General features: G+C 39.6%; 2 protein-coding genes across 2 annotated transcripts; one reads left to right on the plus strand and one right to left on the minus strand.

The window, feature by feature from the left end:
- The first annotated feature begins 30,680 nt into the window (after window positions 1-30,680).
- On the plus strand, window positions 30,681-40,779 carry cdh19 (cadherin 19, type 2). Its single transcript, XM_076291280.1, has 11 exons — window positions 30,681-31,045; window positions 31,155-31,449; window positions 32,254-32,373; window positions 32,744-32,911; window positions 34,115-34,302; window positions 35,187-35,440; window positions 37,272-37,408; window positions 37,740-37,861; window positions 38,195-38,312; window positions 38,433-38,684; window positions 39,908-40,779. Exons 1-11 carry the CDS (start codon window positions 30,842-30,844, stop codon window positions 40,408-40,410), a joined length of 2,361 nt encoding a protein of 786 aa, XP_076147395.1. The 5' UTR covers window positions 30,681-30,841; the 3' UTR covers window positions 40,411-40,779.
- A 21,612-nt stretch (window positions 40,780-62,391) lies between these two features.
- LOC143131659 (cadherin-7-like) lies at window positions 62,392-120,721 on the minus strand. The gene is made up of 10 exons (XM_076291281.1): window positions 120,653-120,721; window positions 102,616-102,910; window positions 88,860-89,027; window positions 87,147-87,334; window positions 84,968-85,221; window positions 83,172-83,308; window positions 80,405-80,526; window positions 71,610-71,727; window positions 70,579-70,830; window positions 62,392-62,915 (listed from the first exon to the last, which is right to left on the minus strand). The coding sequence occupies exons 2-10, from the start codon at window positions 102,626-102,628 to the stop codon at window positions 62,392-62,394; spliced, it is 1,776 nt and encodes a 591-aa protein (XP_076147396.1). The 5' UTR covers window positions 102,629-102,910; window positions 120,653-120,721.
- Window positions 120,722-144,179: the final 23,458 nt, after the last annotated feature.

Here is a 144,179-nt window from a genome sequence, read left to right on the forward strand (position 1 = left end):
TTTAATAATGTGAGATCAGACTTTAAAGTCCAATCATCACATCGAAACAACAACTGATGCTCTACAAATGTCAGCCTAATGATGTCACAGCTGGTGGAAATGGCAGATTTAAGGAGTATGATTTTCTCCAAGGCAACTGGATGGATAATCAACTTTGGAGGTCAGAAGTCAGAGTGAAAGAGATTGGTTCTGCCAGTAAACTAACTAATAAAAACATATTTGCCCTGGACAATTATTTACAATGATAGCTTTCCCAATTACAAATTACAATTGACTCAATTATGTGGAAAATATATTCATGTTCTTCAGTTGTAGATGGTTCTTCTAAAATTGCTAAAATGCTGATAATGCTTAAATACTAATTAATCCTGTCATTCAACCACAGTAGTCTATCTACTGTATGCTAACACCAGTCACCTCTCACAACAAGCTCAGCCAGCTGGCATAATGGCAGAGTTGTCTACCATTCTGTAGGCCTATATGAAAGAGGGTTGGTGGAGAGGGCTCCAACATAATGGGTGTTCAACAGCAGGACAAAAGATGATCACACTTAAACCCCCAAGCTTCATGAAGCAATAACAATTCATACTTAGCAGCTGCAATATTTGCTTTAGTGAGAGTATCTTCATCAACATATTGAATAACAGGTGTTGTTTGTAATGGATTAATGATTGCTCACCATGGGGAAAAAGAACCCACCAGGCAACTAGACAGAATTATCATAATTAAACCATCACTTGCCTATTTTGCTATGTAGGAATAAATGCTGGTTCAACTGTTGCCTTGACAAAAAACTATGAAAAGCATGCCATAAACAAGAACAACAGGGTCATAAACTGACAGTGTACATGGTTTTCACATAGGCTTTTAATAATATACTATCACAGTAGCCTACCAGTTGTATATAGTTTTAAAACAGACAGGAAACAGAGGTTTTTACTCATTTACAGTGTTTAAATACTTTCTCACTCCCCTTCATACTTGCATTGCACAAAATGACAAGAGTTTGTTCTAGAAACCCAAGGTGGTAACAGTGACCTTGTCCTGTCACAGGTTGTTGTCATGGCAACAGTGTGACTCAACATAGGCACAAATTCAGGATGCACTAGCTGGGGATATTCTCTTGAGTGGATGCAAGTGTGCAGAGCAGAGCACAGCAACACAAAACAGCCTTTCTCTCAACCCATACTGTCACTCACCCCTATCTTCCTTACAATGCATAGGTCAGCTCCTCTCAATCTCCCCATATCCCTGTCCTTGTTTTTCTTTCTCCATTCCCGCGTGTCTCTTTTCATCTACCTCATTCTCTTTCACTCAGCACCTCCAGTCTGTCTCCTCTCCCCCTCTCTCATCCTAAACAGACAAACACAGCAATGTTATTAGTGTCCCGTCGCGAGGCACAGTGCTGCTGGTTTCAGCAGACACTGGGGGTAGAAATCCGATACTTAATCTATAGCCGCTCCCACGACAGGCAATCAGCAGGAGTCAAGCTGCATATGGGGTTGTTGACTGCGGCCAACAAAATGAATATATGGCCAAAGTAGTGACATACAAGCAGACAACAGAGAGTTACAAATCAGCACAAACAAAACAACAGGCTTAGTCTAACAGAGAGAGAAGCCGTGTGCCGTGACAGGAGGAAAAACCTCTCTGCTCTTTCCAGTTGTCACTTCATTTTAGGCTGGTCTTTACTAGATAATTATATCTCAGCAGCACTTGGCCTTATATCAATGGAGGAAAGCATTTAGAGACATCACAGTGATAAATTTGATCTGTATATGTGTGATTGATGTTTTGGGAGTCGTGAGACCCATGTCTGAAGCTGTTGATGTTTTCTAATTCCATGTGTCTCTTTTGTTCAGTTTCCTGTCAGTTTCTGGAGGTATTCCAAGTATGTGGTTTACTGTAATTTCCAGATTATAAATCTCAGTTTGTACATACATTTAGCAACATTTTTACTTGGGGGATAAAAAAAATGAACAAAATCCTAAGATCATGCTCGAATCCAATATTTTCTGGCCATTCTCACTTCTCACAGCCATTGAAGAATTAATGGAAGTCATTGAAGTCATTGAAGAATTAATTAATGGCTTGGAGTGACCCCTACAGTTAAGGAGAAACAACCCCAGAAAAACCTTGTGATAGTTTGAAACATGCTTTATTGCAATTTCGATATTGGTGTCTAACATATTTGTAAAGATAAAAATGTCTAAAAATGTTTTGACTGTCAGTATGGGTTATTTGTAGCCCGACGAGCCAGACCCACATTAAAATGTAGGGTCTGGGCACTCACCGTTGGCAGTGCTCAGTCCGAGGGGCGGGATAATCGTTTGTCTTTCAAATTCCATTTGCATGCAATAGGACAGCGCTGAGTCCCATGCGTTTTCCCACCAGCGGAGCTAGTTGGTTAGTTCAAACTTTTGCCAACTTAAAAAAAAGCTTAACTCGTGTCACGCTGTTCGCCAACAGCATGTCCACCTTCTTTGTTTTCAAGTAGCAGGGAATTCAAGCCAAACCGTTGCAACTCTGCCATCAATCATTATGTTAAGCCCGCCTAACGTCTCTATACACAATTTGATTGGCCTGTTAGAAGTTACATTTTTCCAGCTCACAAGCCAACGGAGAGTTGCTAGACTAGCCCTGGCAGCAAATGTAATTTGATGTGCGTCTAGATTTCTAGGCTAGGTTATTTGAACATTGTCTGGAAAAGTAAAAATACAAAATAATCAAAATCATCTGAACACACACACACACACACACACACACACACACACACACACACACACACACACACACACACACTGTGTATCAAAAATAACTACTGTTTGAAATGCAAATCAGAATATGCAGTCCCAGAAAAGGTCAGCACTGCCATCGTATCTCTCTGCAATTCATGGATAACATGCAAACATGGAGCCTCATGCATTTTCACTGTTCTACATTTTGTCTTTAACTCAATGACCCTTTCTGTATGTCCATAGTAGATGGGAAACATCTAGCTTAAATGGTTTAAAACCCTTTAGAAGAGGCAGAGCCCATAATGCTTTGTGGGGTGGACTCTTTGCCTCTGCCTTGTCCATTGTTTTTGTATACGGCGACATCTTGCCAGCCATTTTGCCTGACTTATTCGTTGTTGTGTTCCAATACTTTCATTGGAAACTCATTATCTGGATAATTAAGAAATGGGGGCAGTGTTAGGCCTATATGAAAATTATTTTAACCTAGTTAAAGATGTAACGCTTTATTGGGTATATTGCCTATAATGCAAGATTTGCAGTATGAGGGAGATCTTTCCATCTTGTGATGAGTCAAATGTATGAAATAGGGTCTATTGTTAGTGGAGTAAATGAAGGCACTTACTTAACTGGCTCCAGTAAGTGAACATTGTTGTGATCCTTTCCTTCACTGGGTGATGGGGAAACTATATAGCTCTTGAGCGCTGCTCATATATGCAGGAGAAGGTGAAGCAAAGGGTGGACTGAATGTGAAAATATATTTCTTACTTACTTACATTATTACTCTAAATAAGTTGTATTTGCTGTGGATGAAGGCATTATAAAACAAAAACAAAAAAAACTAAAAAATGAAAATCAGAGAAATCTGCTTTTTAAATCATACATAAAGTTTGGAAAACATTTTGGGCAGTGATTGTGTCATTTTCAAGATTTCATCAACCATATTACATGGTCTATTTAACCTAATGCAGATCAATCCCAACAGTTAATAATTTCCCATGCAATGTGTACTGCACAGGTCCGATTATAGAGGAGGTAATGTCTGTATTCAATAATACAATGTGTGTATATTATAGGTATTGCCATTATTTGTGGATCTAATTGTCTGTTTGAATCACATCATGAAATTGTGGAGTGGAGTGGAGACTGGAGAAAAAATAAATGTCTGTGGAAGAGGGGAAAAAATCTTGCAAACCTGTGATTTGTCTGATATAATGTATCTAGAGACATATCACCTCGAGGGATTGTCGCCTTAGTGCGACCGAACCCAGTAAATAATGCAGCAAAAATATATCATCATGATGTTTCTCTTTACCCAACATGTGTAGCTGTCAACTTTGATCAATGAGGAGGTACTGAAGGCGTTAGCAGGCAAACACAGCCCCCGTCATGTTTATGCATGGCGCTCTAACCCAACACCACTGTAAACACTGCATTTAGATGCCATTTTACAGGCCCTTGGGTCAAGAACCTCAATAGAGTTGACCAGGGCTTTTATAACTGACATATGTTATCTGAACGCTGTGAGAATAAAGACATATTTTGTTCATGTCTAAAGTTAAACAGCAATTTTTTGTTTTGTAGAATTTTGTAGAATCAAAATCATATTGAATGTGGAATGAAAAGTCAGCATGTTGGTTGGAGCCTTAATTTGTGACCGTACCTTCAATCATTTCTTTCTTTTGCACTTCAACATTATTCCAACTATGAAAACTTTTGATATTTTTAAATCCTTTGGCAAAACATCTTGTCTTGTCTAAAAAGATTTAAAAACATCTCAGAGACTCTCGACTCAGAGACTTCTAGCTATAGCCTACTGTGGGGGACACAGTTAGAAGCATTTGGTGTGAAGTATCACTTCACTCTGTGTGCAGAATACTAAATTAGTGAGGTATTAAGCAGGGCAAATAACAGTGTTGTCTCCATAAATAGAAACATTTTCTGGCAGGGCGAGCTGTATTTCTGAGTGGAAAATTGAGGAACTGAACTCATAGACATTTGTTTATCTTAGACAGGGTTGTGTGAGGGATCATGAGGTGTCTGAAGGGGGCGGGGGGACTGTGTCAACTCTGATCAAAGACTTTCTCTAGCCCTCTCTCGGAGAATCTATATATTTAAAAATGCCCCATGAAGCTTCAAGCTCTTCTACGCTTTCTTGCACAGTGTGCATATTTCTCCCTGCATCAAATATTCTCTCTGTTAAAGGTTGTGATGTTCCTTTTCTCTCCTCTCTGCTTCTATCTCTCTTTCCCTCTATGTGTGAGTGTGTGTGTGTGTGTGTGTATGTGGCGTGGGCCTTTTTTTCTTCTCATCATGTAATTTTTCACCAATTTGCGTACAACCTAATCTCTCTCTGAGTTGATCAGCTGGGGGGATTTAGCCAGCAGTCTGTGTTGTGTTGGTTTTCCTGAATGAAAATGCCACTGCTATTAAAATACCAAGAAGAGTTTAGACTCTGATGTTCTCTTCTTATGTGTCTAGCCCTGGGGATCACAGGGTGCTTCAGGCTCCTGCAGTGACTTGAGGATAGCGCCGTTTTGATATGAGCTGATCTGAATTCTGCACTCCACAGAGAGGACACTGGGCGAAATTTGCAAGTAGATTTTGATAATCACAGGCCCGCTACACCTACTTTCACATCAAGCAAGGGTGTTTCTTCACTTGCCACATCATTTAAATATCTCTTCAGAAAAATAGTGGATTGTTGTGATGCTGCTCACAGTCCATCTTTGATGTGTAATTAAACTGACTGTATTGATGGTCATGAAAGTGGAAGAGAAGTGTGATGAATAAACTAGTATGTAGCTTCACTGGCCATTCCGCCATTGTTGAGTTGGACTTTCAGTCTTGTTTTTCTCCTGTCGAATGAGTGCTCCATCACTGGCAAACCCAGCGGCACGTAGTTGCACTGTGTGAACATTTGTCATCTCCTCATGCCTGCTAGCAACCATTGTGCAGTAGGACTGCAAAAGAACAAAGAAACGGATAATATCTCCAAACCAAGTCACTTTTTTTTTCAAAATATTAAAAGGTCTCCCTCTTTGAAGTCCGTTAAGAATCCATCAGATTGAAGCAACACAATGTAGTTCTTTTAACCTTAAAATAACACCTTCAAACTTATTTTAATGCCATACTGACAATAAGGAGAATGGAGTCTATGACATTATTAAAGGCATGCCTGGAACGCCTGGTATTGCACTAATGTTGATGCAATGATGAGCATGACCCTTTTTGTCTGTCTTAAGCTACGTACCTAGTAGTCTAAGTAATCTTAGATTCCATACAGGGCAAGGACAATTGAGGCAGTGACACTAGGACAAGACCTGGCAGATCTAAATAATATTATGTCTCTCTGTCTCTGTCTCTGTCTCTGTCTCTCTCTCTCTCTCTCTCTCTCTCTACCCTTTCTTCACGACTCCTGCCCCAATGCCCAGTATTCTCGCCTGCCCTCCCTCTCTTATTCTAGGCTATCCCTCCCCACAGAGAGGACTGTCTTTGGAAATCACCCTCAATGCTGCTAGACACTAACCACGATAGATCGGCCAAAACAGAGGAAGGAGTTTGTATCCTGTGATGCTAGATCATGAATATATTAAACACAAGTTGGAAGAAGAGTGTGCCCCAGCTGTTATGAGAACATTTACCACTTCCATTTCCTATATGAGAGGCAATAATTGTGTGAATGAAAGCAATGCATATATTATATTTCCTCCTTTGCTCCTCTTAACACTGACAGCTGTGCATTCAAACACTCTAATTTGACTGAAGTAAGCTGGCCTTAATATCTGGGCTGTCTGAGTCTGCCTCTATGTTCATCTCTCTGTCATTGTCTCGGAAAAAGAACACAACAGATGAGATATAATTTCAGCAGCATACAAATGTTTGGGCACCCCTGGTCAAAACGTATAATATGTGTCAGGGACTGAAGTTTACCAACGTTCCACACGCACAGCTAAGCTAGCTGGTGTCCGTTACACATACATACATACATTTATACACATACATACACAGGCCAATCACACCAAGAACAATAACTATAAACAAATATCGTTCTCGGTAATATGAACGACGACTTGACATAAACTATAATGATAACGACATGAAAAACAATATCATTGGGGGTCACTTTCAGAGCGATTTTTAGAACGATAAAAAACTAACAGCCAATCAAAATCCATCAAATTTTAGCCATCACATTCATTAACACAAAGAACGACTTTGCTTATCTTTGGTCAGTCTTTTATCGTTATGAGTATAGTTATTGTTATAGTTATCGTTCTTGGTGTGAACTGCCCTTAACTATTTGGAATTAGACTAGTTAGCACCACTAGACTGCTGCCTCAGGCCCAGGTGTCAAAAACTACTCTGGGCTTGCCATGCAGCCTGCAAAGCTGGCTTAATGTGATTACAGACAACATCCTGGCTGAGAACATATTGGGCCAAGCATCAGTCTTTCAGTGGGTTTCAAAGTTGGGAACAGTTCAAAGGTGGGTAAAGTTAATTCCACCCCCCCCCCCCCCCCGCCCCCCTTAATTTATTTCAAAAACTAAATATTTAATATATTCTAAATTCATTAGATATAAAGTGAAATATTTCAAGACATTTTCTGTTTTAATCTTGATGATTACGGCTTACACCTCATGAAAAACAAAAATGAGTATCTCAAAATATTAGAATAAAGAGATTATAATGCAGAAATGTCGACCTTTTGAAACTAAATTAATTAATCTGAGTAATCTGACTAATCTGAAATAGTTAATTTATACACTCGATACCTGGTCAGGCTGCTTTTGCACAAATTATTGCATTAGACCCCGTTTACACGAAGGGAAAACGCAGATATTCCCCTGCGGTTTGGCCTCTCGTTTACACCAAAACCCTGTTTTTATCACAGAAAACGATTATTTCTAAAACCTCCGGCCAAAGTGGAGATTTCTGATAACGCCGGTTATGTGCTGCTGTGTCAACAGGGATAAACGGCGTTTTAGCTTCTTAAACGTCACATTATGCGCCAGAAAATCCTTAACGTCATGTGAGCGCCTGATGTTTACAGTTTCTTTGGCTACTGATCAGGATTATCATGGATGCTGTTAAGGTGCTACTAATTTTTACTTTTGTGCAAACGCTTCTGGCCTGTTTGCATTGCAACAACTGCTCTACATGGAGGATCAGAGGCGAAGGATCGCACGGAGGTCAGCATTTTTATTGCTCGTGTTAGTCGTTGGTGTCGATTCTGAGGATTTTGATTGGCCAGCATGGCTTTATTCCTTTCCCTACACTGCCACCCATAGGTTTGGCATAGTTATTATGGCGCTCGACAGCGTATTTATGCGGGTTGATGTAAATGACAAGTTTTTTGAAAACAATGTTGTGTGCACGATGTTATTATTGAAAACGGAGGGGGGGGGGGAATATTCGTTTTTCTAAATACCCGGCTATGTGTAAATGTGGCCTTAATGTGGTGCAGTATGTATGGAGACAATCAGCTGTGGCATTGCTGAGGTGTTATGGAAGCCCAGGTTGATAGTGGCCTCAAGGTTGTCTGTATTGTTGGGTCTGCTGTCTCTCATTTTTCTCTTGACAATACCCCATAGATTAACTATGGGGTTCAGGTCAGACAAGTTGTCTAGCCAATCAAGCACAGTAATACCATGGTAAGCAAACCAGTTACTAGCAGTTTTGCCACTTTGGGCAGGTGCTAAGTCCTGTTGGAAAAGGAAATCAGCATCACCATAAAGCTTGCCAGCCCATGGAACTATTAAGTTCTCTAAAATCTCCTAGAAGGTTGCATTGACTGTGGACTTGATAAAACACACCAGCAGATGATATGGCATAATCATCACTGACTGTGGAAACATAAAACTTTAAGCAACTTGGATTCTGTTAGCCTGGCCTTGGCCTGTCTACGTACTTCCGGTCGATTTATTTTCCCTACAGTACTCCGTCTGGAATAGGTTGATCCGCTTTCGTTTACTTCGTTTACTTCAGTTGGGCAGCCGACCAAACAGCGAACAGTGGGCGTCCCTGAGAGCGATTACGTACCCAGGCATGGTGTGTCAATTACTACGTCCCCGCCCCTGAAGCAGATGCTTGGAATACATCAACGTAGGGAGCGAAAATGACTTATACTTATGAAATCTTTGAGCAAATGTAAGTAATACTTTAGCCTAACAGGAGTGTCATGAACGAAGTCACAGTGGAGTAGGATGTTATATCGTCAGCTAAACTTTGGTCATAGATTTTGTCACTTGAAATAGGCTACGAACGTACCCGAGTCAAACTGTAGTTTAGTAGGCTACATGGTCGGGTCAAAATCGCTATTTTTCAAACACTAAGAAGGCTCGACATAACTTGAAACTTTGATCGAAGCATCATCAGTGTCTCTACATATGAACTCGAGCATTAAGAACATTGTTCGTGTACACATAGTTTACTAAAAAGAAAGATTTTGGACAACTCACTCCTTGCAAGATGGCAAAATGGCAGCGAGCAGAACAAACAACTGAGTTGTTCAAAACCTCTCTTTTAGTAAACTCTGTGTACACCAACAATGTTCTCAATGCTCGAGTTCATGTAATTTCCAGGCTAGGATTCCGACTGTATAGAACACCGGTCATTATGTAAGGGATAACGGCCGCCGAGGTGTCCTGTTATACGGAATTAATGGACGAGGGCGAGGGGCAAAAACTCCCCGACGCGCAGCGGAGTCCATTAATTCCGTATAACTGGACACACCTCGAAGGCCGTTATCCCGCTTATCACCCGGTTGCCACTGTAAACACTGGAAACACGCGGTTCTGTTTAAAAAGAAGCTCACTAGTTCAGCTTGTTGTACAACTTTAGCATGGACAGTTAGCTTGTTTACAGTTGATTCCATTGTTGGGAAGCCTGCAACCAAAAGATTCTAGAGCGCTGCAACCGTCGTCCTACTATGGTTGTTATAGTTACCATTCATAAGCATTGATATGGAACGGTGTCCTGTTATTCAGAATTAAAGGCCACCCGCCAGCCAATCAGAAAAGAGTATTTCTTCTCTCCGGGTGATAAGGGAAAATAAGTCCCTTCAGGGCGAAACAAGACCCCTCTGCTGGCGCGTCGGGGTCCGGTTCGCCCTGTCGGGACTTATTTTCCCCATAATGACCGGCGTTCTATACATTATCCCTTACATGCTTTCATACAGCACTCATGTGAACACCCTGCCCACCTTCTGTGACTTACCCTCTTTGTGGAGGGTGTCAATGAGTGTCTTATGGACAACTATCAAGTCTGCAGTCTTTCCCATGATTGCGGATGTGTTTACTGAACCAGACTAAGAGTTGAAAGGCGCAGGAAACCAACATTTCTGTATTATAACCTCTTTATTCTAATATTTTGAGATACTCATTTATTGTTTTCATGGCCTGTAAGCTGTAATCATCGAGATTAAAACAAAAAATAGCTTGACATATTTTACTTTATATCTAATGAATCTAGAATATATGAAAGGTCCACTTTTTGAAATAAATTAGGGGGAGAAAATGAACTTTTCCACAATATTCTAACCCATCTGTAGCTCCAACTCACCAAAGGAGGAACTAGCTGTTACATCAGGGAACAACACTTTCTAGCAGTAGACGAGGTTGACTGTGACCACTGATCAGATCTATAGAGATGTGCTCAAGTGTTAGGGTCAGAGGTAGCAATAGTCCTTTATAAATACACCATCAGTGAAGTAGAGCAAGGTGACTGCTAGGCATGGCTCTGTGCACACTCTACATCCTAGTCCCAGAGACAGGCTTTGTCCCAGTATTGTATCTCAGGGGGCTAAACTGGTATCTCTGTCCCCACAGATGCAGAATTATGAATAATGCAACAGGCAAGATATTCCTTGTTTTTTTCTCCCAGGTCTGCATCAGGGGACTTTATCAGCAATGATAAAAACTAGGGGCTGTTACAATCCAATCTAGACACGAATGCCAGGTGAAACATCTACTCCTATTTGCTTTAGAAAGCTTTAACATACACAGGCACACACACACATGCACACACACACACAAAGCACATATCTTCGCTTTGGGCTGACTTCATATTAGAGTTTCAAACAAAAGTTTAGTTTGTTTTGACAAGGGTAAACTATCTTGTGAAATTTAGCTTGACAAGTGTCTCACATCAATGTCATTCCAAACAGTGTGATTTCATGACTTAAACTGTTCTGGCATATTTCTTGAGCTAAATTAAATCTCCCCACTGGGTGCCATTGATAGAGCCAGGAAAACAGTGTCCATCTGTGGTGTGAACATTGATCTTTTCCCTGACGGAAGTGGAGAGCTCCAGAATGTCCGGGGAGATTTGTGACTTAAAGAAGTCAAGGTGTGAGTACACCCTTTAATCAATGGGACTTCTCTATTGAGTGTGCTCTCATGGTGGGAATGCTCAGCATACCACACAGCAGGGGATACATGTGGGGGGGAAAACAAATTTCAGAAGGGGGATTACAGAAAAGAGAAAGTGTGTGTGTGTGTGTGTGTGTGTTGTGTTTGTGTTTAATTTGTACATAAATTAAAACGAGAGCATCATTTAGTAAAATGAGTGCACTTTTTAGTAAATTGTGCTCACAACTCACTAAATTGAGTGCACAATTTAGTAAAATGAGCACACAATTTAGTAAAAAATGCACGATTTAGTAAAATGAGCACACAATTTATTAAAATGAGTGCATGTTTTCTGGCTATACACTAAACAATATCTTGCAATGGCCCCTCCAGGGATCAATAGCCCAAGCAGTGTGAAATAATATGATAAATAATATAATAAAAAAAGTAGAATTGCATAAGTGCAAAATCTGAGATCTCCCACATAGCAAGAAGCTCTGGCATTCTGCCCATCCTCCAGTTTTGACAATTTTGATCAAAATATATTTAGAAAACTATCAATGTTAATATCTTAATATTTTGGCAAGTTTAAAATATTATGATGGTCAACAGTGGGTCAGAAGTGGTGGTCCGATATCTGGAAGCTGGATTTCACTCTGGGTTTTTGCTCACAATTTGGTCCCCCTCACTTTGAAAATATCTCCTGTTCCAATTCCAGGTTTCCACTATTGTGCCCTTGAGCAAGTTGCTCTGGGAAGAATGGTGTAATATAATTGACATATCGTCCCCTTAGAATTATAGGGTTCTATACGTTCTGAGTAGTTCTGAGATATTGAGATTCAAAGTTTTAGAATTCCAAGTGGAACAAACCTCTTCAAATATAATGTCCAAAAATGCATACAACTACAAGAAACACCTCACCTCATCTTCTTAAGGTGTCACAGAATAAGAATATGTCAATAACTCAATTTTGACAAAAATGTCAGATAGAACCTTATAATTCTAAGGGGACGATATGTACATTGCTTTGGATAAAAGCATCTGCTAAATGAATCAAAATGAAAAGATCTTCGTCACATGTTGTAGCTTAAGTCTTATCAAAACGCTCCTGAACATTTAACATTTAAAACATTTACAAGACGTTAGCAACAAAATAATGAATTTTCTTTTCTTATCTGGACTGCACATATCCACCCACCATTTTCAGGACTGGGAGACCAACTTTAAAAATGAATCTGTTCTCAGGGGAAAGAAATGGCTCCTGCAGCAATGTGATTGGGTAGGAAGTTAACACATTATAAAGATAAAGTTGACTTAGAGATTTAGCAGACACTTTTATCCAAAACAACATAGGACCACTGCTTGATGGTTTGACTTCATTGGACGACTACACATACACCCCTAAGACAAATACAAACTGACAATATTTCACGATATTTAATGCTATTAACCCTTTGCAGACTGCGTGGACCATCCATTTCTGATGCCCCTGTGGCTTATTGTGTGGTTATGCCACATGACAAATATATAGGCTAATATACCCACCATTGTAATCAGGATAAATAGGCCTTTAAAGCCTAAAATAGCCCAAAAAACATGAAAATAAACATTTGTCAAGATGAATCTAATTTCTCCCAAATTTATGTTGTAGAAAAACCCTAAAGTGTATATGAGATTAACAATTTTGTCCTCTCCTCAGTGAAAAAAACAGAATCTATGTATCACCTTTTCTTCAAAAATTATGATAAGGTAGCAAATGATCATGTGAAGGAGGGGACTAACAGTCATTTGATAGATTAAAAGTCGTATATATATACAGTGCTGTGAATTACCTCATGTGACCTCTCCTCTGCACCAGGATCACTGGCCTTCACCCTGCTTTTTTACGGTGCATTTTAGACTAACCCTACTTGCCAAAGTCTGTGAGTCGTCAGCTTTAGGTCTGAGTCTCAATGTCTGTGTGTGTGTGTTTGTGTGTGTATGTGTGTGTGTGTGTGTGTTTGTGTGTGTATGTGTGTGTGTGTGTGTGTGTGTGTGTGTGTGTGTGTAGGTTGCATACGTGTCAGTCCTGTTGGAACAGCCTGTGCTGCAGTTCCATTATATTTGTTCGCCCTGGCTGTATTGCAGGCTGACAGAGTCAAGGCTCCCATGAATATGCTGACAGATCAATTCTGCCGCTGCCTCAGAGGAACCCCTGTGTCAACTTGCTCTCTTGATAAATAAGATCATGGTCAGAAAAAGACGTGGTAATGCAGACGACATCCTCTCCCACTGCTACTGCAGCCACCCCGTCTGTCTTATTTAATATCCAATTTCTCTCCAGGAATTCCTGCTGGAGTGTATCGTATATGGTTTGTCATCCTGAGCCACCTTCTGAAAAATGGCAGTATTTGAGTTTGTGAGTGCTGTAAATCTTGAATTATCTGAGGTCAACTTATAGAGTCTCAGTTGTAATTTCTTCTTATGTTGTATCAATTATGTTGTACTGTAGTTGTGCTAAGATGGTGGGAAATTAGCATTGTACTTCCCCATGGACAGATGTATGAAGACCAAAATCTGAAAATTTAAAGCAATAAAGGAACTCTACACCTTCAGCCTCTAACAGGACTTTATACCATTTCCTCTTTCTCTCTCAGACCCTGTGTATTTGATCCTGTGACCATGGAAATTAAGAGAATTCTTCGAAGTAGGACAACCTTGATCTTTAAACTGACCTTTCAGCTAGATCAGAGTCCACAGGAGTCTAGCCATGGTCATTAGGGTCTGGCCGTCCTCACTTCATGTGTATTGGAAACCATTAAGGCAGTCATTGAAGAATTAATTTGGAGCGGTAGACTGTGTTTGGTGTGGTGTCAAATAAGTGGTAGAGAGAAGATCCACAATTAATGCCACAGAAAAAAAAGATCAATTGTAATTAGGTGTGTGTAACACACTCTTACCAAGATAAGCGTCCATGCTATTGATCATTGCAGCAGAAGGACATCCTGACTGAAGAAAATGGCTTCTCCAGACTCAAAAACAGTTGTATCCTGTTTGGTCAATGGACCAACATGCCATTATTGTTTGAGATATCGATATGAGCTGATCAAGGGGTAAGAGACAAATATCATGATATTTCCATACAGAAATGTTAATGTCAATCAAAAGACAAAATTTAACACTAAACTAAGGTGAAATACTTCTTTTTAGAAGAAGACTACTATTGAGAAGGAACCGTAATAGTACAAAACACACCTTGAGCATTAGTTTAGTAGGCTTTGTTGGTACCCATCAAGACATATTTTCATATATGGAAGCATTTCATCTGGAAAGTTACTGTATGTTAGGGGTGTAACGGTACACAGAAGTCACGGTTCGGTTCATACCTCAGTTCGGACATCACGGTTCGGTACGAGTTCGGTACAGTGGAGGGAAAAGCAAAACAAAAATGCAGAAAGCATTTTTTTTTGTACATGTCTCAGGCTGTACCACCTACTGTCATACAGTCTCTTCCCTGAGCTATCTGCAACAGCCTGAAGTGTGTAAGATGTAGGCTAAACAGTACAATAAGTACAATAAGTACCCAGACTCCATCTGTAACTTGTAAACAAAATAAGACAATCAGCTCTAAAACTGAAAATAGGCCTACAGCATCTCTTATTTCTGAAAGTGCAAATTACATAGAAAAATGATTTTTAAAAATCCACTTAAGCAAGACCTTCAACATCTGTGTTTAGTCGTATATGGAAGGGTCTACAATTTGCCTCAATATTTTTTTTATTGTGTGTAAAGTAATAATCTAGCCTACTAACTGTGAAAATATCACACTATTTTGCCTTTTTTTAAAAAAACGAAATTGCTCCTTTCATTTCATAAACAGACTACAACTAGAAGTCACGTGACTTTGCCCTTTGACGTTAACTCACCGTAGCATGGTTTGTTTATTAGCCTGGTTAGCGTTGTCACTTTATTTTACTGTCTATGCACTTAACACTACCAGAACCTCATGTGAGAAGTTACAAGTTACCCCAACATAAAGGTAATTACCACGCGATTTACATAGCTTTCTGTCATTACGAAATAATTTAATTTAAGCCATAGGTTTTGGCCCTATTTGTATGTGTATCCAAAGGCTGCTGAAGCGCAGGGGAAGTTTTTTCCCCTCGTTTCAGTGATTGGTAGCCTACATCATCTGGGTGATGGCTTCGAATATGTGTAGCATTTTTTCCACTCACATACCCAACAACTGCTGAACAACGCCGACACACAGTTTCATCTTATCCACCACTCTTTCGTCTGTACTAACGTTACTGTAACTGAAGTTCTTAAACTTGCGATCTTAAAGAGACCAGCGGATCCTCTAACTCTTGTGGGTCTAACCTTAGTGCTGCTAATGACTGACGGACTCGACCGACAACCTGACAAAAAAAACATAGGCGCCAATCAGAGCTTCAGAGCTAAGGCGAGGCTACAGATTAGCGTTAGGTGTCGCTAAAGAACTCCCGTAACTCTCGCTACTTAACAGTAATTGCGCATGACATTAATTAATCCACACACGAGTTGTATGTATTTTTATACCGTGTATTCTCCGTGTAAATTCATGCACCGAACCGTGACACCCGTACCGTTTCGGTTCAATACGAATACATGAACCGTTACACCCCTACTGTATGTTGTGCAACATTTGCTTATTTCCTTACTCCGATTGTTTAACCCAAGAAAAGTGGCTGTCAACAGAACTAAAATGAACCTGAAACACCTGAGGTAGCGCTGGGCATAGTGAGAGATAAACAAGACAGAACAAAACAACAGGGGTGAAGAGGAATCCTGAGCTCAAAGACACAGGGAGAAAGTAAAAACACAGTACATGTCACAAAATGTGTGGTGTCACACCTTCAAACCCAGAACCATGCATCTGCTACAAACCAGTACCATGAGACAGCACCCTACGCCAGCACCCACAGACAACATTTTATTCCCAAATGGTCATCTTGAGATGCCTAAAGAGGATGGAGGATGATGTATGTGGAAACCTTGTGAACACAAATTACACAATTTATAGTCTTCTATTTTAGATTGATAAGAATCCAGAGCAGGCTGCTTCCCACTTCAGAATCAAAGCATGACTATACATGCATATCTCTATGTTCTACATCTCTACTTTAACTAAACCTAAACCCTTCTCATAGCCATTGTAATCAATGGCAAGAAATATGCGGGGATTGTGGCTGATCAAAACAGTTCAGGTTGAGTGTGTCCCTGTTTGAGACTCATTGGCCCTCTGGCCAAATACAATCTCAATCTCCATTTTGTAGATTTAATCATTCTCAGAGTGCATTCTGCCCCACAATTGAGTTAAACTAGATATACCGCAGAGCGGTACAAAATATGACCGCCGCCCAGTCCAGCACATTTTTTCCACAAAAATAAATCACGCTGAAAGGCCTATATGATTCTAACTGTCTCACTAAATTGCATTATCCACACTCAATTCTCACTGGTATCTGCTAGACAACAAGTACCAAAACATGATTAGTTCATAGATTTCACATGTAAAATTCATTTTATACAACCCCACCCCCATCTTGCCTGTTCATAATTCTTGAAAAAAAGAAGAAATTCTTGAACTGTGTGCATGTGTGCGTGTACACGTTTATGTTTATGTGTGTGTGTGTGTGTGTGTGTGTGTGTGTGTGTGTGCGTGCTTGTGTGTTTGCCTGCATATGTGTTTGCCTGCATATGTGTGTTTGTGCATGTGCATGCATGCGTACATATGTCTACTGTGTGAGTATGTCATACGTATGATTACTGTGAATGTATGTGTGTGCGTGTGTATCTATGCACGTGTGTGCACATGGAATGGGTTAACATGACCCCTGGAGGCAAACATACAGAACAAATTGGTCATCCTAGGCCCGACGGTTCTCAAGATATTCACAGAAAACTGTGTCTGCCCTACCCTACTGGAGGGCGCTACAGATCAAAACGAAAAACGATGGTTCCATGTTATCCATGTGGGGTTACATGCCCACCAAGTTTCGTGTACCCCGGTCTTTCAGTGTCCCGGGAATCCTTGTTGGTGTACGGTCACTAAATGTACACATAAATTATTTTATTGTAAGGCCCCCCATGAACAAAAGTTCACTTTTTGCATGCATTTGGAGGGTGTCATAATGATCCTACACTTTCAATTTCGTGCAGGTTTGACCATGTCAGCCAGAGATATTGTGATGAAAACACCTAATTTTTTGCTTTTTAATTTTTAACTAGGTGGCGCTATACATGAAATAAGTGGTAATGGGATGGGTTGACATGCCCCCTTAAGACCAACATACAAAAAAAAGGTGGACCTCCTAGGCCCTACGGTTCTCGAGATATTCACAGAAAACTGTCTCCGGCCACCTACAGGCCAGTTGGTGTATAGTAACATAAATTAATTTATTGTGTAGCCCCCCATGAACAGAATTCCATGAAACTTGGCGTGCATTCAGAGGGTGTCATAATGATCCTACACTTTTTGTGTTTAACTAGGTGGCGCTATACATGAAATGAGTGGTTATGGAATGGGTTGACATGGCCCCTTTAGATCAACATATAAAAAAAAAAAGGTCCTCCTAAACCCTACGGTTTTCGAGATATTCACAGAAAACTGTGTCTGCCCTACCCTCCTTTCGGGGTGTCCAGTCCAGCGGGGGGGCTACATATCAAAACGGTTCCAAAAAATGGTTCCATGCTATCCATGTGGGGTTACATGCCCATCAAGTTTTGTGTACCCCGGTCTTTCAGTGTCCCGGGAATCCTTGACGGAAATTTGGACATGCGAAAAAGAAAAAAAAAAAAGAAAAAAATCTGACTAAACCTATATGACCGCCGCTTCGCTGCGCAGCGGTCATAATTATGAGCATGAGAATCCATTTAAGACCTCTTTTCTGTGTTAAGCCAAGAATGCTGTGATAGTTGTTGTATTTGTATTATTATAAACTAATGTTGAGATTAAATACAAATGGTAATATGCTCCATTCCATGTTAAAATCTTGATGTCTGCTGTGTGAGAGGTCAAGCATCAACTGTAGTACCAGATGTTATACTGTGACAAGACAACATTATCAACAAAATGTGAAAGTGACAAGAAAGTGCTCTCCATGTCCATTCAGTCTAAAGAAACGGGTCTTCTGAGACAGCGCTTTGAAAGGGCAACGTAGCTCCTGACATGACATGTTCAGAAAAGTGTGTAATTAAAGTCAACTACCAATCTCCAGAATGTAGAGGGGAAGCAGGAGAAATGCCACCCTTGACCTTTCAGTGGCTTGAACTGCCATGGACATACAGCAAAAACATCACAGTTGTGGCAACAATGGCTGTAGAGGCTGAAAAGGATTGAGTATAACTGAAGCAATATGCAATATAAGCTATGGAGCTTGGCTGCCAGTGAGGGTTTCTTGCAATATTATGTGGATCAGTTATCAAGGCAACCTTTAATTAGTTCAAACGCAGACTTATGTCTTCTCAAACTACATACTGTAAGAAAAGCCAAACATAATAGTATAGGCAATACAGCACAAGCTATGGTCCAAAATGTCAGTTAATTGTGTTATATACCACCTCATCTTAAATATACCTGTAATTCTCAAAATGTGTCAAATTAGCCAGTGAGCATCTGGCAGATTTTGGAATTATGAATGGACAAGAATGGAGAAGTTTATTTCAAAACATGTTTTGGTGCAGGGGGATGAATCAAAGCACTAATTCTGTCAGCTGTCAAAGCTTGTTTCACAACATCAGTCAACATTCTCTCACTTCTCAAACACATACTGTGCATGCTTTTGACCTTTCAAACCCATTTCTCAACAGTTTTAAATAGTCTAACATAAGTATGGATCAGAGAATGCATCTTGCGGAACAATCAATTTCATACTGTGTTACAAGAGGACTTGATCTGAGCAGTACCTCAGGTTCTAAAGTATGCCTGTGTCCTTCTTGGTGAGTTAACACCATCACTGTCAGACCTGTTGACACGCCAGCCTGCCATCACAGTAACTCTAATATACTCTGATGTGCATAAACAGATGCACATGTCTGCCAGAGCTTGAATGGTCTGCCATGACATCTTTCAGCATGATTAACTTTGATTGGTGCACTTGGCTGGTCTCTTGTGAGACTGGGAGAGTTGGGGGGGGGGGTCTCTATCTCTCACTCGCTTTTTTAATAAATCACATTCAGAGGCTCACACTCTTCTTGTACAGCCATCTGTGAAACTATATGCTGACATTAGCTCACTGCAATAGTAAACCAGCCTTTGTCATCATTAGGCTGGTTTTGCGTAACTCTAACAAGGTGTCTGTCGTGTGGTTATTTACTCAAACATACTGTAGGTATTATCCCTTAGTCTCACTGGTTGGTTGTAATCTCTCTCCTTCTGTTTTCTCTTCCACTCTGCTCTTTTTGAATGACTTCTGATGCAATTGTAACACAAGGTGTGTATGCATAATATATCGCAAGATGAGCCAAATATTTTTTAGCAGGGCTGTGCCATATGCCATGGGAAGCAAAGTAAATATGGATGAGCCATACAGTAATTATGTCGGCTCTTTATTTGATGCCGTCTACACAGTGAAAAATGGACTGTCAAGATTATTGTTGATTTATTCTCCAGCTCCAGTGTTTGAATTAAACATGGCTGTTAAAGGAGCAACTGAAGAACACTGAAGAGGGTTATTCCATCACTCTTTCTTCTTAGGACTCTATTCTGAAATTGGAACTTATACTGTAGGTGTAAGCAAACTTCTATAGGTGTAAGCAACATCTATAAGGAGATGTCAGAAAGAAAGAGTGGGAGGGAGAAGAATAGCCTTTCCCATTTACTCACTCACACGCCTATGTTTTTTTTTTTTTACAAAAAGAATATAATGACAAAACTGTTACTCTTTAGCCATACTGTGAAAGGACAAACAATAGGTTAAGTTGTCATTCTGAAGTTTAGCTGAAGGGTAGCAATAGAAGGATTTTATAACACATTCATAAGCACTAAATAACATGTTTTTCAACAAATAAAAGAACAATTTATTTGTTACAGATATACATGTATTACATAATTACATTTTTTGGCTGTTGGTAAGGTGTGGTGTAGATGGTTGTAATCAACATGTGATTCCTTCTTGGACATTAAATAGTTTACCTCATTATGTCAATTACCTCATTATGTCCTTGAATTTCCCCTGGGGATCAATAAAGTATCTATCTATCTATCTATCTATCTGTCAATGTACAACATATGCAAAAGCTTAAACTCTTGAGAGGCAGGTGGGTCACTCTTTTCCCAATTAATACCCAACTGGAAACATCCTTTGAGAGAGGAGAAGGCAAGGGAAAGATTGAAAGAACATTTGTCAAAGATTCCACATACTTTGGGAAAGTTAACATTTTGTCAACAGCAAAATTTCCTTGGCAGCTATATCTAACAGGACCCTGACACGCGTGTGAAAAAAGGTAAAGAAATTAAACGTAACATTTTACAACAGATACAATTAATTTGTTCTTTGCTTCAAGACACAACTTTATAAGACCCCATACCCCAGCCATACCCATTTCACTTCCTTATGTAGCCTACAGTGTAGATGCCTTCTAGACATTTGAATGCATTAGCTAGCATTAAATTAGCTGCACAACTAGCTTGAGTATTGTTTATAGTAGAGTAGAATAACTGCCCTTGATTATATCTTATTATCACCCGGAGAGAAGAAATACTCTTTTCTGATTGGCTGGCAGGTGGCCTTTAATTCTGAATAACAGGACACCGTTCCATATCAATGCTTATGAATGGTAACTATAACAACCATAGTAGGACGACGGTTGCAGCGCTCTAGAATCTTTGGTTGCAGGCTTCCCAACAATGGAATCAACTGTAAACAAGATAACTGTCCATGCTAAAGTTGTACAACAAGCTGAACTAGTGAGCTTCTTTTTAAACAGAACCGCGTGTTTCCAGTGTTTACAGTGGCAACCGGGTAATAAGCGGGATAACGGCCTTCGAGGTGTGTCCAGTTATACGGAATTAATGGCTGCGCGTCGGGGAGTTTTTTGCCCCTCGCCCTCGTCCATTAATTCCGTATAATAAGTCCCAATTGCAAGAAAAAAGTCGAAATTGCAAGAAAAAAACTCAAAATTGTGAGAAATAAACTCGCAATTGCAAGAAAAATGTCAGAACTGTAAGAAATAAACTCGCAATTACAAGAGAATTAGAATTGTGAGAAATAAAGTTGCAATTTAGCTATATTTTACACTTTTGAAAAAACGTTTTAAAATAGACCATGAGCAAAGTTGAAATAGGAATGTTTTTTCATTCAAATGCAACGATAAAGATAAGAAGCACATAGCACATCCAGGTACTGTAATCCAGTGCACATATGCAAGGCCATTTCACATCATATTTACAGTATGTGTATGCTATCTCTATGGGATTTTTGATTGGCTTTGTTCAACGATTTGTTAATTATTGTTGCACAGGCTAGGCACTTCAAACCCCTCTGAATGCAGATGTACAAGTTTGTCATTCCAACATTTCATCTAGATAAATGGCTAGAGAGGAGGGGAGTTTGATCTGGGCTCTCTAATGGCTGACTGCTTCCTCGGCAGGTTCTGGGTAGAGGACATTGTTGGGACAAGCTGGCTTATACATGTTAATGTACCTGCCCCTGTTTCAGAATGCTTAGATTGATGCCTCAGCAGAGATCCACATTGATCAGTCAGACACAATCTGCGTCTCAATTTAGCCCTGGCCACAGGTATTGCGCATTCTTTCAGGGGAACCACGTCCCTGAGGGGGATGACAGTGTGTTCTGCCGATCAATAATTTTCAACTTATTTGTGTAAATACTTTGTAACCTTGTCCATTAATCATTGTTGGCATTGTTGGGAAGACAGTCGCAGCCCATACAAATGGGCATTAGTCTGGCAATCAGCTAGCGTGTTTCACCTAGAGATGGCTGTGTATGCCCCATAACCTTTCTCAAGAATTAATTAATGTGTTTCATCAATATGGCAGATGTGATACACGTGTTTCTCAAATCCCTATTATGTCCTTTGGGAGCTATGTTGGATAGTTAGAGATAAGAGTTTCTCGGTTTTTGCACAGCTGATTAGGCTTTCAGCAGCTGTTGTCACAGATGTAAGACTACAAGAAGTATACACCACTGATAGATATATATGAGTTTGTGGTGATGGTTGGCACTACCATAACTTACGGTGTCTCGTGTTTGGGGTGGGCAGGGCTGTTGAGGGTTCTTATACATTGCTTGCCATTGAAAGAAAATGAAATGGCACTCAGTAGAATGCTCGCTTGATCTGCAACAGATACTTCGCCATGGAGGCTTAAGCACTATTGCGTCAAACATTTGAACATTGAACATACAAACCATTCTTATTCACTGTTCTATGTCTTGGTTAGGACAATGTGATGTTTGCTTTAGACTATTTCTTTATAGTGTTTAGTTTAAATGTAGTAGTCATTCACCTACTTATCAACAGGATATTACTATGGTTTGATTGGATGGAGAGTTGTGAAAGCACAATTGCTATCCGCAAGATAACTGGCATGTCACTTGTAGGTATTGCCCTACTAACAGACAGGATAGGCTGTCTTGCAATCATCATATAATAATCTATGCCAACCTGAGATTTTCTAACCAGTTGAAGTAATGGTTGTTGCAAAATCAAAGCAATTCTATACTTTATTATGACCGCCGCGCAGCGAAGCGGCGGTCATATAGGTTTACTCAAAATTTTTTTTTTTTCTTTTTTTTTTTTCTTTTTCGCATGCCCAAATTTCGGTCAATGAGTCCCGGGACACTGAAAGACCGGGGTACACGAAACTTGGTGGGCCTGTAACCCCACATGCATAGCATGGAACCATCGTTTTTCGTTTTGATCTGTAGCCCCCCCGCTGGTCTGGACCCCCCGAAAGGAGGGTAGGGCAGACACAGTTTTCTGTGAATATCTCGAAAACTGTAGGGTTTAGTAGGACCATTTTTTTTTTGTATGTTGATCTCAAGGGGCCATGTCAACCCATTCCATAACCACTCATTTCATGTATAGCGCCACCTAGTTAAACACAAAAAAGTAAAAATGAGGTGTTGTAATCACAGGTATCTGTGACCTAACATAGTCAAAAGTGTAGGATCATTATGACACCCTCTGTATGCATGCCAAATTTTGTGGAATTCCGTTCATGGGTGGCCACACAATAAATTAATTTATGTTACTATACAGCAACTGGCCTGTAGGTGGCCGGAGACAGTTTTCTGTGAATATCTCGAGAACCATAGGGCCTAGGACAGGGGTCGGCAATTACGTTTGGACCCGGGCCAATTTTTTTTCAGACAATGGCATCGCGGGCCATAGCTTTTGTAATGGGGGGGGGGGGGGTTATAGGCCTACTATTTAAATTATTAATTATTATATTATATTAAAATAAACATCATCTAACTTTTAAAATGCATTTAATTTAATTCCATTAAAAACGTTTATTTGCTTATGTGCGCTGTTTTTATGCCGCCTGCTGCATCTCCTGTCGTCTCTCATGAAACAGGCGACTTGCCTAGCAACTTGCCGTAACTAATGTGTAGGCTACAAATATTAATCTTTTGGATGACGTGTAAATGATTAGCTGAACATTGCTATATGCTAGTTATCGATGCAAAATGTCGTTGTCAAAAGCCTTGAAAAGAAAAATTGATTCAGAATGCAGGACCTACAAAGAAGAATGGAAGCAGAGGTATGTGTTGAGCCTGCCTGCATTTCTTAATGCCAAGCCTATTAATTTAACGAAACATAGGCTATTTTTGACCTTGCCCACTGGAAGAGGGAGACAGGACACTGTTGTTTTTTTTTTTGCACAAGATTACGCGCACTCGCGTGCCAATACCGTTCCGACCTGTGCGTCATGGATAACTGCAAGGATGTTCCACCTGTTTTGTCACTTTAGTAGGACTATCATCTATACCTCAATAAATGTTTTGAAATTGATGGGATTGCTGTAGGCCTTTTTTTCTTTTTAAAAACATGGGGTTAAAAAAAAAATTCATTCAACAGCAAATTAACGTCATCTCGCGGGCCAGATAGAATCAATGGCGGGCCAAAATTGGCCCGCGGGCCACTATTTGCCGACCCCTGGCCTAGGAGGTCCACCTTTTTTATGTATGTTGGTCTTAAGGGGGCATGTCAACCCATCCCATTACCACTTATTTCATGTATAGCGCCACCAAGTTAAAAATTAAAAAGCAGAAGATTAGGTGTTTTCATCACAATATCTCTGGCTGACAAGGTCAAAACTGCACGAAATGAAAAGTGTAGGATCATTATGACACCCTCCGAATGCATGCCAAGTTTTGTGTACTTTCGTTCATGGGGGGCCTTCGTTTTGATCTGTAGCCCCCCCACTGGACTGGACCCCCCGAAAGGAGGGTAGGGCAGACACAGTTCTCTGTGAATATCTTGAGAACTGTAGGGCCTAGGATGACCATTTTTTTCCGTATGTTTGCCTCCAGGGGTCATGTTAACCCATTTCATGTGCACACATGTGCACAAACAGATACACACACACACACACATACATTCACAGTAATCATACGTATGACACATACTCACACAGTAGACATATGTACGCTTGCATGCACAGGCACATACGCAGGCACACACACCCACACACACACACACACTCACACACACACACCCACACACATAACATAAACATAACACAAACAATCAAGAATTTCTCAGAATTATGAACAGGCAAGATGGAGGTGGGGTTGTATACAATTAATTTTACATGTGAAATCTATGAACTAATCATGTTTTGGTACTTGTTGTCTAGCAGATACCAAGAATTGAGTGTGGATAATGCAATTTAGTGAGACAGTTAGAATCATATAGGCTTTTCAGCGTGATTTCTTTTTGTGGAAAAAATGTGCTGGACTGGGCGGCGGTCATATTTTGTACCGCTTTGCGGTACATCTAGTTTACTATATATACAGTACTGTATACATATTACAGTAACACCTTGCCTGGACAGGATTTCTTTTAGTGTTTTTTCATACCGGTACTACTACACAGAAAATGCTACAAAATGACACTCAGCATTACATTTGTTTTTTGTTTTTTTCCTCAATGCTTAACATTGAGCAAAATAAAGCAATTTTAAATTTAGCCCTTGGCAGTCAGCTTTCTGTCCTTACAGTATTTGTCATAAGTGTCCCAAGTTACCAGTGGTTGAACAGACAAAGGCCAAAGAGGATATGAGGAAGCATGCATTTTTAATGGGAAATTCACTTTGCATTTAAAGCTGCGGCATGAATGGAATTCCAATGGCATTGCAACAGGCCAAATTTCCACTGTCTCACAGTGGGCCTCTTTCTGTGTGTGTGTTGCACTGATGACAGCAAAGCAAAGAGTCACTGCATATGGTTGAGCCTACAATATAAACGTCTTCAGTTGACACATGATGTGGAGGAGGTGTGGGCAGAGAGCCACGCTGTGGATCCGTTCTGTTTGCGCCTGTTATTGAGGGCGTTTATCATTGAAGCCCAAAGCTGTTGACACCCTGGAGCTCCACAGCTGTGCACTTTGTCTCATGATTTTGTCTTACAAGCCTAAAGCCTTCCTGAACATCCCTCATCACTCACCCGGGTGATGTAGACCCCCACCACCACACACTTACCTCAATTCAGACCCCTCTGTCTTCAGATTCCAACAGCAGAAGGGGCCTCATAGGATGCAAGCCCCGGCAAACAGCCCATGGTGTTGTGTCCTGTGAGGATGGTGCTACTCTGAAATGCCTTACAACCCTCCTGTAGTGTTCATTCAAGCAAAAAAACATTGTTTCATGTCTATCTCTAGTAATTTCTTCTCTCCCTTCTGTGTGTGTGTGTGTGTGTGTGTGTGTGTGTGTATGTGTGTGTGTGTGTGTGTGTGTGTGTGTGTGTTTCTGACTGAATCAGGAAAAAAACCTCACTGTAGACTGATAGTTTGACAGGGAGATAAATGAATGGATTGCTGTTTTCTTATCATACGGAGAGCAAGAAGTGTGGTAATGGAAATCTCCTGCCTGTATAATACTCTGATGTTCTTTTCACGGCTGTCGCCGTATTCTCCATCATTATAATGAGGGAAGCTCAATTAGACACAGTCTACAATGGAGGCTCTAAATGTCACAGTACAGGTCCTGACATTTCTCTGTTTGATATGGTATCAAAATGGGAGCTGTGGAGTTCACAGCGAGAACTAATCTGCAGTTACAAATGACAAATTCCTTCCTTCCTTAAGCAAAGGGCTGAACACAATACTGATACCGGGTGGAAGTTTCCTCTTCCCACACTCTCAACCTCACCAACACTTACACAAGGGTAAATATACAGCGTCTTAATGAAATGAGGATCAAGGACACCTTTAAGGAAAAAATCACATCTTTTCATCACATCTTAAGACAAAAGCATAACAGAACAGTATGCAAAGACTGCTAAACCTACTAAAACAAGACAAGACATATATAGCAGGATTATCTCAACTGTACATGCATCTGTGTATCTTAGGTTTACAGGTTAACTTGGCTTTACAGTATGTCTAGAAAAAGGTTTCCCTCAAGAAATCCCTCAACGATTTGCAAAGGAAAGACCAACGTATGTGAATATACAGACATGCTTTATTTATAATATGTGCATTTTATCTTGAATCAGTCTGTCTACGACCTGAAGGTTTTGTTGTAAGAAAAAGCAAAAGCTACTGTTGTTTTGAACTCCATTGCTGTGGGCCAGTGTTTACATATTGTTGTCTCAACTAGTGAAGTAAAAGCTGCCCGTGCTGTGTAAGCATTCCAAAAAGTCTCTGGTGTTTACACCTTGGCTCGGTGCATGGGAGCAATTTATTTAGTTTGAGAGAAATTGTATTGGACTAGAATCATAGACTCATTAGCTTACATTTCAGATTTTTTTTCTTTTTTTAAACCAACACACACATACACACACACACACACACACACACACACACACACACACACACACACACACACACACACACACACACACACACACACACACACATTAAATTTATCCTTCTCTGTCCATGCGCAGCTTTCTCCTGTCATGGAGTTGTCAATAGCTGTTGCTACAGTGTCCTCTGTTGGTATGTGCTTTCATGTACATTTCCACAGAGCACTTTCTCTCTCTCTCTCTCTCTCTCTCTCTCTCTCTCTCTCTCTGCTATTTCAGCCTGTTCACTTTGTTTGCCACGAGTTCTGTTCAACAGGGTGCAGTTGATTTGCAGAGTGCACATCCCCATTTTCAACAGGCTGACCTTATAACAAGCTTGTCCATTTTCCACCACAAGTTTCTTTCACTTTTTGGACACACCCTTACTTCAGAAATCTAAATAGGAATGTAGACACTGAAGGGCCACCACTTTTGTCAAACCAAGCCACCAGCTACGTAGAGAGTTCCTTTCTGGACTAAATGTCAGAACCAGACTGTAGCCCATTATCATTCACAGAAATGCCTGCCTTCCATGGATCGCCATCCTGCCTGACCAGCAACACTGTCATAAGTGCTCTATTGTATCCCACAGAAGAGAGAGAGAGAGGGAGAAGAGAAAACATAGAAATCCATTTGTATCTCAGGCCTGGGTCATTCGCATCAGAATGAAGGCCTTGAGTGTTTGCCGTGTGGTGGAGATAGGAGTCCAGACAATAGCACCAGTGTTTGTTCTTCCCGAGAAGTTGTAGAGAAGGAGAAAAAAGTCACTGAAAGAGAGGTCATCAGTTGGTTGGGACGGGGAGACGCATGGACATTATCCCTCTACACACATATACTCTATATTTATATGTAGGAGGTCTATAATTCACAACTTCTGGAATTACTAGAGATGGATTATTGTGTGTGATTGTAATCATACATGAACATTTCTATGGAAAAATTGGAATTCAAGAGAAAGGTATGTGTTTTTGTTTTTACACTCCAGTGATGAGGAACTACAGCAAATGTATGTGGTCCAAATCTAAACGTAATCGTTTCATTTTCTTTACTGAATCTGCCATGCTTCCTTGACGTTGATTGAGACTGATCAAAACAAATAATTAAAAAGTTTATTCAATTTCATGCTATTTAAAAAATACAAAATGTCAATATCTCTCAACTTAGTGAAACTTAACAAAGTCATATTCTAGATGTTTGTGTCTTTCATCTTTCCTATTCTCTAGTATACAAGTGATATGCCAAATAAAGTCTTAGTAGTTTCAAACAAAGGTAGATCTTCTATTTTTTAAAAAAGGTTGTTTCTTTCTTTCTTTTTTCCATCATATCAGACATGTTTGTTTGTGGGGGACATACATGGTTACACTTCAATAGAAGTTGGTGTCACCATCTTTTCAAGCATAACAGGATACATTTTACCAAACGCACAGCCCCCACATGACCAATTACAAACTGCTCAGTTGTATGATGTCATATATGTCTCCTTTGTTCAACCCTTGATAGACGAGCTAAAACCTTTTCATGAAAAAATGATTTATCCATGGCAAAGTCTTGAGACACCAGTTAGATCCTAGAAGTCCAAGACAACACAAAATTGTGCAGGTTTTATTAATATTTCAGTATTTAAAAGATATTTGTTATGGTTTATTTTAAGCCACTAATTAATGTGAACTCAAAAAGTTCCCATCTATGTTTTTTTTTTTAATTAAACAAACAAACTACATAGAAAGACAATAGGAGGTTATGGATAAAACTATGAAATACAGAAATAGAGTATTTGTTCTTGATACCTCAGAGATGCACAGAAATAAACGAAAATAGCTAAAAGTTCAACTACATGAAACAATCAGACCTGTCTGATTTTCCCCCCTTTCAATTTTGTTTTTTTCCTCCAGAGTGTCATAGATAGTGCATGAGCCATAAGCCACGTTTGGGTATTATTTACTCCTCTCCTTTTCTGATGTGCTCACAGTTGACAGCTGAGTTTCCCCCATAACGCCAGTAACTTCTAAATTTTGGTCTCATGATGTGTGCTTGGCAAGCCTATGAAAGCTCATCATTAGCTCACGATTCAGTGGTCACTAATTGGAATGTCACTCCCTAAGCTGTGAAGATATAAATATGTTAAGACACACTCACACACATAAACACATACACACCCTCACATTTTGTAACTAAATTGAATTTCAAAAGGAAATTGGCCATCAGTAATTGTTTTTTGCCACTGTGACATAATAGAATATAAGGGTAGCCAATCTGTGTTGTGAGATTAAACAATTGCAATCAGTTGGTAATAGGAGAGAGGATGATTTAAACAGCAATGGGTTAATACTGTCATATACTGTATATAACCGATGTCCAGACTTTAATGTTGATATTTCTGACCAATCATTATTAGAGGGATGCACTGACTTGAGTAGCACTTGATGGTACATTTTCATTTTGATTCAACCAAAATCAATTCACCACCACATTTACATTTTAAGGATGGCAGTTTACAGATGGACTTACCGATCATGATGAATGGCATTGGCACCCAGACTTTTGTCTGTAGTGATGTTTTGTTTACACTAAGGACGCAAATATTGACATTTTGAATGCCTTCAAGTGTCTTCAAGTGTCTTCAAGTTTCTGTCTGCTCCGTTTAATGGGATTACAAGAAAGCCTGCTTCTCAGTTATGTATCACAAAATCAAATGTGTTACAGGATTTGTTATAAATAGTATTTTTGGACCATTTAAAGTGACAGATTACGGTATATGCATAACAAAAGAGCTGAGATTAAGTTTTGGCAATAACTTTTATCCAAAGCAAAAAGTACTCTTCATGTTCTTAATTGTTTGAGGGACACATCTAGTAGCCCTGGGCAGTCATACATTTCCATTCACATTTGCAATTGGACACACACACACACACACACACACACACACACACTTTTTATTTTATTTTAATGGTTTAAGTTTACATTCTCAGCTAGAAAACTTTGTGTCCTATAATGTAGGAATGGTAAATGACAAATGTTACTCATTAATACAAATAGTTTTGTTCCTTAAGCACATCAATAAATGTCAGATTTCACAATAATTCATTGCAATCAGTATTTGCAGGAATATAGATTATGATTATGTAAATTAGTTTACAACAATATACTATAGGTCAGTGTTTCTCAAACTTTTTCAGACCAAGGACCACTTATCCAATAAAAAAACCGTCACGGACTACCTAGCTAAAAAAAGAGTAGTACCTACTTCAAAAGTATATTACACAATAGGCCTACTCACTGAACCACCTTGCTTATTGTCTTTGCACCTTGCTTATTGTGTCAGATGATTAATATGATTTAAACTGGCATAGCTTACATAGGCAATATTGCAGAACTGTTTGGATTTACATACAAGTTGGTTGAATATTGCATCTATACTATATTTTACCACGTCTCCTCGCGGACCACTTGGGATAGCTTGCGGACCACCAGTGGTCCCCGGACCACACTTTGAGAAACACTGCTATAGGTCATTCACCATACAGCTACTTCAATACATTATCTTTAATGGTTTTACTGCATGTTGTTCTCCTGTTTTGTTGATATAGAATAAAAAAAGCCACTGAAGCTGGACAGAGGTGCAGTGATACAGAAATGTAAATGCTTTGACTCCACACTGGAATGTCGTCATGAAGCTCCAAAATGACATTTCCGTTGTACGCTGGAATTAAAACCCACTGTATGAAATAACCAGTTCAAAACAAAGAGATAAATTGAAACCATGGACTGTGCTGTCCTTCCCATGGTGATCATCACCTTCATGCTGCCCGGCTATGTGCTGGCAGATAGAGGGGCTCCAAATAGTGTTTACATCTTGCAGTCGACCACAAGTCAACTAGCGCCTCACCCGCGACTCAAGCGTGGCTGGATTTGGAATGAGCTTTTTGTGGAGGAAGAAGACCCTATTCTACGAGTCATTGGCAAGGTGCTGTGCCCCCCATCAATCCCATTACTGCTTTCTCAAGCCTGAATTTATATGACATAATTATATGACACATATACTAAATTGTAGTTATTTGTCTCCCTATTCACAGCTCATAACAGATTCTGATACTGGGAACTTTGCTATCAAATATATTTTGTCTGGAGAGGGGGCTGGTGAGATCTTCGAAATCGATGAGTACACAGGTGAAATCAGCTGCCTGAAGACGCTGGACCGGGAAGAGAAGGCCTTCTACATCCTCCAGGCCCAGGCCATAGACAGGAGGACAGAGCAGCCTGTTGAGCCTGAGTCAGAGTTTATCATCAAAGTTAAAGACGTTAATGACAATGCTCCTGTTTTCCAAAATGAACCCTATGTTTCCAGCATTCCAGAGATGTGTCCAATGGGTAGGTCTGAATATTACACCATAGAATATCTATTTTCCATTTTTGCTATGTAATAATAATATAACACATGCAAACAATTACAGTAAAAACTAAACTATGAAACTAATTATTTTATTAATAACAGATTCAACAGTTTAAATGATGGCATATAACAGATATGGTTCACATAAATACAACATAACATTGCATTTTTGAAAGTAGATCCTTTTTAATATTTCTGATTGTCATCACAGCCCTAGAGTCACATTTCTTGGCATTCCCACTATATTTCAGTATTCTGGTGGCTAAATGCATTTTCTTGAGATATCATACTACCACACTACTTCCCTGGATATGATTTATTTCTACTTAAATATTGCTATCATTACCATTGGCACACACATTACCATTTCAATTTATATGTAATCTGCCTCTATGGCATAATGTCTTTATTGTAATAAATCATATTGTGCTCGCACTGGACCTGAGAGGGAGAGCAATATAACTTAGCAGAGGAAGAGCATTACAGAGAGAGAGAGGCAGGAGGAGCTAGCCCATGAGGAGTGGGACAGTAGAATGCTTGGAAAAAAGGTGCACAGAGTCTGACAGAAAGACAGCGACTTTACATCATTTGTTGGCATTCTCACAATACACACACACACACACAGAGAGAGAGAGAAAGAGAGAGATAGAGATAGAGAGACATGCACATACACATACTGTACACACACACACACACACACACACACACACACACACACACACGCACACACATACACACATGATGGATTGATTGATACTGTTCTATGTGATCATGTATGATAGGTACAACCGTTGTTCAGGTAACAGCAACAGATGCAGATGACCCACTGACGGGGAGCAATGCCAAACTCATATACTCCATCCTACAGGGGGACCCCTACTTCTCTGTGGAACCAAAGACAGGTCAGTTTGCCTTGACAAAAATGATGTTTAATTAATTTCCAAAAAAATGATTCACACTCTATAAGCTTACGTAAGTGTAAATTAGAGAAAAGTTTATCAAAGCTAATCCCAAACCTTCTTTGGAGATGAAAAAAACACACACACAACCAATGTCCATTGCTTCCCAAAAGTGAGAATTTTATGATGACCTTCAGACACTTGTAGACTGTTGAGAGACTTTGATATGTGTAATATTTGTATTGCAATATCACAAGTACATTTTCAAAGTTGGTGTATATCTTGAACTTGCTGATTGTAAAAGCCCACCTTTTGGACTTAGAAAATGCTTCTCTCTCTTTTTTTCATTATATCGCTGTCTTCACCTCCCAAGGGCTGATTGTTACCTCTTGGCCAAACATGGACCGTGAAGCCAGAGAGAGATATCTGGTAGTGGTCCAGGTCAAAGACATGATGGGTTTGAATGGTGGCTACTCAGCCACCACAACAGTGACCATCACCTTATCAGATGTCAATGACAATGGGCCCAATTTTCAACACAGTAAGTCCTCCTAAGATTTCATTGTTATTTTCCCCTTTGCATTCATTGACATTTGCGTCTTCTGACATTTTAAAAAAGACATTCAGAGTCATTCTAATCAAGTTTGGTGTGCATTTGCTGTAGGGCTGTGTAGAATCCAGATATGATACTGTAACATTTGGTTATAAGCTTTAACACGATTCAAATTCACTATTCACGACTCAAAGAGCTTCAAATGTTGATTTAAATATCATTATCACAGAATCCTAGCCGTCCCACTTTCTATCTATGCCTGATATTTATAGCAGTCATTGTTAGAATTTGGAGCTTACTGTGCTGTAAACACTATTCTATATTAATGATCATTGGATTTTGCCCATAGGCTTCAGAATGGTACAGCCAAGAGCCCTATGGAAGTCACACCCAGTTCGACAAAAAAAAAGAAAACTTTGTATGATATGTTGAAGAATTAGACTAAATTAATGCACAGTTTAAAGTGTTAAGTTTAGGAATGCTAGCTGTACAATATTAATGAGAGATTGTTGTCTATAGATTGCATTGAGCATTGTCTTCCTTGACCCAACATTACAGCAGAATACAGTAGCTGCCAACTCTCACACATTGAGAGTGAGATTCATTCATTTGATTGGCTCCACGTGCTCTCACACCAATCAAAGGTGTGAGAGTTGGCAGTTGTTACAGTGTTGCAAAAACTGCTATTGATAAAGAAAATACCAATCAGTGTGGTGTGTTAGTAAAACTGCTAAATCCATTGTCAACATTCAAGTCCATTTTAGCCTACAAGTTTTGAGTAACAGAACTGAAGATGTATGTTTGAATGTGTATTACGTTTTAGTGTGCATATGCATGATTCCACAGTTATCTTTAATCAGTCCCACATGAAAGGACATTTGTCATGACCTTTTGAAATAGATCACAGCTTTAATACAGATCCATCTTTATAAATGAATAACTCATAGTGCAATTGGTTGTAAAACAGCATGAAATAGCACCCATGTAATTTACCTACTGTTACAGTTTTTCCCCCTTTCTGCAGAAAGTATGCAATTTCTCTGTCTCTCATTTTAAGGGTAACCTCCATATATTTGATGCAGCTGTTCAAATATCAAAGAAAAATAAACTTTTCTTTGTTGACCTTGTGCATTTTCAATATAGAAAAAAAATCTATAACACTAGTGACTCACAATTCACCTATCTTCACAGACCTCTACACATTTGCAGTGCCAGAGTCAGCTGCGTTGGGCACCACAGTGGGTAGGATCATGGCAGAAGACGGAGACGTCGGTGTGAACGCCAGAATGAACTACAGCCTGGAGGACTTGGAAGAAAGCTCCACCTTTAAGATTCAAACTGACCCTGTGACTCAAGAGGGTGTGATTCTGCTGGCCAAGGTGAGATTCAGAAACCTCAGTTCTCCATTATGGATACTAAACCCTTTTTTCATTTTTAAAAAGAAAAAAGAAACTGCAGAGGCACTCTGAGGTTGAAAAAGTATTTTAAAAAGCCTTTCATTTAATATGGCAAGAATTGGTTAAAAGCACATGGGCCTACGTGTTACGGCCATATTGGCCTTCATCAGGGCCTTCATTCTATTCAAATGGATTGAACATATTTAATGTATAGCCAAGTCTAAATCAGAGGATTGGCCTAACCCTCTGATTACAAAAGTGTAGACGTGATATTGACAGTCTCTTTGCATGCCCTCTTCCTATTCCTTTGCCAATGTTGTAAAAGATGTCCCGATGGTAGTTTTCAGAAAGAAATGGCTCAGCCTATTCTTGAAGTCTTTCTCTCCTGTTGACTGCCCTTCACAGAATTGGTTTTATGAGTTCTGATATGCTGTTCACTCAAGGCATGAGGCAGAAAGAATTTAATGTTGATGGATTGGACTTGTTCGGAAATGGAAGTGATAGTCTTTTCTCAAGTCCTTTGGGGGACACGGTAACAGCTGAAAAACTGTTTTTAACAAGCATGGTGTTGTGTATTGAAATCCACACATGGTCAAGAAAAAGCCTGGATCATCGTCTATAGTATAAATGAAATGTTTCTGAAATGGCCCTGATGTCCTATGACTGTTTTATGCATAAGAACTGAATCAAATCTGACTTAACTCATTCCCAATGACATATTACAGCATTCATAATGTTCATATTACTGGTATGTAAATCAAATTAATGACAACTATTATGTAAATAACCTAAATGTGAAGTCATTTCAGAATATTTTCAGGACTGCATTAAATTATAAACCTGCTGTGAATTTTGCTTGTTTTCAGCCACTGGATTATGAGAGCAAGAGACGATTTGTTATTGCCGTGGATGCCATCAATGACCACTTAGACACACGGTTCCTCAGTGTCTATGAGTTCAGCGACAGAACTACAGTGAAAATTATGGTGGAAGATGTGGATGAGCCACCTGTATTCAGTGCGCTGATGTACGAATGGAAAGTTCCTGAAAATGCGGTTGTTGGAACACAAGTTGGAACAGTCAGTGCAAGAGACACTGATGCAGCCAATAATCCAATATTGTAAGTGAAACATTTTTTTTGTTTTCTGTGCTAAGTAATAACCAAGATTTTGTTTTTGTTTTTATCAATGTACTGTAAGTGGGTGCATTTATCCTCTGTTTTGCTGATTTATTCTGATTCATGAGTCAGAAAGGCAATTACCTTAGAGAAATTGGGGGAAGAACATTGAAAGGTCAGCAGTCAAGTTTAATCTGAAAATCTTTATAAAATCTGAACATAAGCATACATCTGTAGATTTATACCACCTGATCTGCAGGTCAGTTATCTCTCACAGACCTGGTATTAAATTATTTTAGAGAGATCTGCATTATTTTTTTTATTTATTTATTTAAAGAGGAATGCCTCTTGAGATGTGGCATCTCATTTTCGAGAGGGTCCTCGATAGGACTGGACAAAGACAAAGGGACAAGATACTACAGTACAGTACAGTACAACATACACATTCACTCACATACAGCCCCCTTCCCCCAACCCCAACCCAACAGCTCCCATTCCCTAATAATACATACATATACACATATATGCAACAAGCATACATCTACATATCCACATATATATATACAGAGACACATATATGCATGCGCACAGTACATACATACACATATACGAAAATATAGACACGTACGCTCACATATCTATAACAGGGCATATTGACAGATCAGACAGATCAAAGACACACAAAAAGCATTAATGAAAACAGTTACAACGGTTACTTGCTTTCAGATATGTGAACAAAGATGTCTTGAAGCGACTCAAAGATGTAATTGATCTTAAGGCCCCAGGCAGGCTATTCCAGTCAAAGGGAGCCTTGTATTTAAATGAACGCCTGCCGCTTTCTTTGGAGATATGTGGTACTGTAAATGATAGATATTCGGTGTGCCTCAAACTATAGTTTGTTTGGTATTGGTTAGATCTTTGGCATATATGACTGTAGATTAATATTGTGTTATTTTGAAGAAGTCAGTGCCAATACAAGAAGGAACAAAATAATTGTTCTATTTGTAGCAGATTGTGCTATGTGCTCAAATGCTGATTTCAAGTCTTTTGAACATAATGTAATTTTGCGCATATGGAAATTTGAAACAGGTGGCTTATACTGTAACGATTTGATAGCGACACACACAGTTGTCCGGTCAAGAGGATTATTGACTGAGGAAACGAGAGCAGGGACACAGACCCAGAACACATTACACACGGGGCAAGTCAAGTACACACACACGCTACACATACAGGGGTGGACGCAGCCCCCCACACAAAGAGGATAACAGACGAGGGAGAACTAAAAGGAAAACATGTTACAATAAAGACGCTAACATTACACTCAAAACTAAGGAGAAATACAGACATAAACCCCAAATGTTTGCTCCCGCATCCCAGCATGCCCTGCGTGGGAGAACGCTACGCAATGTCTTGTGCGCCGACGTTACAATACTTTATGACAAAGATGTTTCACTTGATAAGGTTTCAGAGAACTTTTTCAGATTAAGACCAACATATTCTATGCATTTAACAGTCCCTTATTAAAAGGGTTGTTTGTAGACTTTTAATTATTGTCTTGTGAATAGGACCCAACTTCAACGAATGTCTTTGAACAAAAATATGTTTTGAAACTGAAAGATTTCTTTTACATAATCAGAATTTTAAATGCAACCCTTTACTAGCACTTAGACTTCTGGTTGGCTGCATTCTCATTCATTCATTCCTTCATTCATTCCCTGGAGAAGTTAAGTGCATGTCAGTTCTTAATTTTGAGGTCCAAAAAACAGTACTATCACCCGCAAGAAACAGCTTCCTGGATATTAACTTTCCCTTTTGCTTTTTTCTCATTCAGATACTCCATGGCCAAAGGCAGTGACATGAGGAACGTTCTCGGAATAGACCCCAACAATGGAACTGTAACCGTGGCCAAACCTCTGGACCGAGAGAGAGATGACTGGCACAATCTGACAATTTCTGCCAAGGAGACAAGTGAGGCAAATCTGTCATTCTGGGAGACATGCACTGAGGTTACTTCAGCCCAGTATCAGTCGGAACTCTCTAGTAAATGATATGAGCCATATATATAAGCCAGTGACATCAAAACCCTTTTCATTGTGCAAGCTATCTAGACCGTTGTATGATCCATTTCAGACATTGTTATACAAAGTTATTTCCCACTGCTTTTAGATGGAGACTATGTTTTAGCTGTCAAAAAATAAACCTTCAGAGACAATGGGATTTTGTCTGCACTAGGAAGAACATGCCCCTGCCAGGGACTCACGGCTTGTTCAATGTGTCAATGCTTTTCCTCTCATTTCAGGGGAGGGCTATTTATCGTCATTTGTGGAGGTGTTTATCCGAGTGCTGGATATCAATGACAATGCGCCACAACTTTCCAGAGAGTACCAGCCACATATTTGTGAGGGCACACAGGCAGGAGAGGTGAAGTTACATGCTGAAGCTACACAGATATTGAGCCTAAATAAATCATGCAAATGTCCACATAGGCCTATTAGCCCTTTTTTTCCATATGAATAGCACACATTTTACATAATATTGTATGTTAAATAGATACTGTATATTGGTTATAGCCTTACCTTATATTGGTTCTTCTTTAAATGATTGATTAATGATTTGTTGATTCATGATATATTTCCACTGTTAAAAAAATAAATAAAGAAACCAAAAATATTCAGCTGAACTGTTACTATTAATGGATAAACATGATTTTTGCTTGTTTTATGGTTGCCTGAGTTTTTCTTTCATGTTCTTTAGGTCATTCAGATGATCAGTGCCACTGATCCTGATGAGCCCATGGAGGGCCACCATTTCTACTTCTCCATGGTTCCAGAGAAGAACACAAATCCAAACTTTACTATCCGAGATAACCAGGGTTTGTTATGCTGATGGCAATGGGACCAGACAGAAATATCCTGTTAACAACTTTTCCAGATAATTACAAGCTCTCTCTCTCTCTCTCTCTCTCTCTCTCTCTCTCCATGTGTGTAATCAGATAACACCGCAGGAATCTTGGCTCGCCGGAGCACTTTCTCAAGGAAAGACCGCACCCAGTATGTCTTGCCAGTAGTGGTGACAGACAGTGGGTCCCCTGCCATGTCCAGCACCAGTACTCTGACCATCAGTGTGTGCATCTGCCAGCCAGCTGGGCACTGCCCGTCGGGTGGAGTTGAGGCTTTCGCCCTTTCCATGGGTTTGAATCTACAAGGTCTCATGGGTCTTCTGGTCTGTCTGGCTACACTTGCAGGTAAGAAATGAGGGAAGGTGGGAGGATTTGTGGGTATTGTTATCTTAATAGAGTCTGATATTTTATTGAGTTGTGTTCTGTTTTCATTGTCTTTATCATAATGGTATAGTTCTAAATTTAGGGAAGTTCAGGATCAGAGCAATTTTTCATTTAGTGTCAATTAAAAAAGTGTTTTGGATGACTTGTGACATGCTGCTGATCATTTCATTAATTAATCATAGTTGATTTAGAGTAATTTTGACCATCAAGCTCACAGGTCCCACATCTGTTGCAATGAAGAAGAGAGATGATTAAGACAATTGAGATAGAGTGCTGTTGGTAATTGAGAATGTCATCCTTGATATTGCACACTCCAAAAGAGTTCTCCAAAAGACCAAGTCCTTTTTTTCAGCAGAGCCATTGTGTTAGTCAAAGTGCCTCATCACATAACCTGGCAAGTATTGTGTGTGTGTGTGTGACTGTGCTTCTGCCTTTGAGGCTGGCTTCAACGCTGTGCATTCAGAGAATTCACGTAATTATGATTATGAACTCTAGTTCAAATCCTACAGTTACTCTGGTGCAAGTAATTTTAAATGCTTTGTCAAGAATAACACTATTTCTTGATGTGGTCATGAGACTGTAATTAGGCCAGCCCTGGGGTGCTTTCATGGGTTTGCAAAAATGTGAAGCCTAATAATGCACAACTGCTTTGTGTGCGCTGTCCCAATCATATAAAATATTAATATAAATAATCTGCAAGCTAACACTCGTACACATGCACGTTGTTAAATGAAAAGACCCATTTATTTCAAACTGGAGCCTAGAGCTTCATAAGTATACAGCATGGATCATGAGCTGACTGAAAATTTGTTCATGACTCTGTGACCTAAAGCCTGAATGAATTCGCTGCTGACTGCTTTGAAGAAAATATTCAAGTCAGTGCTTTGACATGTAATTGTTCAGAATTGATGCCAGGAGGAAGCAAATTCCACAAATTACACCCAAGCCTGTTCTTTGAAAACGTTCAGTAATTCAAATCATAAAATGGTAAAAAACCTCCTTATTTTTATGTTAAAATAAATGAGTCTGAAAAAGAAGAGATTGATGACTGAGCCCATCTCATTTAGAAATTGAATTGGCTTAATAGGCTGGGGTACAGATCTAAGCACTGCCTCATTTTGCCCTTAAAACTCCATCAGCTGATTCTCTATGTGGTGTTTAAGCTTCTGTCCTGTCTCCCCCAGTTCTCTCTGCACTAATTATTGCTGTGAGGAGACATAGGAAGAGGAATCAAGAGAAGTTGTCAGTGGATGAAATGGAAACCTTGGAGTACTCGGAGAAAGTATTGCGGTATTCTGAGCCGAACAGCAACCAGAACGACTGCCTGCCAGCTCAAGTCCCCCTGAGGCCTCACCCCAGGCGCCGGGAACGCCGGTTGCGGAGGGAGGAGGTGGCGGCCAGCATCCGCATGTCCCTGCGCCACTCCCACCTCATTGGCCCCGAGGATGATGTCTTCCGCCAGTTCATTATGGATCGCCTGGCTGAGGCTGACCGGGACCCATACGCGCCGCCCTTTGACTGCCTGCGAACATATGCCTTTGAGGGCACAGGATCTGACACTGGATCCCTGAGCTCTCTGGAGTCCTGCACGGTGGAGTCTGGGGCTGAGAGAGCCCGTGAGCCCACCACACGATTCTTTAGACTCACTCCCTGGATGGGCGGGGCCGAAGAAGAGACGAGTTTCTGAATAAGAAATGAAAGGTGAAATAATGCCCAACAATGTCCGGCTAAGATGACAATATCTCCATCCAAAGTAGAGAACATATGAGTGTGACTGAACTGATGGGAGATAAAAAGACTAGTTTACAATATACTATGCCAATAGACATTTATGATTATGGTTTATATTTATAGATCTTTGCCAATAGTATTGTATTGTATACTGTTTCTAGGGAATTAATGTCCTTTTTAGACTCCATTTATTACTTTTCTGTTATTGTTATTTATCAATTTAATTTGTGTTTACATGAATTCAATTTTCTGAGGCTCCATTTGTAACATATTCCTCACAGTTGATACTTTGCAACTGTAGACTATGGAGTCGTGCTATGTTTTGTATTGATATGTAGAGCGTATGAAACTTGATACTATCTTTTGGATTTTCAAATCCACATGAACTTACCAGAAAGTAGTACCAGAAGTAGAATATAAGCCTGAAATAGTAAAATTTGCTATTAAAGGTGAGGGTCAGCGATTGTGGAGGAAATCACATTTGTTTATATTTATGTTTCTATTTAAATCTATTAGCAGACACTTTTTTCCAAAACATACATTATATTTCAACCAAGGACCAAACGAAACACACCAGAGAGGTAGGTCACCAGTATTCAGTATTCCCAGAGAAATTCCTCACAAGGTTTTGTTTTTGTTTGGTAGACATGCTGCCCCCACTTTGCTTGTTTCCAGTTTCTGGAGCCTGGGCTGCCTAAAGACACCAGGTCTTTTTTTACAGTGTACTCACAGAATGGGCTTCTAGCGAATCGTGAGGTGATGATTGCTGAATGTGACAAAACATGTTATGGGCTTGAAATTGCGTACGATCGCTGACTGTACCTTTAAGACCCAAACAAGCCGGTAAATAAACCAAGCAATGTCCTATATAACTTTTACGTAATTCACTGGTTCCAGTGCATCTGTGTTTTGCTAACAAAGGGATTGTCAAATTTTTACATGACCTGACTGATGGTACTCTGATTTATATTTCTCAATCATTAAATACCTTAAATAATTGTTCATAAATCATGAAGTTATTCAAGTAGAAAGAGCTCTCAGTAGTTTATGTTATGAAGAGAGTGGGGAGACAGCTTTTTGACAACACCAATAAATATTATGAAACGGAGGATTTCCAACCTGTGCACCAAGACAGCTCAAGCCTTCCCTTTCATAATTCAAAACATATGGGACATTTAGATGTTAGTCTTCAGTGGTACATGGCTAAGTATGTCACTGTGAGCTCTACCACATTGCATGTTTGGCAAGCCCAGAGTGTTTCGCCTACATGATGGCTTATCTCACTGTCTACAAGCCTGGCTTGGGCCATGCCAAGTACTGGTATTTACATTTTTTCTAGGTGGCAGACGGTTGGGCAGGCAGGTGGCACCAAAGTAATCCTGATACAGAACTAACGACGCCCTTGGGTTTACAGGGTGCAGAGTGGAAACATCTGCCATTAAAGACACATAGTGAGATTGCATTGGAAAAGTAAGAGTCTATGTACACAGATATTCAACAGCTACACTCCCTTGAGTAGGTGTCACAGCCAAACACTCAGATAAGTAATGGCATTTGGACATCACCTGTAAGTTAATGCTGCCATTTGGAGCCGGTGGTATATCTGAAATAATTTGCAGGAAAACACCAGTGGAGTGTGGAAATAAAACAGAACAAAAATCCAAGGCATTTACAATGGTACTGACAGAGCGTATGAACTGTGAGAGGTATGTTGCCATTGCTGTCAAAGAAAAGATAGAATAAGCAATTTCAATCGGGACTCACCCATTGTGCATGTGAAATGGTGAGAATTGGCAGTGAATACATTCCTCTAATGCCATTCCGAGGACTGGGGCATCTCAAGCTATTCAGGGAGGAAACCATTTAACCTTTTCAGTGTTATTTTTCTTTGTATGTATATCCACTATGAATACCACGGTTAATTTAACATGAGAGTTCCTTTTCCATTGCACAATTATGTCCATTACAAGTAAGTGAAGGGATTCACACCTTTGGCCAAACCGTGACTTAGGGTCATATTGTCAATTCAACTCCGGCTTTTCAAAGAGCCGTGAATCCAATCAGCATGGGCCATGACAGGCACAATACAAAATTTCATTAGGTCCTCCTCCAGTGAAAGACCTACGTGATTGAACTAAATCTGCACTTGACTGATGTTCATCTCTGTGTCCATCACAAACCCTGATTCTTTAAAAGACCATAAAAGCATGTCTGTGTGCATTTGCTCTGACATATAAAAAAATGAAATAAATAAATGACTAGACAGAGTTGATGTTCTTCACTAACCCACCATGTGTGAACTACAGGAGTGTGTACAGACAGAAACCAAATGAGGTTTGAATGCAATGCAAATAGGTTTTTGTCATCACTCAAACATGCAGAGATACAGTGCTCTGGTCTCTGAAGTGTAGCATGAAATGAGCAGTAATAAGCAGAGATGTGCTCTGCATGCATATGAGTGGAAAGCAGAAAAAAACATATTTCATGTTAAGGCTTGTTTAATGGCTAATTACAGTGTAAATGCTGCCTTTAATATTTTGGCAAATTGGAAATGCCCATCTCGGTGTGGTCACAGTTTTAAATTATTACCTGTATATGCTCCACTCTATTAGCGAAAAGACAATCTAGTGTAGGTAGCATACCGACTCTCGAAAGAAGCATATGAGTAATGATAGGATGGCACATACACAACAACTGGAATTTGGATTCTTGTTAAGAAAACCTTCTTGATAAAAAGAAGACATGGTCAAAACTTCTCTTTCAGATGCAGGATTGATGATTTTTCATTAGAGAGGCTTCTAGAGGGATCCATAGGAAACCTCTTTGTCACAACCCCCTGACCCTTCCTCCTTTTTGTTGTATGACTTTGGATATAAACTCTAACAAGGGATACTGTTCTGGGGGATGCAGCTTCTCTCCTGTCTCTGCCTTTTCGACAAGTTATGCTGCTCAGCAACACAAAAGACAGAATCTGTTTCGTTTGGGCCATTATTCAGAATGCAAGGGCTCTCACTTGACACTCAGTGGAGCAAGGAAATGAGAAATGACTCTCCCATTTTGACTCTTGATTTTTTCCTGCCTTAATACACAGACCTGCAAACCACTTCGGTTTGACACACACACACGCACACACACACACAGACACACACACACACACACACACACACACACACACACACACACACACACACACACACACACACACACACACACACACACACATACACACACACACACACACACACACAGTTTCATATTCTATATTGTCTCTGTGGTTTGGAGTCCAGATATCGTTTTAAATACAACAAAATCAAACCACGTCGGAGTCGCTATAATATTGTTCTCTCTCCCAGGATGTAGGTTTTGACATTGGGGAAAAAATGGTCCTAGCTGAGAGCTAATTAGCTGCCATTCATAATTGATTAAAGGCTAAGCCTAAATAATAAATGGAAATCTAATTTTATTTGGAATGTTTCGTCATTTACAGATACCTTAGGCGTTATACAGGCAATAGCTAGAAAACATGCCTCTGTAATTACAGCACAATTTGTCAATCACATTTAGTTCGTCTTGTTAAAGGGCAAAGATAGCCAGAATCATTTTCACCTTTTCTGGTTTGACTTTCCAGTGTTTTCTTGGCTGTATCAATCAAATCTTTAATGAATGATATAAGGTCACAGATCTTTGGCAAACAGATGAACAGATGATATTTGACTTGAGGTATTTTGTTTGTTTCTTTGAAATACAAATGATGTGTCAAATATGAGACCTCAGAAAATGTCCAATGTTTGCCCCAAAAGATGTTCAAAAATATGAAAGCAGAAAAAATATGTGCCTGAGTTGCTCCAAACTGAAAATCCATACCCATCAGGTAAGGTTTAGCAACTGCATAACTTGTTTGCTTTGGAAGAAAGTTTCTGATCTGACACTCTAGAGAACAGTATAGCCACATTTAATCTCAAGTAACGTATCCACTCTCACCAATAGAGGCATGATAAATAAAAGCTAGTCCTTAAGGTTTGACAGCAATATCAGTCTCCATTGGGTATGCACATATTGTGAGGGATGGTCTGTGGTGAGGGAAGACAAAGCGTCGATGCAGTCTGCAGCAGTAGCACATCATTAATAACAGGGGGACCTTTGAAGATCCTGCATAAATGTCTAATTAGGTTTGGTAACCTTTAGGAAACTCAAGTGGGTGAATACTAAGCAGATCCCGAGATCTTGTTTTGCATGGCAAACTAAGTGCTTGACATGTCGGGGAGGGTGCAAGTGTTGACATTGAGGAGCACTATCCCTCCCACTTACAAAGGGCACAATAAAAAACACCCTCCCTGGTTTCTAACTCCATGCTTAACACACCTCTCTTTTCCCCATAGTATGATTGTGGAAAACATTCATGGTATTCCATAGCAGCATTCCAACACAGCTGTGATATACATTGTTTAGGCATTTGATCTAACCTCTCACTCCATATCTCTCTCACACTCTCTCTCTCTCTCTTGGGTCCCTCTCTTTCTCTCACACACACACGCATACGCACACACACGCACCCTCACACACGCACGCACGAACACACACACACACACACACACACACACACACACACGCACACGCACACGCACACGCACACGCACACGCACACATCAATACTGTCAAAACATTGAGAGAAATCAGAGAGGCTCCAAATACATGTCGACAGCCTGTGAGCACTCAGAACAAGCGGGAAATGCAGATACTGTAGTACCTCCTAAAGGAGGAGAAGAAATAGATCTGCTTCCCCAAGCAGCAACTCACAGACACAGGACACAACTGAACTTTCTATAGATTTAAAATCACTCAGGGCTTTCTTTAATGTTAGTATAGTCTTTGGATAAATATGGAGAAATGCATGCTGACAGAAAAAAAAAACAAGACTTTCCTGGACTATGACTGTCCCTCTGAAATGTTTGAAAGTAATGTGAATTCCCTCCCTAGTGGCGGTGGAGAAACAGTTTATTTTGAGCTTTTTCTCTTTGAAGTGGAAATCAATGGCAGGCACAGGCTAAGGACTGAAGTGAAAAGTAGTCAAATGTTCTTGGCTTTAGACAGTTTTTCCTTAAGAAGCCCGGTGCAAATCTCAAGAGTCATCCATGTGGGACTTTGATGGGAAAAGGATATGAATGTATGAGGGCATGGAGCCACAATGTTTGTTAGTTTTGATTTCAGCCATAAAAAAGCCAATATACACAAAGGTCATTGCTACTTTAAGATTGCATCACTGCAAAATGAATTTGTCTCATTTGTTGTGATTAAGCTCTTCTTTGAAGACCTGTAATAGTGCATGAATATCCACATTGTCCTGGTTGCAGTTCTGATCTGAGGAAAAAAAGTTGGGTCATTCAATAGGATTTCCAGTGGCCCAGTTATATCCTTTGTGGGTCTACTAGTCCCAATACCTAAACAATAAAACACAAACAACTCTCTGACATTTTCCATGAGGTGGTGATTTACAGCAACAACAGACAGATGTCCATTGCATTGCCACCTAGGCAGGGCAAATTTGGGGCGAGATCTATTTTATGCAAATCCTGAGTTACGTAATAATGCAACTACAAATGGGAGTGAGGGCAGCATGACATCCTTGGGCCTCAACTCCAAAAAATAATTGAATTCCTTGTCAGTATATGCCCAAAGGAAAATGTTCTTGCCTCAAAAATGTCTTCCCTCTGTCTGATGAGAAATAAATAAGCAACATCTTTGCATTGTGCTTTCAAAATAGGTTTTTCTTGGTCACTAGCAATGTGTGATCGATTCGCCTGACCACACCTCGTTCATTTGCTATTTAGACAATGCATGTGATGTGCCTGATGGGATAATGAACTATGGTGGCCAGAACCTAGCAAAGACAGTTGCCACTGCAATGTGGCAGGCGTAAGATAGGGCCCTTTATGTTTCTTGCGTATGAAAACCTAAAGATTTGTATCGGGGTCCTGTTCACCCTGACAGGACTTGTTTTCTGATAATGTCTGGGGGACAATACATTATACCTTACTAAGTGTCATGTAAAGCTTTTGAAATTGTTTAGTTTAACTACTTTTTTTGTGAGGATGAAAATTTGATAAAACAAATGTTGAAAGTATTCATAAGAGCAAAAATGTTGGCACTAATGATGCCAAATTTTTGTTATGTTTTGAAACGGAAGCTGCTGCAATGAATTGAGAAAGGTTTAAACATATATATAGCAGAGTTTGAATCTGTTGGTCTCTCCTTTGTTGTTTGCTAGTTTTCACAGAGGATATGTTATGTGCGCATTATTCCCTTCTAGAGGAAATCAGGGTCTTTGGGGAGCCCCAATTTTCTGAATGAGCAGTTCCAGAAAGAGCTAATAATATGTTAATGCAGCTTGGAAGACATTGGGGAGGCCTGGTGACAGCAATCACGGCAGCTTAGAGCTTTGTGTCCTTAGGGTCCTCGTCACACAAATAAACCCAGTAAACATAGATCAGGTATGCAGCTTGGCATATGGGGCACTGGGACCCTCTGTCTAACTGAGGTACAAAGGAATGAGAGAAAGTGAAAACCACGGCGAGACATGCCACAGAGTGTAAGAGTATCTCCTGCCTTTTGAAGCGGACAAAAAAAATGTAAGACCCACCAAGCACTACTTCCAAGATAGCAAGAGGCTGGTGGACCAGTGTTGGCCAACTGGGGGCAGATCTAGTGTCTGTTGGCGCTTTGCCATTGTGGTCTAAACATTTTTGCCTTCCTTTTATGCAATATTCATAACAGGTTAAATTAATGGTGATGGTCCAACAGCTGACAAAAAGTGGCACGTCACTGGTGGTCCGATATCTGAAAATCTGTTTTTGCTATCTGGGTTGTATCAATAGTTCATCGTAAAATGGCATTAATTGTTAAACAAAAGCCTTAGTGTTTTGGAATTCTTAAAACTCTTTCTGATTTTCAAAGCTATCCGAGGCTTATTTGAGGTCTGAACAAGAGCAGGCTCTCTCTGTGCAGTCTTAGTAAACCTCAATTGAACATTTTTGGGCATTTTAACTTTTGAAAAAGGAAAATCTAACTACAATATACTCTGAAAAAGGATAAGTGGAGCCGGGTGCCAATGTATAATAAGTCTAGTTTTTTGGTTGAATTGTGCTTTATCTGACACACTAGTATTTTAGACATTCAATTAAGCTTTTCTCAATGACTTTCTCAAAAAAAAACCATAATAAACAAACATAATAAACTGTAATCACTTGATAGGACTGTTTTTCTTTCATCATACTATGTGGATATCCAGTGTACATATATTTTGCAGAACACAGATAGGGAAGAACTGAATTACAGTAAGTATGCAACAGAGGCTTCACAAGATCCAACACTTCACTTACACTTCAATACATCACCTGTATTGAATTCAAAGACTAGATGTATTGTTCAAGTTGTTCCACAATACACTTTCTTGTCACAATGTTTTCTGGTCATAAATATAATAAATGGAATACAATTCAAGTAGAAACAAAATTATAGAGTGTTAGTGCAATGGTTAACTCTGAGCTGACAAGAGAAACCTCACATATATTTAGAACTGATTCCAGACCAGCATAAGATGGATGACAAACCGCTTACTGGATAGCTGTGTTGGTTTATCTGGCCCCATCTATGTTGGTTTATCTAGCCCAGGGGTCCAAACTCATATTACTGTAGGTAGTGGGCTGGATTTGTTGGAATGAGACCTCGTGGACGGCCGTTATTGTCATGGTCATTATCATTTTTCTACATGGGTATCATACAGACAAGAACAAATAATGTACTGCTGTCATACATTACTGCTCTTTCTCTCTTAAAATGCCCTACTTCCATGTTAGTTTTTCCACTTCTTCCTTCCTGAGGATGGTTTGTAGTGCTAGGTTTAATCATATCATAGAGATATTGTTTACACATTGTTGAAGACAATGAAGGGAGGGGGGCATATGAAAGCTGCTGGTGGGCCTGATCTGGCCCCTGGGCCTTATGCTTGACACCCCTGATCTAACCCTAGCTATGCTGGTTTAGCCCTATCCTCCCACTCCATGCCATATCCAGGTCTAAGTGCCCACTGATCCGATCTGCGGTCATTTCCCGATCCCACCCTATCTCTCTTTCCCACTCGCTTCCTGTCAATCTTCACTGTCCCAGCTAAATAAAAAAGAAGCCTAAAATATACACTTAAAAAAGAAACACAGTACTGTATACAAATCACATATACATATAAAAAAAGCTGATCTCCCACCACTTTGACAAGCCACACGTGAGCGTAAAATACACTCACACCATTGAATTAAAACATGGTCGACTTCCATTCCAAACCATTATTGCAGGCCACTGGCAGTTAGGACAAAACCTAAGTGAGGCAGGTGGTATTAGATCATAAATGGAGAGACAAGTGCCTTACTTACCCTGACGACACGTCCCTGATTCATACATTACAGGACCTGTGTTCAAAACAGGAAAAATAATGATAATAAAATTACATTAACATAAATATTTAATGTGAAACAATTTTAAAACACAGCATTACTTCCCCATGATTGTCCTCATTACATTCATAGTGGTCTAAATTCTTTTAATTAGATTTTTGATTGAATTAGTGCACCAGAAATGGATGCAGTTAAGAATTAAATTTGAAGTGATTGGATCGGACTATCAGAAATCAGCAGTGACACCGTGGTCGTCCAGAACTGGCTAGACAATGCTTAATTTTGATGATATCAGGTTAAGCATCCCCTTGCTTTGCTGATTGGTAGAATGCAAACACTACATTACTAAATGGCTTCCACACCACAGTGAAAACTGATCTGAGAGGTAGTATAACAGGGCTAGGCAGAAAGAAGTAGTCCAAGGGGGAAACCTATGCTTCAAAGACATAATGTCCTTTATAAACAAACATCCTGATTGCAAACTCTTAACTCTGTTCAGTGTTTTGTTCTTTATTTATTGCAATGCAATTTTGCCTCTGACCAAATAACATAAATACTTCAGTGTCAGGGACATGTGAAAATGACATAAGTAAAGATCCCAGGATTGTTACATTATTAGATTAGCCTGACAGTTTTACATGAATAAATGCTTATTGAGGAAAAGTTATCTTTTTTAACTACAATAGAAATTCGGTGCCATATCTACTGTAGGCCTTGTCAGGACCAATTAGCCCCCATTTTGCTCTTCAGTGCTGTTCCAAAAAAAAGAGATCACAGAGTTTGCTCAGTGGCTCTGTGTTGCGTGTAACTGTTTTCCGTGTCAACATGATAAACAAACACGAACATGCCTCCCACACACTTCAGTCCAAGCTTGGCTGATGATGACGAACATAAGTAGAAAATGGCTGCTAATTAGAGATTGTCGATTACGCCTCATTTGAAGCAATTGCATAGTGACATGTTTAATCACACTACCAGTACGACTTCTATCTTTGTCTTTTTTCTATACAAATTAGACAATGCTTGGAATGTTATGTTTATATTTATGGTATTTGGCAGATATTACGAACTGACCATGGCATTTGTAAACAGCTGTTCATTATTATTATTGTTATTGTTATTATTATTATTATTATTATTATTATTATTATTATTATTATTATATTAGTATTATAATTATACTAGAAGTAGTAGTAATATGTCTCATATGGCATTTGACTTGGTCCAATGAATTGCAAATAAATACTTCCCCTCACAGTATACTACAAAACAGTGTTGGATATATAGATATAATTATTACAGATACTAAACATATATTTAACATATTTAACATATATTTCTTTTGATTTCTGCATGCACCCAGACACCATGCACTCTTGCTGTGTTCTCATGGTTTGTCACTCTATCCTTTGTATCATTGCTCTTTTTTGTTGATAGAGCACGACCATCAAAAAAAAAAAAAACTGTACATATACTTATTGGAAATGGACTATAGGGTAGGTGACTGAAGACTTTCCTTTGTGTTGCCATGTGTGCTTTCATTCTCTAAAATCTCAAATTCCCTTCCAACAATGATCAGTATTTTTTGAGAAATAATAACGGTGTGCTCCATAAAATGTTTTACTTCAATAAAATGACCATTTAGCACATAAATTAAGCTTCAAAACATTTCTGATGAAGTACATAACAAATAGGGGCTTGATACATACACAAATCTCTCCAACACAAAACTTAAAGATAAAACACAAAACCAATATGAGGCCAAAAATGAACCGGTCAGGGGTACAAAACAAAATGATGAAATTAGAGGGAAATGCATGCATTTTCCATAAATGCAGGTATTTGAGTGAATAAACATGACCCAAAGGCGAAGCACTGCAGTCAAATCTACCAAAGAGTCACTAATATTTCACACTTTAATAAATCGCAGGAGTAAATGGCACTCTGTCCATTTTGCCAACACACTTCAAATCTTGTACTTACATATTTACTTTACAAACTGCTTTATATCTCCTGCTTGCTCTGACAGATGAATATTTTAATATTTGACTTTTTTTCCTAGGGTTACAAATCTGCCAACAAATGGTCACAAACACAAGACAAATGGCCCATCCAACAGCAGTATAGTATGCGGCATGTCATTGGGGTTATCAAGTGGGCACCCTCATTCACCGATGTTTCGTTAAGTTAGGCCCACGACACCTCATTAAGGCTGAGAACATGCACAACATTCGTGCATGTGAACTAATGCATCAGAAGTTATACATCTGTGAAATATTTTCTCACAAATAAAATTCTATAGATCGCTATGACCATTGAGCATGTTCTTGCACGAATACAAGTCAATTGATACAACTGCTCGAATCTGCTTCTACGAGTTTCAGCTGTTGTTTTCCTGACTGATACTTTTGCAACACGCAAGGTGATATAAATGGTGCAAAAAGATTTGTGTGTGTACACGCCGAGCGAATCGATAGAGAAAACAAGGAGGCCGGACCTGGATCCTGGATCGGACATAGTTATAAAAATGTCTCACAATGAATAACTATCACTGTTGATAATGCACTGTTAAAATAACATATAAACAACTTGCCATGGATTTCTTTCTACGTAGGTTTCTCTTTGTCAATGGCGTAATGCGTTTTAGGTAGTGTACGATAGCAATATTTAGATAATGCGCTAGACCCCTCCTTAGGTCATTAATTGCCACACCCCTTGGCGCGTTGCTTAATAAAAGAGACGGGCATGGTGAAAAACTCGAGTGTACGAGTGTTTGTGTCGTGATGATTATATGCTCTGCGCCGCGCTTTAGACTATCATGATAGGGTGTAGGCATCGTTTTGGTGCGTTTATTTTTTTTAGTTTGCTGACATTTCAATAGAGCACCTTTAACTGAGTTATATGACCAAACAATTGTCAAGTTCCTTTTTTTACAAATGTCTCTTGCCTCCCTGCTGTCTTTGACCTACTTTGGTCGACCTCATGTATCTAAAGATGCCTCCAGAGCGAGACATTTCACCCACACCTCACAAGAGAATTATTTATACAAAGCTAGTTGGGGCCAGACCCAATTTGTGTGGAACTGTATACAGCCCCTAAGCCTGAAACCTGTGTTGCCGTGAGCATGCATGAAAGCCACCAACCATAAATGCAGGAGGAGGACTACAGAAAAAAAAAACATGGGCAGGGCCTCTTTGATCTCATTTCTCCTCATCCTCATCCTTTTGAGTCTATGGAGGGGGAAAAAGTCACATGGGCTTCTCTGGCAGAGGATCTCTCTGGCCATCCAAGAAAGGTGTCAGTCTGATGGGAGGTTTTGTCAGAGGTGATCACTCTCCTCTCATCCTTCACAAGAAGTTCAGACCAGACTTTGATTTTTGAGTTTCTTAATAAAATATTGATAACTAAAATATGCAGGACTTCTTTTCTTTTTTTTCTTATGAACTGCTTTTTTTCAGAGTTGAATATATACCTGAACCATAACAGCATAAGAGGCAGTGTTGGTGCTCTTGGTGCAAAAGCTCATTTTGCACAAATGCATAATGTCATTCAGAATAAATGTTTACCTTCTCCCTTTGGCCATTTTGTAATTGCCTTTTCCCACTGTGTGTGTAAAAATTCAAAAAAGCTATGTTTATGAGTGACATGTTCAAAGACATGAACTCTGAATATTGTGCATGTAATTAATGGTCACAGGAATGCTAATGCAGCTGTTTCTCTTACCCTTTTACAACTTGTTTACACTTGCTGTGGCTTTGGTCAGAAATGGTTCAGACATAAATGTTAACAATGCTAAACATTTGATTTTATTCTATACCTTTTAAATATCTCACACATATCTATATCTGATTTATGTTGTGTCTACTTTGAAGCCTCCTTTTATTGATTAAAAAAAAAGTTGTATTCAAAAGTTTACCAAATATTCTAACACATTGCTTACATCTAAGAATAGAAGAAAAGAAAAGCATATCCTAGACACAAGAGATGTTGCACATGATGTTGTCAGTGTAATTGCCGCTGCTAAATTTGCATAAAGGCAAAATACAAAAAGTGTGTCAACTTTATCTGATATCCACAGTAATAATCATTTTATATTAACTACCCATATTGTGTATGCCGACAGAGATACATAACCTGTGTGAGAGTGTGGTTCCCAACAGAACATTCCATCCTCCCTGGGCCACATCTGACCAAAGTTGGAAATACAAATTGGATGGAGAACCTTCACTCTGTCCTTTTTCCAGTGAAGACCTCTCAGCCAGCAAGTGTAATCTCCTGGAGAGCTGATTTCAATGCTGATAAAGATGTCAACCTGATAACCCTCTCCCACCCTTAGGGTAAAGTGTTGCCAAGGCTAAAGGGTTGATACGGCTAAATTAATGTATATTCAGTGATGGACAGCTAAAGGCAAATGCTAAAATATAGGAACACATGGGGCTAAGGCAAAACATCTTAACATTTCATGTGCAATATATCACATTGACAAGCATAACTGGACTAAGTAAGAACATTAATTTTAATGTTTGTATTCTTTGTTTTTTTTTGTTGTTGTTTTTTCATTGGCAACCATCAATCTCATCTTCATCAGTTAAAAAACATTTTTATCTTACAATCATGACACTGTCACTGTCAATACTGGTGAATGTTATGTTTAAAAAACAATAAATTAAGGAAATAGTCAGAGTTCTTCACTTTTTCACATTTTGTTACAGTTTGTGGTAGCATGCTGAAATTGCTTCAAGATGCTACGTGGAGTTTTCGTTTCAAGTGCTTGAGCTGTATTTTTTTAGTTTTAGTTTTTTATCTATGACACATGTCAAGTCAGTACAAGTCAAAGACAAAGTCCAAGTCAAGTTTCTCATCAATGATATTCAAGTCCAAGTCAAGTATAAGGCACACATATTAGAAAGCTAGATACCGCATTGGGCTCCAGAACGTACGTAAATAGCGTCGCCATCTTGGTGAGGGCAACAATAACTGGAGGCCAATGGAGAAACATGTGACTCTGACTGGAAATCAAAAAGGTGTCTCTGATTGCGGCAAGTGTTGCTGTCACTCCCCCATAGACAGTTCACTAGTTCACATTCCGTAATTTGCAAACAGATATAATAGCATAATAGAAAGCATGTTTGGCGAAGTCTCTGGACATGGTCCTGAAGTGAGGATCGTGGGATCATGCAGGAGTCAACTGCGCAGGCAGGAGTCGTGCAGGATTCCGCAATACACCCCCTTATTCTTGAACTGAAGACGGGAGGCGTAAGGGGAGGTGGTGGGTTGCAAGCGGAGTGACGCCAATGCTGCAACTTCGGCAGACAGAGGCAGACTGCGAATAAATAACCTGTCTCATTGAAGGAGGCGTGGCAAATTCCGTCATGCTCCTCCCGAACTTCCGTTTATAAACGCCATTAAACATGCTGCCCCCAGCAATATGGTGGCCGCTTTACGTATGACACCCTAATAGAACTCGTGCCCAATGCGGTATCTGGCTTTCTAACATCTATGGTTACAAATTCACAAATTCTGCGTTCCAGTTGTCTCGTAAGTGCAATTAGTAATTGGGATTGACATCCAGTCAAACAAAAAAGCAATTTGTTGTCTTTTGGTGAAATATTACTGAGTATAGATAGGCCTACTGTCTTCCTGTACCAGAATGTTCACCTTCTGACATTTTGCCATGACCATTTATGCTTGAGCATGCGTGACTTACGACTACTTACAACTCACATCAGGCTTCCAGTTGTAAGAACAAAATGCTAGGGTTTGTTAGCGATCATCTTTGTTAGCAATTGTTACCAGATATAGCAATACCAGTTTGTAACAAAGCATTACACAGTATTGTACACAAATCATACACATCGTACCAACATAGCAAATGATATAAGAAACACTATTGTTTCTTTGACTGATTTAACATATAGGACAGAACTTTTAATAAACAGTGCATATCTACGGCTCTCATTTACTGTTAATGGGCGCAACCATCTTGAGCCAGCTAGAGATAGTGTTAGTCATCACTGACAGGCTGGCAATCTCATGCAGCTGGCACAAATTTGTGATGAATAGTTCAATAAGTCCGCACTCGGTTAAGTGGTTTCATTATGACCGCAGCTAGCACCTATCCAATGATATCTTGTACTACCGGTACTTGTACTTACCAGAGCTACAGTAGCTGGCAGAATGAATGTTGAATGAATGAATGGATTCATACTGTAGCTGTCTCTCGCAAAGGGCAAAGATTATACCTTGCTGCTATTAATTCCACCAATCAAAATACCAGTGATATGGGCTTTAGATGGGCATTCTAGAATATCTCAGGGCCTTGCTCTGGCTGGCTTGAGCCTTTGCGTGTAGGGTGTGCATCAACTATACGTTTGGTCAGTGTTTTCTTTCTTTCTTTTTTTATTTACTCCAATTTCGTGTCTGTCAGTCACAGTGAAAACCGGGGAGATTTCCGAAGGACAGCTCCAGCGGGGGACAGGTCACTGAAACCGGGGACATCGGGGATGTTTCACCAATGAAATCAATGAAACAGACGTTGAGGGGATGTTTCAACCAATACAGGGGGAAAACAAACTTTGCAAACAATTGGATAGACCTAACCAATTACAGTAACAAAATAGCCTACCGTGAATCGTGTGAGAAGAGCCGAAACATTCTTCTTCTCTATAAATGCTTTACGCACCTCCTGTAATTCGGAAATAGCGTTTACACAGCTCTAAATTGTGTTTATCCACCTCTAAATTGCGTTTATCCACCTTTAAATAGCATATCGTTCATAAACAATTCTAAATTAAGCTAATGTCTTTTTACAATTGTCTATAGTTTCATATTGTAAGTTTCATATTGTTGAACCTGGCCTGCACAACAGTTTCTCGAGTGGTTAGTAGTGTTCGTTGATGTTCCAAAGCAAGTAACATAGCGAAATATAGTTTCTGTCGTGTTTTATTTGCCATTTTGTAAAATTTGATTTCTGTTGGAAGACTCATTGCATGTTGATATTACTGCACCACCGTCTATGCTTCAGGCTCAAATATTGAGCGGACGTTTATACGCGGTTGTGAGGTGTCTGAAAAAATAGTTCCACAATAGCAAATAAGACGGCTGGAAATCATACATTGCGCCAATATATTTTTATATACAATTATATACAAACACCACTAACCACTCGGTGAGTTGCACAGTTTTGAAAACGAACGTTTAGGGTTGTTTTAGGACATGTTTGAACATGCCTGTTGGCAGCCACTCAGAAAATGGACTTACAGTAAAGTGCTAAATACTGGAATTTTCCTTTAAAGGTGCTCTAAGTAATGTTACGCAGTTTCTAAGCTAAAACATTTTTTGTCACATACAGCAAACATTACCTCACCATACGCTAGCTGCCTGTGCCCTGACACTGTAATAAAAAACATGGTCTCTGTGGACAGCCCAGGCTCCAAAATCGCCAACAAAAACAACTTGGTCCAGCCTGGACCATAAAAACATAAACTGTTTCAGCCAATCACCTACGAGATGCACGTTTAGGAGAGTTTCAATTGCACGGGAGAGAGGGGGAGGGAGTAGCGAGCAAGCTCTCTTTTGTTTGAACGTCAACAGAAGTAACGTTACCCAACATCGCTTAGAGCACCTTTAACAATATACTTAGATTAATGTAGGAATTGAATAGTGATTGTGTGGCCTATGGAGGAACACCCAGTGATACCCTTGGTACCATCAAATGGTAGCCTATAGCGATAGCCTATAGAAAGTTATATATACTCTATGTATAGTGTAATAACCCTTTCTCAAATCATATCCTGTTGCCTTTTAGTATGGCGGGGCTCTGAACATCCGAGGCTACTCATGCATGAATTTAATTAGTTTGTTCTTATCACAACAAAGTCAATTGCGGAGATAGCCTTAGGTGGAGCCTTAGGTGGTATGGTAGGCCTAATGTTAGAGCTGGGTCTCTACTCGCAGTCACGGTTAAGATTATGTGAATTCATCAACTGTACTCTGTGAATGTGAATTCCCCCATTGTACTCTGCAGCAGGGTCAAGACTTATCTGCTATTGTCATGGTGACCATTGTTGCTCTTGCTCATTTGGCGTTATCATTTTACTCCACACCGTTCCACAGAAACTGGCATTTTTCCGGCATTTTTACAAATATTAATTTGAGAGACTAAAAACGCTGTTTATATGTACCTCTCTGATCAAGGCCCTTCTATTCTGTTTGTTCAGTTTAATTAGATCTTGAACTCTAGAAAGAGGTTGTTTCAAACTTCTCCATTCAAGAGTTATGGAGGTCAGACTGTACGGTAATCTTAAAAACCTTCAGTACAGCATAATTTTATTGTTGCCTTGCCTAGATCTATGCTTCGACAAAATCCTGTCTCTGACCTCTTCCATCTCATAGCCTATTTGTTTGCTCTGATATGCAATGTCAGCTGTGTAACCTTATATACACAGGTCAGTGCTTTGCCATATCATGTCCAGTCAACTGAATGTACTACACTAGTGCAGTAGCCCAATTACATGTCTGCAGGTAGGCCTGCTTTAAAAATAGGATGATGGGGAAAACATCATTCCAACTAAGCATTCAATAATGAATACTGAATATAAAAATATTGTAAATGTTCAGTGAGCAGAATGTAAACAAGCACATTTTTTCCAATCAAAATGGAATAAGCCTAACAGCTGTTTTGATTCAAGGTTATATGTTTAGCCTATTGAATAACTTGATGATAGAGAAGACAAACCATTTTGTAGAATGATGCATCATCATGAAATTTGCAACGATGTGACTCAAAAACAGTCTCTGGTAGCCTATAAGTGACATCACGCTGTCTGCCACTCATTGTCTGTAGCTGGTTCTGCTTTGCATGTGTGGCATTCTGAAACGTCCTTAAGTTCTGGACCATTGCAGTCTGAATTGTTTGTTTATTCTCTAAAGACAGTCCAAAGTAGCCTGGGCTATTAAAAGTGTCAGTTTATTGCACATCATTTTTACGTGGTTTTGAATAGCACCTACTGTATTTTTGTATAAATCATTTTATGCACGCTAACCACATACAGTCTTTACTGTTGAGGTCAGACATGATAATTATCCACACATCTTGCAATTGCTTGACTTTTTACTCGTGTAGCCTACACTGATTCAGTTCTGCCAAAGCCCCACTTCTATCCTCTCTGGTAGCCTACAGTGCTGTGTGAGAGGGGGAGTGGCTAGAGTAGAGCGGTGAAAGCCATGGTGTGCTTCTTTTACCAATATATTTAGCCTACCGATATCTTTTAGATAGATTAGATATACTTTGCATTTCTTATCCAAAAAACATAAAACTTACCACTGCACTTACACGTGCCCATAGCAAAACACTTGCCAAGTTTGAAATCAGTTGGAATAACAGTTCGACAGATATGCGAATAACACACACACTGACACACAGACAGACATTCCTGTAATTTATAGATAGATTTGTTTAGGCCAAATCATGTCCAGTCAACTGAATTTACTACATGTGTTTGCTTACATGCCAGCTGATGACAAAGTGTAGCATTTGAGTTCCACTAGTGCCCAGTGTTCTCAAAATGACGACCACTGAAAATCATGGCACACAGAATTATTTCTTAAAACTATGCAGAATTGGTTTAGTAAAAGTGGAAAAAATCTTGTCAGACCTGCTCAAAAACAGCTGAGCACACTGTTGAATTTTGTGTGGAATATTCAAGAAGCTGTCAGACATTCCGATAAAGGTTATACTGCCTATTCTGTAAGAGAATCCATGAAACATTGTACAGTCTTTTGAGCACTCTGCTGAGCTTGTCATTCGGACATGTCTTATGGCTGAATAGTGACAGCTGTGTCTTGTTAGCTCACCACACCTTCTGCTCTTGTAGTTTTGACAGGTTTTCCGTTTCCATGGCTGTGTGTGTTGAAGTGATATAATACGCATCTATACTGGAGTATACTGAAATGTAAAAGACAGAGGACAAAATGCTCTTTTATGTGATTAAGAGTAATGTGCAAGACATCTATATCAATCTGTCACTCTTTGTCATTCCTTGCAACATGAATATTAAAGTGGTCCTCTTCAACTAAATGCTGCTGGGCTCAATCCTAAGAAATCTTACAGAAAACATGAGAGAGCACATCCTTTTGCTGCTGGGCCATACATCACTTTTTTCATCAAAAGTCCTTTATTGTGTGTACCATTTGCCCACGTTCAAAGCAGTTGAAACAGAGTCAATACCTGCTAGCGTGAAGTCTGTTGCGTCGTCTAGGTGAAGATATGTACGGTCGTCTTGCATATTCTTGCATCAGAGCTCTTTTAAGGAAGCATCAGCTTCATTCACACACCGTAGTGGAGTCAGAGTGAACCTGCATCCACTCCAAAATAGTGTTGCATCACAAAATAACTCAATCTTGTCCTTCTCTGCACTGATAGGGCAAAACAGTAGAATGAGACAAGGTTGGTAATGTTTATGCTGCATGGGCAGTGTGACACAATGAGGGTTGATGCAATGCAATGCCACCATAGTGAATGTAACAACACAGGATTCAGAATAATACAAGTTGGCTTTTTTGTTTTAGAAAAGTATTAATCACTCATGTCCATACCATACATTCTAATTCAAAGATTGGTCAGATGCCGGGTCACAAGTACACATCTATCCTTAATGCACTAAAAGCTTCTGTATAAATAACATGTCTGTTTTACTTCATTCATCATATGCATCGACTATTTTGAGTACTTACAAATAACACTTTCCCATTTAACTTTATGAATCACATGCATTGACAATTGTTGAGTACTCGCAGGACTATGTCAGACTATTCCCAGTCAAATATTTTACTTCTGCCACAAATACGATGGTCATGGTTATGGTTATGTATTCATAAGTGACAAAATACATACATAAATAAATACAGTACTGCAATATATTTGTCCAGACTAGCCAACCATTTGAATATCAGTATTCCTTTGGTGGTCATACTGTATATGGCTGAATCTTAGGAAAAAAATCATTCCAACTAAGCATTCAATAATGAATACTGAATATTAAAATTGTAAATGTGCAGTGAGTAGAATTTAAACATGGCACCTTTTTTCTGATCAAAATGGAATAAGTCTAACAGCTGTTTTGAGTCAAGGCTATATGTTTAGCCTATGATGGAGAAGACAAACCATTTTGTAGAATGATGCATCATCATGAAATTTGCAACGATGTGACTCAAAAACAGTCTCTGGTAGCCTAAGTCCAGACTAGCCGACCATTTGAATATCAGTATTCCTTTGGTGGTCATATATGGCTGAATCTTAGATCGAGTGGAGTGCACGCACATCTACAACATTTAAACAGGTGCTGGGTATAAGGCTTAGCTGACAATTGAAAAATAAAAAGATACCCGCACACTGTTCTATAAGCTCCCAGAGTGGTTAGTCTGGGAGCTTATAGAACAGTATGCGGGTATCTTTGAATCTTAGAAACTCCCTATTTAGATTCTTAGATCTACATGTTGTACACATAATTAAGACATCTGAGAGATTGTAGGGCCATTTTTGTGTCCACTCATGTCCACTCATCCATTCCTTTAACATTTCTTTACATTTTGCATTAACATAATTGTGTGGGATTTTCACAAGATATAGAGGATTGAACGTATTGGGAGAATGTTTAGGCTATTATTTCCCCTGGGAAAATATTTGGCTGGCTCCCTGTGTGGAGGGCTGATCTTGACTCAAGAGGATGGCTTGGCTAATTTGTGAGCCACTGTTTAAACAGGTCGCTGGCTCTGGAGCCATTCATCACACGCCTCTGCAGGCGGATGGGCTTGACGCTTTGTCTCCTGCTCGCCTTTCAAGTACAAAGCCACATGGAGAGGCACGAACCGTCAGAAAACTCTCTCTCTCTCTCCTACTCCTCATTGTCTGCATGCTCTGGATAGGAAAGATGGTCGCTGGTTTTCATCTCTGTGAAGATGCAGCTCTCAGCCCTTCCTGGCTGGAAAAAAGACAAAATGCCTATTTGTTCCCCTTTTTTCCCTTTAGAAGCCTATCTGGTTCACCTTGATAAGATAATTAAACACTGACATATCATAGCCCTTTCCCTATGTTCAAGGAATTAAGAAAAAGTCCCTACAGTCTTTGGAGGAACTGAATGTCCCTTTTATTGACATCAAAGAGAATAAAAACATCTGGCACATGTGTTTTTGCCTATTCAAAATAAATAAGAGTTTTTTTATTAACATGTTGAAGTTCAATGGCAACAGTTCAAAAGGCATTTTGTTTTAAAATAGAGATTTCCCTCATCTCATCCATACTGTATAAGTATTTTTTATCACCACCACACACGACTTCCAAGGATGCCCTTGATTTTGCTCCTCTTAAGAAGCACAGCAACACTTTTGTATTCTGTTTAAAAATGAGAATTTTAGAATCCCCTTCACAATCCTATCTGAAAACTGCAAACACTAACCACTTAAGTCACACATTTACTGCTGAGTTCAACAAAACATCAGAATCTTCTGTCAAATGTCTATTTGAAGAGTAAAGGGTAAAATCACCAAATCTTTCCCGAACAGAGGAAGGAGAAAGAGACAGAAGGTTACCATGTGAGGTTTATGTCTCATTGTCCAATTCTCTGAAGGTTACATGACACTGAAACTGACAATAATGAGAATCAGAACTTCAGGTAAGCACCACACATCACACTCATGTTTCACTGTGCCAAATCATAACATCAAAATCTCAGCAGCTTTGATCTGTTTTCATAATTCTCCAAAAGAGCAAATGTACAACACTGGAGATAGAACAGCCTTTTAAGCAACATAATGGAACGGTCTTCACTATAGCTAACTTTAGTTCTTAGCTACATTGCACCTAATGATTGAACCAATGTTGTTGTTGGTTCTTTCAAGTCAAAGATATTACAATTTGATATAAGGACTGATTTTAAAAATGGAACAAAACTGTACACCAACACATAAGAAATCGCTCCAAGCAATCTCTATATTGACCAATGTGGACAGAGCACTTAGGGCAGGAAAAGTTTTGTTTGTTTTTGAGAACAGCAAAAGCAAAAGGAGGAGTGTCAATGCAAAAATGGCTGGCTTATGCCCAAGTGTCACTAAGAGAGAGAAGCAATGACACAGTTGTACATCCACACTGCTCCACAAAGGCAAGTTCAAGTGTTGGCCACCGGCCCAAAGTCAAATGTGCTGGTTTCCTCAAAGGTTTCCTTTGTAGTCACACGCTATTTGAAGTTCTTGTGTAAATACCACCAGAAGTTGTTCTGTTTGAAAACCCCAAAGATGGATGTAAACAAACATATCACTTTGATGATAGAACAGTCCCTCACCTCACTGACAGACACTGACAGCATCCATATCTGCATGCTTGCAGATCACTGTTATTTACCAAGCAATAAATGAACATCGTGTGTCTCTTTCAGCAAAAAGCAGGGTTTACAAAAAACCCTGATTACCAACAACAAGCAAATGTGTGAAGCGTGAGGCTATGAGAAGAAGCCATTGGCCTCGATGTTGCCGTAAAGATCGGCGAGCTTCTTGAAGCGAGGACCCCAGCTGCTGAGATAGTCGTAGTTCTGTTCCGAGTCTGTGCTCAGTGACTCAAGCGAACTGAGAGACTCGGCCACAGAGCCGCTCCCTTCGAACGCGTACGTCTGCAGGGAGTCATACGGAGGGGCCGAGGGATCAACATCCGCCTCCTTTAGCCGATCCCAGATGAACTCGCGGAACAGCAGGTTGTCCGGCAGGGTCTTGTAGGCAGGCCGAGGGCCTGAGGAAGGGGGCGGGTAATGGAAGAAAGTTGGCGTGTCCGGAGTCACGTCGCGTCGCGTCTTGGGGTCTCGAATGATGTTGAGGTTGCGCAGGGCCACCATGTCGAAGGCCTCTGTGTCTTCCTCTCCTCCGCCCTCGTCATCATATCGGACGATGTTCTCCCTTATGTCTCTCTCGTCCTCCAGGATCAGTGGCTCCTTCCTCCTTCTCCTCATCGTCACGATCAGCAGGACCAGTACTACAGGGAGGGACACAAACAGCATTTCACAATGAATTTCATCTGTTTGCTCAATGACTGTGTGAAAATAAATATGAAGAGACCGATTATCTTCAGCTTTGCTTATGATTAAACTAAGATGCTGCTATTCAACAACCAACATTTGAGTTCAATTACTCATAAAATGTAAAATTATACAAAAAGTATAATTTCATGGACAAGATGTGCTTTTCATAGGCAGACACTGTTATTTTTATGAGCAATCATTAGGTATTATGCATGTTACCTTCAGGTCATTTTAAAACACAACACTGGATCAATGATAGAATAATATTGAGTGTCAAATTATCCCTGCAATATTCATGCAATGGTGCAACATCTGACAGGGAGATTATTTACTCTATTCACAACATACAAACAACCACACAGACAAACACAGACAGACACACACACAAACACACACACACACACACACACACACACACACACACACACACTCACAGGCTCTTACACAAACGCCCACACAGAACAACAAGCTGTACAGGGTTGCCCCCACAAATACACATATGTGGCCCACACTTCAGATTCTGTCAAGATCTTTAAGAAAATATCAAGAACATGACAGTTAGCTACAGCAACTATACAGAAACTATTCGTGGAGAAAACACAATACAAATCTAATCATAATTTTAGATATTTTAGAACAGAAGATATACAATACAGACCATGTTTATGTCTCTCCAAAGATTAAAGACATTCCAAGCTTCTTTTGGTCTATACTTTGTTCCTTTATCCATTAATTACATAAATACAGATAGAACATATCTTTATATTACATAGAACATGTGCCTCTTTATCTGGCATAGAGACCCTGAATGCTTTTTTGACAGAACCATCCCTCTATAACCCCTCCAATCCAGGGATCCCTCTCATCTATTAGGGCTGAAAATAACTATTCGCACCCAGGCAAACTGGCAAACGTCTAATGATCCGCCATCCATCAACGTCGCTCTGCAGCTAGTAAAATATCGCTCCACAGGTTCAATATTTCTTTCCTCGCTCGCGCCTGGCTCCCGTGCCGCTTGAGGAGGAGGCCAGGGAAGTGGAGGCGAAAGCCGCTTCGCACCTCATAATGGGCTGGGAGAATAGCGGGGGTGGGGTGGAGGCTTTGCCATTTGAAACTCTAATGTCAATTGTTGATGGATGGATGCCAAGTACTCTCCCCTCCATGTTTACTATATGCTGTCGTTCTACCTGTTAAAGTGGCACGCAAGGATGTGTGAACTACCCCACCAAATCTTGGCTTAGGATCGATATATGAAGTGTGAACTTGCCCTATGCCTATTCTCACACATTGCTTTTGCATATTCCCACAAAACACTAAAATTACAGTATATTTATTTTATTTATTTGATGAGGATGTTAATGATCAATTACTGTAAATGTTGTAATCCCTTTTGAAGCCCCTTCACAGATGGGCTCAAATCCTATTTTGAAAATCCTGCTTTGATCCAGTCCAATATTTTGTCCCAGATAGACCTTTAAAACAGAGGCAAAACATAATATTTTCTTTCTTATTGTTTTTTTAATGAAATCGAATAGGTAAGGGCTGTCTGTGATGGCTTAGCTTTGTGAACAGTATAATAAGGCATTCAAACAGTTTACCTACATTGCCTGATAAACTTTCACCTCTAACATTGGGAGATAAAGCAATGATTCAGTTATATACTTTGTTAGAAGAGCTGAAAGCTCAAACTTAAAGCTTTTGGTATGAGCTTAAAAGATTTGACTGGTATAACTAAGTGATGTCAACAAAAAAACATTCCCTTAAAATTACTGGGAAATTTTTAATTAGTATAGGCACTCAGACACAAAAATTATATTGCCCAGTTAATAAATTGACCATCACAAATCTGTCATTGCAACAGACAGACATAATGGCACTCTATCAATCTTCTGAATATACTTTGTAGAAACTAGATGTACCGCAGAGCGGTACAAAATATGACCGCCGCCCAGTCCAGCACATTTTTTCCACAAAAATAAGTCACGCTTGTCAAATTGTGTTAATTTACTGCTTTGTTCCTTTTTTCTGTTTGTAATTGAGTGTGTGGAAAGTGTGTGGTTGTTTTCGTGTATATGCATTTTGTGTGTGTTTTTTTGTGTGTGTGTTTGTGTGTGTGTGCGTGTTTGTGCATGTCGTGTGTGTGCATGTGTAGTGTGTGTGTGTGTGTGCATGTGTGTGTGTCTTTATGTATGTGTACATAAATAAAGCAAATCAGGGAACCTACTCTTTGCGATAAGTGCCATGGGATCTTTAACAACCATGGTGAGTCAGGACCTCAATTTAACATTCATGCAAAGGAAAAACATCTCCTGCAGTACAGTGTCCCTGTCACTGCAATAGGGCATTGGGATTAATATTTGTTTGGTGGCTTTTAGCCACAGGGAAGAGTGCCACATACTGGCCAGCCACCAACACCACTTCCAGCAGGAACCTACTCTTCCAAGGAGGTTTCTTATCCAACTACTTACTAACTAAGCCTGCTTAGCTTTAGTAATTCAGCAAAATCAGGGTATCTGCTGGTCTGGCTGCTGACTAAAAACAAAAAGTGAAAGGCATATATAATTCAAACTGATTCTCACTGGTATCTGCTAGACAACAAGTACCAAAACATGATTAGTTCATAGATTTCACACCCATTAGTTCATAGATAAAACCCCACCCCCATCATGCCTGTTCTTCATTCTGAAAAATTCTTGAATTGTGTGCATGTGTGCGTGTACGTGTTTATGTTTATATGTGTGTGTGTGTGTGTGTGTGCGTGCATTTGCTTGTGTGTGTGCCTGTGTGTGCGCCTGTGTGTGTGCATGTGTATGCATGTGTACATATGTCTAATGTGTGTGTATGTGTCATATGTATGATTACTGTGAATGTACTGTATGTGTGTGCATGTGTATCTGTTTATGCATATGTGTGACCCCTGGAGGCAAACATACGCAAACAATTGGTCATCCTAGGCCCTATGGTTCTCAAGATATTCACAGAAAACTCTGTTGGTGTACAGTCACTAAATGTACACATAAATTAATTTATTGTATGGCCCCCCAAGAACGAAAGTCCATGAAACTTGGCATGCTTTCAGAGGGTGTCATAATGATCCTATACTTACAATTTTGTGCAGTTTTGACCATGTCAGCCAGAGATATTGTGATTACAACAACTAATTTTTTGCTTTTTAATTTTTAACTAGGCGGCGCTATAGATGAAATGAGTGGTTAGGGGATGGGTTGACATGGCCCCTTAAGACCAACATACAAAAAATAGTTGGTCCTCCTAGGCCCTACGGTTCTCGAGATATTCACAGAAAACTGTGTCTGCCCTACCCTCCTTTCGGGGGTCCAGTCCAGCGGGGGGGCTACAGATCAAAACGAAAAACAATGGTTCCATGCTATCCTTGTGGGGCTACATGCCCACCAAGTTTTGTGCACCCCAGTCTTTTAGTGTCCCGGGAATCCTTGATGGACAATTGGCCATGTAAAAAAAAAGAAAAAAAATTTCTGTGCGGCGGTCATGCTAATATTTTAGGAAGCAGCTCTTTTAGGGACCACAGATGCAAATAACAATCGATTCAGATAATAAATCCTGGATCCATTGTAACTGAATTCTGTAAACGACTTATCAAGTGAAATCAACGAGGAATGATGAGCATCTATTGCACCTTTCTTTTCTTCCTTTTATGTTTGCTTCTAATGAACTGAATTTAAGAATGCAACAGCGCTCCAAGTTTAACATTTACATTTGTTAGCTTTCTTCCTTGTGGAAGTGGTACTCATGATCAATTTGCAAGAGTCAGGATTTTGTGTGTTCCTGTTAAAGGACTAAAGCCGTCTTCACATTACTGTATTCTTTCAGCTATAATTTTTGTAAGCTGCCCGCCCCCCGTCGGACATTGACACTACAGTCTTATTGACTGCAACTCTCCATGGAGAAGAAAAAAAAAACAATGGCTGCGAAACTAATTCAATCACCTGTCACACTTATTGACCGACAAAATGCTTTTATATGACATTTGTATTCTAGTAGACAGTGGTAAAATGTGAAATTGGCAGCAGATAATTCTGAAATTGAAATGAGTGTAATGCTTGTTTATTGCATAAACAATAGCAACACACCTTTCCAGATTTGTCAACTCATGTGGACCTCTGTCAGAATCGCACCACACTCATTTAGACCCGTTCACATGCAGTCTACGATGCCACATAGGAAATGAATGACTTCTGGTTGTTTTGGAGCTGAACCTATGGACTATGCACTAATGTAAATGTGACTTTACTATAAAATAGCATGTTGTTACATAAGCTGGCAGGTATCATATTGTCTTCAAGCTCAGGTATGTACCTTTAAAAGAAGATACCAGTAATATATTACATTAGAAACAAGTAAATGATGGTGCAAACAAAAATTATGCCTAGAGAGGACAGCACAGTTATAACACTTGAGAATAAGATACATAGTAATGTACAGTATAAATAGAAATGCATCTAATTTCAATGCCAGGCAACACAGGACAGCTTCACAATGGGAAACATTCGGTTTTAATGCAGATGTTTGTTTTCAATGTCAAACGTAGAAGTCCCCATCATACACTTCCATCATGCCTCCCCAGCAGACTGTGCCCACCCGCTGGGCAGAGGACCTGTGACGGTGCACTGAGGTACCAGTCATCCTCCATCTCTCCTGTCAGCCCAAACTGTTCAATCACACACCAGCTACAACGACATAGCAGCTTCCAGATTAAGACAGGCCCACAAGTGAGAAAGTTATGCAAGGCCTAGGTAAGTGAGTGACACAAAGAGAGACAGAGAAAGGAGAGAATGTGTTGTGTGAGAATGGTGAAAATGTGTGGGTATGCAGGAACGCATGGAGGGGGCTGAAACCAAGGGGAATGGGTAGGAGAGAGAGAAGCGAGGCAAATAGGCGCAATGGATAAGAGAAATTGGGTAGAGGAAGGAACATGTGGAAAGAATGATAAAGAAAGAGATAAAAAGGCAAAATAAAATCAGCAGAGACAAAAAAGGTAACAAGAAATTGGGAAGAGCAAGGAACAAGGGAAAAGAATGAGATACAGAAAGAGATGAAACGGCTAAATAAAATCAGCAGACAAACACAAAAGGGATAGCAAAATGAACTGATGTGAAACCCAAATATAGAAATATGCTTTTTAATTTCACTTGTCAGATGTTGTTGTAGGATCCCTTCACATTCTTGTACATATTAGGAAATGTGATAATATGGTATTATTGGGCTGTTGGGAGCAGTATAACTGCATTTGTACTCACATTGCCTAAACAAAGGTACTGAACAACTAAGGGTTCATTTGCAGTATGAAATAACAAGTATACAGAAGTCATTGTTTTTCTAAAAATAATAATTTATTTATACAAAACAAAATCAATATTAACCACAAAACTAAATAAAAACTATGTAAAATAACTGGTTTTCAGTCATGTTATTTGCTGTGACAGTCCCAAAAACAGTTAATTTCCTCTGAAAAGCAGACAGACATTGCACTTTGCATAATGAATCCTTTCTTGCAGTGTCTGCAGCATCCTCTTGTCTTGTTGTCTTCAGGGAAATGTTCGATCATGTCCTTGCATAGATCTGTGAGGGTCCAGGTGACGTCTTAGCTCCGACCCCATTTGGTGGACTCCCATCACCTGCGGATGGTCTCTTCTGAGCGGTCTAAAGGCTCTGTAATGTCTAAGCTGTACTAACTTGTGTTTTCTGTCAAAGCCTTAGTCCTGTCTGAAAGTCCACCAGTCGTGGAAGGAGGAAACAGACCACTGGTGACTGGACCAGAAAAATCAGAAGAAGTGATGAGATTTTTTTTCGTCCAGCGATATGGTCTGTGCAGTTGGGGCATGGTCTGATTACTTGGTTGACTTGGTTCGGGTGGCTTGATGTCCACATAATCACCAGCTGGGAAATCAGTGGGTTTTTGATTCCCTTTGTCCACTTCACTGGCATCTTCATCTACATCCCCATCACTAGAATCACTGTTTCCTTTGAGACTCCATCTCAAAATCATTCTTTCTGTTTTGGACAGGATTAATAACATCCTGTAGATTGTAGAAAAAAAAAACCTGCTTTTTGCAAATGGCACTCTGAAATGGAAAGGATGGCGGTTAGAGTTAGAGTAAAAGTTCGGGTCAAATTATTCCATCATTTGCATCAACCATTACAATGCAAATGAATCATATATTCCAATGAAGTCACACAATACTGTCTAGCTCTCATAATATGCTCTCTACTTAACATACAAAAATGCAATATATATGCAACTCTCTATAACATTTACATCATCACATTCCAGACCATGGACACCTGCCCCTTAACAATGCAACCTACAGACAAACCCCCAGAGCACTTGCATCTCCACATTCCAGAACTTGTGCACCTGTTCTTGAACCCATGCATTAGCTCAGCCATCTTCTGAAACATTACACAACCATGTTCTGCCTCCTGCAATAATCAGATGCACCCCCCCCCCACACACACACACACACCGCCCCTAAAAAAAATGACATGATATTTTTTTTTACTGATGATAACATGCAGGTAGTTTCTGATACTGCTACAGAGAGAGCTTGAAATACTTCATTCATGTACATTCTTGGTATTCATTCAGCACAAATCTATCTGCTCTAAAGTCTAATTATAACATATAACCCACAATTGGAAATTGTGAATCATCAAAGACATTCTACCTCTATAAGCATTTTCCTTGTGTGAAGATGTGAGGTGCAATACCCCCATGTAATATGACATGTAACAAAAATATAACAAAGACATGCTGAGCTGGAAATCTGATTTGATGCCATTTTCCAACAACTTTATGTTCAAAGTATTCTTCAGGTCACAAAAAATATTCCAGGTAATACTTACTTGAATGTTGATCCAGTCCAGTGAACCAGAGAGATGTGCTTCCAGGAAAGTTTGCAGCTTGTGTGAGCTCATGGCATGATGGCAAGAGTCAAGACCTATACATGTACTATTCAATAGCATTGTAAGGCTATTCTCATAAGATCCATTGACTTTAAATGTGATCTTTGAAAAAAAAAAAAACATTGCAGAACTGTCTTTAGGAGAGCTTAAAATGATGTTATGATTCTACAACACTGGGATTTACAGGGATAGGGAGACAATGAAACAGGGAAATATTATTGATGGGCATGGCCTTGAGGAGATTGATAGGCCGAATAATTGTACAGGTCAACATACTGTATGTATTTCCACTTCACCATTTTGAGCAATGAAATTGCATTTAAAATGTCATCTGTGAGAGAGCCAAGAAAGTGTTTGGTTTCTGCAAGTTTCTTTCTCTGGGTCTAATTGAGAGCACACCACTGGTCATCTCACAAAAAAAGCAGATCGTAAGTAAAGTAAAGACTTTAAGAGAGCTTGTATGAATTATTTTAATCTTGAGCATTTTGGGTAATGTATTCAGACTATATCACTATTTTAGAAAGCGAGTTTATATTGACTTCTATCCAGACCATTGCATTTTAGGGATGCTATCAGTATGTGTCCTCCTTGGGAATGAAAGTGAGGCCCTTGGCAGCCCTTTCAGAATTCGCTGTAAGGGAGCGTTAAAGGTCTGATCCACAGCCATTCTCTTACCTAGTAGTGTGAGAATACAGCCCAAGATGGCCAGCAGAGCTCCAGTGCTGAGACCGGCCGGTAGAGAGTAGGCCACCGCCCCACATGCCTGGGGCACGCTGTCCGCATCGCAGTCGCACACCTGCACCGACAGCGTGTTGGTACTGCTCAAGGCTGGCGTACCGCTGTCCACAATCAGAACCGGGAGGCGGTACAGAGACTGCTCCCGGCGGCGGAAGCCCCCGCGCTTGGTGAGCACTGACGCCGTGTTATCTGGAACACAACAAAGTTTTGGGCATGGCTTGAAGGACACCAACGTGATATCAAACCAGTGATGGATGAATGAATGTCAAAATGAGGTGTTAGATCAATAGGGAACAAAAAGAAATTGCTGGAAGTCTGATAGACTTTCTCATGCATTCCAAATCGTTCTTAACATTATTCCTGTTCTTGTTTCTTTTGAAATTCTCTGTCATGGTTCAGGATTACAAAGAGCCAAATCAAGGCATACAATTTAGGTAAAATATATCTTGTTTCTACCAGCAAACATGGGTGAGGGAGAAATACTTTTATGTACAAATGGAGATGATACGTTTACAGATTAAATTATACTTTCAAATTGAGCCATTATACTTAAAAGATCAGATCTTTTTGTGGCTCTCCTCTGCTAAACCACCAATTAGCATTCAAGGGCATTTTAATCCATAAACGCTATTCAGAGGTGAAACAAACACATTTAACAGTATCCTTCCTAGTCCTATTCTCTACCTTCCCACAATGATAGCCTCTTAGACATATAACACCCTGCTTACACAGCACAGACTGGGCTGAACATACTTTTAAATGTATGTATTTGTATTTAAATGTATGTATTGAAAATACTGTCTATTTTCTAAGATATTTTCTAGGGCTATATATATTTTTCTTTTCTTTTCTTTTTTTTAATCCATGGTCTTTCAGATATTTACTATTTCCCACTGTGCAGAATGCCTAGTCTGGAGAAACAGCTGTGGCTGCTGAGATAGGAAAAGTTGAAATGTCAGTGGGCTCACCTTTGTTGTCCCGAAGGGTGAAGTTCAGATTGCTAGTGGCAGGGACAGCCAAGGAGAAGTAGAACCTGTGGCCACTGGGTGGCTCGTCCTTGTCCACAGCACTGATGGTCTGGATGACCTGAAAAGATTCACAGGCGTCATCAGTCAATCAAAGTGCTCCCCCAGAGATAAATAAATAAAAGAAATCGATAATACACAAAATGTGGTATCATCTCAAATGATATAGATGATATCATCCTTCAAACATATTAAACACTGTATTTAAACTTTAACATATGAATTCAGGAATGTCTGGCTCCTTTACACTCCAGGACAACCAGGAGCAGACTGGACACTAAGGACATCACTGCAGCTCAGCACTTGTATTTCATCCCTGACAGTCATAAACAAAGCATATAGAACCCAACAGAGCTAATGGCAGCAAATAAACCGGCTCTTGATTTATGTTGCATATTGAATCAGATTCTTTTTATAATACTGGCCTTAGATTTTAGTGTGGGCTACATCACTTATCACTTGTACTTGCAGTAAGTGCTTATTTGGCAACGGCATGGCACTGTTTTCAAGATGAGATCTTTTTTTAAGGGATAAATCTCAGAGAAAAGCCAGGGATTGATTTTTTGTGATTAACTTATGGGGACATTATCTCTCCTTCTGGTTGCACCACTGGGTTAGCTTGGCATTGATTCCAATAATAAAGCAATGATAACATGTGATACACACAGGAGATACACCCATGAGTGTCATCTCAAACAACCCCAGGGGTAAACCACGGTGACCCCAGAGATATCTACAAATGTACTAATCCAATCTACCTTGCTTCGGTATGTAATATAGAAACCCCCTTATCACTAACCCAGAGGCTTGAAAGCAATGCTTAAGGCCCCATCCAGTGAACCTTTGCTGCATGTTGGGCATAAGCAGATATGTATGCCCAGAGACACACATCCAGCTCGTTTCCTCTATCGAGGCTTTTCCGTCTTTACTTCTGTTTCTGGTTGTTGCTATGTCTGATATATTTTTGTCATTATGTTTGCAGTTCCAGTTCTTCGTCACCTTCCTCTGTCTTCAAATGTGTCCAAAAAGGACACTCAAGGGATAACTGTACACTTTTTGGCAGTCAGACAGCCTTGCTTACGAGCACATTAAGAGACAGAGAGGAACGTCATCGAAAGGCTGGCTGGCTATCGTTCACATAGAGGTGATGTTTAAGAAGATGTGTATCCCATTACCCGAATGTTGCAGGATAAACACAATAGGTCTTGGGTGTGGCTGTAAGTTGTCTTTTTCGTCCGTAATGTCTACTCATAACTCCCTCATTCTACCTCTGTTTTCTTCTAAAACCAACAAGCTTACAGCCAAAAGAGGGAGGCTCAAATGCCTAATGATATTTTGTTTGCATTATGTTTGTCGGGAGTTACTGTTCAAATAAAATATACAGTTTAAGATATGTCCAGTGTGCTGTTGGGGAGGGAAGTAATGACATATTAACTGTCAAATATAAACACTGTGCCACCACTTGAGAATTCATATAAGCATACTTATACATACAAAATAAGAGGCTGCATTCAGAGTCTGAATTTCTAGGAAATAGCTCTGCAGAGACACTGAAATGCTTTTGTTATTGTAGTCATTATTTCAACAAACAAAATTGAGAAGAGACAAAATGTGTCCATCAGTCTGCACACACTACCACCACATACTACTTTCATTACATTAATCTAATATTATTTCTGTCTGTGTAGTTTTTTTATTAATATTATTTTCATCTTTTGTGTTAATTTTCATTGTTTGCTGTTCACAGCTATATCACTTTGTAGGATAGGGTCATTAGTGTGAGGATTCGGAAACTCTGCATCCTCTGACATTCACATACATGGCAATGACACAATCTGTTGAGTACAGGCTGAGTCACCTTTACAGTCTGATGTACTGTACCAACAGAATGTTCTACTTCAGACACAGTCGTATCTGAATATGAAAGAGACAAATAGGCTTTTAAACACACACACACACACACACACACACATACATACTGTACATACACACACACACACACACACACACACAAACACACACTAAAATGTAACATCCACTTCACCACTTACAGTCCTTGTAAGACACACATACTCAATATGATATCAATATTGCATAAGGAATATATTGATTTATGTTTGGATCCCCACTGCTGGTGAATTAAATATAATGTACAGAACAGTGTTTGAGCAGATTAAGTACAATAATCAGTATGTCTGGAGACAACCATATAGGAATTTGGTTTAGCTTTGGGTAGGATTGATTGGCAGGAGTGCAGTGAATGGAGGCTGGTGGATATCCAGGGGAAAGCCAGCCTTGTTTCAAATGACCCAGCAAGACCACAATTTCAAGGAGCTGTTTGCACAGTGTGTGCTTTATTCCTGAAGTGTGCAACTAAGATTCTGGGCACAAGTTTCGGGCTGACAATATTCATATGGTTTGACACATAAAATATTATAACAAGGTTCACCAGTAGACTAACAAAAAAACAAAACGTGATACATTGCTGGATGCTTTTCTGTTGACAATACACACACTGCAGTTTGTCTATTTGGAATTGTGATAGTGAGTTAATTGGTAGATAAGTGAGCCAATGGGTGTCCAACTAAAGAACCCCCCCCCCACTTAACAAATCAGCACGAACAATATCAAAATGAACAAACCAAGGCACACACATTTTCATCACAGCGATGCTCAAAAGTTGTGTCGATTTCGGGACATAAGGGACCTGTTATTTTATTCTTTCTGAATCTAGCCATCTGTTTTTAACAGCGGCAACAAAGCCCTGGCTCTGTCAGTATAATTAATGCTTTATTGCAACTTAATGTCTGCACTGTGCCTTCTTTGCCCTGAATGCTCTCAAGAGTATGGCAAGAAAGGGCTACTGTCACATAAAAGTGTCGTTCCGACAGCAATTAAACTCCCCCTTCTGACTCACAGAGTTGACACAGACAATCACGCTCATTAATTTGATACGGTCCGAACGTTTCCAGACCAAGGCAAAGTCTTTCATCTGTGTCAGTCCCATCTCCTCCACTTTCAGATGGAGCCAATAATGCTCCTTTCAGAGCGACGCAACAAGATAACAGCAATAATTGAAAATTGTATAAATAATGTCATCTTAATGGCTGCTGGCACAAAGCTGTTACTATGGTGACAGAGGGCATGAGAAGCGGGCCCTGTCACCCTAGGCCCTAGATTTCCAGAGTTTATTCCCAAGGGAGTGTGGCGGTAATGACTTAAACAACATCAATGGCAGGGAAGATACACAGCCATGAAAACAACAGGCATCTCAACGACCGCCCCGTGGGGTCCACTTCTTCTTTGGCTTCCAGACTAAATGGCTTCTCATTTCTGAACTTGTTTCTTAGGCCCTGTTTACACTTGGTTTTGAATTTTGCTTCGGGTGACTGTCTCAAATGGACAGCCAAGACACATCAGCATTTACAACTGTCTATCATGCATCTCCAGGGTGAACAACCAGAGAGGTTCCTAACCAAATATGTTCATATTTTAACACATTTTAAAACCAGGGGTTTTACTGTATAGGCTTAAACTGTAAACAAACCGCTAATCAAAGTGCTAGAAACCAATGAGAGATTACAACTAAATATTCTTTATTTTCTAGTATTCTAAGTATTTGCAGTATTTATGACCGCCGGGACAGTGAAAGACCGGGGTAGACGAAACTTGGTGGGCATGTAACCCCATATGGATATCATGGAACCATCGTTTTTCGTTTTGATCTGTAGCCCCCCCGCTGGACTGCACCCCCCGAAAGGAGTGTAGGGCAGACACAGTTTTCTGTGAATATCTCGAGAACCGTAAGGTTTAGGAGGACCATTTTTTTTTTTTGTATGTTGATCTCAAGGGGCCATGTCAACCCATTCCATAACCACTCATTTCATGTATAGCGCCACCTAGTTAAACACAAAAAAGTAAAAATGAGGTGTTGTAATTGCAGGTATCTGTGACCTAACATAGTCAAAACTGCACGAAATTGGAAGTGTAGGATCATTATGACACCCTCTGAATGCACGCCAAGTTTCGTGGAATTCCGTTCATGGGGGGCCACACAATAAATTAATTTATGTTACTATACACCAACTGGCCTGTAGGTGGCCGGAGACAGTTTTCTGTGAATATCTCGAGAACCGTAGGGCCTAGGAGGTCCACCTTTTTTATGTATGTTGGTCTTATGTATGTCAACCCATCCCATTACCACTTATTTCATGTATAGCGCCACCTAGTTAAAAATGAAAAAGCAAAAAATTAGGTGTTTTCATCACAATATCTCTGGCTGACATGGTCAAAACTGCACGAAATTGAAAGTGTAGGATCATTATGACACTCTCCGAATGCATGCCATGTTTTGTGAACTTTCGTTCATGGGGGGCCTTACAATAAAATAATTTATGTGTACATTTAGTGAACGTACACCAACAAATATTCCCGGGACACTGAAAGACCGGGGTACACGAAACTTGGTTGGCATGTAACCCCACATGTATAGCATGGAACCATCGTTTTTCGTTTTGATCTGTAGCCCCCCCGCTGTACTGGACCCCCCGAAAGGAGGGTAGGGTAGACACAGTTTTCTGTGAATATCTTGAGAACCGTAGGGCCTAGGATGACCAATTTTTTCCGTATGTTTGCCTCCAGGGGTCATGTTAACCCATCCCATGTGCACACATGTGCATAAACAGATACACACGCACACACATACATTCACAGTAATCATACGTATGACACATACTCACACAGTAGACATATGTACGCATGCATGCACATGCACAAACACACATACGCAGGCAAACACACAAGCACGCACACACACACACACACACACACACACACACACACACACCCACACACATAAACATAAACGTGTACACGCACACATGCACACAATTCCCGAATTTCTCAGAATTATGAACAGGCAAGATGATTTATTTTTGTGGAAAAAATGTGCTGGACTGGGCGGCGGTCATATTTTGTACCACTCTGCGGTACATCTAGTTTTTTAATGTCTAGTGTTGTTGCACTGTTCTGTTTTCCAATTTCACTTAACTACACAAAACTACACTGCATTACTCTTTCCATCTCCTCCTACCTCACTAAGCAGCCATGGGGCATGGTGTGGTGCATTACAGAAAGGGTAAATGACAATCTTGCAAGAGAGAGAGGCAAACCACTATGTGAATGTGATTTTATGGTTGTTGTTGTTTTTATACCTTTTCTTTGCACCATAGATAATTTGTCATGTGAGGTGTTGTACATTGATCCCAGGTACAAGTTTGTAGAGAGAGTGAATGTAGTGTATTTTTATTTCTAGCCTTGCTCATGCTTTTTATAGCTATTAACTATTTTATGTGGTCCTAGTCATTAACTCCTAGCTGCTAAACTGATGTGCTATTTTCATTTAGTTACCACCCACTCTTGATGCCCTGGCTTACTAATTGTCAATGACAATGATAAAAAAAAATTCCCCTTAGCGTACACATTGTTTGAATGCGGATAAGAGGACATAGTTATCCACACAATGACTCTAAATATGATAGCAACAGCTCATGCTTTTAATCCAAAGCCAAGCGAATAGCTCTGAAAGAATAATATCAATGAGTTATGATTTGGACAGCTAAAGGGAATTAAAGTCTTGCAGTCCAACACTACAAAACAGATTGTTTCTTTAAGAGTGATAATTTTTCTATTGTGTCCTAAAGTCTATGAAACACCAATGGCTAGGAGCTTCAGTTAACATCTCTACTGTCACAATAAGCACAATCAATTCCATATAAACCTCTGACAAGGAATCAAATGATTCTGTAATTCTGTTTTTTTTTTTTTTTTTTAAGGGGACAACAGTGTCCAGAAAGCTGAGCAGAGGTTGCATGAAGTCTCATAAGCCAGCCATGCATGAAATGGCGATGACGACTGCTATGATCACAGTGCATGACCCCTCCTCCTCCCTCGTCTCTGTCACCCTCCGCCTCTATCCCAAGCAGCCACCCCAACCCTGCTCGCCTCGACATAATATCAATTAATATTATGGCAGAAGACAGACGCACTGGTGATCCGTAACGACTGGCGTCTCCATTGAGGGGGCCCCGTCGCGAGATGGCTTTTAATTAGGCTCTGAAAGATGGCAGGTTATTACGAGCCCTGGCCCAAGCTGTAAATCTGCAGCATCACAGAGCCACAGAGCAGCTCGAGTAGGGCAAACATTAGTATTTCATCTCTTTCTACACTGACCCTGCACCCATCACAGGGGACTGTGGGATGGGCTTCATCAACGTGCTACCCAAACAGAAGAATGTCTTCAATTACTTACACATACACAGTATATATGACCGCTGTGCATTTAAAACAAATATAATAATTTTGTCACATTTCCAAATATCAGTACAGCTCTGCTTCTAGTTTCCATTTTCTATAGCAATAATACAGAATATTGGACTAGATGAATGTCAGATTTTGTCTTACTCTGTGGCTTACCTTTAATGATCAATAGAATATGATGATGATCAATACAAAACAGAAACCATAAAATCCAAGTGAAGACCCAAGATGAGGCAAAAACACTGAAGAGCAAAAACACTGAAGAACTATAATAATGTGCCTCACATATAAGTGTTTTATTGTGTAATTCTGATGCTTCAGAGGAATGAAGACACTACCATTACTGTCATTTACACCTTTCACTACACTGAAAAGATGCTATAAAGAGCAAAGGCAAATAGCAACGGCAAATGGCACTTCATCCAAAAAAAATAAAAACATAAAGCCGAAGTTCATACGCTTTCTCCGTGCAACAAGCAACACGAATCTACACTGACAAATAACCATAAAAGCACATTTAAGGCTGCCTAATGGCCATTTTCAAATCAATATATCATTTTGATCAATTGTTCTTATTTGGTTTTGCAATCTGGCTTTCCCTCTCTCTCCCTGATTGTATTTTCCAAATGCCAAGAGCAGACAAATCACCACCAGAGACATGTTTAGTCATTTAGCATGAGGCCACATGCTAAACAACCCCAAGGCAATATAATGCGATGCTCTCCAAAGCTATATGCTTTAATTCCAAGAAACAGCCTTGCTGATTTGACAGCATGATGCCATGATGCATGTTTATGTACAGTTGCCCTTCATGAGGAATCTCTGGCCAGCACACACCCTGAATGTGGAGTGAAACCTGGCACAGCCACTTTTAAAACTATAAACTGTGATTACAATTAGGCACTATCATTCAAAGCAGTATATTACTCTAGATGTTTTACAGTTTGTGATTATATATTAATTAAAGTAAAGAAAAGTTGGCAATTAGATTTTCACTCTGATTGGTTATAAATGTTGCTATCATAGATGGTATGCCAACTGAACGACAAGGAACCAACCAGTTAACTTAAGTTAACACTATGGATGCCAATTAAAATAGCCTGGGTTTTCCCATGCTGCCTTACGTGCGCAATTCTATTCACGCTGCTAGGCAGCCTGGATTCCATGGAGCAAATTTTCACCTCAGTTAGGGGACCAATCACAGAACGGAGGGAGGGCAGCAAGACGATGACGACACGCCGAAGCCGTTATGAGCTACGTACAGACGCATTTGATAGACATTCGTAGCGCCCAATAAACGGCTCTGGGCATTCGTAAACCACATTTCAAATACGAGAAAATGAATGTCCAGTTCCCAGACCCCATCTCAATGAGATGAGGTCTGACGTTAGCCAGGCTACAATTAAAATGTATTTATGCCAAATACAGGTGTTCAAAGTGTAATCAGCGTAATTAACTGAAGGACACATCATAATGAAATACATGCACCAAGAGAGGCTAATCACTTGGGTAATTGGAAAAAAAGTAGTTTAAATCAATGCATACAAGCTGTAGCACAACAGTCTGAATTATACATTATAGTATCAGTAAATAAGTGCACTGCACAAATGGCTACATCAGGGGTGTCAAATATAAGGCCCGGGGGCCAGATATTTTGGGTTGGAAGGGGGGGAAAAAGTAGAAATTCACACCCAGTTGTCATGGACTATGTGTAATAATTAAACCTAGAAGTACAAAAAAGAAAATGTTGTTTGCTGCACTTACAATTACATTATGTTGGTGTAGCCATTTACTCTCTATGCTGGTGAAAAAGAGAAAGACTGACATGGAAGGTAGGGTATTTCAAGAAAGAAATAGCAGTAGCCTATATGACAGCAGCACACGATTAACCTACAGTATTCCTTGTTTGCTCATAGGTGCGTGTAGTAAAGGAGTATATCATCAAACAACAATCTGACACCCATGGAGAAGAATGATCATGACCAGTGATCATGACAATGACGGTCCCCACAAGGTCTCATTCCAACAAAGCTGGCCCACTGCTAAGAATATTTTGTCAATATGTTAATTTGTCCTTCACATATTAGCAGCTATTGGTCTTAATTTAATTTTGAACACAAATGTGACCCACATGGTAGCTGATTTCTGGGTGGACTTCAGAAATGTGGCTACACATTATATTCACCTACGCCACACAAGCTATTGTGTATTCTCAATAATTCCAAGCAGCGAGCCATAATATCCATACCATGAGCAAATAGTCTACCGTTATATCCTGAAGTACTGGAGCAGCTATCAAGCTGACAGCATAGGCTAACATGAAAAAATATATATATATTTTTTTTTTAAATGGTTCAATTACCTTGGATGAAGTGATCATAAATAGAAACGGTTGTTATGAACAAGTGATAGAGGCTTACCTGTCCCGGTGCTGAATTTTCACACAGAAGAGTTTCATACTCAATAGCAAACATGGGGGCGTTGTCATTGATGTCCATCACTGTGATGACTGCCACACCTCTCCCTACTTGTGACGGGTCCTCTAGAACAAGGAAAGAATTTTGAGACAAAATAAAACATATTTAAAAAGTGCACTGGATTCTGACTTGGGGGAGAACACAAGAGGATAATGGTCCTCAGGAATTCAATCATCCATTAAAAACGACGGTGTGGGCAGAGATGACAATTGTCATGGCAACCTGTTATTAGCAAACATATTATTAATATACATCATGTCCGTAAGTGCTAAAAATGGCTGATGTCAGGGGTAATGATTAGAATGGGCCTTCTTGACAAGAATGGTGGATGTTCAAAAGCATTTCATTTGGTACAGTGAAAATAACCAATTCCAATGCCAATGACACATAATAATAATAATAATAATAATAATAATAATAATACAAATAAAAAGTATCAAGAACGCAATGATCGACCATGGGACCCTTTGATAAGGTCACTTGTTGTTCCACATATAGATTCAGTACTTGTGGAGGTAATGGGCAGATAAAGAGCCGAGATTAGAGCGTGTTCTTGCACAAAAAAGGTAAAAAGGTATCAAGACCTGAATTCAAATCAGCAATGTCATGCCAATAAATAACAGAAAAGGGAAAATGTTATGACTTCACTCAGCCCAGATCATATAAACCCAGTTAAGTCTTTAGTGCTCACTGAGAGAAATGTTTTATTGTAGAGCTCAAACGGTATGGTGCATCTAAGACAGAATTCATATTCAGGGCAACCATTTGTAAGGTAATGAAAGGCAATTTGTAAAGTAGCATTAACCCTTAGAACCCTAAGCTGTTTTTAGGGCATTTTCACTACCTTTATTCATAAGGATTTATTCTGGTCATTGTAAGTGCCACACACATATATTATATATTGTTTTTTTCAGGAGAGTTTAGGCTATTCAGATCTGCCATCATTTCATGTATTAATACTAGCATTGATTTTATTTTGATTTTTAAAGAATTAAAATATAAAAAGTGTATTATAAAAATTCTTATATTTCGACATGTATCTCACCACAGCAAGCTCACAGCTCTACATGCATTTCATGTGTGTGTAGGGCAGACTGTCCTGAATCGGGCAATATAATTGCCATGTTGGAGGGATACTCTGGGGCTGAGCAATTTACAGAAATATTTGCTGTGTGATTTACGGAAATAAATGCCATTTTTTATTTAGTGATGAAAAATGACCTTTCTGCGCTCCATATCTGTGACACGAACTGATCTGACCTGACTTGACCCGAGGTTGCGTGTTAGCCTGCGTGCCTGTGTGTATGCAGTCATAATAATTCTCAACTCTTTACTGCATTGCCATGAACAAAGTAAAGGCAAAAAAGGTGTTTATTTGTTGAAATTGGGATGCAATGTGAGCCTTGAATTGGATGCCATGCAGGAATTTGCTAGGATCTCAAAACCGAAATATGAACATGCTTTGCCATAGAGAAACACATGATAGCATTGGATTATAAACATGCTTTGTCACAAGAACAGACAAAAACGTGGGGTAAGTCCAGCTATATGAAGTTATTATTTTGCTGTCACTTCGTCTGTTTTATAACCCAGAAGGATGTACTTGGTATCAAATGATAGCTCTGAGTCTCCTCTTTCATCTGACATGCGTGGCATATCTATGCGATCACAGGTCCGCGAGTAATTCAAACGAGAGTAATGAGTGTGCAGCGTTGGTTTGTGTACATGACGTTATTATTTTGCAGTCACTTCGTATGGTTTTATAAGCCAGAAGGATCGATAAACATGGTACCAATGGATAGCCCTGTGCCCCCTCTTTCATCTGATATGCTTGCCATATCGATGCGATCACGGGTTCGCGAGTAATTCAAACTAGAGTAATGTGTGTGCAGGTGAATGCAGAGAAGTATAGACTGTAAATATGATGCAATTTGATTTAATTTCATGATTTTTTTTAATTTTCATACTTGATCGTACAGACAAGTGTGTAGTCTCGTTGGAAAGCCCCACTTCTGCTCTGTCGTGCAATAAAGGTTACATCTCGCTGCGATGAACCGTTCCGGAGCAATGTAACAGAAAAGAAAGGGTGTGTTTTTTGACGCACTTTGCGTCAATCGGGTTCTAAGGGTTAACCATGGAGTGGTAACAGTCTAATTGGCTGTGTTCCACAGAGCAATTACGATCTGATTTGTTCTGACTTTCAAAAAAGTTAACTTTCCAACCCTGAGGTTAAGGAGAGTACAGTATGCACACATTTCAGATGAAAAAAAAGGTAGTTGTGGAGTCTATACAGTGCCGAGGGTACACAAGGAACACTGTAAATGCTGCATGAAAACAAAGAGAAGGGAGAGGGAGGTCCTCTGTCCTTGAGACTGGTGTCCTTAATGTTGAAGTCACCTGCCACCTCAGGCCATCACATTTACATGAACAGCGGGTGAACACGCCCCTGTGGCCTGACTCAGCATCTCCCTCATTGAGTGCCACTCAACGAGGCCAAGGGGTCAGAGCCAATCCCAAGCTGGAGAATTAACATTCCCCAACAAACTCATCATGACCTAAATGTTAACACAGGCGGAGGGCCAAGTGTTGCATGACAATACACAGAGGGGTGGAAGGGGGGAGGTAAAAAAAATGCCGTAGACATTGAGACCTTTATGATAAATGCTTACAAAAAAGTCGGAGCGAGAGGGACACCTGGATGTGTACTTACGGCTCTCCATAGCGAAGATAGTGATGTTATGGACGGAGTTCACCTCCCGGTCCAGGGGTTTTGCCGTGCTGATGACTCCTGTTGCAGCGTCCACATTGAAGAAGCGTTCCAGGTCAGTGTTTCTGTCGATAGAGTACCTGCAGAGCCCAACAAAAATTAAAAAGTGAATAGAAGTGATCACGGGACAGATGTAGCGTTGGTTTTGGAAATCTCGGATTCATCTTGGAATCAAAACAGGCTTTTACTTTATAGCAAAATAAATGCCAAACGAGTTAATTGTACTCTTGAATTCAGTTCATTGGTGTCATCCCAAGGAGCCATTCCAATAGCTGAGATGAGCTTTTGTAGGGAATAGATGAGCATTTGTGGGGGGAACCCGTTTAAAATCACAGCCCATGCATTACTCGACTTTTTCAACAAATGCTAGTCAGTTCTCATTTCTTTGCCAGAATGACAGTCATTATGGTGATTCATGCCACAAACAAGCTTTAACATCAATACATTTACCATTTTGAGCCACTTTTCAAAATGTTCAAAAGTTGTTTAGCAACAATGTTTCTAAAGAAATTCTGTCATTGCACAAGTAATAATGTATCAAAAGTATTTTCAAAAGCAGCAAATAAATAAATAGCCAATTAAATAAATAAAAACATAAATGCACGCTTCTGACAATTAATGCTATTAATCTAAAGCACATTGTTTCATGCCGTGTGCCCCTAGAGGCTCTACAAGTTCCTGTATTGTAATGTGATTTCAATCAGGAGAATGAAGCGTGGGGTGAAGAAAGTGCATAAGCAAAAGGAGGCAATTTACAACCACAATGGTCGAGTAATTTGATTTTCTGATTAAAATTACAGACAATCATAACAGCCCAAGTGAGAGCCCCATGCAATATTCTTTCAATTAGCACACAATTTGAAGAGGTCCCCAGTGTAAATGGGACCATGTTTTTAGCAGAAATGCACAGATTGTGATTTGGAATGCTACAGGTCTTTATCACATATCCCTCAGTGGGACCCCACCTGCATTTCAGTTTCCATATATGGCAGGGCAACATGCCAGCTGGTCTTAGTTCGCTACCACAAAATATCAACAACAAAATATAGAAGCTGCAGAGAAGACAATATTTCATATTTGAATACAATTATGTGGCATTGGATTAATTAATCCCTTCTTATTTGGTTGCAAATATAAGCATCAATTCTGACCTTTACTTGAATTCCATTAGAATTTACACAACCTGTGTGTGGGTAAAAGTCTTGTTGAAGATCACATCTGATCTGGCATGTATTTCTGGTGGTTATTATTACACCACTGGGGAGTTCTGTCTCTTTCTCTAACAGACTATCAGCCATGGCCAGCAAATATTGGTAATGTCCTCTATAGTTGTGGAACATCATTGCTGATATGCTTCAGAGAGCCTTGGAGAAGAACTGTAGCCAGATTAACTGTGAGAAAGATAAGAGCTGTTTTGAATGCTGGTACCTACACTTCAGAAAATCATACAAGACAAAAATTGTCCAGTCTAATAGTGATTTGTAGTCACTACAGAGGTAGAGATGGAAAATAAGTGATTGTCTCTGTGTGTGTGTGTGTGTGTGTGTGTGTGTGTGTGTGAGAGAGAGAGAGAGAGAGAGAGAGAGAGAGAGAGAGACTTGCTATTCCACTACTCACACAATTATGCATCCTCCTGCCCTGTCTGTGAACAAATCCACTTAATATACTTATATATTATCATGTCAATAAAAGAGAGGGGGGTCATAAGGAATTATTGATTGATTGATTGATTGATTTACCTGATACCACTGTTGGTAACGTCTGGATCATGAGCTGAGACGCTCCCGATTATGGTGCCAACTTTCGCAGCCTCTGATACCACCATTTTACTGAGTGGTGTGGAGAAGATGGGTGGCTCATTGATATCCTCTACTATGAGCTTAATGATGGTTGTGTCACTGAAAGGACCATAGGTCAGAAACTGAGGGTCAATGTAGCGATTGGTGGCTTCCACTTTGAGGGTGTAGCTGCTCTTGGTTTCAAAGTCCAGAGGCTGTGGATGAGAAATTCAGATTACAAAGTGTCAAAGTTTAAGTGAATGATGAGAAACCAAATGTTGTGCAGATGACACATCAAGTGAGTATACAGGAACACACAGTATAAAACATGCAGACTTGAGCGCAGAGACACATCACTAATGAGAGCAGTATGTCCACATATCCACATATTTCAGTTAAACGGAAATAATATGTTTTTTTTAAAGAAAATAAAATAAAAATAAAACAAATTCATATCAACGGTTGATACGGTTGATTGACCACCATCACTCACCCCAATTTAAACCTTCCCTACCTGCCCACTATGTCTCATGTTACAGCGTTGCCCCCCACCTCCTCCCCTTTCTCCTCCATTTCACTAGTAGCTCTGAGCTCATATTACCCCTTATCCATATAGGGGTAATATAAGTCAGTAGACATCACTTGCATGGATATCCACTATTGGCATTCCAGTTCATAGCAAGCAACATGATGGGCAAACTAGTAAAAGACCTTCAAAAAGAAGGACCTCCAGAAAATACCTCCAAGGCTCCTTCAAGCTGTACTGATTATTTTGGTACCTATTAATCACAAAATCTATTACATACAAGTAACCTTCTGGACGATAAAAATAAACATCTTTGCTATAGTTATTGTCTGTCACATGGAGACAGTCATTCAATCCGAAAGCTGTCAAGCATCAGACAATATTGCTACACTTCACTTATTATGCAGGGAACTCTACATCTCCAGCAAGATTTGAATTGTCAAAAGAGGATGGGGCGACTGAAGTGATAGCTGTGGTACATCCCTTACAATTCAATGTTGGACATCAATTTATTTTTCAGTGGCAGAGTAAGGCATTGGATGAGGCATTAAGAATGTTCTATATTTTAATTAGTAGCAACTACTTTATTTGAATAAACACATTGATCTCTACTGTACAATCAATTTGAGGACATCTGTTACTTTCTGTATTTTTGCAGATGACATGCTGCTCAGACAAACTACAGCACTCCATTCAAAAGCTTTAAAATTATTGTCACATTTAAAATGAACTTTAGAAAATCTATACTGATGTCTATAAATTGACTCTTGGTTGATATAGGCTAATGGGTTTCCCGCCAAATGCCATTTTTAATTGAGATATATTGAGACCCTCTGAGTGATGACTTAAAATCATTGTCAAAATAATTAATTACAAAGATTTTGAAAAAACAGAAATGGCATACCAACTTATACATTTTAAAATGAATTACAAATATTTTGAAAACACAGAAATGGCATACCAAATTGTAAATTTCAAAATGCACAACTACAATCTGTAGTGGACATATTTTGGAGCCTGCTAATTTCTTATGAATAACTTAAAGTAAATGTAACAAGTGTCCAGCCACTGTGGTTCGCTAGTAAAACAGGAGGATAATTATGAGAATGAAAATTCAAAATAGCAAATCAGCTCCCTCAGTGGTCCACGTGACAGAAAAGCAGCACTAAGATATTCTTTATCTTCTTCAGCAAGATGTGGCTCATCTCTATAGATTTGTATGCCCATGTTCTCTACTGGCTGTTGTCAATTTAACAGCAACCTTGGCCCTCTTTGACAACACTGGCTGAGCTCTACTACAAGCATAACCCGATTAGTTGTAAGCTCAGCGATACATGCTCTTCCTCCCTCCCTCAAAGAGCTGCTTCGCTGTATTATTTTTTCCATCATCTGATACATAGTATGTCAGTGTGTCAAACTAGGGACTACAGAAACATGCATCATATTCGCCCCTAATATAATCTGTCCTTGAAAACCAGCTGTTACCATTACTTTTACTCTTCTCTAAATGAACCCTCTCAAATAAAAAAAAAGAACTTTAGATTCATTGAATCTTAATTCATAGATGAATGAATATAATAGTCATGGTGAAATAATTAATTCTTGACAATCTACCTTTTGCAAAATGATAACTCCCTCCTGAGTCTCTTCGTCTGTGGTGATGTTGAACATGCTGGGGCCGTCTCCATCCACGATGCGGTAGTCCATTTCAGCATTGGAGCCCTCATCATCATCTGCTGCCCTCAACTTGGCCACCACGGAAGCCACAGGCAGAGATTCCAACACAGTGTACTGATAAGACTCTGCAAAGATGAGGAGTGGCTGAGTGTACTTATTCAATATGCTACTTCTTGCCTAAGATGCAAGTAGTACCCATAGGGCTATTATTACCCATAGGTGATAATTCACAGAAAATGTCACGGTAGCTGTTGAAGAAAGTATTTTAACACATTTCAGAACTAAATAGGTGGATTAAAACACAGGTCTCATATTGCAGAGGTGTGGAGTTTTGGGGAGCTTTAAAGTGAATCTGTGCAAATATAGTATTAAGAAGAATTCAAGACCTTGATGAAGTATGAAAGGATAAAACTGCAGAATTGTTGCTTGAGGTTATTGTTGTATCTTTAATACATTCCTTGTGTCTTCAATGCATCTGTTTTCCGAGCCCCTTCAAATTCACACGCCTTTGTCCCCAGATGTCCCCACATGTCTCTAAACCTACAGTAAACCTAAACTCATGATGCTTTCATAACGTTCTGATGATTTGGCACATCTTAATTAGGTGGCCGTGGCCTACTGGTTAGGGCTTCGGATTTGTAACCGGAGGGTTGCCGGTTCGAACCCTGACCAGTAGTAACGGCTGAAGTGCCCTTGAGCAAGGCACCTAACCCCTCACTGCCCCCCGAGCGCCTCTATAGCAGGCAGCTCACTGCGTCGGGATTAGTGTGTGCTTCACCTCACTGTGTGTTGAGTATGTTTCAGTAATTCACAGATTGGGATAAATGCAGAGACCAAATTTCCCTCACGGGATCAAAAAGAGTATATTACTTCATCATGTGGCTGCACAGTCTCAGTCTCATGGCAAAGCTATAGACAGGGAGTCAGCAGCAGTGTTGACTGCTCACCTGTTGTAGAAAGCTAAAGTTTGGTGCGTCTCCCCGCCCTTCCAAACCCCCTCTGGATTCCACTCCCTTCCTTTCTTAGGCTCAGCGAAAGTAAGCCAACTTCCTAACAGTCCGATGGGCAGCATTACAGAAACAGAGCTGCTGGTCGCCAGACTATCAGCGGCGAAAACGATTACAGGAGGCTGGGATTATCACACTAGGCACCTTCGCCCTCCTGAATCCCTGAGCCTCGCCTGAAACCCATTAGCAAAGCCGTGAAATAGGCTGATGATTAAGGTGGTGGTGTGTGTGTGTGTGTGTGTGTGTGTGTGTGGGAGACATAGGAGAAGAGTAGAGCTTTTTGGGCTCTTCATATTTGATGTATTTGGGAAGGTTTGATAATAAATGAGAATGTCCAACAAGTCCTACCATAAGCAAATGTAAGAGAGATGATCAGAGGGATGTGGCAAATAAGAGCAGCTTGGGACACTGTTGTGTTCAAAACCAATGTGCTTTCATGCATTTACATGTTGGAAGCACTGCAGAGAGAAATATCCCGTCACTTTCATCTTACAATATTTACAATGCACCTCATTAATTTTTACACTCTCTCCTGTGAGTACATTCACATTTGATTTTGTCGTCAAATTGATGGGATGCTAATTAAAATCTGCAAAGACTGTATAATGTAACACTCAAACAAACAACACAAAGGGTGCCTTACTGCGTGAGAAGCGCGGTGGGTTGTCATTCACATCTGTCAGCAGGACCGTCACAGAGGTGGTTCCTGACAGGCCTCCCATCTGACCAACCATGTCTTTAGCCTGGATCACTAACAGATACTGGTCCCGGGACTCACGGTCCATGTTGGGAAGGGCTGTCCTCACAATGCCTGTAGAGCAGAGATTTTTCAGGGAAAGGTTACTAGATCCATACATATGTGTTTCCCTAAAACATTCCTAAGATTAAGCATAAATGGTAAGTCTTATTTGGCATATTGTGAACTGATTTCATGAAATAGAAATTCCACTGAGGAATTCCACTGAGGAAATGTTATAAAACAATGGATTGGTATTAATATAGACCTTTGATAACTCAAAAATGAGTTCCTCAATCATATCTCAATACAAGTTTCTTTGCACATAAAAATAGTTTTTTAATACCTGCTCCACTAACTTTCTTGTAGAAAAATGCCTTTTATTACAGAAGACCACTCTCCGAATCACACACATATATCAGGCAGCTGGTACATAAAGTAATTACAACAGGCCCTTGGACAAAATTGCTTGTGAAAGAATATCTACTCTAATAAAATGAAATCATAACTTTATCTTCAATTCACTGAAGATGAAAATCGGAATAATCCCATAAAATTACTGAAAGGCTTTAATGCAAAACATCATTCTAATACCCCTTCAAGCAATTATCATTGGATTCAAAGTTAATGAGTTTCAAATATTTATGCAATTTATTTGCAAAGTATTTAATGTAAAATCTCATTGAAAGTGGGAGATTACTATGCATGTAAGAAAGCGCACACACATTACTCTTTAATAAAATCTATGACATCCTCTCTTCGCTATTTTCCTTCTCGTTTCTCACTGTCAAAATAGACATGCTTTCATCTGCATTATGCATTGGTCAATATGTGATTAAACCATTGTTAGTGTATGATCTTGATTTCATGTTTAAGGCTACTACAAAATTTCACACAAATCAGTTTTAGTTCATTACCTCACAGTGAGAAATCACCAAAATGGCCAGACAGATGCTGTAGGGCACAGCAAACATCATGACCAGAGAACCAAAGGTAGCGAAAGTAAGAAATGACAAACAAAAATAAACTGCAAAATGCTTTTGCAATGCACCATTTGAAAGGCCAACATATTGATGTAATGACATACTAAAAATATCTTGGCATTTCACTTCATTAGAAATGACTTTTTAAAAATCCTGTTAAGTCTTTGACAACAATACAAAATTAAGTATTGATAGACACATATACCCCTCTCTCCCTCTGGTTCACACACATTCCATCTTTTCACTATAATAATAATACACTATTTTTAGATTTAGGAAAGCTTTTTTCTACATTTGCCGTAAGATCTTTGTTATGTGCACATGGCCTGTCTCTCTTACACATGGCAAGCCTAATGCAAACTCCATGGTTACTTTTTAATTAAAAAAGCTCTTCACGTGTTCATTTGAAATCAAGGCAAATATCTATTAATCTATACCTAAATTCCTTGAACTCAAGCCCACCGGCCCCCTCTACAGCAATACAACCCCTCTTGCCAATTACTGCCCACTGATGTGAACCCAAGGTTTTCCTTCAGGTGAGACCTGCAAGCCCTGTGTCCCTTGCGCTTCAGGAAGGGTGCCCTCATCACTGATCAAATGGTCATGGTGCAAGTGCAAAAGTGGGACAGATTCAGAATGATATCTCAGATGACCTTGATACTGTACCTTTTGCAAAGATTTATACAGGACTAGAAAGAGACTGAGATATAGCACATAGGAAAAGTAGTAGTAGGTAGTCGATATACTGTGATGTAGTAGTTAGCTGTAGTGGATAAACTGTGAGTAGTTAGCTGTAGTGGGTATACTGTGATCAACCCCAAATGTTAATACGTATCCTTGCCTATTTTAAGTGGGTATACTGAGATAGTGATGCTTTTTAAGTGGGTATACTGTGTAGTCCTGCATATCACGTAGACTACACCACTTTAAAGACCTGCAGGTTTACTAGGGAAGAAGACTAATGTGAACTTGTCCTGATTGCTGTAATGATGTTGCTAGACACATGCTTGATCTTGATATTCATTTTTGTGATTTCAGTGTGTTAAAATTACAAACAGTTTATTTTAAGATCAGATAGACATAGGCTAGCTACGCTTAAATAAAAAAAAATAGTTTCAAATCTTTAAATTAGCGGCCAGACCAGAATTCTGATGGCGCTAAGGGCGCAGTACATTTTCAAAGTGAAGAGCATATGCAAGTGGAAACATAAAGTAAATGACCCTATTAAGCCAATATGCCTCTCATATATCGTCTTTATTCAGTATCAGTGCACAGTTTCTGAAGAGTGCAGGTTTAATAGTCATATGAATTCTTTTACCAGTGTATTGTATTCCCTTTCAGCCTCCCTCTCTCTCCTTCTTTCTTTGTCTACCCTCCACCTGACAAAGCTCATATTTCTCACAGTACGATACTGCTAATCCCCTGCCATGACTTTTTCTTTTCTTTTTTTTTTCGTGAGGAGACACCATGCCCTGCTGTCCACTGTCTTTCTCTCTTTCCCTCTCTGTCTATCCTGTTCATAACCTCTCTACATACCGCTGCTTCGGGCTTCTCATTTCATTTTCTTCCTGTCCTTCCTGTATATTCCTCAATTCCTCAATGCATAATCCTCTCTCTATCTTTCTCTCTCTCTCTCTCTCTCTCTCTCTCTCTCTCTCTCTCTCTCTCTCTCTCTCTCTCTCTCTCTCTCTCTCTCTCTCTCCCTCTCTCTCTCTCTCTCTCTCTCTCCCCTCTGTATTATCTCTGCATCTTGTGTGCACCGGTGTCATTCAAGGAAGTGGGGAGGGGGGTCTCAATGATTAAAAATCCCAGCATCGGCATTGCAGTACAGGCACCCATGTCATGCCATCACACTTCGCCTTCGGCGCACAGCCAAACACAGCGCAGCCAACATGCATTTATCTGCCTGTCTCCTCCTTGCCAACGGTGGCCGACTGGAGAGAAGGGGGGAGAGGGTGAGAGGGATTTCTCTGGAGGAAGCACACCATCCTTGACATTTGGCTGAGAGAGGGGAAGCAAAGGAGATGGGATGTGTTTGAGAGCAGCCTAGGGGTCTCCGTGTGTGTGTGTGTATGTGTATGTGGGCAGCTGGGTAAGGCTACTTGTGGGAAGCAGGACATCTCAAACATGAGAGCTGCACTTTGCCCGTGCCCCTAGGCAGTCTGCTTACGTATACTTTATCCAGTTATTGAAATGCCAAGGCCTCAAACTGGGAAATCCGTGCTCAGTTCAACTGGGAATTTACCTTTGCTGTATGTGAGAGGACCTGAACATGTCCTGGAGAGTATGTATTTATCAGTGCATGCGTATCAGTGGGGTTGTGGAGGAAATCCAATTTTTCTGACAAACACCATCTGTCAGGCACCGAGTCAATAAATAGCCTCCTAGTTAAATCGAAACATGGGAGAACCCAAAAATAATATGTCAATTAATATACAAAATCCCAGTAAACCATAGAAAATATATAAATAATAAGATAATACAATATATGAAAATATTATTTCTGCCTGCCTCAATTATAAAATACAATGTACTGTACATAGGCATATTTAACTGCCCTTATTATAAAATATATAAAACCCTTTATTGAAGTTTACACATTATCATCTGAAAGTACACTTTCATGTCAGTTGTGACAAGTCAGACAAGATCACTTTGACTCAGTCAATACATACATTAAAAGAATTCTAAAAGACGTGAAAGAAACATACTTTGTCATGATGCCTCACTGAAGACATGCACAGTGTCATCAGAATGACAGTGGCCTTGTTCAGTATAAACCATATCTTTAATAAAAACTGTGGAGGCTGGATGCCAAGAGACTAGACCTATATTTTAATAATAGTGACATTGGAAAATAGATACTCAAACTATATAACCGGATATCAGTAGGGCCGGGTCTTTGCCTTTCTCTCTGTACTCACACTGAATTCAAAACAGCTTTCTTTTTGACGAGAGGAGCCCCAGAGATAAAGGTGAATCATTAAACACCCTCAATATGAAAAGCATCAGGTGTGTCCAAATTTAAATGCTCCTCTTTACCTTCATGTTCAGGCATAATGACTTTTACTTGAGGCCTCCATGGCCTCTTCACTTTACGCCATCATTAAGAAATGAGAGGTTGATCTAAATCAACCTTGCCAAAGCACATGATGTGCGATCCTTGTCCTTCTCTAAGTGGAGGAGAAATGCTATAATTGTGTGTGTATGTATGTTTGGATTCTGAATATTCTTGCTTTGTTACGGCTTTCTGTATGGAAAGAGAACTCTTGAGTGAGTCTCTGCTCCTAGTTTTTCGACTGCTAACATAATTTGCTAAACAGGCACATTCAACAGGAGTAACTGTCCCCTGGGTTCTCTAATAAATTCATACCGTTGGCCAGTTAGTGAAGTGAAGCTTCCCAGGATTAAGCATTTTTCCCAAGGACACCTTGAGGATTCAATTTGGGATTAAGGACTTTGGAAAAGAGACTTGCTGAAGCAAAGAGAGCCAGAGACACACAACTTCAACCTCTGGGTCACAAGCCCCCTCCCCTGCCCAAGTCCCTTTCCACTATACCTCATCCACTTAATCACTTTAGAGCTGCACCAGTCTGGGCATTAGGTCAAGCTACCTAGACTTGGCACTATGTCAAAGACACCAAGGGGACCATTCCCGTTTTCACTTCAGAGTCCACTAATTTGTTATCAACATTAACATGTAATATAAATATATATATAGAGTACTTTTGTGGGACTAATCTAAATATGAGGGGTGCATAATAATAATAAAGCCATATTTATTTTAATTTACGGTCTTACTTAACTTTGGTTTCTCTATGGCCTGTTCACCATCATTCAACAAGGTGAGCTTAATATGGGGTTTGAAGCATCAAGCAGTTGAGACAGCCAAAGGGTAGCCATTATTAGAATGAAATAGGATAAAGAGATCACAGTCACATGCAATGTTCAAACACATGCTGTTTCTTCCATGAATCATAAAGTCAAGTAGGACTGTTAATTGCATTACAGTATGTGGAGGGCTTACTCAGAAGAGGACCATGCCAGCCATCAAACCACATTACTGCCTAAAGCTCCTCTCGTGGCAAATTACTACTCTAAGAAGTCAATTTGGACCCCACACAAGTTAAACATCTCTCAATCAAATGCAATTGAATATTATATAATACCTCTAGACCTCTACTTTTGTGCCAGGTATATCTTCACATGAGCAGACTTTCTTGGCAAAAACTTCGGCAATTACTTTTTTAAACTCTATTCAAAGCAAATCACTTCTTTGAAAACTAGCTCGCCCTGGTCTGGCTATACATATGCTTTGATGGACTGTGAGTTTATCAGCCAGAACTATCCATATTGATTTCAGGCAGTCCATAAACATGCATTTTGATGAATACTCTCTGATCTTTTTATGCTGTACTTCATTGTTTTGACTGCTTAGATTAAGCTCAATATATTGTGCTATGGAGCCACATCTTAATGTATGGAAATGTTGTTGGGTGGTCTACAGGAACATAATTTGTTTCTTGTTAACATGTCTCAATATTGAAATGTTCAGCACACACGTTGAAATATTGAAATGTTCAATATTGATTCATATGCATTTTAATTGTGTTTTTGCATATGAGATTTGCTGTGAAACGGAAACGTGTGTGCTGAATCTAGCCATGGTAATGCAGATTCCCTGAGACACCACACTGAGCCCTTGTCGGACTGTACTCTTGTCAAAATGTAAAGTCACTAATGTGACAGTGAGCAGATTGGTTTCTAGAAAGACGAATATATTAGCTGGCAAACCTTCACCATGGATCTGTTCCTGGGAATGGGGTTAAAAAACAGTGTTGTGCATGCTTTAGTGGAAACATTTGGCCTTCGTCTTTGACACACAAAACCTTTATTTTGGCACAGAACTACTGGAAAAGGTACTTGAAGTGAGGGCACTGAACGTGATCTTAGCTGATAAATTGCTATATCGCTTGCTGAAGAATAGTAAAAGTCACCCATTTAAGCCCAATCCACTGAAGATAACAGATAGCTCTGATCAGTGTCCATATTTCTATTTCATATATTCAACAACAGCACAAACAGCACACTGTGGTACCTACACAGCCATGGTGTTCCACAGCATCACAGGAAGACTGCCTATGACAGTGTATATGTAAGGGTGACAAGTTGCTCCGTAACACAAATGACATACCATCACTTGTAATGTACACAAAACAGTCTCGATATGATTCTGAAAAGATAACTGAGGTTTAGAGTTTGTTATGTTATCTGAAATACCCCCAGCAGCTATTCATTCAGAGAGGCATGTTGCACATGCTCCAAGCATCTATAATGCACCCAGACTGTGCAATGAGCATGCTTGATCTCATACTATTACTCAACCCTGGCAGCCAAGGTTGAGCCATCGCACTTCAATAAGACAGGAGAAACAGCACTCTGCATGTGAGGGACAGCACATGACCTTTACTTTCCTTGGACTTGTTTTCTCACATTTTCACACTTACTCTGACTACCTGGCCTAGCTGGCGATGGATGTATACACCTTCATTATTTGAGGGTGATTTCAAAGAACATTTTACACTGAAAATGGCAGAAAACTAAACTTGATAAAATAATAGAGGAAAAAAGGGTCTGGGCACGTTTACACTTTAAGGCGGCCCTAAGTGTCCTGAGATGAGAAACATTTTGGCTGGAAAGGTTAAGCACATCTTGAACGTTATGGAACAGAATGATGCTACAGTGGTAAACATTGTGATGAAACTACCATTAATCTGACTCCATTAAATTAATAAATTGACCTCCAATATCACCAAGTAGTTTATCAGGTAGTGGCCAAATAATGTCCTGGCACTCAAGGAGATATAATGGTGATCTAATCAACAATTCATTAGTATTTTACTGGTAGTAAAGCATAAACTGAAATATAACCAATACCAATTAAACAAGGTGCAAGGTCAAATCAAGTAGGCAAGTACAAATACAAGTTAGATGTCAGATGGACAAAGTAAACTTCCCAAGTTAAATGCCAAATCAATCAGACAAATCAACAGTGCATAAAATGTAAAGGAATCAAAACAAAATCCAAATAAGAGAGAGAAATAAATAAATAAAAAAAGAAAGAAAGAGACCAAAGAGCAGAGGGCCTCAGGAAAGAAAGGAGGCAAAAAGCAAGAGCCTGAATCTCCCTAGATGGATATTTGTATCCTCTAATCCATCTACAGTACATATGCCCTAGACCAGTCACAATGCCCTCCTACCCAACTGGTCTGTGATTGGTCAGCTGGTATGAAAGATGTTATAAAGACTGTAATTAGTTAAGCTGAGGCCAGGGCCTTGGTATGGGCCTTTAGGTATGGGAGGCTAGACTCACAATGACCCTTTCTGTGTCCAAAGATAAGAGCATGGTCTGCTGATAAGATACTATTAGGCCAGACGCTTGGGTAAATCTTGAGGATTTTATGCAGGTTTCAGTATTTTCCAGTCCTACAACTCTATTGCCTACTAAACTCATAACCATGACCATTCAATCATAATAGGCAGATGCAGTCAGTGGGAGTTGGCATTACCTGTCTTTGGCTCCACTGAGAAGTATGGCTGGCCCTCGATAATGCTGTAGATGACCCTGGCACTGTTCCCATATGTGGGGTCATCTGCATCCGTGGCTGTCACCTGGACCACCTGGGTACCTGTATGGGCAGGACACGCCATGTGAGTTTCTGTTACAGCACAAAGAATAAGGGCAAACATTTGATCACATGCACATAAAGAATCAATTACAAAGAAACTGGTTAGTAATGGTCTTAAATGGTAGGCCTACACTAAACTGGCAGCCATTACTTCATAATTTAACCATCAGTGCAAGTAGGATTCCACTTTAAAAGAGGCAGTTAGAGATCACCAAAGACAGAAACATAACCTTGGGCTGCATTTGCTTCCCTGGGTGCTATGTTTCCAAGTGTGACACAGGCCGATGAGCTAAATGTTTACATATTTCACTTTAATATCCACACCATCCAACTCTAGCTGTGATACAACGGCTACTGTTTCACATAAAAGGGACTGTCATCTTACAAATTGGTTACATTTAATTTTACAACTACCCCCTGTTGCAATCTAATATAAACTCAAGCTTTCCACTACCATTTTTACAGGCTTTTTACCAAATGAATTGGTCATAACATGAGATGATAGAAATCGTGAATTTAAGTCGTAAAGCACAATAAGTAAGGTCATCAAAAGTACTGTGGAATTGAGCATAAATCTCTCTATGGACCATTTATGGGTGATTATAAATCAATTGAACAGTACAAACAAGGACAGACACAAGCTGAGCACAATCGTATGTTTGTCCAACTGTAAAAAGTCCAACCAGTATTATGATAACTGGATAAAACTGTAAATGACTGTAAAATGATCTCAGCTCATCTGAGCACATGCAGCATTGCCCATCATTATTAAATGTATTTGTTTTAAGAACATGCACAAGAACATAAGCTTCACACAGGTTCTGACAAAACACATTGCAAAGAATAGAAAAGCATTAAACTGATGGACAGGTAAACCTTTCATCATAAATCTTTTGCTGACTGCTATAATATGAATGCTTTTAGTTTGATTAGAGTTAAGTGTATCACATAAAAATAAGTGAAACTTCCTCTTTGAAAGACTTTAACAGTGTCATTTAAGCAAATGCACAAATTAAATCAAGCCTTCAAACCCAGCGAAATCATTTTAACTTCACTCCCACTCACAATTTCAACTATTTGATTCTCTAAAAAGACTGTACGAACACACCCACAGGTTATACCAGTGGCAAGCAACCAACAACTAAACTCTAGCTTCTCTGAGAAAGAATGTGAATGTGAAGAATTTTGTGTAAGGAGTGAGTATTTTAGTGTACTGACAGGATGTTAATCAATCAAATCAAGCGACTCATACTGTACATTGTAGCCAATCTAAAACCCTTTTTCAATGCTCTTTTGTCAGTTAATTAGTTAAGAAACGATGTGTTTTAATACTTCAAAATAACATTTGATAAATGAACCGTACATTTTTTAGTAGCCATAGGTGTGTAGATTTGAATAAAATCTAGTTTGGTTCTTACCGGGGCTTTTACTACCTAAAATATACGATTTTGTTTACCACGCTCTGAGTTTAGTGCTGGGCTGGTGGGTGCCTATTTCCACCCTTTCTCACGGCACATGAACGGTTAGACCGAGAATTCTCATCGCAAATCAAAATTCCACTAGAGCTCCAAGCGGATTTGTACGCAGCCTTACAACACTGTTTACAGCTCTTCGAGTCACGGTAAAATGTAATTTTTGATACATAGCTAATTTAGATACACTTATGGTGTGGGTGCTTGCGTTTCTTTCGGAATCCGCCGTCTTGGTTTGTATAGAAATGAATATTAAGTGACACATACACGTAAGAGGTTGGAAATACGGGACGGTTGGTAATAGGTGACGTTCCTATAAGTATACCACATCCTGGCAGCATTTGGAGGTTGGCATCATGGTACGATAGGCTACCCTATCACCATTGGTTTTCACCTTGGCAATGGAGGTAGTTATATGCGCATCAAAAGGGGTTGTTGGAGGTGAAAGACTGCAGGATGGCACTCGACTACTTCCCATCTGAGCCTATATGGATGACATGACAACACTGACAACAAAGGCTCCATGCACAAGTTGAATGACATGTCTGAAATAGGCAAGGATGAAGGTGAAACCTAGCAAATGTTGAAGTTTATCTAGGGGGAAACTGGTGGAAAAGTGTTATATTGATGGCAAGGTGATTCTGTCTATTGTGGAATAAGAGTGTAGGCAGGTGGTACAATTCCACAGTAAGTGACCCTGGACAGATCTTGGGGAGTGGGCTATGGATGCTAACCGCATGAAATTCATTGTCATTCTTCCAACTCCATAGAACCTCAATCAATGGGTGGATGTAAGCTATGAATGGCTCATGACTCTTTAAGGCATAATTTCTCTGGTTGTAAAACTAGCATGACCCAGGGTTGCTACACCATGGGACATAATCAGGTTTTAAAATTACAGGCGGTTTTGCTTGAGAATAAGAGAGTTAAGGATAACTCTTGCTGGTGAATGATAGGAGCAGTAGACTAAAGTTTGTGAAAGGCACAGAAAAGTATCCATCAGGCAAATACAAGCAATACAGGAAAATGGGGCAACGCACAGGATTGGAAACACCTGGTGAATTTTGGAAGGTAACTGCAAGTTCAACAGTGTATTTGTGACTGCTTTGACGCCAAATATGGTATCGTTTTCAGAGAGTGAGCACATTGTCTACTACTTTATTAGGCTAACTTTTGCCTTTGAATGTGTGATTGAAGAAGCCTTTGCCAGGAAGAAGTTTACGTATACAGGACTTGTAGCAGATAAGGGGAAGTAGCTGGCAAACACACACAAGACTTAGCTCTGGTGTACGTTCATTTCAAATAGAGTTGTGCAACCTTTATACAAAATGTATAATAAATGTATGATTTTCCCCCCTCAAATGACTCTCAAAGTTCTCTCTTAATAACTGGTCTCATGAGTGCATGCCTCTACTCACCTGTCCATTCTCATTTCTAGGCTGATCAGACATTTGCATTTTTTAGAGATGCACTATTGTTGAGGAGGCGGTGGGGAATTTCTAATCAATTCCGCATCTTGGGGGTAAGCAATTGTCATCAGACTGTAATGAGAATGAATAGGCCTCCACTAATTCCTCATGGCATGTATTCATCAACCACATCCAAACAAGAGCTGACTGGGAAGAATGCGACTGGGAATATCAATTACCAAGAGAGAAAGAACACCCACTAGTACCAAAATGTGTTCCTTTCTGTGTAAATCAGAGGCAAGTCTACTAATACTGAACTTTTGCTGCTGCCGTGAGCAATTTTATATTATTTTGTCAATAAATATATCTAAATAAATAAATAAATACATAACTAAATAAATAAAAACATGTTCTTGTATAAACTGCTTAAACTATTTTACTGAGTGTATTTTATTATACCTTACAGAGAGGGAGAGAGAGAGCAAGAGGGATAGAGAGAGGGGGGAGAGAGAGAGAGAGAGAGAGAGAGAGAGAGATGATTAGATTACTGTAGATGATATTAGATTAGATTAGACACATGACCAAGGCTGGACAAATTTTGTAGTAGTAGACCTTTCCCATATTTTCACTATAGAAACATATTCCATACAACCACAAAGGCTACACCGATGAATGGTAGACAGCAGTGAGGAGAGGACTAGAGGACATCCAGCTTTCCATTCCATAAAATCTCTGTGCATGCAGTGATTGATAAAAACATGCACAGATGTATTTTGTCCTTTTCAAAGCTTTCAGAAATCTCAATGAGCACGTTTATTTCCCTGATTTTATTAATTTGGTTAAAAAACGTGTTAGCGATGAGGATTGTTGCTCAGAGTGATGCAGCAGTCTTTCATAATTACTGCAATGAAGTGAATAACAGATATCTGTCCTTAAATAGAACCGACGTTTCGGCCAGTCTTTGGCCCTGCAAAGATTGAAATGTGTTTAATGTCCCTCTCAGACCATATGGCACTACAACAGTCTTCAGGTTTTTTTTTTACATTGAAATAGAAATCAATGCAGCTACCATGGTGAAAACTTAAATCATACTATGGCTTGAGAGCAAGAGAGATGTGGTTAATATTGGGAGAGAGAGAGAGAGAGAGAGAGAGAGAGTTCAGAAAAGACTGCTATTTCACCTCGATCGGAGCATTCATCACACTGAAGAGGGTGGGGATTCACGTCAGGGTTGGATCTAAAGGAGGCCTTCATTTGACACTGCGCCATTTCCATTTGTAATGAGTCAACCGCCTGCCCTGATCAGATGCCCCTTTGCATGCCAGACCCCTCGGAAGCTCCGTGGCCTTGTCCTCAAGTCCTCACCTCTTTGACACAGGCAGAGTGATGAGGACAAAAGTCTTTGGCAGTCCTCACAGCCAGAGGATCTTGGCACGTAAGGGTCTCAGCGCAGAGCCTAATTACTTTAATTAATTAAATTCATGATTTCCCCTTAATTGAGGTCATTCATCAGCCTCGCTGCAGGTATTTGGCCATTAATGATTTAAACACATCCATAAAGGAGCTATAAGGTACGGGAGGTGACTGGCCAATGTGCCATAATGTACCACACTGTAAATCACACAATGTGCAAATACTTACAGAGATCAGGCTGATGAATTACCAAAAGAACTCCACATAAACCATGTTTGTGGTCTACTGTGAAGTAAATAAAACAAATAAACTAGAGAGTGTAAATGCAGGGTGGACTCTGACAAGACGCTCTAAGCACATTGCCTGTAGAGGTCCTGCTTTTGGAGGGCTCTCTCTGTTAGTCTCTGCCCCTGGGTGTGTCCCTCTCCCTCCCTCCCCTCTTTTCTCTCTGTCTTCTCACTTGCTCACTCTTGCTGTCTGATGCCCATTGGATATCCGTCTAAAAACTCTCATTCTTAATCCACTACTTATTTACTTCAGAGCTGGGTACCCCTTGCGGACCCAAGCCTGGGTAATCCTCAAGAAATCTCAGTGCTGCCGTGTAACTGTGCTGCAACTACGCGAGAGGAAAAAGTCATTGCAAACCCAATTACGTGGAGACAAGGCCGTTCACTCTGGAGTGGGAAGAGAGATGTCAGTTGCAGGTGCACCAAAACCTTCAAGCCCACTTTGCATGAAACTATTCTTCCTTTTGCCAACTCCCTTTTCCCACAGAAACAGTAAAATAAAGGGCAATGTCTGTTTTGTCTAGGGAGCACTGCGACTATGAGGTATCAGAGCCTGAATGTATTTTCAGCTGTCATATCAGTTATCCCAGACGTTTTGTGACACTGTCTGCCACATAGTAGCTGTTACACCTTCCAAGGCAGATTGCCACATGAATTTTAAATGGGAGCTTAATCCAAGCTCCCTGTTCCGACAGGATTGGTTCACAGATCCCCAGGCAAAGTACATTAAGCTGCAGTTTCCGTTGCGAAGCACCTTGGGAGGTGCTCTGTTAAATGTCCCATCAGATTTGAATAATCTTTGCTGTGAACTTGAATTCTCCAATGTTCACTCCGGGCTTCCCTGTTCTTTGTTTTACTTTCCCCATGGTTCAGACTCTTTTTTGCAGTTTGTCTCAGTCTCTCTCTACAAGGTGAGGATTATAAATTCAAACTCCAGTCAAACAGTGTCCTACGGTGCAATTTAAAAGTAAAAGTTATAAAGTAAAACACAACATTACAGTGTTTTTAAAGTAATATTGTTACGGGGTACTTTTGGCTGGATTCACAAGCTTCTCACTTTCACAGATGCTTCATGGGAAAAACAATATTATTTTGGTCCTCATTGATCATCAATTAGCACAAATAAGCTGCTGCAGCCAAACAGGCTACTTCAAAAGAATCGGCATTCCCTGCGTGGTTGGAGTTTTCATGATCTGATGAAAGTTAATAAAGCACTACTAAATGTTGCTCTAGGTACATTTAACCTGCACTCAGTGCTACTGTATTCAAAACTATGCATTCCAAATGGTCCTGTTGCTCCTGTTCCTATGACTGCAATGCCATAAGAACTCATTTCAGTTCTGCAGTTTACAAAAAAAGGAGAAAGACTACATAAAAAAGGGTGAGAGAGACAAAGAGAGAGAAACTTACCAAGAGGAGACATCTCAGACACACCAGCTGTGTAAGGACCGTCAGGGAACTTGGGTTCGTTGTCATTGATGTCTTGGACTTTCACAACAAACTCGGACTCAGGTTCAACTGGCCGGCTGGTCAGGCTGTCCACCGCCTGGGCCCTCAGTGTGTAGTAGGCCTGAACCTCCCGATCCAGCCTTTTGGTCGCATGAATGTCTCCGGTGTTCTCGTCAATGGTGAATATTGAAGAGGCTCCCTCTCCCGAGAGAACATATTTCACATTCCCCTCCCCGTTGTCAACATCCGAGTGAAGCTAGGAGAAAGGGAAGACACGACCACACAATAGATAAATATGCTGAAAAGTCGACCATACCTACTGCATAAGGTGTAGTATTGTATAAAAATCCAGGCATGGATTACCATAGGGAAGTTTTTTTTCCCCCTACAACCTCCAACCTCTTTAAAGCATATGCAGATATTCAACTGGCCATTGATGTGAACCCTGTAATAGGGCCCAGGGCCTTGCAATGAAAACGGCAAAATGTCCAGCCCTTGGGGCAGTTTGTGGCTGAAAACATAAAAAGGCTAGCAGTAAAGATAAAGGAGCACCACGAAAAGAAAAAAAAAACACCCTATTTTTAAAAATACCTGACTTAGGTAGAAACATAAAAAGTCAGCAGTGAACAGGTGATGTGTTATGGTAGGTGTTGTGAACTAAGGAATGTACTAATGAATGAACTAATGAATTAAGTAAATATTTTTTTCAGGGTTTTAATGCTAGAGACCATTTCCAAGGTTTAGTCAGTGGTGCACAAATGTTTAGAGAAGACACTCAATTTTTCTAAAATGGTACAACTGGAAAAAAATAGTTGACATTGTTTGACAGTAAATGGGTTGAATAAATACTCCTACTACTACCTTGCATGATGAGAATGACCAGATAATATATATATATATCAGTTATTGTAAGCCTAGAACACAATATACCACTATGATTTGATTGGATTACATAATTCAAAATGTTTGATTACACAAAATGAATGGCACTTGCATAATACACCACATAGTGTAGGCTGTTTGCTAGCATCAACAGACTATCCTATATGTATATGAATTTAATTACAGGAATACATTTGATGCTCATGATCCGAATGATCTCTTGCAGGTGAACCTAAATCAGACCAGGAAGTTTTGGAGGAAAAAGTCTTGTCAGGGACCTCTGTGTAGATTTAATTTTTAGTCTATTTTCTGGTTAGACCGGTAGGGTCTCGCGCCAAATACTCAAGGCCGTGCGGGTGCGTTAGTTTTGGGCAACGTAGTAGTCAATCAAGGAAAAAAAAACTCGCACACCATTGTTTGCCATTGAAAAATAAATAAACAAAGTGTTTAATCCATCGACCAATGTGCTACCAAGTGAGGTGATGATGTACAAACGTTTCGGTCCTCAGACCTTCATCAGTGCAAACCATACACAATGACGTGACGCCTATTTATAGCCTGCGTCTACTTGGTGGCAGCTCTGTCAATCAACCTGACCCCTAGCTAGGTAGGTTGAAATGTAGACTCAGAGAATCATGAGATAAGAAGGCCCTCAGGCTCATTGGTACAGTAGACATAGTCATAGACAGTAGTCAAGATAATGAATAAAATAAAATAAAAAATCACATGAAAAATAGAAAAACAAGAAAAACATAAGGAAACAAGATTAACAATAAGCAAGTGAATATTAAAAAATAGATGGATATTCGGATATATAATCAGCAGATTGAACATTCTCAGATAAACCAGCTCAAAGGAAGCAAGTCAAATCAAAGTCATAATTTATCCCATGTGGAGGTAATGTTTTGAGGTAGCAGATCCAGCGCGCTTCACACTGAAGGATCATCTGTCCTGTACAGCTCCTCCTACGGGTAGAAGAGACTCTATCTATTCCTAGATAGATTCCTAACGTCATTGTGTATGGTTTGCACTGATGAAGGTCTGAGGACCGAAACGTTTGTACATCATCACCTCACTTGGTAGCACATTGGTTGATGAATTAAATACTTTGTTTATTTATTTTTCAACGGCAAACAATGGTGTGCGAGTTTTTTTTCCCTTCTAGTCTACTTTCTGAACACTCAACAATAAGGAGGAAAGCTTATAAAATGAAGTTCATTGTTTTACATATTATCCTAACACAAACAAATGTGTTTATGATTCATTGATCAAATTTGGCTTATCAAATTGGGACCACTTGACAGCAAATTCCCTGGCTGCTTTTTGCTCCAATCTGCCTCTGACAGACTGAGCCATTTCAGATGGTACATTTGTTTCTGTGTCTGTTCACTCGAATTGAATGTCTATTAGTAAAACATGAGTAAGGGATGGAGGAAAAAATGGCATGTCAACGGCCAGCAATTTTAACCACAACATTTCTTGGACATGACATTTTGGAAAGGATGGAAGAGTTAGCTGACACTGTCACCCTATAGCACAAGAGCACATGCTTTATTCAGGAGGATTCCAATGATCCAAAGGCTATTCATTATTATTATCATCTCCATACTGTAACTCATGTTGCTACTTGTTACAATTAAATGCAAATAAGATACCAATTGATCTTTATACTTCTTGCGCTACGGGCTGCTTTTTTTTTTTGTTTAAATTGCAGACAAAAAGTGTTCAAAGACAATTGGGGGATGTCAAGATGCTGTGTGAATACAGATGATGATCATTCTCTATACTAATACCACTGTACTAATTAATGTGGAAGGTATTAAAGAAAGTACAGACATGTATCTTCTAATCAGGTCACTTCTTAAGCCTAATGTTTTCCAATCTCTTGTCCATCTAGTACATTCAGAGTTCCTAGGGGTGCCGACACAGTGTAATGAGATGAGAGCAAGTTTGCTTGAGGAACACCAGGCTTACACTGGGTTTATTTAATTCCTGCAAAAATCCATAATATCTCAAAAGACTAAAGTGTTAAAATGAAATGAAATCAGACAAAAAAGTCATACTTTTCTGTTCTTTTTCCATATACTGTATGTGTGAGTTTTGAGAAGGAGAGAGAGTGTGATGGCAGATGTTCCGTGATATCCAGTCTATGAGATTCTGGGTTCCATGGGCGGGCGGAGCATTGGTTGTCGTGCCTGCACACCTAGGAAGTACCGACTATTAACCGAGGTTTATCCATTGATTTTGCAAACTTTCTTCAGGTATAAGGTTAATACACAGGCCCAGGCTATACATGGGAATGAATGTATTTAATTAATTCTTCTTTCTCATTAAATCACAATCTGATTCTGTCATTATAAAATAATGTTTCATAAAATAAAATACAGGTGAGTCCAATACACGGTTTTGTTTTTTTATTTGCATAAAAACACTGCCCTGCGGTTTATAGGCGAGCAGCTAATACTCAGGAAATTATTGTACAAGGAATCTGAATGGTGGAACTAAAAATGTCAGTGTTAACCACAAAAAAGTTGAACATCTTTTTGGATTATGATGGGTTGCTCATCAAAACAAAGGTTATTGCACAAATATTTCCAACTAGTTATGTGTGTAAATGTATGTCTGTGTTGCCTGTCTGGTGTCAGAATTAATAGCCACCCCACCAGCCAATCAGAAAAAAGTATTTCTTCTCTCCAGGTAAAAAAATAAGTGTACTGTAACCTGCGGCCTCTCGGGGCTTACTGCTTTTAAATTAACTCTAATCACCATCTAAACAGCATTTGTTGCTCTATTCAACCAGAATGTATGTTCCCCTTGTGTCTCATTTGGTTTGGTCAGTTATTTGAGTTCAGTTGACCTCGTCTAGGTCCAGAGACACTTTAGTTATATTATTCTTTACTTGAAGATTTTGCTTATGCTTTTTCATTGACTCGACTTTTTGTGAATGCTTCTTTGAATGTCTATATCTGCGTTCTGACAGCGATACTTTACTCTGCTGAATGCTTTTTTGAAAGCCTATATGTATGTGTTCTGACAGAGATACTTAACTTTCCTGGCTGATCCCTCACATGGAACTGGACAGGGCAGTAAAGAACCAGACGGCTGCATTACAGTTTTGCTGACATGTCCAGGTGGAAAACTTAATTCTGCCATCACTGTCAGGTTAAGAATTACTTACAGTTAACTATTTTGCAGCTGTGCTGGAGAGGAAGCAAGTGGAAGGCATGCAGAAAAATAACATCTGGCACAACTTCATGGAACCGTCACCACACACAACTCCAGATGGCTGTTCTAACTTTTGTTGTTTGAAATATATAAGGATTAAAAATTAAATAAGGCATTATAAAACATCGTGAGTGTATTTGTGCTTGTGGTGGGAGGGCTGGGGTATCCTCCATCACTTACAGTACTGGAGCAAGATCTGGGTATGTATATCCTTGCGTGTGTTTCTTTTTTCATTCTAAATTCCTGGGCATACTGAGAGAAAATGTGAAAGGGCAACGCGAACCAAAGACACGCTGAATCAATACTGACACTGATTGTCACTTTGTATGCAAATGTCCTCTCAGGGCTGACTTTTTGCTCTTTGCCTTTCCAAGTGACTGAGGAAAGATGGGGTGAATTATTTTGCATCAATACAAAGGCCTTCTAATCTTTGTACTGTATTTCTCAGTACATGTTAAGTACTGGCATTTACTGGCAGTGCACATGTCAAAAGAAAACACTTTTATTTGCAGCACAGTGTTTTGTGGTATTTATTTTCTGAAGTGTTGTTGAGTAGCTACTCCAAGAGGCTGCACTAGGTACAAAGTTTTGACATCAACAAACAGCACAACATACATATCCTGAAGCAGCCTTTGAGCTACAGCAGAGGTCTCCACTCACTGACAAAAAAACAAATAGATTGATTTTATCAACAATCGAAGGGTAGAAAATACTACAAGAAGTTTGATTTGTGTGCATGACAGAATGCTGTTCCTGTCTAAAGTAACCTTTTCAGGTTTGTTTGTTTGTTTGTTTGTTTGTTTGTTTGTTTTTAATGTTGTCACCAAGACAAACAAATACATTCATTAATTGTTCATATATCCATGTATCAGTTCAGTGTGCACGGAGCAAATTCTTACTGCATCACTAAAAGCGTGCAAATAAAAAATTATAACCCCAGGGTCACAGTTCATAAATAGCTGCAAGCAAAAAGCCTTTCCTCATTGATTGAAATAATACCTCTGATAATGCCAATGTGAAATACACACAGAAACAGCCTACAGTCTCATAGTAAGAGGGTGGTAGGTGTGAGAAGATATTTCTGGCTGCTATCAGAATAAAACATTTAACAAGCAAACTTTACTGCCTTGACCCAGAAGCTTGGCTTCTGCAAAGCTCAATGCTGTCAGAGCAAGGTTGGATTAGCCATTACAGCAAATGTAAAAACACAAGATAAGTCTCCTCAGAGCATAACCCTGAGCGAAGGAGAGACAGATACAGATGTTGGCAAATTGATCGTCAGCTGCGGAGCCTGTTGAAGAAGACGTTACCGTAGTTACAGCAAAGCTCTGTGCTAAAAGGCGTGAGCTCTTGTCTACTTTGTAATGTGAAGCAACATGACAACCAACCCGGAAAGAGTTCCCCGTCATAAAATGTCAATCCAGCAAACAGTGAAATATCCGGTGGGACGGAGTGGTGGCTACATAATTTCCAATTAGATATTCTCAGCACATAATTAATTGATAAATAGCTGTGGATATATGGAAATGTGGAAGTCGTAGTCAACTTGTTACTTGATCAATTAAATAATTACCTATTTTGATTGCATACCAAGTACCAAGAGATAAATCCATGATATCCATGTTGACCTATTAGCTTCTTTTGAGCAATAGAGAACTGTGGATGCATTAAAATAGCATGATTTATGTAAATGTATGTATGTACATGTATATATATTTTTATGCATGTGTGTGTCACTAAAGGATAAAGGGGACTGGGGCTGAGGCTCTGAACCCTCATTGTGCCTTTAAAGCGGTCACAGGAAAATTAGTAGTCACCACCAGAACCTGTGTCCTCAGCTCTCCCTAGCAAGTCTGTATGGGTTGGAGCAACAACAGTGCTTCAGTTGGATACACTGATATCATTAGCAACTCCGTATCTTAGTAATTATTTACATGTGTAATATAATTAAGAAACAAACAATCATTATATGTGTAAGCATTTTTCAGCACATGGCTCACAGCAACCAATACACCATTAGTTGTTTGTAAGTGCAAAATATATTTTTTAGGATTGACACCATGAACACTTAAAGGGAAATCTAAAATATGTTTCAGCACAGACAGATTCCCCTTAGTAGCTATGATAATAATGGGAAAGCATTCTGTGCACTGCCCCAGACAGCATCCTGCCTAAAAATATGTATGAAAGCCAGTGGGGGGTTTGGTTTTGAAGTGTATCTTGTAGTGGGGTAGAGAAGGATGCATCCTTCGTTTATTCACAATGGTGCAGAGGGTGAGAGAAAGAACCCATAAGAGAGTAAGAGAGGGGGTGGGGAGAGAAGGAGAGACAGGGAGAGGTCATAATGCAGCACAAAGGAGCTAAAAACAACAGCAGCAGACACATCAGCACAGCTGTCCCACTACTCCATCACTATGCAAGATTGTGCTGTTTTTATTCATGCAGTCAGCACTGTTTCGGTGATCAGCCCCAGGCTCCGGGGTGTATAGGCCACTACAAGAAAGCCTGAAATAGGGTTTTTCCATTTAATTGTTTTATTCTACAGTGGTACAGTATTTTTCTATCCACATGGAATGATGAATAAGGAGAAAGGACACAACCAACCAACATCAAAAACCAAATACTGTCAGTATCAGTAGAAAACAACCCATACAAACTACAGTATAGTCATGTCCATTGTGTATACTGTAAACTGCAGGGCAAAAAAAATAAAAATATGCCCAATAGCTCAATGAATCAGAATCAGATCATGCTTTAATCATAAAGAAGTAGGTAGAAGAAGAATGTATAGCCTGTTCCTGTGTATTAACCTCATATCTGAAGAAATTTTACAAAATCAATGTATAAGCCTTGGTTAAAGGTCAGGAAATTGCACTAGGTGTCTGACAGATCAGTTAGAAGACAATTAAATGTATTAAATTGAGCTAATGCTTTAATGGAATGACCTGTCTTTGGGGACATTTTTGGGTGAGGGCTCAACAAGACATCAGGATGGAAGACCAGGGCTTGGTCTTATCAGTCAAAGGGACACCATCAGGGTTATCACAGGAAACATATTTCCGTGTGATATATAAAGCAAATTACCACTGGTGCCATAACGTCGCGCCTGTAGAAGAGGTTCATTTGTCTTTTCCCATCACAAGACAGCAGGCAACTATACAGATTAGAAAATGGCTGCATTGTGTGCTTGTTTGTTGTGTCTCATGCCATCATCATCATAAAACACTGTGGAATGCAAGAACTGCTATGAACTGAATAAGTCAAAGCACAAATTCAATGCTATGGTGAACCTGGACATTTTCAGTTAAGCTCTTTGTTGACCCTGATGTGCCATTGAGATCTCCTCATCAAGCCACCAATGGTGCATTAAGCCCTTCAGAGAGGGCTGACTAAACGCACTATGGAAAAGACATTCAGGGCCATATTTGCAAGTGCTGTAGCTTGTGGAACTGGTCAACATCTAAGACTTAAACACGTGTCAAACATAGCTTCCACACATCCCAGAAAGTGGCCCAATTTGATGGCTTATTCCAACTGATACAATAAGTTTATCAATCAACAATTAATTCATTGTAATAACAAGCTTCAGTTATTACAATATTATTCAGATTTTCTAATGTTTTCCTATGCTTGTATGTACATAAAAAAATAAAACGTTAGTTTAGTCTTCATACTGTAGAGTTATTGCAAAGCCTCACTGGATTTCTGATGCTGGTGATACAACATAGCTGGTGATATAGGGACCTACAAAATATTGCAGATATGCATAGCCTACAAGGATTCAGTGGTGTACTAGTGTTGTTCATCCACCCTTCCACGTCAATTTCTAGCATGATGTGGTAGCTCCTTGGTTAGCCTGAAGGATGTCAATGGAGAAAAATAATATAAATGCAAATGATGCTTGCATTATTTTATTGTACATTGTGCTCCTTGTAGACATGCATTTCTTCTGTCAGAAGTATCTAGGATCATTGATCATATCCCAGTGAATAGATAAAAGGGGGGAAAGCCCCTAAAGAAAGTATCTAGGATGCCAGTTAGTGAAGACAGAAAATACACTTTTGTTTTCCTCCCTCATAACTCTTTCGAGAGAATGTCTGTTGAGTTCCACTATATTTGTGGCAGACGCTGGGAAAATAAAGATGTGCTGCTAAATGTGTGTTGAGCACACATGGGACATAAAACGAGATGTGTGTCCAGATTGCCTGACTTTCAGCTGTGACAATGAAAAACCGCCATGGAAGAAAACATTCCCCACCATGATGAGGTATATGAGCGAGGATACAGACTTGGGGGGATGGAGGGCACAGGGTGGGTTGGGGGGGGGGGGGGGGTATTAACAGAGCCATGAGGTGGGAATACATGTGAGAGGGCCTGAGGGTCTATTCTCATGTCTAATTAAACAGCACATGTCACTGCTGTTTACTCTCATATTTGAAACAATTCCTTCAGAATCAGGGCAACAGTTCAACCCTGTCTTCTGGGCAAGGGTGGTGGAAGTGGGAGTAATTATGAATACGACTAGATACAGTTTTTTACTTCTTCGTGTATCTTTTTTTCTCTGATCACAGTCTCTAATTTGTGTTTCCAGTTTTGTCGTTTCGTACTGAATGCAAACATCAACACTCTCTGGCCCTTCTACCGCAAATGATTAGGCTCTTTAAAAACATGAGGATATGAAGCAGTGTTTATGCAAATACAATGCTGTAACTTAAGCTAAAGTCCTACTTTGTGTTACAATTACCACACATTTTCCATGCTCTTCAAACTAAACATTGACACTGTTGGACAGTGGCCCCAATTTAATGAATCTCAACAAAAACAATTTGTATGTAAATACCTAATGAACTTTCACTGCAAAGAGACAAACAACTTGTAACAAACTATTGATAGTAATTTACATAAGCTTGCATGTCCCATACTTCTGACATGATTGAGTGGTGAACTGTATAGTAGGCTATGCTGTACTGATAAGCTACCTGTGTACCAGAGAGAGTCCTCATCATGTTTGCACAGCTACAAGAGGACACTCCAGGACAATGATATCAGCAGTGTCCTGCTGTACCCCTCATGCACACTCATGGGAATAAAACAGATGAAAACAAACAGCTTTTAAAATCAATGTTTCTGTTTTTCTGTTGTCTCTCTGCATGCCACTTATTTCACTCCTGTATATCACACGTAAACCTGTGTTGATTTCTAGATTGTCTTACTAAGAGGCATCATTTTAATATAATTTAATTAATATCGCTCCTGAGCCTGGCAGAAGTACTCAAACCTCATCACTCTTCAAGTACAGAACTGAATTATCAGAGGAATTCCAGCAACTATAAAGGACATGACCGTGTTGACATGCCCTTTCTATGTGACACAGATACCGAACAAACCCATGGAGAGACATAAAGTATTAGTGTGTATGGTTGACACCTCATGAACTGCTTCACAACTGTGAGCCATTTAAAAGTGAACAGAGCACACAGAAGTGCATATGACAAATAGATGTACAAACATATCAGCAGAGTGCTCTGATTGTTTAGAATACCTGGTACAATCACAGTTCTATTCCTAAAATAGAGAACCTTAACACGTATGTCACTGCACTGAAATTTGATCAACGCTTAGACTGTTTACCAATGTTTGCCGGTTGACATTTGCTGAAAGTGGCCTTTAGTAAAAGTCACAGCATAGCCGTGGATAGCCTTGGTGATGAGGCAGTGTGTAATCTGTATTTTGTGTGTGTCTGTGTGTGTGCGTGTCTCTCTCTCTCGCTCTCTCTCTCTCTCTCTCTCTCTCTCTCTGAGGCAGTGTGTAATCTGTATTTTGTGTGTGTGTGTGTGTGTGTGTGTGTGTGTGCGTGTGTGTGTGTGTGTGTGTGTGTGAGAGAGAGAGAGAGCAAGAAATAGAGAGATAAGATAAATATATGCTCTGTGTGTCATTTTTCTGTGGTTTGTATAATTAGTAGTAGAACTACACATATTGATTTTGATATTGTTGATCTTGATAGTCTTCATGGAAATTGATATTCTATTATCAATACAATTGAAATTGATATTCTTGTGTATTTCCTATATATTCTTGTGTATTTCCTATATGCTATATATTGCCATCTGATAGTAAGTGACAACAGCAATACCATGACTTAATAAACTGGAGACACCTAGAGTTCTGATTTGTAGGACACGCACAGCAGACAATGTGCTAAGTCCATCATGACATGACCTAAAGCTAATTTCCTTGCTAGGCAAAATCACTTTGCTTATTTAATACCATTACACCGAGGGTGGGTCAGCACAACACTCGGGTGTATCCGCATGTAAATGAGGTGGTCCGTAAATGAATTACTTCAACCCCGCAGTTTCTGTGAAACTTCTAAGAAACAAAGGAGACCAACTCTCATTGACAGGCAACCTCCGCCATGGTGTTCCTCTAGAAGCGCTACTAATTACTCAATCTATTTATGCTTGATTGTTCCCAGTGTCAATAAATTAGCAAATATTGGTATCACTGCTTGTTCTAACTGAGTGGTCACCACACATTGCAGTGGGTTTGGGGTGCACGTTGTGGTTTCCAATTAGAGCCCTGAGTTGTCAATGGACACAAAATGCTCTGTATGGCTACAGAGGAAATAAGCATAAAAGTATTGTTGTATGTTCAGTGATGTTGAAACTAGGATCAAACATCACCAAATCATCCAGGGCAGCCAATTTTTGAGTTTAGCATGGAGTGAAATTTTTCAGTGGGGAATCAAATTGCCCACTAGAGATTGGGGAGCTCAAGACGCTCAGACTCAGAGGTCCAGAAGCAGAGCTCTCTCTAGCTCCCCCACAAATTAAACCCTGATAATATGTATTTGTAGAGCATTTATCAGGACCTGCTATCTGGCTCACTCTTTCACTATCTTATCTCCTTTCCCTGCCTTCTTTGGAAGGCAACCTCTCCTAAAAAAACTGTTTCTCCTGTCTTCCTTGTGTTTTTAATCACAATCTAAATAACAAGCCCATGAGTTGGTATTATTTGATAAAATCAGATTCTGAGTCAGATTACAGTGTCCACACATCACGAGCAACCTATATTCAAACACTTGCTTTCAAGTTGTGCAGCAGACCTCCAATCAAAGATCTACAATATCCCATCTTAATCAATATTGATACAAATAATATTTGTGATATTATCAATATTTTTGCTAAAGATTTTTTGCAAACTAATCTATTTGTTGTGAGTAACACATTGCAAAGTGATGCAAAAGACACTTCGAAATCCTATTTCAATAGCCAGAACATTCAGATTGAAGGCCATTATACAGAGATTTCACAATAATCACAAGATGCCATTCCCTTGTGTAAACAGAGGTGACAGAATGCATGCATTCAGATATAGCATCATTGTGCTGTTCAGACTATCATCAAACAGATCAAATCTGAAAATTCTATAAATCAGATTTGCATGTTAAATGGTAGTTTGTACATAGCCTACATCCCCATTCAAAAAATTCTTCCAGGCTACAGTAGAAAGTTAAACAAGGTAGCAGAAAAATAACTAAAAGAAAAGTACTCAAAAGATACCGTAGCATGTATCCTGGTTTCTGACAGTGGACTATATGCCACAGAAGGCTGATTCAGCCAGCACATCTATTTCCTGTGGAGAGTCAGTAACGGCATCTTCTGTTATATTCTGCTCCTTTTGTGTCCACTCCGACACTAAACATCTTGTTTATGCCCAACAGTGCAACTCTTTATTCAACTTCGACACAAGCATAGGTTCTTCCCAGGAACAATGCAGGTCATGGTCCATCGGAAATGTTTGTGCTGGCTGAAAAGCCTTACAGGAAGTGCATGGCATATAAGCAGTTGCCGACAAAGATTCAGGAGTGCTACGATTGCTGATTAGAGCCAAAGATAATGGAGCATTCCCCAAAAAGAGGAACATTAAGAGGAACATCAACAAATTAAGACAAGTCAGTTTAACGGCATGTACACTGTAGGCATAAGGTTAGGTCTATGTTCAACTTCCATGAGAAGCAGCTTGTGGAACGAGAAAAAACCCCATCAAGAATTATGGTAGTATTTCAGGCAAACTTTCTATATTATGCAGTAAAGCCGTTCCGTTTGATTCCATTTGACTCCAACACTAAAGTGCCCCCTCTCATAATGAAATACCATAAACTTCACAGTGAGAGAGCCAGTAATGTTATTACTAACTGAGAAAATGTAAACTTATACAGAACTCAACAGCATTGATTGATTATGTGATATTGAATTACATATTTATTTATCTCACCTCAAATAAGAGTCAAATAGGCCTACAGGCAGAGGATTAGAACAGGCATAGACGCCAGTCCTGTGAAAACACACAAATGACTCATCACCCACTCGGTTTTCTATTTGGGCAGTATGCCATTGATAAAGGGGAAAGAGTGTGCTTGTTTCACACTTTCAGAAATGGACTTCTTCTGGGTACTACACCGTTTATTGCCAATACTGCATCAATTTGTTTGTGGAGTTTTGCAGAATTTCAAATAAATTACAACCTCCAGCCTCTGAGCTTCGTTCTTTGCAGGTATAACCCTGATATATAAAAGCTGGAACAATGTCTGAGAACTTAACATTAATTATTCAGAAACAGATGATCTCTTTAAAATTCTGTGGAATCAATACAGCTATGGCTTTGCCCTAAAGCCACGGAGCAGACAGCACCGAATACCTGGCTTGCACCAATGAACTTGTCATATGATTCCTTTCCAACTCAACTATCCTGAGTCCTGACAACTTAACAGAATTTTGTTGAAGCCAAGATTAATGAAACTGTTTTTTTTTTCCTGATCTGTTACCTAGCAACTCACACGTTCGAAAAAGTTTGAAACCTGTGAGAATGTAGTGTCCTTATACTTCAGAGAAGCTAACAAAATGTATGCAGACTGAAGCCCTGGAGTGGATCCCAGAATAATTCATAATGAGAAAATCAAGACAAAGGTCAGCATTGATTGGTCAAAGGTCAGTCAACAGTAACTGCAAACTAAGCAAAATCCTGAATTTATCAAATTTGTGCTGTAGGCTACTCAATATTATGAATGACAACTGCTAATTTAGACACTGTGCTTCAAGACACTGTGCTTCAACCAAGCTGCATGCCTTGCTTGTGATAGTTTCTTCCTTTCAGCAAATGTATTCTTGGGGATACTGCACCATCCTTCATGATAAATCTATACAAAACTCAAAACCTACAGTGTACTGAAATCACCATACATCAGGTTCAGGCTACACTGGACAAACTGCTATTGGAATGTCAAACAATTCAGAAGTAAGCAGTGATAATTTAAATTTTAAATGTGTGTAAAAATGAGACCATAATCATTTACCGAAACCAAAGAAGGTTTGGAACTGAACTAATAGATAGAGATGGATAGATATATATTTTATTGATCACCAAGGGGAAATTTAAGAGAACGCAGAGAAAGAATGTGTGATTGTGATGGGTGCAAGCTTTCAAGATTCCACAATGATCTATTTGAGAACTTCCCCACCCTTCAAGAAATGTGGGAGTGGTTCACAAGGATGAATGGCATGTCAACTTTGATTTAGCTAAAGTTAATTTCTTTGACTCCAGGCTGTATGGTATTTTTGTTTTATTTTATCTGTCTTAATTATTTCTACAGCCACTACAGTCTCTAATATTCAAGTATCAATCAGATCATAACTGTGAGTCATTTTGGGAGTAACCCAGTTGAAATTGATTGAGGATATGCATTGAAAAGACTTGTTGGCCACTGACTGTGTATACACTAGAACCCATTTGAAAATAAAGTGTGAAGGCCAAGGTCAGCCCTGTTTTCCACTCCTGCCTGCCTCTTTCTTGATGTGAGTGAGTGTTCTGCCCTGAGGGTTGATGGGGAATGCTCTGGAGTTACTGAAACGTGAACACAATGGAGGGAGGCATCTGACTCAACCAGGAGAGGAAACATATTATTAGGCATACAAACATATAAATAAATAATCTTTGACCCATTGAAGTTTGTGTCCTGGAAATCATCTTTCTAAATAATTGCTTATGCAACATCATGCATATCCTTCATCCATCTCCTTTTTTAGATACATCATCATAAAGGTTTTATCACTTTAAACTTCAATGTGTAATCTGAAAGTGTTATGCAATTGCATTACTTAAAGCCAAGGTGAGCCAAAAGCCTTTCATCAGGCCTACGTCCTGTACTTATACTACCGGTTCTAACATCATTTTAAAAACCAGCTGCTGCGGAGTTTGGGTTTGTAAAACTTTTTTGGCAGGGTCACATGACTAAATGAGATGGCAATATGCTCATCTCAACATGTAAACAAGGCATTACTGTGTGCTCCTATTAATTTCTACATATGTTATGGTATTACTAATCACTATCCATAAAATAGAATGGAATCCCATAGAAAAGTTTTAGCCTTCAAAGATGGATATTTCATAACTAAGGAGACCTAAATGTAATCTCATTATTGTTTCAATTATGAGTTAATTTAATCAGACATATTTCTTCTAAAATTCAATAGCAAATGAGATTAGGTACTTTATTGTAAAAAAAAAAAACACCCTCAACAAGATCTCCTTAGCCACCACTCTCCACAACAGTTTTGAACAGTCTTCTTGTCATAGGGTAGTTAAATCTGAAATGCAGATGTTTTGCTCTGCACACTTTTGTGTTCTGCCTTTGAGTGGGTACTGTGATCTTTGAAAAGTTAAGACGGCAAACTTTGATTTCCCAGCTTCTCCAGAGCTAACATGCAATGCAACTTGTCATAGGAAGTTAGCTTCAGTTAACACCCGGATCTGTTTATATGGGCAAAGATGGCAGCGTTAGTTCCTTTTTTTAGGCAAATTTCAGAGGTATATTTGCAGCTGTGCCAGTCCACGTACTACTATATGTCATTAACCACCTTAGTCCAGACTACTGAAGTTTGGAAACTATCATGGTTCAAACTTACAAAGTACTATGTTAGTACAACAGTTTTGGGAAACAGCCGTAATTTTGATGCTGGTTAGTTGAACGATGCATCGTACCATGTCAGTAAAAAGCTAACCTCCATATAGTTGCATGGGAACCGCACCCCTGGTTGGCAGGCAAAGAGTAAGGCACTGATCTCAAAAGAACGCTGGATAGAGTCAAAGTCCTTTTAGGCAAGTCCCTAGCCTAGAAATCTAGACACGCCCCTAGCGGCAGCATTTGCTGCCAGGGCTAGTCTAGCAACTCTCCGTTGGCTTGTGAGCTCCAGAAATCGAAACTTAATCAGGCATTGAAATCGTGTATAGAGTCGTTTGGTGGGCTTAACATAATGATTGATGTCAGAGTTGCAACGGTTTGGCTTGAATTCCCTGCTACTTGAAAACAAATATTCTATTGCGTCCTATTGCGTGCAGAGGGAATTTGAAAGACAACTGATTATCCCGCCCCTCGGACTGAGCACTGCGAACGGTGAGTGCCCAGACCCTACATTTTAATGTGGGTCTGGCTCGCCAGGCTAGCAAGTACCCTCACTCGGCGGCCATCTTGCAATGCACTTTGGGCTCATAATCGGGCAGCCGCACACCGCACGTGTGCAAGACTTCACAACACCAAGCTGTGAGATCATATTATAATATATCACATGACTGTCTGGCACAGTGTATTCACATGTCAATTTTTGGTGGCAGAAGGTGTGGGATATGTATAGATAACATGCCTTTCTGTGGAGGATTCTTTGAGTGCTGTGTCTCCTCATTAGAACGTTTCTCTTATTCTAAAACTGACACCACAGAGGCGGCCATGTTGGGACCACTTCAGTTATTGCCTATTTACTTAGAGGCCAGTGCACAAGTGGAATGTTCATACGTGTATGGGCAGAACACTGGTGAATTACAGACAAAATCCCATTGTTTGGCCACTGAGGTCAAATTTTTTATTTCGTTTATTCATCTATACTGCTTCCTTCATTTTGACGTTTCTTTAAAGAAGGCATAAAATGGAAAGCCGTTTTTATCTTTGCTTTGTTGAATAAGGAGAGTTCAGTGCATGGCCACATGCAAGCTATCATGAACCGGAAACATTTGCAAATTTTGGACTTTGAAATTACCACAAAAAAACGGGTGAATCTGAACAAAGACAGACTGTGACACAAATACAGACTGTGATGTAATCCATTCTTCTGATCACCACCCCCTCCACATGTTACATTATCACTTTGAGTTGGAGCTTCAGGTAGAAGTTGCTGGAGGCATTTGTGAATGGTCTTTGGCCACAAAGCAGCCAATCAGCATAAAGCTTACTTAAAGGTGCTCTAAGCGATGCTGGGTAACGCCACTTCTGTTGACTTTCAAACAAAACAGAGAGCTAGCTAGCTACTTCCTCCCCCTCCCTCCTGTGCTGCTCCCGTGCAATTCAAACTCTTCTAAACACGCATCTCGTCTGTGATTTGCTGGAACAGTTTGTTATGTTTTTATGGGCTAGGTTTGCCCAGGTTGTTTTTGTTGCTGTTTTTGGAGCCTGGGCTGTCTACAGAGATCACATTTTTTTACAGTGTATTCAGGACACAGACAGCTAGCAGTTGGTTAGGTGATGTTTGCAGTAAGTGACATAAAATGTTTTAGCCTAAAAAATGTGTGGCATCACTTAGAGCACCCCAACGTAATTAAAGGGTTGTAAATGGGCTTGTAGAGCATAAAAAAGAGCATATGAACATATTTTTGACAGACCAAAGTTTCATACCTTCTATGTTAACGTCAGAGAACAAGGTGAAATGTTCCATTCATCCACACTACTGTATGTCATCTTTAATATTCACACCAGTAAATAACCGAATAATAATGGATTTATGCCAATGTAATGCTATATGTGTAGATACACACAAACAATTTACACCTGTCAAAAGCAGCCAATCAAGTTACACACCTCCCTTCAGCAGCCTACAGCAGCATGAAAGTAGCATGTAGCATGAAAGATCAAACCAATCTTAACATTAAAGGAAGGGAAAGTAAAATTGCTTTAATAAAATAGAAGATAAAATATAAAGCTTTTGTGTCACTTAGAAATATTACAGTTTAATTTTAAGTAAATTATTCCAGCAGATATTTGCTAAAGGGTCATTCTGGGCCCCCTTGACTTGGGGCCAAGACACAATTGTTTGGGCCCTACCCCCCAGTACATGTGAAATAAATAAAAACAGAAATAATAAAAACAAAAATGCAAAAAATGCATTTAAATAAGTAACACAATTGTTGGAGACAGTTCCTTAATTATTTTCAAAGAATGATTTGATATGATTTTACCCTACGTATTCATTCTCTAATCTCAAATTGGTTATTAGACAACTTCATACATGAACTAGATAATTACATTAGACTTATAATCAAAATGGACATGGCATAAAAAATACAATTCACTTCACATATTTAATCTCCAACTTTCTCCTTAAAGGAAAGTGTACAAAGGCATAAGGATTGGCCAGGCAGTTAAATTAAGGGGAAACCATGTGATTTCAATAGTTTCCAGATATTTTTGTTGCGGCATTGATGGATATATTATAATTGTTTTGTTCAAACTGGTTAGTATCAATGTGTAAGTTATTAAGGAATGAATTAATTATAATATTAATCCCATGTAATCCCTCTTACATCCATGTCTACGGTAAAAAAAGGCTAGCAGAATCTGGATGACCAACAAAATTACTTTAGTCAGTTTCATTGCTTCAATATTTTTGCTCATTAGTGCCACCTCAATGTCTCTATTACCCACCCTGCTTTAATTCGTACACAATCCTTTTGAAAGTGCTTTCCCCTGAGCATACTGTTTTATTTAGATCTTTACTTCAGTCTCATCTGAGTATGGCATCTGATGAAGACAGATCTTTGCATAAAGATGAAGATAAAAATATCTTACCTTGCCAACATAAAGAGGATCATTGCCTGTGTACTCCTCCAGAACGAAGAACTGATTCCACACCCAGCTTCTTTTCTGCCTGTGGTGTGTTTCCCAAGAGTCCTCATCTGCTTGTGGACCTGACTGAAGAGCGTCAGTATCAGAGGTCAGACCCCAAGACCCAGTGTCCCTGAGCAAGAGCAGTGCGGCCAAAAGCCAGACCGCTCTGCACACACGAGGTCCACAAAATCTCATCTGGTGGTCCATCAGCAATCACCACCACAGTTGAGTAGTTCAATAACAGTGTTGACTGTCTCTGCCCCCAGAAAGAAAAATCAAGGGGAAAAGACAAGAGAGGTTGATGATTTTGTGACTGCTTTAGATGGTCTAGACCTGGGAGTTGCGGAATTGTCGCTCTGAGGCTTTGATTGTGGGTGACAGCAATGAAAATATTGCCCGCTTTGAGAACAGGAGACTGTCATTGAGTGTTGAGACAGGGAATGGCCACTGATGAGAAAGTCTTCCTTCTTCACAAGAGGGGTGTAGTAATTGGCACCTATCAGAACAGAGACAGAAAGACAGCTTGTGTGAGACAGAGAAAGTGGGTGGGGTGCGGTGGGGGTGAGGGGGAAGCTGGGTACTGCCATCAGCAAAATTGCCACGGTGACCGCAGTCACTTTATACAGCAAGTAATATGCCTGCTGATGCAATGATAATGGCCTTTCCTACTACTGATGAGGGCCGTGAATGAACAGACAGTAGGTGTGGTAAATATAGTCAGAACACTGTCCTTCAGGTATAAGCACACGCCACCACTCTCTGACTTTGACATCACAGAATTGATTGAGGTTAAGTGTTAATAAGCATACGCGAAAATGAACCACCGTCTCAGTGTACACAGCACAAGCAAAGTGATTTGTGTTATATAAAAACTGGTGCAGGGCACAGGTGTTTGGAATACCAATTGAGAGACGTTCAGCTGTTTCAGTGCCTGAATACCCCCATTACCTGAGAATTACCTTGCCAAGGTCATTAGCTGTGTCACGTTCTCTCTCCTTGTTGAAGAGCAGAGAGGAATGGCAGGTTTGCCACTCAAGAGTAACAAGGCACATGATCTCTGTGTGTGTGTGTGTGTTTGTGTGTGTGTGTGTGTGTGTGTGTGTGAATGTGTGTGTTTGTGTGTGTGTGTGTGTGTGTGTGTGTGTGTGTGTGTGTGTGTGTGTGTGTTTGTGTGTGTGTATGTGTGTGTGTGTGTGTGTGTGTGTGTGTGTGTGTGTGTGTGTGTCTGTGTGTTTGTGTATGTGTGTGTGTGTGTGTGTGTGTGTGTGTGTGTGTGTGTGTGTGTGTGTGTGCCCTAGTCCATGGGATTAAAAATAAATCTGAGCTGTCAGTAACATGACGGACTCGTTCTCCCTTGACATCTACGGGAGTGTGTCAGTGTGCTCTAGTGTTGGCTGCTCTGTCACCACCTACAAAACACACCATCATTAGACACACATACTGAGAAGGTTGCAGGCCATATCATTGGTTTGACAACTAACTTTAACACAATTGACTAGTATTCAGTGGTCTTCATTCCACTAAGCTACAATATATATGACAAATGGCATGTATGGGATACATTGCTTTTCACAATAGACTTTGAGTGAGGATGTTGGTTGTTCAGCACATACTGTACACATCATTGTATAACCAGTTCACAAGTGTTTTTACCCTGTTTCTCTTGTCAATTTCTTGTTAAGTTTCAAATAACTGCCTTTCCTTGAATAACTGTCAGAAGATATGGCCCAGAACTGAATAAAATATTGTGCAACCTGGACATATTTAATAATTTTAGACAAAAATAAATGATTTGGCAAATCATAATCATTTGGTAATCATTACTTGAACAGATTTCGATGTTTGATGACATTTTGATACTATTTGTTTTCTTAATATTAATTCAATTTTATTATATATAAGGTATGCTCCCCTCTATTTTGCAAGGAAAGTCAACATGATAAAATTGAACAAAGCTGCAGACATTCTCACCAATGCAGTGTTTATTGCTGTCTTTGTAAAGTATTTAGCAGGTTGCACAGATTTCTGATTGAATGAATGAGCTAAACATTTATGAGAAAAGGCTCTAACTGAAATGAAAAGATAAGAGTGTATAATCAAACCTTCCTTTTTTATTTACCACCCCTTGCCTCTGTTGAAAGAAGAACTTAGCAAATAACATGAAGGAACAGACCAGAGGCCAATTTAAGTCAACCAGAGAAAGAGCACTCAAAGTTCACACTCTTAAGAGAAATCCCTGGAAGGGGGCTGTATTGGCGGAAGCTCTGTGATGCCCAGCTCTCATTTATTTCCTCCCTGGCCTCTCTTTTTCACTCCTCTACATATTGGCAGGTGCCTGGGCCGTGGAGATAATTGCCTCGGCATAAAGTGACCCCTCTCTACCCACACATACACACGCTAACTAAGTCCTTTCTGCAGTTTCCTGCCCCAAGCTAAGCAGAAAACAGCAAACACCACATCCTGTTGAAATTGATATGGACATGCTCTTTTTTGCTTTGCTTAAACACCTTATCATATTCTCCCAATTAATCCTTAGATGCATGACATACCAACACCTACACTCTTACATGAGTGGGGTCAAAAATGACCGCAATTAGAATGAATCCATTTTATGCTGTAAACTTAAGACATTTCTTTCATTTTGGTTAAAGATGATGATTTGATGATGATAATGATAAGAACAATAATAATAATAATAATTTTTATGTTTTTAATTTGTATATATTTTTAAGATTGCCTCATGGCAACATAATGGCAACATACCATAACGGTAAAAAGTGAAATAATTCCTATTTTTAAGAAGCTAACTTATTAATTTAAAACACCTATCCTTATAACTTAACACTAACACAAACATATTTATCTGGTTTTCAAAGCATTACAAATCTCATACTTAACAAAAATCTAATTTTTAACTTTAAACTGTACCATTGCGGAATGAAAATCAATATTTTACAGATATGAAGTTATAATAATACAAATTATCATATGAAATCATCAGAATCACTGTTATTTACTAGTTAAAAGCTCCATAAATATCCCCAAACATTCTCAGGTACAGTAAACATATACACACACAACCACACATCCATGAGTTTGCATACTTACACCCATGCATACTCATGTACTGTATGCGTACTGATGCACACTCATGCACACACACATTACAACATCCACTTTCTCTCTGAGATCTGCACCTGACTTTCTGAAAGTTTAGTAAGCAATTTGTCTCAAAAGAGAAATACAGGGGGTAGGCCTATAGCAAATAGAGGGATCAGGCCTCAAACTTGGGGCTACAGGGTAGCAAGTCTGCAGTTTCACCGCAACACCAAAAAGGCATGCATGTTGGTATGATAGTCAAGGCACATACTCATGACATTCTATAAAACTTCATTAAGCACACTCATGCACTTCACATACAGGTGCTTCCCTATTTAGTATATTTGGTATGGCCATATGTGAGTCCGTTATGGTTCAATGTTGCCTCAGGGCAACATGTAGTTTTTTGTAATTTCCTATGACACCTACATTGATATGTAATGAAAAGTTGATGATAATACATCAGTAAAAGTATACCTGATAGTCACAGTTGATAAAAATCAAAGGTTCCTAGGGTTAACCTTTGAAATTCCATAGAAAATGCTTGGGGTCATTTTTGACCCCACGTATGGAAAAGTGTGGTACTGATACAAAAAATGCACCAATTAGATAAAAATCTAAATGGCCTCATGTCAAAGACAACCTATTTGAGGAATACATGGAAGATTAAACGATAACAATTTAAAATTACCAAGATATTGCAAAAAAAAAACAACCGATGGGGTCATTTTTGACCCCACTTATGCATCTAAGGGTTAACAGGCGTATCAACATTTCCAACTGGGGGTGAATGGGTGTTCTCAGAGAGAGAGAGAGATGATGTGAGCTACAGTGTTAGTGCACCTCCTCAGGGTTGTAATCCTTTCTTATCAACCTGACTGCCGCTGCCCTGGCCAGAACTGTCAGTATTTAGGACACACATGTTCCTTTTAATATTTTTTAAGACAGTTGCTCCCAATTCCCAGTCCACCGATTTTTTGACCTGCTGGAGACTTTCAAGGTTAGAGTTTTATCACACGTTTTCTTGGTGTGAAGACCAAAAACTCTGTGGCACAGTGTGGAGGCTGGCCATTTTTCAAAAAAATAGACACTCATAAAAAAAAAGGCAAACTTTCTGATTTGGCTTCAACATGTAATGATGTGGGTAGAAAGTGGAGCAGAACTGGCTTCAGGGCACTGCAAGCCCACTGAAACAGTCCATGGTCTGGGTTTCTGTATCAGAGCATTTATAAGGACGTCAAACTTACAAAAGCCAGTGGTGTATTGGCCTTATGCTGGGCCTAGTCAATAGGATTGTAAACCACATGCCAATGGTTTTATTGTCACATGTTGTTTCTCAGTGTAAAAATAAATCCTGTATCTTAGCAAAAGATAAGCAAGGGCTTTCAAACAAGACTACAGCATAATTAACATAATTAACTTTGGGTCTCATGGCAGTGAAAGAAAAGCGTTCCTATACATCTCATCCAGGCACGATACTTATCGTCATTAGTCATTTATCCAGATATACACCTAGGTCTCACATGTGTACACAAAACATGATTTGAACTCCAAACATTAATGAGATGTTAATGAGATTTATAATTTCTTATTTGCAACAACCTTGTAAAACACACCAGTTGGTGAATTTTCTCTCAGCAAATATAAACTCAGAACCAATAAAAGTGTTTTATATAAAACAAATAACATGATAATGAATTGTTAATGCTGTGCCCTTGCCTTTAAGGAGAGTCCTTGCTGGAAGCTGAACACATTCTGAAATACATGTTTCTGACACTCAAAGAACCACTGGCTTGGGAGTGAAGGGAGAAAAGATGAGATGTAGGCCTATCGTAAGGGAAAAGAAAGAAATGGGAGTTGAATATATATAAAAAAAGGAGTAATAAACTAAGAACTCCAGAAAAGCCCCATATCCCTCACACCACTCTTTCCCTCTGCTTCCTCCGTTCCCCTCTCACTCTTCTAATCCCATTCGCCAGCTTCACAACGGGATTACTGGTGCTTAGTATCCGATGGTTCATTTTCCCTCTTTCATGTGCCCCTCAACAAGCTTGCTCATTTCACAGTCTGAAGGCAAACAGTGCGAGGAGGGACCATAACCAAACAAAACAAATGTACAGTCAAGAAAGGCTAAGCTTAGCTTAGCTTGTCTTACTGTCAGCTTCAGACCCTGCCATATTCATATGCGCTCTAGGGCAATGGAAAACATAACATAAAATCCCGCTTTAAGCAGAGCGGAGGAGGGACTCCTTTTCATCATTAGTCATTTCATGGCACCATATAAGTCACCCTGACACCACCTGTTCTATCAGTCTCTCATCAGTCACTGTCAACATGCTTAAATTGGAAAAAGCAATGGATATCAGGTCAGTTTCATCACAGAGAGAATTCTAGAAACAGCCGCACAACAAAAATTCAAAGGTACATACTTAGGGTGGCTCCCCTGCTACATATTCTTCTGAAATTTACAGTGAGATCAGTGGAGAGAGAAATATTGTTTGGCTCGGTGTCTCTTCACAGACTAAGGTTGCATGTGATGAGTTATGATCTCAATCACTCCAATATAAATATACCTTTAACTTACTTGTTGCTTCTTGTCGTTACTAAAAAGTCACATACAAAATCAACTTGGATCCATCACACATTGTAAAGCGGAGGCTTTCTATACTTAATAATGAACAATTAGCTCACACTTCAGCTTTGATAAACTTGGGCATTTCCTAACCTGTCTATTGCTCTATGAGTCTATTGGCCATTTGCCAGAGGTCATTTACCACATCATTCCAGCAAATTCACCAACAAGGCAGACTGAATGGAATCCAATGAACCAATGAACTAAGGCATTGCCTGTCCATAATGACCTGTTCTCATCAATGGATTGGACATGGCAGTCCTTCAAACATGGATTTCATTAAAATCAGTAAACAGATAAAAAAAAGAGGTGTCAAAGTAAAATGCATCAGTCGTTCAAATGGGGCAGACTACATATGGTCAAGATGAAATCCTTAAACGCCTAAGCAAGATACTGCTCACACTGCAACTAATGAAAGTAAAGAAGAGTGTATAGAACCTTTCTGCACTATATCCACAGGACAGGATCAATAAACAACGTCTGAGTGTGCAAAGCCCTTATAAGAGCTATCACTCCTAAACGATGAGCTAAAAATATAATATTTTATATCACAAGTAGGATTAAGGAGGAAAAAGAATAGGCTACCCATAAATGAAAAGTGGTTGAACCTTCTATTAGGAGGCACATAAATAAAGCTGAATAAAGAAAGGCATGTTGGTTAGTCTCTTCAATATGAAACATGCACATGATGATATTCAGGCAGATGTTGATTAATAGTTAACTTAATTCCTGACCATGGACAAGATTATTACCTAATCTTCTTCGAGTGTTTCCACTAATGCCTTAATTAAACAGACACAGATGAAACTGATGAAGGGCATTGTAAAACAACTATTTTTTTCTATTATTATTTGTATGCTACGCTACTCTGTATGGTTAGAGGCCAAGGCCTACACTGAAATCATTAGGAACCATCTGTTCCACATGTTATCATAACTTTATTTTCCAAAACTGAAATCATATGTGAACTTTTCCTCTGAACATATAGTCTGGGATCATATGCCTATTATGTCAGGAAAAACTAGTCAGATATATTAAAACTACAAAGCCCTTTGACCCATAATTCCACTGCCTGATCTGCCTGAAACTGGGTGCAGATATTATATAGTGCCCTATTCTGAGTTTGCATATGGGCTATACACCAACTCATCGACGGGATGCTGCTACACACACACACACACACACACACACACACACAGAGCAATGTCGCAAGTCCACAGGCTGTTCCTTCAGTAAATTGTTAGACTATGTGTAAAATGCATTTTCGAAATAATGTTTTGGAAAATATTTTATGTCAACAACAAGCGCGCTATTTTGGTGATTCTTGTGACGACTGCGACAACTCCGTTAAGTATTTTCTTTATTTTATTCGAGGGTAGACAAATGTTGTTCAAGCAGGCTATTGATTCATGACCGATACAGCTGCCTGTTGTTTCAGATGCATTTTAAGTTGTAACCTATTGGTACATAACATACACATCTCCATGAAGGAAGTTGGGTTGAATTCGACGCACCTGTTCAATGTTTCCGCGACGCTCGGATATATTAGACATGAGGGCAGTTAACCCCAAAAATAGTTAAAATAGCCATACAGCGTTATACTATCTACGCTACTAAATTGAGAAATATTCAGAGGATAGGCTAAATGATCAGTTCAGCACTAGTCTCGCTGTAAATTAAAATATTCTTGTCCGGAGCGAGCAACTTCATTCTGCAACAGCCCCTGATAAACCACTCAAAAAGAGCTGCAGAGATACCGCCATCAACAGAATACTAATTGTATAATAAGTCACCAATCACACCATGTATTAGCCTACCCTTGAAAATATTTCGTAGAAACATCTTCTTCCGGCAATACCTCGAAATTGAGCAGAAGGCATTTGCTACAACAAACTCCATTTGATTAAGAACTTACCTTCTGCTACGGCGTCGGGTTTAACACTGAAGTTGATGGGAGCAAGATGCTATAAAGTTACGCTCTTATGGTCAGTCCTCCTTACAAGACGCACTGTTGCAAAAACATGTCTGATACTACTTTAATCGCCAGATAATCATGAATTTAGAATAGAAACAGGACGTTAATGGAGTACTGGCAGTAGAAATCAAAGAGGGATGAGTAAGCGCAGTGCACGTTCTGCTTCAGCCAATGGTGTGTGCAATGTTCAAGTAAACTACTCTCTATCTCCCTTTCTCTCTCTCTCTCGCTCTCTCTCCACGCCACATCATACCACCGCTGTACGCGACACAATGTTTATTGTACATTTGAAGCTGTGGGACCGTTAGGACTTCCGTGTCTCAGGTTTACACATTTTCAGGTCAGCTGTGTGCGAGGAGGTCAGCTGTGTGATATGTTGGATTGAAAAGGAAAAAAAGAAGGTGAACGGCTTTTTTCCCTTTAATGACACTTTCATTAACAGACTTCAATTCTATCTGGCCAGTTACCTACTAATTTTCACAGACCTTAAAACTGATCAACAAAGGTACATGTAAGCTTAGGTGTGTATCTTGTTATCCCATTGTCTGTTTTTTGTATCATTAACAGAATAATCCACTTTACAATAAGAGAGGCTTGGTTGTGCTATTTGTTCTTCAGGCTGCAATCTAATTATCAATATTTTGAAATACAGCTTTCAGGCTAAGTTGCAGTTGATAGTAAAATAACTGATATTATGAAAGCACAGGATGTGCTTAACGCATAGAATCACTCATTAGTCTACCACTGAGCCTTTTAATATTTTAGTTGTGTCATGAAGTAAGAACCTCTGTACTGTTAATACCATCAATATAACAGCTTTAAAGACAAATTCTTGTGTGTCTTCTAGAAGACTTCAATATATCTATATTGTATCCACAAGTACACACTTTAATTTCTGAACTTGTCTATAGCTGAGAGTATTCATTTCAAAACAGAGAAGACACTTCTTCTTTTTAGTTGCAATGTTGCTTTAGTGCTGCACAGCATATCACTGAAGTGACCCAAACCAGAATGCAGAGCAGCCTCTGTCTGTCAGAGGGGGTAAAACAGGCAGGACAGAGGAAGACACAGAGAAAGGCTTGGTAGAGAAAGAGTGATAGGTAAGGGCAGGATGGAGAGAAAGAAGGGAATGATGAGGCCAGAGGAAACAAAAATGGGGTTAGACTGAGGGCAACAGAAAAAAAGGGGGCAGACAAAATAAAAATAGATAAGAGAATGAGAGAGAAACAGGGGAAGAATGGAATCAAGTGGAAGAGTAAATGCTTCCCTTAGTGAAGAAGGAGGGCCTGTGGGACCAGAACAGAATGAATGACAGAGAGGGAAAATAAATTGCTGCTGAGGAGAGTGAGAACATGGAGGGAGAGCTGAAAGAAATGGCCGAAGACAGCTAAAGACTCGGAGTGAGAGAGAGGTGACATCCTTGGAGAAAGATGGAAAGAATGGAGAGAGAGAGATGAGAAGAGAGGGGGAGCACCAGGTCAGTGTTGAGAGTTATTTAATTGTAGGCTGACATTGGGAGCACTGCTGCTCTGCTCTCCCCATCAATCACATGTGCTCGTGGGGTGGCCTGCAACAGTGACTCCCCCCCTGCCCTGTCCTCCCCTGGGTCCTGCCACTCCCTCCATCCTCCATACCTCTCCCTGGCACCACACCTGTCTTGCTGAGCCGGCTCAGACACATCTAGGATACCCCTCTCCCTGGTCTGGTGGTCTGTTAAGTGGTCCCAAACGTACAGTTGTAGTACTATTTCCCATCATTACTAAAATAAGTTTTCCAAATATTCTCCTTCCAAGTGTATTGTCGAGTACAGCACAAACTATATATATTTGTAGTGTACATATATAGTACATATTGAATCAATCTTAAACCTTACCTTGTTGGACAACTTTAGTGAGATAGAGCTTAGCCTTCACAAGAACACCATGTTTAGATCGATCTGCTGCTGGACAAATGACAACAGGCTTTATTTTTTATTTTTTTTAATAACCGCCATTTAATGTCAGTGAAAACAGATGATTGTCACATTGATTGCGCAATTTAAACTCCAAATAGAGTATTGATTTCCACCAAGGGCAGTTCATATTTTGTTTGATTGGTCCACTTGACTGTTTTTTCAGTGTTGTTCTGGACTGCCCCTCATTTTAATTCCACAAAAGCACATCAAAAAAAAAAAAAAAACATAGTCCCACTGGCAGATGCCTCCCACAAATAATTATATTCCCAATAGGGTCAACATCGAAGTACGACAGAGGAAGAGCTTTTATAACCAAAGTTCTGGGATCCACAGGGAATGAGTTTGATTGAGCATCCGTATGGTAAAGTAACTTACTTGATTGTCGCATAGATTTGTCTCCCTGGGGTAGGTATTGCTGCAGTAGACACGTTCATGCACTTGGGATTATGGCATTATTATAATACATTCAGTTTCATGTCTCAAGTGACTGATGTAAGTGGACCAGAGTAGTATCAGACATAGAAGTAATGTACTGCTACTAGAGTATGTCTTTCAATTTGGTCAGTACTCTCAGTGGACAAAATATAACAAATTAATATAAAATGAAATCTACACAGTTAATAGAAGTTAGAATTGCATATTGAGAATATTTCTGTCACCAGTTGCATTCAACTTTTCTTCCTCACAGTTTTTTCCTGTTTCCTAAACAAATGTAGACCTTCTTGGAGTACTGCATTTGTGAACTATTCTAATTTGTCATAAATCATACAAACGTAAAACTTTACAGCACAAGTTTTAGATCTGATAGAAATTGTTAACTCATTCATATCATTTAAACATTGACATTTATTCAAAGGCATATACTGTATGTGTCTAAAGAAATTGCTCATCAAAGCATTACATCATCATCTATCACAGTGCTGGAAGTTGCAATAGACTTGCAAAAGACTAAGAAAAGCAGAGAGAGAGAGAGAGAGAGTCTGCTATAGGTTTTTGTCAGGGTGTTCTTTACGCTCACAGGGGTAAGATGTGTGCCTACATGGTTCAGTGATTGGGCTGAAAGGTCCTGGCCTGTTGCATTCATCCTTACACATCCGCGATAGTCATGTCTGGTTTCCTGGCAAAGGAAATGTTGCCCTCCTACCGCCATTATTTCTTAGACTCTTTTTTGTCTCTTACACTTCTCTCACACCTCTGGCATTTCCGTTTATTTTAGTTTTTTTTGTATTATTGAAGCAGACTGAGGTAATTCTGTGCAGTGTAAAGAAAAACAAAACAAGCCATCCCTCTTTTTTCCGATTCCATGTTGTTAGAAAAGGGGAATGACAAAAGGAAGCCAAGAAAAAAAACAAAATGAGTTGAGTTTGCCCATGGTGAGCCTCCCTTGGACAAACACTGTGACAGTTAAGAGTTCTGCTTCCTCTAAAGGATTGAGAGCACTGGGATGGGAACAGAATGTGTTGGGGAGGTAACCAAAGATGAATTCTGTTAAACTTCCTCAAAGCAGGACAAATTCAGCATTCAGCTATTCAGCATCAAAAAGGGTAAAACACCATATAATGAAAGTATGAAGGGAATACTGCATAACAGGAACTTCCTAAGCTTTGAATATCTCATTGTTGACATATTTCATGCTATTATGATAGGCTAGTAGACAAGTTTGAAGTGCAAATTGAAGTTCAGGAAAGTGGCATGACAGAAGTTAACTAGTAAAGTTAGAAACTGCTTGTGTGCAGTATCTAGCGTGTTGCTACAGCTACAGTTAAAAGTCTATTTCACGTTCCTTATCACTTTTTTAATCTGCTCCTCAAACCCCATCTATTGTCTGTGCTGAAAAAACTGTGTATACACACTCCTCTGCAAATGGAAAACAAAGTGGGACCTAGTTGATGGACAAAACAGATGGTGGGAAAGGCAGCACCCATTCAAAGGCATGTACCCATTCAAATATTTGAGTCTATTTGTTTGTTCTTGAATTAAATACTCAGTCAAAAGTAAACAAAGGTCATCCATGATGTACTGTAAATGTACAGTAGGCCTATAGTGTCATTTGTCTTCGCTCAGAAATAGTCAGAAGGAAAAATGCCAATGCTACTAGTGCATTGCATGCATGTGTTGTTCACTGCTTCTCTTTTCGTTTTGTGCAACAGGGTGCATGAGCTGCCATTTCCATCCTGGACCCTAGTGGCCTATTCCGCCCAGGTGGGTTTGTTTCTTTTCTGGGTTAATGAAATTAATCTGTCTTGGATATACTTGAATTGAAATGTACAGTACAGTATGCTGGCAGCTTTAAACAAGTGGATAACATGTGTGAAGGGGTTTAACCTTTTAAAACATTTTATTCTTTTTTTAGAAAAAAAAAGGATATGTGTCAGCTTCAAGGATATCCGAGATAGATTAATTTCATTAACCCACAACACAGGCTTGCTCTTGCTTCCTCACTAAAACAGTAAAACAAAAATAGGTTGAATAGGCTAGTAGGGTCCAGGGGCTTGGAAAAAGCCATAAACAGGGGTGCACAATCAACCCGTTACTTTAGGAGCACAGGCGAGAGGGCTGCAATCTGTTTGCCTGTTGAACTCGAATAACAGCCATTCACTAGAATCACAGACTGCATCTTAAAATCTCCACTAAAACATGATACAAGAAAACAACAAGGGACCAAAAAACAAGCAGACAGACAGATAACTCAACTAGGTCACATAAGGCTAGACATGAGGTTTAGCATTTGCTTCAACAAAGGTAGCATAATGCAACTTCATTTTCCTTAAAATAATGTTAAAATAAGCTTTATTTATCATTGTCTCTGTACTTGTACTCTGCACAATGATAATAAAGTTGAATCTAATCTAATGTAATCTAATCTAATCTCATTTATAACTTTTGCTGAACCAGAAGGGTCAAATGATCTAGGCTCATCTAAAATATGAGATGAGATAATAGGAATACTTGTGTCTTTGATTGGAGGAACTCAAAACACAACAAAAAACGCAAAAAACAAGACAGTATGTTATTATAGTATACTTTGTATTTTTATGGTTGGATATAAAATGCATTAAGGAAATAAGGAGTGTTGTGTTTCAATCATTCTGACCTTCACTGTGTCAGTGTCACCCGGCCCAGGTAGTCACAATTTTGACATTCTTTTTCTCCCCATATCCAACAGCAGTTAGACTAAAACCAATGTCAATCAATCATCCTAAGTGTGTGAGATAGATGGACATATTTGCTTTGATGGAGCGGAGTTGGCCCTAGTGTCTGACCTTCAGGAACTTTCGAAAGACCATGTCACCCAGAGTGACAGGGGTTGATGGTCAGTCATGGGCAGTCACCACTATTTCATTTACTCTGTCATGCTATTGATTCACCATGAACAACATAAAAGCAGTCCATGCTCTCGTTTGCTATAGTCTGGACTCTTGAAAGGATCCTTAACTTTGAATCTGTGTTTGTATGTACGAAACATTCAAGATGTCAAACATTTACGGTACTGTTGTCTCCATTTTAATAGCATAAAACAAAAAGAACCATTTCAATGTTTTCTGTTACACTGTCAATTCTATACTTGAATAAGCAGGGGCGCCTTAATACCACCTGAGGCCCTTGGGCTATATGTTTTTAAGCCCCCCTCCCCAACCGCAAATATTAATTATGATTAAATGATACCCGGCCCGCAATCTGACACCGCCTATTTACATAACGTGCGCTTCTGGTTAATATAGCCTAACATGCAGTGTAGCCTATCATTATTGAGCCTATGTAAAACCTTTACATAAACAGGAACAGAAAGCCCTCCTTAATCACGTCAGCCTACCCATGACATCGCTTATCAAAAAGGCTAGCCTACTGCACGAAAACAAGCGTTGAACTTTTACAACACTGGCTGACTAAGTTAAGAGATGGGTTAGGCTACACATATGGACGTTTGAAGCTTTTTAAAAGTGCATGTGTTTGTCGTGTCGGGGTTCCCCACACTCTTAAAACAAATGTGTTGACCCTACCTGGACACAGAAATGTGTTAAAAATGTGTTGTTTTCAATGCAAGTAGTGTTATTTTCAACCCATATTGGGTAACAAATAAAAAAAGGAAACAACACAAATTGTGTTGTCCCTATCTGGACACAGAGATGTGTTAAAAACAACACAAGTTGTGTTGTTTTCAACACATTTGTTTTAAGAGTGCAGGAGGTTTTTTGAAATTCTGTCCACTTAACACACCATTTTAACGCAGCCGGAGGGACAGGAATACTTTTAGCCTACAGAACAAGCAGCTGGCTCATGTGACGTGAACATATTGGCTACCTTATGCATTATCACTATCTACCCTACATGGAGCCATATCTCACGTTAACAATGGAGAAAACATAGGCTATTATTTGTGCGAATGGGTTAGCCCAAACTTAGCTTTTGGTGAACGGAGATGCAGATCACTAATTAATTTCTTTGCTCAACAGCCCATGTTCTGCGTTCACTCCAGTGAGACAAGTGAAATACATGTTTTTAAAGCCCTTTCATTGCCAGGCTATTTGCTACGATATTTACCTGCTATGCCTTCTGTTTTCATGGACAGTTACAGGAATCCACGTCATTCGTTTATCGTTGCTTCAATCCTACCCACGTTATCTCCAGAGTTTGTAAGTTTGTCAGTCAGTTTCAGCCTCTCCTCTAGCTCCTCTACACACCCGTTGGGATTTATTAAGTTTTGTTACATTTTGTTACACTTTAGAAGAGAAGACAAAGGGGGCCTCTGCATGGATGTCATTGTAGAGCAGTGCGATGTGCTCAATTAGGCTAGCTCCAGAGTAGGCTATGACTGACGCCGCGAATACGGACACGGCCGTTTATTATTAATGATTATCATTATTATTATTAGGAGGCCCCTGATTGGTCGAGGCCGCTGGGCTGAAGCCCAGGTAAGCCCCTGCATTAAGGCGCCAGTGTGAATAAGGTCATCTAAAGTAGGTATTGTACACTCTAAAGTCCTTTCTTAATCATCTAGCAACCCTATTGACCACTATCATCCAAAAAGGTTAAAGGAGCTACAGTATGTGGAATTCTGTAGGCTTTAAGTTGTCTTGAATGCAGCCATAGGGCACTCTTCGATTGACTTTATAGCAGCCACACGTGGCAGAACCTGGAACTATATGAGACCGGGGCCGGCGTGAGCCGGTTTGTATGGTAACTCAGACCATAGTCATTTTTGACATTAACATTTAGCATTAATTTGAAGTCAAAACGGTTGTTTCTTCACATTATGTGGGTTATATAATAACCCCATTGTGGGTTATTTCTGGATGTTTTGAACTAAAAGAAATCTCCAGATAGCTTCAGATAGATCTTCATCAAACTTGAAATTTGAGGGCCCAAAGGTCAAGGACACGTGGGATCCTAAATGTCATACAGTGTTTATGTGACATCTCCTAAGGGAGTTGAAGGATGTTCATCAAATTTTACACAGCTAATCACTTTGCAGTTATTATTTACTTAAGATCAGTGGGTCAAAGTTCAAGGTCACACAGAGGTCCTACATGTAATGAAGTTCAAGGTCTAGTCCAGTGGTCCCCAAACTACGGCCCGCCGACTCATTTTGGGTGGCCCCCCAAAACATGTCAGTGGTATATAGCATCTGGCCCGCACGGGAGTACGACATCTTCAAACTATGACCTCCGTAATTTCCCCCATTCGTTCTCTATGGCGAGTCTTAACAATACAGGTGAAATACTCTTTTTGTCCACTGGTGGTTGTTTTGGCGCTGTTTCACGTTTGCCATTGAAAACGGAATGAAATGTAGGCCTACCTGCAAACAATGTAAGAGGCCTATGCTGACTGCATCAGTGCTCAAAGTATTCTAAAAGTTTATCAATTAATTGTTAGTAACTAACTAACTTCTATTCAAGTCATATTTCTGGGACTTTCTGGGATAATTATTTCTATTTTGTATTCACTCGTTCAAATGTTCATAGAGTTCACAAAGTTCTCATCAGGTGATTTCAGATGTTTTTGCCAGCAATTCATAAAACTCTCATAGTTTGAGAACTTTGAATTATTTGTAGGATATTGCTTGTTCACAACTTGAGCTGTGTATGCAGACACAGAGTTCAGAGTTCACACATTTTGAATAAAATACTTTTGGGACTCCCTGCTAATACTTTTGGGAATGCTAAAGTCTTTTTATTAGTATTATTTCATTTGACCAACATTTTATACTGATATGATATGATGGCAACATAAACACAGCTAACAATGGTATTAAATTGCAGTAGCCTATGATTAAATGTAATGGAATATTCAGCTAAGGTAGACTGCTCTTGTTCACAGCACTGAGCTATTTATGGTTACTGATACTCCGAGTCTCTGGCCCTCTCTTAGAGCCAGGCATAGTGAGCTGGCCCTCGGAAGAAAAAGTTTGGGGACCACTGGTCTAGTCCACTTGAGGGCCTACAAGGGCCTTGTTTTTTTACATTTTCAGTTATCTGTCCTGTATTTTGTATCTTTTATGGGATTTTTTTTTCAATTGTCATTAGTAATTTTATACACCCAGTGGCAGTTGCTCAATGTTTTCTCCAATGCTGGAATCAGTTGTCCCACTGATGGCATCTACCCACATAATATGTGTAACTTGGCCTTTTCTGCAGACTTGAGCAGTCCTGCGTTGGTTTTCAGATGAATGGCACAATACAGAATTGGAAATGTCAACTTTCAACCAGCTTGACATGCTGTAGCAGAGCAGAGCGAGCAGTAGTTTGTATCTGTGATGGTACGGGCTCACTTTTGGTGGGTGAAAATGAGAAGTCATTGTGAGAAAGTGGAAACTAATGTGGGCTATCAATTTGCACCCGTTAAAAATGTGACATATTTCAGGATGACAGATTTTAATTAGACCATCAATAGTATGGCTACAGTAGCTAATGATGCAACTGACATGGCCTGGTCACTTTTTAAAAAAACATGCTGGTTGAGATGATTCTCCCCCTCTCATATTTTAATGTAAGTAAGTATTTATAGTTTACTGAGTTTCTCAGTAAAAGTTCCTATTTTATATGTAATATGTAGCAATATAATAATATAAGCAGTATAATGCAATGTTTAAATATATTGTATATTATTTGTGTGTGAACTAACCTTGGTTAGGGATCTGGTCGTCCAAATGTAACACCTAAAGGTTATGAGTTAAATCCCAGGGGCTGCCATCGTTTTGCCCCAGAGGCGCTTGCCAACAAGTTGCTCCAGTCCCTAGGATATCCTTTCAGCTCTCTGATATCTATCTATCTATCTATCTATTTACTATCTATACATTCATCCATGATGCCTACCACTCCTTCATTAGAGAAGTGCTTTATATACTGCTGTGTGTTTGGTACTTGTTGCCCCACATGATAAGGAAGGTAAATGAAAGCATGCATCATTCAATGGGGTAAAGAATCATTTCACTCCCCAGTCTTCCCCTTTTCCTGACAGCTTTACAACTTTGCTTGGTATTTTATTCTAATTGGCAATCATGAATTAAGCGAACGAGGGGGCTCTCTCATTTTAGCTGTCTCTCTTGTCATGGCTTTTAATTGGTCTGACTTGATGAGTTTCCAAGATAAGAACAGACAATACATCCCAGTGATTGGCAATTCATTTGTTTCCCTGTAATTAGGTGACTATGGCAGTAAACTGATGACTGGTACTCCTTGTCATTCTTCTTCTCTAATCAGGGTTGACTCTGTTATGGTCAAGTATGGAAAAATCCATGGAATAATAAAAATAACCAGATAAGCCAGAGATAGCAACAGTGAGACTGCTGGAACAGGAGCATAGAGGTCTGAAGTTATGTCATTAACTGTTTGGTTCTTGAGTTTATGCTTGATGGAATACATTTTATTGCTCAGTAAACATACCTGTAGAGTGTGAGTGCTTCAGCAGTTGCAGAGTTTAAATAGCATGTGCTGTATGTATAATAGTTTATTTTGCATTCTCACAAGCATTAGTAGCATTAGAAAATTCACTGATATTTGGTGGATAATGTTTGACACGCACAAGGCAAGGAATATCAATCTGGTACCCAACAGCCCCAAAAATGTACCCACCAAAGAAACTCCTTCACAAAAGGTACAAAGGGTAAAACGAAACGCAAAATCCACTCACGCTGGGCACTTGCAAATAAAATCAGATCAATAAAAAGAAAGAGGCAATACATTTCTATATAAAGGTATCCACCAGACAGAAGACAAAAATCCTATTAGAAACTAGCAAAGATTGTGGAGTTTGACACAGTAGCATGCCGTGAAGTCCAAGGCAAAAAAAGGACTAGGCAAAACACGACAAGAAATGGATTCACAGACATACCAAGAAATCTTACATGAGCTTATAATCTCTGACAAGAAATAGCTACAAAAAACACATAGCTTGCCTGGCATGAGCATGGCTAGAGAAATTCACTTCCAAGTACACCATGGAAGACTCATAGGACACTGTCACAAGCTGCTTTCAGACCTACAGTACTGTATGTGTAAGTCCGCATGTTCTGCGGATGTCAAGCGGTTGGGCCGCTTTTAATGGCACTATGAAAAGGATTGCTACTCGATAGACTGCACATTCTAGACTCATCAGCAACAATATTTTGGTGGTCAGTAGCAGACTGATAAAAAATATATAAAATATTCCCACATACATTTTCTTGATGCAATTTAATTTTAATTCATTCAGTCTGTGTGAAAAAGTCTGGTGAAATCTATTCATATTTTGGGCAGTTAGTTCTTTGTAGTTTTTTTTATGTTGATTAGCCTACCCATGGGCATTTTATATTTACATACACCTATACTTACTCATATGCTTCAAGGGTTAATTGTTCAAAGGCCTCCTTGCTTAAGCTCAATGTGAAATAAGGGAAGAAATTAAACTTTAATGTGGCAGTGAATAAATACCACATCTTCTCATTACTCAGCACTTTCTTTGGTGTTCCCATTGTACAGTGAGTTTAATTAAGACTTCCTGGAGCTCTTTTGCACAAACACGTTATTTCCCTTCCCCCAAACCCAACCTGCATCCTGCACTCTTCACTACATCCAATCCTCCTCCCCTTTACTGTTTGCGCTGAAATCAATGCTCAGATTTCGTAATGAGTGATAAGGGTAGAGATAAGTCACTGAGAAAAGAATGCTTTAGATGCCTCTGGGTCACCAAACTTGCCTGTTTCACACAAAAATACTTTCCACATATATTGCTAAATATGTTTATGTGTCTACATGATGTGGTGTGCATTTCTGCATGCATGCCTATGCATGTTGTTTGTATACAATCAAAAGGCATTGTTCAGGCGGTTTTGTTACCCCCTGTAAATCTTTTGAAGTGTTTATCAAAAAAGCTCAGTATGATAAAGGTGACTTGAGCCTCAGAGTGACCTGTTCCCTTTCATCCGCTCATTTTCTGCTTTGTGCGGCATGACAAATTCTCATGGTGCCCTTCTGCTCACCTTACATACTCCTCTCCATCATGGCAACGCTTTGGAGAGCAGCATCTATTATTGACGCAGGAGACTCTTCAGGTGTTGTAAGGGCCAGGTTTGCTCAGAGCCACATGCTGCCTCAACTGGCTTCCAGTGAAGAGGAAGTGACATTTTTTTCTTCAGAATGTATATATTTGTTTTAAACGTTTATAAAAAAAATAGTGACCAGAATGACAGGCATGTTTTGATCTCATTTTGTTTCATCAGTGTGTTTCCATGAGCCAATTGTTTTCCTCCTTGATTTATTGCTTTTTGCTTTGTTTTGCCGAAGACAAGCAATGAAATATGGCAATCTTACTAATAGAGAGACAGTAATGTGAAATGTTTGTGTGTGTGTATTATCTTAAGCCCCCCCCCCACAAATACACAAATAGGCTGACACCAGACATAATTTCACTGCATTTCTTACTTCCAGTAACTATATGCATGTGACAATAAACTTCCTTGTATCCTTGTATCCTTACAAAAGGGAAAAGGGACCAAGGGCAGACTAAACAACTGGACTGGCTAATGTTTAAATTGATTACAATACAAAAACAGCTGCTTAACTACATGGTGCACAATACAAATGTCAAGTTTTTGCCTGAAATTGCACTGTGCCTATTTATGAGGGCATTGTTCCCACCTGTTTTGGGGCCTACCATCAAATGTTGGACCTCTATAGAAAGCTGAGAACCTGTAGTTTGTGTAGGAAACAGTCAAAATAACTGTGTGATGTACTGACACAGAGTTACAGAGGCTAGAATAGTTTTTTTCTTTCTGCCGGATTACAAGCATCTCTGAACTGACCACATTTCAGGTCACTTGATATCACTTAGAAACACAAGTGAGCCCTAGCACCAGGTCTTGTGAAGCTGTTTGCAAAGGTAGATTAATATAGAATGAAAATATGTGTGCTTTAGACCATTATTTGCCAAGGTATGCTCATGTGTTTTGTAAAATGCCTATGGAAACTCCCCATAGGACTTTTGGTTATTCAAAATGCATACTGACAATCAAATGCTTATACTGCACATGAACCCCTTTGTGTAGAAGCATAATCCTGGTCTCAAATGAAAGCTAAGTCTCACTGTGCCACTATGAATTCATAAAGCAAATTCATTATGGATTCTCAGTATGATATAGATACTCTAATTTAGACAAAGATTCCTGGTGGATATTTGAGTAAACCATGCATCTGTAACATACACTGTCTGTTTAATGTTTAATATTCTAATAGTCTGATTCTGTTTAATATTCTACACATCAATCCTAGCCCTCTAATAACAGAAAACATGGCAAATAGGTTTGTAAAATCATATACCCTTTCCAGCTGTCCTCTGAACATTCACTAACTACAAGGCATAAAAGCTTGCTACTCCAGCCCTTGGTGAATGCAAGGTATACTGCATATTTGCTGGATATAACATTGTTGTGTAATTATTAATTATCTGTTTTTACATTGTTTCAAATCAAATTACACATCCTATTTACATATTATTGAGTTTGATAACTATACACCTGTAACATACGAGTTACATTATTTATTCTGAATATTTTCATTCAATGTTGGATTGGCACATGTGTAACATGTAGTTTGTTGTTGAATAGAGAGGATTGTGTATTTGTTACCCAGCTGAAGAAAATTTTCACAAGGACAAAAACAAAAACATGCCTTTACAAGTGCAAAGTAAAAAAGGACAGAAGCAAGATGGAAGAGCAAAAAAGAACACGACATATGATACTACAAAAGAGGAATTCATCTTAAATCTGCAAATGCTCCAAAGCACAGTTCACACACAGTCTTCACACAGTTAAATGTGTTATTTATCGGTGAGATACCTGCGCTTGGGCCTCTGGGATGTGTGGAAGGGTCAAACATGGCAAGGTCAACAGCAGTGGTGCAGCGCAGCACGCCTCAGCTCTGGGAGGATATAGCTTTGTTCTGCATGTGAAGTCCTGTCGCCAGTGGTGACAATTAGGAGTAATCGTTGTGTGTGTGTGGGTGTGTGTGAATATCTTTAGAAAATAATATGACATTGTGCCTGTCATGATTTGCTGCCTTAATTAAATGTTTGACGTGTCTTGGCTGTTCTATGAACTCTTTGTGCAGATGTCCAAAGTGTAGTTTCAAGAAGTTAATTAGCGCTTACTTGCATAACTGCATATCATGCTACTGTATGTACAGCAAAGAAGAACAAAAGTATCATTATTGTGTGTAAAAAATGACATTGGAGAAATATGATTGTAGACGTATGTTGTCTTTAAATTATATTATCAAGAACTCTTTGCAATGTCATGGTCAGCCTGAGTGACAATGATGGGATCTGATGGGGTCAAACATAGGGTGGTATACTCAACCATGCCCTTCAAAGGCCACTGATAAAGGCATGGAATAGGAGTGGCCACACATATACATGTCTAGTCCACTGATCCAGTGAGCCTGCTTGCATTGCCTCTGATCAATTCCATTACAATTCATCTGTTTGCTGACTGAGGTCAGAATACTTAAGAGTTGATATAGACTCACGCTACAATTACAAAGACATACAATCTTAGTAGTAGTAGGTGCCAGTGTATCAGAGTGGTACCATGGTCTTTCATCTTGCTGTAGAAGATCTAGAATGGACAGTGAGAGGGAACTGCGTTCGCCCTGTGATTAATTCCATGTTTTATTTTTTGATAGCACTACCAGATACAATATAATTTTGAGGGGTGCCCAAACGGCTTACCCGTGAAAGTGGCACCCTACTATGCCTAGAAACACTCCTGTGCGCGAGGAAATGACACTGATTTAGTTGATGTTTTATTTAGACACCAATCAAAACTATAATATCAGATCATCCAATAAGCCTAAAAGAACAGATGCAAAATCAGCCGAAACCCCTCAAGCTTATAGTCAGTTGGGCTCTTTCCTGAACTTTCCTGAAGCACAGGGAGCCCTCCTCACTCTTTTCTCCCCTGTGAACCCTGCAAACAAGCAGACAAATGAAAATGCTGAATTCTTAACAAAACCAAAGCCACCTTCCCGTATCAGCCAACTCTTCGGTCTAAAGGCCTCTGATAACAAGAGCAGAGAGCCAGCCAGGCTTTCTTGCAAGAGGGGGAGTTCAGTTTGTAGCACCACTGTGGATAATAGTAATCAACACTGGCCTGCTGCTGTGTTTGAGCACATAGGAGTATACGGTATATGCCTTAGGGAAAACGCAAATTCCATTTCAGAGGGTACAGGGCAAATGGGTCCTAGTTATTTGAGGCTTAAAATAAATGAAAGCCATGCCAACTTTTTGGGAAATTACCTTATTTGTGGTCTCCACCAGAGTTAGATAAGAGGATACGTGCCCTTCTCTACTCTGTGCGTGCAATAGCCCAGGCTGACACCCCCACTGTGTTGCTTTATGGAAATTTGGACATCAAGTTAGCAACCCTTTCCCAAGCTGACAAAAATGGCAATATCATCTGAGTACTGTAAAGGCATCCACAGTGTTCTCAACATCAGAAATAAAATCAGGCTTATATTAAATTATGGGACAGTAGAATACACTATGAAGGTAAATACTGAAGAAATATATGATTAATCTAACTCCATTAAATAATTGAATGACCTCAGTTTATTGATGCAAGTAGTCCTACAACTAAATAATAACTGAAACAATTGACCTGTCGCTAAGACCCGCCCCCCATTGTTACCGTGTGAAAACTCGGACAAACAAACCAGACTTGATTAGAAATACATTGTGGACAATGGCAGCTGACAGTATATGAAAGCAGGCTTTGAGGACGTTTTGATCGATAAGAGGATTTACTTTCCTCCAGAAGCTATCAAAAGGGACTTAATTATGCTATGGAGGGGTGTATTCAAAACTTTAGAATACAAGGTGACAAGCAGTTGTGGCGAGTAGCCGTGCAAATCACCGTGCAAAAACCACTGACGTTAAAGGAACACGCCACCCAAAATCCGTAGTGATATATGTTCTTACCGTAACTTTCACGAGTTGAGTCGTACCTCTCCCGCGTCGGTAGGTGCACTCAAACGCTCTGTCGTGCGGCGCGAATGTGTTAGCATGTTGCTATGCTAGCGGGCTCTGCCGTGGCCGTAGAGAGAGGCACATAGCAGTATTCAAACACCTCCACGTTTTACCTACTTACATACAGTTGCACGAGTAGTTGATGAAAAATGTTAGGGCACACAACATGAAACGTGACGATTTTCCAAGCGAATAAACATGAGAACTACAATGTGTGGCGCAATAGCACTTGGGAGTACTTCGACCTAGCGTGGTAATATTATTAACACGGTAATTGTAAAGCAATTTACAAAAGATTCACTGAACAAAAATGCTGATGTGGTACATGAAA

Source organism: Alosa pseudoharengus, unplaced genomic scaffold (genome assembly GCF_046254945.1).
Source record: "Alosa pseudoharengus isolate Yale_2024_CS ecotype anadromous, Long Island Sound unplaced genomic scaffold, YU_APseudo_1.1 YU_APseudo_1.1_scf_18, whole genome shotgun sequence".
NCBI lineage: Eukaryota > Metazoa > Chordata > Actinopteri > Clupeiformes > Clupeidae > Alosa > Alosa pseudoharengus.

What these genes read in the sequence shown, in the direction of transcription:
- cdh19 (XM_076291280.1), top strand. Translation starts at nt 30,842, where the DNA reads ATGGACTGTGCTGTCCTTCCCATGGTGATCATCACCTTCATGCTGCCC. An exon ending in TGGGCCCAATTTTCAACACA is followed by an intron (nt 32,912 to 34,114) that starts GTAAGTCCTCCT and finishes CTATCTTCACAG; the next exon opens with ACCTCTACACATTTGCAGTG. An exon ending in AATTTCTGCCAAGGAGACAA is followed by an intron (nt 37,409 to 37,739) that starts GTGAGGCAAATC and finishes CTCTCATTTCAG; the next exon opens with GGGAGGGCTATTTATCGTCA.
- LOC143131659 (XM_076291281.1), bottom strand. An exon ending in CCCACCGCGCTTCTCACGCA is followed by an intron (nt 87,335 to 88,859) that starts GTAAGGCACCCT and finishes TCATCTTTGCAG; the next exon opens with AGTCTTATCAGTACACTGTG. An exon ending in GAGTTATCATTTTGCAAAAG is followed by an intron (nt 85,222 to 87,146) that starts GTAGATTGTCAA and finishes TCTCATCCACAG; the next exon opens with CCTCTGGACTTTGAAACCAA.